Source organism: Caretta caretta, chromosome 6 (genome assembly GCF_965140235.1).
Source record: "Caretta caretta isolate rCarCar2 chromosome 6, rCarCar1.hap1, whole genome shotgun sequence".
Classification (NCBI taxonomy): domain Eukaryota; kingdom Metazoa; phylum Chordata; order Testudines; family Cheloniidae; genus Caretta; species Caretta caretta.
This window is the reverse complement of record NC_134211.1, coordinates 111,377,055-111,521,233: the sequence shown is the minus strand read 5'-3', so window position 1 is coordinate 111,521,233 and position 144,179 is coordinate 111,377,055. Positions and strand designations below refer to the sequence as shown.

Here is a 144,179-nt window from a genome sequence, read left to right as displayed (position 1 = left end):
TAGGTACAGAAACTGATTTAAAGAACAGATTACAAACCATCGTTAATAGTTCCGCAATTTCACATTTGAGTTCTTTCAGAACTCTTGGGTGACTTGTTACTGTTAAGTTTCTCAATTAATTCCAAAACCTCCTCTAGTGACACTTCAATCTGTGACAATTCCTCAGATTTGTCACCTACAAAAGCCGGCTCAGGTTTGGGAATTTCCCTAACATCCTCAGCTGTGAAGACTGAAGCAAAGAATTCATTTAGTTTCTCTGCAATGACTTTATCGTCTAAATGCTCCTTTTGTATCTCGATCATCCAGGGGCCCCACTGGTTGTTTAGCAGGCTTCCTGCTTCTGATGTACTTAAAAAACATTTTGTTATTACCTTTGGAGTTTTTGGCTAGCTGTTCTTCAAACTCCTTTTTGGCTTTTCTTATTACATTTTTACACTTAATTTGGCAGTGTTTATGCTCCTTTCTATTTACCTCACTAGGATTTGACTTCCACTTTTTAAAGATGCCTTTTTATCTCTCACTGCTTCTTTTACATGGTTGTTAAGCCATGGTAGCTCTTTTTTAGTTCTTTTACTGTGTTTTTTAATTTGGGGTATACATTTAAGTTGAGCTTCTATTATGGTGTCTTTGAAAAGTGTCCATGCAGCTTGCAGGGATTTCACTCTAGTCACTGTACCTTTTAATTTCTGTTTAACTAACCTCCTCATTTTTGCATAGTTCCCCTTTCTGAAATTAAATGCCACAGTGTTGGACTGTTGATGTGTTCTTCCTACCACAGGAAGATTGGTTACAAATAATAATTATATAATTAATACAAATTATATTATTTATTATTATTTTGTATTGCTATAATACAAAATTGGTTACAAATAGTAATTTCTCACCCTAGATATTGTTACAGGCAGAGTGCAGAAAGTCTTGAAAGGCAGCTGCTCTGGTCTGCAGCTTGAGACCTCAGGTATTATTACTCACAAGCTAGATGCCCTTCCAGCTTCGGCTCAACCCTTCTCCCCCAGTTCAGTTCTTGCTTCCAGGTGTTTTTCAGTGTTTCTCTTTGGGTGGGGAAGCAGAGTAGAACCACAATGATGTCATTCCTCTGCCTTATATAGCTCTTGTGTAAGGCAGGAACCCTTTGTCTTCCAGTGGAAAAACAATGGCAATTCAAAAGGGAAGGAGGGGTCCGGTACCAGGTGACTGGGACCGGTGTCTCTGCAGGGCTGTGGCAGCCATTACTCGTAGGTTGTCTCGAGCTTCCACAGGAAGACTAAGCTTTTTCACAGTCCATTGTCTTTGCTATTTGGCCACTAACACTGTGTGGCTTTCTTATTGTTGTACATGAAGGGCTAGTTGGGGTGACACTCAAAGTAACCCATTTGAAATAGGTTTCAGAGGGTAGCCGTGTTAGTCTGTATCAGCAAAAACAATGAGGAGTCCTTGTGGCACCTTAGATACTAACAAATTTATCTGGGCATAAGCTTTTGTGGGCTATATGTTCCACTCCATGCATCTGATGAAGTGGGTTTTAGCCCACAAAAGCTTATGTCCAAATAAATTTGTTAGTCTCTAAGGTGCCACAAAGACTCCTCGTTGTTTTTGCTTTTAAAGTGTCACTCTGAAGCCATCACCCTCCTGCTCTATTAGCTGAATCCCCACTGTCTTTTCGATTCCCCAGCTATGGCTGCCTTGGCATGTGCATCACAAGCTCCTGTAAATCCATGCACAGCTATAAAAACTGTGGTAAATTTATGTCACAGGATGATTAAAATGCCAGATGTAAACCCACAAGGTGGTTATTTCTCATAACAGGACATTGTGGAATGTATCCCACTGGCATGAACTTTGGCATCCCAAAGATGCTGCCGAACTGAGACAATCTGAGGAGCTGTCATCTAGAAATGAAATGCAAATCAGGCTTACCACCCACTCCCATTTATCCTCTGCACCTCTCCGGTTTGACTGCACCTCACCTCAGAGCGGGGAAAGAGAACAGGTAATAATGTCTGACTCTGCAGTGTCACAGCATAAACAATCTCCCACTCCCCCAACCCCTGCAGAATGCATTTGTCTCTTGTACCAACCATTATTCTCCAGACTTGCACAACACTTGGCTGCGCTCCCAGTTATAACCCTTTCCATAAGTTGTGATGAAACATAACCCTCCTACAATATTTCATTCCTCCCAAATGGCACAGAGGCCCTGGCTCCTGCTCCTATTCTAATGAACTGGGAAACTCCCCATTGAATTAATTATACCTGGATGGCTTTGGACCTACTCTAAACCCCATTAAGGTCGATGGGAGTCTCTTCAATAGAAGCAGGAGTAGGCCCTTAACCCTTTCCTTCTGGGATTATATTAATTAAGGACAATAAAGTAGTTCTTAAGCAGTTATTCTTAGGATAAAAATGAATAAGGGACTTCAATCCTCATGCTTCGGGGCATAAGCCAGCCACTTACTATCTGGGGTTAGAAACTTTCCACAGGGGCGAGTTTGTCCATAATTGTCCTCAGGGGTTTCTTGGGCCTTCTCATGGCACATCTGGCATTGTCCATTGTCAGAAAGAGAACACTGGCCTAGATGGATTATTAGTTTGATCATATGTCAATGCCTGTGTTACTCATTCATCTACACCATGGCCAGAGATTGTTATTTGTTCACTGCAAAAAACATAATGGCTTGGGAAACATGGAGTCTTTTCCTCAGATACACCAGGCCTTTTGACTGTCCTTGGGGGGGTTCAGTGATCACTCCCCAAATGCAATGGAAGCTGGGAGTCTGAACACCTTTGAAGAATTGGATCTGTTGCTATGCATAACCTGAGCTTCACAGTGCCCTGCCCAGACTCTGTCTGGGAAGCTCAGCCCTTAAAGGCACAGCTTCCAATAGCACAGCCTAACCTCCCACAGAGATAAATTGGATGAGCTGTTACTGTAAGTATAATGCACCCTGGCAGATGTGTTGCCACCTACCCTATACCTTTGTAAAGGTTGGAGCTGCTTTTTAATGAGAGGTGTGCAGAATATTCAGAGTGAGGGTGGCATAACTCAAAATGTGAGTTAGCCTACGTGTTCCTTACTTGAACAATCACGTGGTCCTTGCAGCGTGTAACTAGAGCTCACCCAGCCAGGCGGACACTGACGGGAAAGGGTATAAGCAACTGGGGCCTCGGGAGGGCCGAGTCACTTGTTCAAGGGTTTAGGCAGCCTTACTACGGGGACAAGAAGGGTGTCAAACATGGGGTCTGCATCTGGCAGGTGCGTCTGAGTGACTCAGAGCCAGGAGCAGGGATCAGTCACTACCCAGTCCTAGGGAGCTCAGCAGCCAGTGGGATACAGCGGTTCAGTCCCCTTTAGAATTGACTGATGCCCATTCAGAGAGTAGGGCTGGACCAGGCTGTGGCAGATCTCTCAAATGCCTCATTATGCAGCACCGCAACAACCAACAAACCAGGAAGCGGGATAGCTCCAAAAAGACTATAGAATTCAGCTTGGCAGGCAAACTTTCTCCATCTGATGTCTCTGGGTACCAAAGACTTTTACATCTCATATCGCTTTCTTAAAATCCAGACCTCAGCAGTGACCTCAAACTCTGAAGTAAAAGTGGAATTTCCCACAGACTAGTAGTCTCAAGGGACGGAAGCAAGAAATCCTTTTGTTATGGTGTTTGGAATGTCTGAAACACAAATACTTATGTAACCCTTCTGCCTGTCAGAGTTGACAGCAACAAGGGCTGGGTTCAGTATCTAGGGGTTCCATTCCAATAACACAATGCAAAACCAGCTCGAGCCCCCACCCAGTGACCTGGGACAAATATATAACACCCCCGCTGAGCGCCTCCAAGAGGCAATACTTCCCCTCTCGCAAGCACAGAGTCTGAGTGTAGCAAAAAGCCTTTTAATAACAGAGAGAAACAATGTGGCATTATGCTGGGGAAACACCACCAACAGGATTCATAACCCACCCCAAGCAAATTGGGGTGTGTCCTTTCCCTTTGGTTCTTGAGTCCAGCAACCCAAAATCACCCAAAGTCCCAAAAGTCCAACGACGCAAAAGTCTCTGTCCCTGGTCAGGGCAGCCCCAGAGTTCGAAAGTTTATCTGCAGAGTTTTACCTCCCAACCTGGGTGGAGATGGGGGGTGGGGGGTTAAGGGGCACCTTACACGGTCCAAAGCTGATGGCCCCACCTCTCCATGGGGCTCCGCTCTGCCAGCCGCCCCATGAGCTGCTCTAGGCATCCGACAAACTGCTCTGCTCCACCAGCCACTCTGCTCGCCGTCCCGCAAACTGCAAGGCTCTGCTCACCATCCCGCAAACTGCTCTGCTCCACAAGCCGCTCTGCTCACTGTCCCACAAACTGCTCCATCCTATATCTTCAGGCTCCCCCACTACTTAACACAACACTCAGTGATTTCAGCTCTTAGTAAGTTTAGCTCTTTTGGGATTTCAGCTTGTAGTAGGGGAGCCTCAGTGCTGGTGCACCATTAGCCCAAAGTGAATTCAGCTCAGCAGCCTGTAACTAGACACCTAATGGAATCAAAATTAGCTCTGATATTCCACAGTGGAGAGAGGAGGAAGTGCAATTAGCATGTGGGGCCCATGCCACCAAGTATTAATACCTGTCCCCAATCAATCAATCTCTCTCTCTCTCAATTCACAGAGTTTTGGAACCCATGTCCCTTGCCTAGTGAGTGCTACTTAGTTGATGGCGAGTCCCTCCATCATAACAAAAGGCCAAGTACAGTTCTACTGTCCTTGATTCCCATAATCAGGGTAATAACAATTTATTCTTCCTGCCCCAATAACAGAGACACTGGGGATCCCACAGCAGCCAAAGTGACCATTTGGGCAGCTATGGCCTCATTCTAGGTGGGGTGGGTGTGCCTATGCAAATGAGATCGGCCCCTGAAGTTCTTTTCCACAACTTGCCACACCTCATCACCAGATGTCAGGGTGGAGCTCATCCTGACTCTGCTTACACTTATTTTTCTTGTAAACATTTTCAGCCTCAGAAATTGAGGAATAGTTCCAGTTGTACACATGGCCAGAACTTCTTTAAACAAGGGGAAGATTCAGGATTCTCTGCTGACCAAAATGGACACAGCCGATAGTATTTTATAAATATATTTCCTCCTCCAAATTAAGGTCATTAGTATTTTTTCCCTAATGGCAACACTGAAAAGCAGGAGAGAAAGATTTTAGAAAGGACAATGATGAAGGTGGATGTTGCTTTATTTTCCAGTTCACTTCCTAACCTCAGGAATGAGTGTGATTGATAAAGCTTTTGCAGGACCTGAGAGTGACCCCTTACAATTTCCAGTGCTCATGTAATAACAGCTCTCGGGTAACTCTCTGGCTCTGGGAAGCTACTAGCTTAGCCGCCTGACTCCTTTCCATTGCTGGCATTACACATAATGGGCGTTATTCACCTTCACAAGACTCCCAGTGTGATAGGTGTCCCCATTTCATTGATGTGTAAAATGAGAAGAGGGTTAAGTGATTTGTCCAAGGCTATAGAGGGAACCATTGTCAGAGCTGGCAGTAGACTCCAGGAGTTCCTATCGCCAGGGCTCAAAGTACTACAGCAACCTTCCTCTGTAGTAATTTCACTGTTAAAAATATGGACACTGTGGATGCACTGGTGTGTGCCATTGTCGATTGTTTTGTAGATGTGCTGGGTGTTGTCCTGAAAGTTCCATTTAGGAGCCATAGAGATTTTATCCATTAACTCACTCAGAAAAGTGAGCAGGCAGCACTGTACACCTGCACCCTATGGAAATCTGATGCAACGTAAAGGGGCCTTAGTGTGAATTACAAACAGGCCCTGGAATGTTAATGGGAGGATAGATCCACATGTGTCATTCTTTATAGGGTAACTAATCTTGGTGTTTAGTTATTTGAAATGCAATGGAATTTACGGGGCTAGCTGTTTCTTTAGTTAGCTAGAGGGAGTGGACATTGTACCACGCTGCGCCCACTGCCTCAAACACCAGACTAATTGTTCCAACAAAATTCAAAAGCTAGAATATGCTGGAGTCGCCTGTTAGACACGCAGAGTCCAAGCAAGGCTTGGAGCCGGTTCAGTGTTTTAGGAAGAAATGATAGCTACGTTTGAAAGCCATCCCAGCAGAATAGGGCTTCAACCAGCCAGATTGGATACCTTCAGCAGCTGGGAGAGATTATAATGTTTCTGTTTTACATTTTTTGTTATCTTTCCTTCTCTTCCTTGGATGTGGAGGAGCCACAATGACCCTTGTGAGCAACTTTCTCGCTTTCCTAACCAAGTAACAGGGCCAGTCCTGCTCCAGAATACGGGCAAGGAGCTCTCCCTTCTGGTATCATGCCCTATACCCATCTCAGGGCTCCCAGGACTCTCCACTCTCTTGCCAGGCTCTCTCTCTTCTTTGCTGTTGTTGGTCTGTTCATGCAGATCCTTGCAGTCATCACTCAAGCACTGAATGATGTGGCCCTTAGCTCTGATGTGGACTTGGCTCTGCAGTTAGGGCACATGGTGCCAAGAGGAAATATGCCTACTTTCCCTTTCTCCACTTCCTACTCAGTGCTTCCTTTTTCTTACCGGCTGGGTAATTTCATCACAACCCTACACTTCAGCAGCCAGATTTTCCCTGTTCTGCTTTAGACCATAGCTGTGAAACAATCAAGCATGGTGAGCCTAGGCGGCGGGTGAACACACCCTTTGGAGGCTAGCCCCCGGCCCCTCCCCCACTGCCCCGCTCCTCCCCTTCCACACTCTCCCTCATCAGAGCCCGAGAACACCCTCCTCCCCCTCAGCTGCCAGCCCCTCTGGGGGTGGCCAGTGGCCCCAGCCCCAGAACACCCCCACCGCCGGACGGACAGGCGGTGTAGCGTGCCCCCAGCCCCCGGCCTTGTGCGCACTGTCCCCAGCCTGCCTGCCCCAGCATCTCTGCCACAGAAGAGTGGGCACCGGTGGGCGGGAAGGGAACTGGAAGCAGGCAGAAGGGGGTGTGGGGGCAGAGCATGGGTGGGGCCATGCTGGGCTGTTTGGGGAGGCACAGCCTTCCCCTGCCTATCCTACCCACTACCCATGATGGTGAGTAAATAGAAGAGAAGGGAACCAGCCAGCAAAGGAGAATGTGCAGGTGAGAGAGAGGATCAGAACAGGTGGGAAGGGGAGATGAAATGAAGAGCAAAAGTAGAGGGCCACTAATTGTTTTCAGAGAGGACAATGCACTGATGGTATTAATGACAGCTGCAAATATATGAAATATTTTCCCAATGTTACTTTTCTATATTGGTTGCTGTTTTAGTTGCCACAGGAACATTATGCAATTGTGAATGGGAGGTAGCCTACCTATGTGTGAATGGGGTTCATGCAACAATCATTCTATTAAGATGTGGGCTACAGTATGAATTAGTTTGAGCGCCCTTATTTTAGGTCCTGGGCTGTTCAAAAGTTGGTAGTTTAATAATTGTACAGGGATGCATACAAATTGAGGGGGTGGGGAGGATTTGGGGCTGCTTGTGTTGTGTCCCCTGACTTTAATATTCACTTTTGGATTCAAATGGATCCCCAAATTTAAAACTGAACCGAAGTGACTGAGTTTCCTGGTTTGGAATCTGTGAGAATTCAGCACACAGAGCAGCAGCAAGACCAGGCACAAAGCTTGCATCTCATTTTTGTCTCTTAATTGTAATGGTTTCCCAGCCTACTTTTGATGAGTTTTCCCCTCTCAGCGAGACTCTGCAGTTAGTCACTGTGCTTGGAATTTCCACTACCCTATCAGGGTGTTTTTGCAGTTTGTAATTTGCATGTTCTAGTCTGGAAAAAATCATTTACATCCAAACCACGCCAAGCCAAAGTTAATCATTGTACCAATGGCTCAGACTGCCGTTTGTATAAAGCCCTCCGATAAATAGACTACTTACTGGAACAAAGATTTAGGTGTTCCAGGAAGGAGATTGTGCTATGAAGTAAAGCAGCTCATTGTAATTAGACTTTCCGTAGCAGAAAGACATTTTCTAGGAATTAATGGTCTTCAGTTGCTCTAGCCCCTTCGCTGTGTAAACAGCGAGAGATGTGCAATACCCAGTCTGTTTGGTCTAGCAAACCATTTTTATTGCTATTGCAACTTCAACAACTGCAGCTGCCTACGTGCTTTTGAAAATCTCACTAGGTGTCTATCTACATCTTCAGGTTTTACATCTTTTAAACATCTGGTTCTTCAAAAGACGGTGCCAGAGTCTCTGTGTGAATTGTACCACAGACAGGAGGACTGGCTGAAAGGACAAGAGGAAGTGGCACAAAAACCCGAAAACTCACTGGCAAACTTCGTGAGGCTGATTCACGGGCCTCAGGGAAGGGCAGAGCCACTCAAACAAAAGGAACCAAGTAAAGGGAAATGAGTGAGAGGGCAGAGGAAGGCACTGGGAAATGCTCTAACATTAACCCAACAACAGTGACATTTAAAAATAGAAACACTCATGTTGGTATCCCATTGCGATCACTGTGACAAACAAAGATTGCATGAGTTTTATACCCTGTCCAAATTATACATTAATCATTTCAGCTATCGCTGAAATGCAGCCACTTCTAAAAGCAAGGTGGCAGCTCTTTAACAGCTTACAGGAGCATTATGCAGCCACATAGGGCAGTAAGTGAAGAACAACACTATATCTAATTTATGCTGCGGGGGAAATTTTAGGTAGGCCAAATGTAATTAATTACTTGGAATACGGCTGAACTGTAGGGCTAACAGGCCATCTCTTATACAAAATGCCACGAGAACTTTAATGCTAAGAAATCAGGTCTTAAAATCAAACACATCCTAGAGATGGCACCTCAAACAGCACAGTGTTGAAGCTATTCAAATAGTGGAGGGAAAGACTGTTCCATTCAGCCATTTGAGAACTTCCTATTTCAGCATAACTGAAAAGGAAGGATGATCTAGTGGTTAAGGTACTAGCCTAGGACTCGGGTAAACCTGGGGTTCAGTTCTCTGTTTTACTGCAGACCCCCTGTGTGATCTTGGGCAAGTCAGGTGGATTATGTCTACGCTACAATTCAATACCCATGGCTGGCCTGTGCCAGCTGACTTGGTTTTGTAGGGCTGTTTAATTACAGGGTAGACATTCAGGTTCAGGCTAAAGTCTGAGCTCTGAATGCCATGAAGAGGGTGGGTCCCAGAGTATGGGGTCCAGCCGAAGCCCGAATGTCTACACTGCAATTAAACAACCCTGCAGCCCAAGCCCCATGAGGCTGAGTCAGCTGACACAGGCCAACCACTGGTGTTTAACTGCAGTGTAAACATACCACCAATCTTTCTGTGCCTGGTTCTTCATCTGTACAATTATAGCTCTGCTTTACCTCAGAGAGATGTGTGGTGATAAATACATTCGAAACAGTGATGTGCTCTGCACTGTGGCAAAAGGACCATCTAAAATAGAGAGTTGTTTTGGAAAAATTAAATTTTGGCCAAACAAATCTTGTAAAACTATTTTTACAGACGAAACCGGTAACATACATAATGGGCCCAATTCAGCACTGATGTAATTTCATTGACTTCTTCAGGTTTACTCCAAGGATAAATCTGGCCTGCTAGGACTACAGTATGTGCTTCATAAACAACTGTAAGGTACCATTTAGCCCCCTCGGCAATACAAGACTGAATTGTGTTTTAATAGCAATTGCGCTATCATGTTGTTTATAGTCCCTTAATACACAGGAGTGTATATTGTGTTACAGGATTTTGGGCCCTAGTCCTGCACAAACTTATGTAAAGTAGAACCTCAGAGTTACGAACACCTCGGGAATGGAGGTTGTTCGTAACTCTGAAATGTTCTTAACTCTGAACAAAACATTATGGTTGTTCTTTCAAAAGTTTACAACTGAACATTGACTTAATACAGCTTTGAAACTTTACTATGAAGAAGAAAAATGCAGCTTTCCCTTTATTTTTTTCAGTAGTTTACACAGCACTGTACTGTATTTGCTTTTCTTTTTTTTTTTAAGTTTCTACTGCTGCCTGATTGTGTACTTCCAGTTCCAAATGAGGTGTGTGGTTGACTGGTCAATTCGTAACTCTGGTGTTCGTAACTCTGAGATTCTATTATATATGCTTAATTCTACACAGGGGAATAATCCTGATGAAGTCAATGGGACTACTTGTGTTTAAAGTCAAGTATGCATGCAAGTGGTAGGATAAGTATAAAATTAAAGTTAGTTTAAAGTTGGCTAAGGAAAGGCATTGTAACTAAAGGCGCTGGCTAGCATGTAAAAGGAAGGCCTTGAAAATAATGAGTTATAAGGCCAGAAGTCAGGAGGATGTCTGGTTCAAAGAGTAACTAATGAGACAAGGGGAATTTTCTAAAAAGAAGGCCTCTGACTGATATGGGTGACTGCAGATGGCTTTAAATAAAACAAAGAGAACCTGTCATAAAATGAGCCAACATGGTCCTGCCCCTTCCCCACACGGCATACCAGTGTTATCTCCCATGTGAACCCAGGTCCAATGATAAAGCTGTTGTGTTGGTCAGCAAGAAGGAGGGGAAGCGATAAGGAGGAAAGGAAGTTGCAAATCTTAGAATCATAGAAGATTAGGGTTGAAAGACACCTCAGGAGGTCATCTAGTCCAACCCCCTTCTCAAAGCAGGACCAACCCCAATTAAATCATCCCAGCCAGGTCTTTGTCAAACCGGGCCTTAAAAACCTCTAAGGATGGAGATACCACCACCTCCCTAGGTAACCCAATCCAGTGCTTCACCACCCTCCTAGTGAAATAGCATTTCCTAATGTCCAACCTAGACCTCCCCCACTGTAACTTGAGACCACTGCTCCTTGTTCTGTCATCTACCACCACTGAGAACAGCTGAGCTCCATCCTCTTTGGAACACCCCTTCAGGTAGTTGAAGGCTGTTATCAATCCCCCCTCACTCTTCTCTTCTGCAGACTAAACAAGCCGAGTTCCCTCAGCCTCTCCTCATAAGTCATATGCCCCAGCCCCCTGATCATTTTCATTTCCCTTCGCTGGACTCTCTCCAATTTGTCCACATACTTTCTTTCTTTGTCTTTCATACTTTGGGGCCCCAAAACTGGATGCAATACTCCAGATGTGACCTCACCAGTGCCGAATAGAGGGGAATAATCACTTCCCTCAATCTGCTGGCAATGCCCCTACTAATGCAGCCCAATATGCCGTTAGCCTTATTGGCAACAAGGGCACACTGCTGACACATATCCAGCTTCTCATCCACTGTAATCTGCATGTCCTTTTCTGCAGAACTGCTGCTTAGCCAGTCCATCCCCAGCCTGTAGCAGTGCATGGGATTCTTCCATCCTAAGTGCAGGACTCTGCACTTGTCCTTGTTGAACCTCATCAGATTTCTTTTTGCTCAATCCTCCAATTTGTCTAGGTGACTCTGTACCCTATCCCTACCCTCCAGCGTATCTACCTCTCCCCCCAGCTTAGTGTCATCTGCGAACTTGCTGAGGGTGCAATCCATCTCACCATCCTTTCTTTTGTGAGGATCCTGAACTCAACCATCTGATGGTCACTTCTGCCCAGGTTGCCACCCATTTCTACTTTTCCTACCAATTCTTCCCTGTTTGTAAGCAGCAAGTCATCTTGTCTGGGTGAAGACTGAAAATAAGGGTGAATTGTCTCAAGTTGTTTTTTAGCTGAAGTCAATAATTGGCAATGACATTGCTTGTCTGTTAAAGGGTATAAAAAGTAAACTTTCAAAGGGGTTCATCGCTAATACCTGCCTGACAACACTGGACCCAGCCAATATGGGTCTAAGCACCCTGGGTTTGGTCCTTTTGTAAGTATCTTGATCAAATGCTTATGTTTTGTTACTGTTTGGATGTAGTACATTTTTTATTAGTTAGGCTTTTTAGGCATGTCTAGAGTAATTGTATAAATACCATTTGGCCTTTGGATTTAATAAAGGAATTTACGATTAAATTAGTGTTTGGTGCTTTCCCATATCAATACGTTCAAATAGTATTAATAATTGCAAGACAAGTCCTTGCAGGGTGAGGACATGTTAGTTCAGCTCATGAGCTGTTGTGTTGGGTTGTGTAGGATGTTCAGGTTTCCACTTCCTGGCAGGAATTCTCCTGGCTATTGTTAGTATAATCAGAATTCATCAGGGTTGAAAGTGCCAGTATTTCCTGCTAATGAGATACAAAGCAAATAAAACACACATGCGGGCAGAGCACTTCCACTCTGGAGGGTTTCCAAAACAAACAAAGCCCCGTGTCCTCTAATCTTTCCTCCGCACAAACTCATATACTAGAAAGAACAAGTTGGTGCTTTGAATGCCTGTAGCTGAAATACCCTATGATAAAATCTGGCAATGTAATACTGCAATGCTACAAGTTACATTCTCCCACTCTTGTTGTTTAGCATTGATGTGGCAGAAACACCTACAAACCAGGTGGTGCTAGGTGCTGTACAAACATAATAAGTGATAAACTCTTTGGGGCAGGGCCTAAAAGACAAGTCATAACAGGTGGGAAAGACAAACAGGTGGGCAAGTGAGACAGGATAACACACCCAATAGGATGTGCAGCACAGGTTTAGCCAGTCAGCAGCAGTGATGAGAACTTGCCATGTGGCTAGCTGTTACCTGGTTCTGATTTTCTGCATGTATCGTAGCAGAGGTGATTGTAACATGAGGATTCCCTGACAGAAAGAACCCATTTCCCCTGTCAAATTTTATTTATTCCCTTAGGAATAATAGATCAGCTTCGCAGAAGAATCATAATGGACCTTTATTTATCGTGGTAATTTGGAAAATTACCTGAGTATTTGTTTAAGAAAAATTTGCTGGAATGATATAAACACTCAAATATTATGGTAGGCCTGATAATTTTTTTTGATAAGCAGACATTTTGCTGCAACTATATTACATTCATTAAAAAAAAAAAAGTGACCAGTACAATATAAAATGCAGAAAACAAAGTCTTAACACAACTGCTGAAGAATTGAGTCCAGTCACTTCAGCCTTTTACATTTCACAGGCATAGACTGTTAGTGCTGTGCACCCCACTTTCACACCCTGTCTTTGCTTTATGAAGACTTGTCCGTACTGAGATACGAATTAAAACCAAAATTGTGGTGGAAGCTTAATAGTGCAGGATTGGCAATTTCTGCAATATCACAAATGAAGTAGGGTCTTAATTATCAATTAAATAAAATACCCAAAGCCTTAACAACTAAAGAACTGCTGGCTTGGAGGAGAAACAGAACTTCTGCAGTTGCATATTCCTCCTAAACAATCCCACCCAGGGATTCACATCATCCTGTTTTCATTATTTGACAGTGACCAACTATCTATAATAAACTGTTTCTTAGGAGGGAAGATGCAGAGACACCCACTCTCTGGGTTTGTTAAACATAGGCATACTCTCCTCTATAGCCAATAGGCTAAATCAATTTTTTGAATCTGCTGCTTCCTAAATACCCTTTCCCTTCTTTATCAATCGATCTGCTGGCAATGCCCCTACTTATACAGCCCAAAATGCCATTGGCCTTCTTGGCAACAAGGGCACACTGTTGACTCATATCCAGCTTCTCGTCCACTGTAAACCCCAAGGTCCTTTTCTGCAGAACTGCTGCCGAGCCATTCGGTCTCTAGTCTGTAGTGATGAATGGGATTCTTCCGTCTTAAGTGCAGGACTCTGCACTTGTCCTTGTTGAACCTCATCAGATTTCTTTTGGCCCAATCCTCTAATTTGTCTAGGGCCCTCTGTAGCCTATCCCTACCCTCCAACGTATCTACCTCTACTCCCAGTTTAGTGTCATCTGCAAACTTGCTGAGGGTGCAATCCACACCATCCTCCAGATCATTAATGAAGATATTGAACAAAACCAGCCCAAGGACCGACCCTTGGGGCACTCCACTTGATACCGGCTGCCAACTAGACATGGAGCCGTTGAGCCCGACAATCTAGCCAGCTTTCTATCCACTTTATCGTCCATTCATCCAGCCCATACTTCTTTAACTTACTGGAAGAATACTGTGGGAGACCATGTCAAAAGCTTTGCTAAAGTCAAGGAACAACACGTCCACTGCTTTCCCCTCATCCACAGAGCCAGTTATCTCATCATAGAAGGCATTAGATTAGTCAGGCATGACTTGCTCTTGGTGAATCCATGCTGACTATTGCTGATCACTTTTCTCTCCTCTAAGTGCTTCAGAATTGATTCCTTGAGGACCTGCTCCATGATTTTTCCAGGGACTGAGGTGACGCTGACTGGCTTGTAGTTCCCTGGATCCTCCTTCTTCCTTTTTAAAAGATGGGCACTACATTAGCCTTTTTCTAGTCATCCAGGACCTCCCCCAATCGCCATGAGTTTTCAAAGATAATGGCCAATGGCTCTGCAATCACATCTGCCAACTCCGTTAGCACTCTCGGATGCAGCGCATCCAGCCTCATGGACTTGTGCTGGTCCAGCTTTTCTAAATAGTCCCGAACCATTTCTTTCTCCACAGAGGGCTGGTCACCTCCTCCCCATGCAGTGCTGCCCAGTGCAGCAGTCTGGGAGCTGACCTTGTTCATGAAGACAGAGACAAAAAAAGCATTGAGTACATTAGCATTTTCCACATCCTCGGTCACTAGGTTGCCTCCCTCATTCAGTAAGGGGCCCACACTTTCCTTGACTTTCTTCTTGTTGCTGACATACCTGAAGAAACCCTTCTTGTTACTCTTAACGTCTCTTGCTAGCTGCACCTCCAGGTGTGATTTGGCCTTTCTGATTTCACTCCTGCATGCCCAAGCAATATTTTTATACTCTTCCCTGGTCCTTTGTCCAATTTTCCACTTCTTGTAAGCTTCTTTTTCGTATTTAAGATCAGGAAGGATTTCACTGTTAAGCCAAGCTGGTCGCCTGCCATATTTACTATTCTTTCTACACATCGGGATGGTTTGTCCCTGTAACCTCAATAAGGATTCTTTAAAATACAGCCAGTTCTCCTGGACTCCTTTCCCCCTCATGTCATTCTCCCAGGGGATCCTGCCCATCAGATCCCTGAGGTTGTCAAAGTCTGCTTTTCTGAAGTCCAGGGTCTGTATCCTGCTGCTCTCCTTTCTTCCCTGTGTCAGGATCCTGACATCGACCATCTCATGGTCACTGCCTCTCAGGTTCCCATCCACTTTTGCTTCCCCTATTAATTCTTCCTGGTTTGTGAGCAGCAGATCAAGAAAAGCTCTGCCCCTAGTTGGTTCCTCCAGCACTTGTGCCAGGAAATTGTCCCCTACACTTTCCAAAAATTTCCTGGATTGTCTGTGCACCGCTGTATTGCTCTCCCAGCAGATATCAGGGTGATTGAAGTCTCCCATAAGAACCAGAGCTTGCGATCTAATAACTTCAGTTAGTTGCCGGAAGAAAGCCTCGTCCACCTCATCCCCCTAGTCCGGTGGTCTATAGCAGACTCCCGCCACAACATCACCGTTGTTGCTCACGCTTCTAAACTTTATCCAGAGACACTCAGGTTTCTCTGCAATTTCATACCGGAGCTCTGAGCAGTCATACTGCTCTCTTATATACAATGCAACTCCCCCACTTTTTTGTCCTGTCTGTCCTTCCTGAACAGTTTATATCCATCCATGACAGTACTCCAGTCATGTGAGTTATCCCACCAAGTCTCTATTATTCCAATCACATCATAATTCCTTGACTGTGCCAGGACTTCCAGTTCTCCCTGCTGGTTTCCCAGGCTTCTTGCATTTGTGTATAGGCACTTGAGATAACTTGCTGTTTGTCCTGCTTTCTTAGTGTGAGGCAGGAACCCTCCCCTCTCGCGCTCTCCTGCTCGTGCTTCCTCCCAGTAACCCACATCCCCACTTACCTCAGGGCTTTGGTCTCCTTCCCCTGGTGAACCTAGTTTAAAGCCCTCTTCACTAGGTTAGCCAGCCTGCTTCCGAAGATGCTCTTCCCTCTCTTCGTTAGGTGGAGCCCATCTCTGCCTAGCACTCCTCCTTCTTGGAACACCATCCCATGGTCAAAGAATCCAAAGCCTTCTCTCCGATACAACCTGCGTAGCCATTCACTGACTTCCACGATTCAACAGTCTCTACCCAGGCCTTTTCTTTCTACGGGGAGGATGGACGAAAACACCCACCTACAGACTATACCACTTCATCCCACCAGTAACATGGAGCCATCAGCTCCTTAGACTAGGTGAAGGGAGATCTTTAGCTGCCCTCCTCCCCTTTCCCCTTCCCCCTTCCTTCCTGTGCCTTTTGCCCCTTCTGAACTAATGAGTTAATTAGCCTTTCAGCTTCCTCTAACCCATCCCAATCTATCAACTGGGAGCAGTTCCCATAGTCAGGTGTGCTCTGGGGCAACTAATTGGAGTTGCACTGTCTGAGTGTAGGCTCAGGTGAAGGTCCTCAGCATTCTGTCCCTTCCCCCCTGCAGGGTCTGTTGCCCAGAATGCTCAGATATGCTTGGGATGAGCTACTCTCATCTCTTTCCTGCCTTAGTTAGAGCACTAGGATTCTTGGCTGAGGTAAGAAAAAATGACTTTGTAAGCTTAGACTGTTAGGCCTTATGATCCAACACATAGTTAACACAGTATTAGCGTAGCACATTAATGGTGTGCTTAGTATAACCCAAAGGTACTTCATCCCCTGCATTCTAGCCCTACATCAGTAGAGTGCTGTGTATGTGAAAGCTGTTTTGCTTTGTAGTTTCAGTTTGGATTAATTTCTTGACTCTTCTTGTTTTCCATTTTTCTCTCCATTGATTGACATTTATGTCTGCATTGGGGAGAGAATAACTGGGGCCTACTGATTTTCATTGTGGATTCATCTGACTTCAACCTAATGGGAAGCAGTTGGTGGTAGGGCTAATATGTGCTGAGCAGCTCCTATCCCTGTCTCTCAGGGAATGTCTTGCTCTGGAAAGAAAATAACCAATGCAGGTAAGAGGAAAAAGAGCTATGACTGGTTAGCCCTGAAAGGGCCTTTGTTTTCTGGACACATGTAGATGGATGTTGGTCTGGGCTCAAGGTAGAGTCTGGTTCTTCCTGGTACTGGGGTCTATATAGCATGTTTGAGATGAACTTGTAAATCTGCAGTTGGGATTCCCAAACCCTGGGCCGTGACAGCTTAATGGCAGAAGATGTCCTACCTCTGCTCGCTGCTGCAGAGTTAAACTGGCTCTGTCAGCTTGGACTGCAGCTTGTTTGGACTGTGCCGGTGTCTGCTGCTATTTCAATATTTGACCGCAGCCTGGCCTCTGTGGAGAGGGCAGATGTGGTGCCCAGCCGGTATCTGTGTACAGGGTGCGTAGTCAGCTGCCTAGCTGCCTGCACGGAGTGTGGAAACTGGAGAAGAATACCAGGCAGACACCTGGCATCTTCCTACCTCCAAACTGAGGCAGATGCTGATCGGATCCAGACTGGGATTTTGTGGCTCATCTTCCCTCCTCTAGTGGACAAACACCCCAAATTCTTTTACTGGGAGCTAGGGATGGGTTTGGCGTCTGTGCTCAGGTATGAATTTTGCAGCTCAGGCCCATGTTTAACAGTGGCTCGGGCCACATGCATCCACATCCTGGTTTCTGAGTGTGCTAGATTAGACTCTTGAACATGTGGCCCTTTGGGACCACGCAAATGAGCATTATGAAATTAAATTGATGAGCGACTATGCTGGGGCTTGTAAAGCACTACCCAGAGATTATTTGTGGTCTATGACTAAGACTATGTTTTAGTCACAGGTATTTTTAGTAAAAATCATGGACTGGTCATGGGTAGTAAACAAAAATTCACGGACCGTGACCTGTCCATGACTTTTACTAAAACTAAATTAAACTAAACCTAACTAAAACTTGGGTGGGGAGCTGGCGTGGTCTGGGGGGTGGTCTGGGTGTGAGGGGCTGGGGTATTCTGGGGGAGGTTGGTCTGGGGGTGCCATGGGTGCTGAAGAAGATGGTCCAGGACCCACACTGGTGCTGGGGCGGGCGGGGGAAGCCAGGTGGCAGCACGTGTCCTAGGACCCCCACTGGTGCTCAGGCAGGGGAGGGGAAGCCGGGAGGCAGTGCGTGGCCCAGGACCCCCACTGGTGCTGAGGCAGGGAGGGTTGGTGCGGCTGGCAGGCTCCGTACCTGGCCCCACGTAACCCTGCAGCTCCTAGGCGGTGGAGGAGCTCAGGGGCTCTGTGCATTGTTCCCCCCCACAAGCACCATCTACGCAGCTCCCATTGGCTGGGAACCACGCCAGTGGGAGCTGTGGGGGTGGGGCCTGCAGGCTGCGCACAGAGCCCCCCGACCCCTCTGCCACCTAGGAGCCGCAGAGCCATGCCAGTGGGACCTGGGGAGCCCCCCACCCCAAGGTAAGTGCTGCCCCACACCCCAACCCTCCACCCCAGCCCTGAGCCCCCTCCCACACACCCAAACTGCTGCTGGTGACTCAAGGGCTGCCTGAGCCAGGCAGCCCCTGAGCCAGCACCGGCTGCTGCAGAAGTCACGGAATTTACGGAAAGTCACGGAATCCGTGACCTCTGTGACAGACTCGCAGCCTTATCTATGACTAAGCCTGGAACTTAAAATATGTTTCATGTACTACATGCTAGGTAATAACAGGAGAGGATTCCATATTTCTAAAACTAAACTGACTCTTTATTAAGAAAATTGTGTATAAAGATGTTGGAACTGCAGCTAATATTCTAGCCATGTAAACACAGGAGACTGCCTTCCTGGTGTCTTCTTCAAACTCTTCCCTCCTGCAGCCTGTGTTCCTCCCTCCAAATTCCATGCAGGTTGCTACATTCATCTTTCCTTTTAACAATTTCTGCTCTGTCTTTTGTGACAGGATTTACTGACTTGGGGCCAGAAGTTACTAGTTCATGGCCTTTACCACCAACCCATTGCAGCCTGCTAAGCTTCATAGGCTTTAAACCACTATCCCACTTGTTTGTGTTATGATTGTTATTGCAGGATTGCTTCCATCCTGTTGCTGCCTTCGTTCTGTTGGGTGGTGTCCTGTTTGTCCTTTGTGTTGCATGTGCACCTCATTTCTTCTGCCTCTCCTACATCAGGTTACCAGCTAGCTGAGGCTCTCTGTCCATATTTTCTATGAGAAAGCTGGACAGGGCCCACGGTGACTGTTCTCCCTCTTCGCTCAAGCTGGGGATATTCTGGTGCTGTATTGCAACCAAATCCATGGTTTGCACTGCCTAGCTGTGAGAGATACTCCTATGTGTCAGCTACTATAAACTCCTAGAGATAATCTCTTGTTTTGTGGGTTTCTTTTCAACACTGTGTACTTGCCCACCAGCCTCAGAATGGTTTTCTTGTACATCACCAGCACTTGGTCACATTTCTGCAGTATAATATTGTTTATCAGTGTTGCTGGGATTACTCTGCAGCTGGCTCAGCAATCCATCTGGGATTGAATTAGTCATTGTTCTGCTAGCATAGCTATAAATATGGCAATTAAATGACTGGCAGCCTTCTTCTGTAGTGCGTGTATATTAGCAGATCCCAAAGAGGCTCCAAGTCACACTGCAGATATCCTTCTCTTCACTAGAAGTCTCTACATCCTCAATCACTGCACATACTGCTGCTTTTTCCCATCTTCCTGGGGTAGCTTCAGCGCTGGAACAGACAATGCTTCTATTTTCCACACCCTGTACCCCTGTGTCCATAAACTGGGCATTTTTCTTTCTGCCTTTTGTGTTGCCTTCTGCAGTATGTACACTGGACCATGATGTTCACATTTTCAGTCACTCCATCTCTGTCCTGCTTATTGGGCTCCTTTAGGTTGAGCTTGTGTACCTATTCTGCACTCGTAGCTATTGCTGTTTTGATACTTCCCCAGGCAGTTCATCTGCCCTTGCTATTTGGAAGCATTTTTCTGGGGTTAGATCTGGTTCCCTCATGGAAGCTGGAATCAAGTGTCCCACAAATTATCCTGTCCCCTAATCAGGGAATCTTTTATGTTTCCAGAGTTACATGTGGACGACAGAGTTCTCCACTCTGCAATGTAAGTATCTGTTCTCTCTTCTGTTTGTTGGTATTGTGTTTTTTTAAAAAAACACCCCAATATCTCTCCACAGTCTCATTTTTGTCTGGTGTCACAGTACTCCTCAAACACCTCTACCGGCTGTTCCAGAGTTTTGGGCGTTATTCCTGGCAATGGTTCTCACTTCTTGCCCTGTTTTCCTATAGAGATAGTAAAAAAAGCTTTACCTCATTTTTTCTTGTTTATCCCTATGTGTGGAAGGATTAGATTTTTATCATAAATGTTGAGGAAAAAATATTTCCATTGATGATAAAAGAAATGTACAGATAGGCAGAGTAAGAAAAATGTTGTTTGAGAACTGATTAGAGTTAGATTTGAAGATATTTACTTTGTATATTTTTATGTGTGATGTTGACCCTCCCTCCCCACCATAATTTCACACAACTGAAAATTTAAAACAATACAAATTTGGGAAAAATGCTTCAAAATAAACATTGATATTTTCTGTCGCAATCATTTAAAAGAATGTAAAATTGAATTCTGCCAAGCCTTTTTATCCCCCATGGTCAGCTCTGCATACAGACTCAGTTATTGCTTCCCCTGCTCCCATGCTTGTCCAAAGTATTTTGTCTTCAAATTCAGCAAGCCTTGTGTTTGGAGTCCCTCCATGCTGCCTGTTTGCTCTGTTTCTAGGTGTTGCTTTGTTTGCATGTTAATCACAATAGAGACACGACTTGTCTGATTTTTGAACTGGGCAGCTCTCTTTCTTTGGGCAATTTGTTCCCCATGTGGTACTGAAACAGAATGGACATAGTTTTTGGTATTGGATGGGAGATGCCATTTTGAAGCATGTGCTGTTCCATTCCCGCCAGCTTGAACTTGCATGCATTGTGTGTGTAAGTAAGATCATGCCCGCGGGGATGGAGCAGTGTGCTCTTCAAAATGATTTCCCCTGTGTGACATGATGGTGCATATGAGGTCATGGAGGCAGGGGTGGGCCCACACCATTCCCAGAAGTAGCAGAATGTCCTAAATCAAAGTCTTCCTTGGTGTGGGCCTCACTACTACTACCATGTTTTTTGTACCATGTGTTGGGTAGTAACATGAAGACTCCATATTTCTAAAACTTAACGCTGTTTGTTAAGAGGACTATTTACAGAGGTGCTGTAACTGCAGCTAGCATTCCAGCCACTTGCACACAGACTGGCTTCTTGGTGCCTCCTTCAAACTCTTCCCTCCTGCAACCTGTGCTCCTCCCTGAAGGTTCCCTGCAGGTTGCTGAAAGAGGACCTTGATTGTCTGCCTGTCTGGGTTTGGGAATGTCTAAACTTGGTCCTGTTGTGCTTTGCAACTGTGCAACCTGAATCTGCTGGTTGGTGTTGAGGTAATAATATCATTGAGGTGATATGCATCACATGAGAACCTGTATAGAATATAATAGGTCTGTAGTGGCTGGCTCGCATGTAGTGGAGGTACTTCACAATGAGGCATAACATCTTGGCCCTATGCAGTGGGGGGGGGGGGAGTTTTTTTGCCAAAGTCTCTTTTCAGAACCCCGATTTATGTGTCCTGATTCTCTCTGTGGGGAGCTGTGCACTTCATTGGCCATTCCAAAAAATCAAACACACAGAAAAAATCAACCAATGTTAGGTTGGGCTTAAAGGTGTCAGGATCCCAACGCAGGCAGTCAGGACCAAGGGTTGGAGCAGGAGCAACCCTGAGGCATGGAGTAGAGTGTAATCAGGCTCCAGGCCAGGGTCCATATCAAGGGTCAGGGTCTGAGTCAGAAGGCAAATCCCAAATCAAGCTGAGGTCGAAGCCAGGAATTGAGGAGCAAGGAATGGCCATGACAGCTACAGTAAATCCACACTGTTGCCTGGACACTTCCTGGAATGCTCTTAGGTTTATATAGGATGGGAAGTCAATCAGCAGCCATGAGGTTGCTCCCTGTCAGACCCCTTGAGGCGGAACTTCCCGTGGTCCGAGTCCACAGAGGGTTGTGGGCAGTGGTGTGTGAGCAGGTTACAGCTGTTGCTAGGTGGCAGTATGGAGCTGCCCACTCCATAGTAGCATTTCAGGCCTGAGTTCTAGACCTGTGGGGCCTTACCAAAGGCAAGCCTTGCCTTTAAAACAAAAAGAGGCACAGTCAGTTTCTGATTAATAATGGTGCAGCCACATTACTCCCATCCTTCAGCATGTAACATATGTGAACAGACTGTGTGCCTCCATCACCTATGCCTACATTCTAGCAGTATTCCAAAAGGTACCCAAGGGGTGCACTGCTGCCTAGCACACTCAGAGTCTGGGGCTAGTATTGTGCTGAATGCCGTATGCTGTCTACTAGCTGTGTTCTTGACTTCCCAGGCTCTTCCACAATGCTAGTAAACTAGCAAATTTCCTTTGAAAAACAGACACTTCATACAATTTGCTTCAGTCTGATTTAGAAAGGAGGATTTAACTTTAGTGAAGCTTTGCTCCTTCACTGGTTAACATACAGTAGATAAATACACGCTTTCCCATTTGTGCACTGATAACAGAGAGTGCACATTGATAAGAATCTGTATCGTCTCCAAGCTCTGCTGGGCATTTACTCCATTATCAGCTAGGGGCACACAGTAGTCATAGAAATGATAAATAACTTTTTGGCAGGAATGGAATTTAAAATGGTTTAGCCTCCATTAGCAATGGGGAAGCACTCTAGGCCATTCATCAGCCCCAGATATCCAGACAAGCTTGTCAGGGGGATGAGTGTCAGGAAAGATCTATCCAATTCTGATCTTTAATAAATAAATAGATCGTCATTGTTGAATCGTGTAGCCCACAAATATCTCCAGCCTTTCTGCAGGCCGTAGCAGGCCCAGCCAGCATAAGAGGGTCACAATGGAACTGAGAACTGGGGCTGACATCTTTAATTACAGTACTTTCCCAGTCTGGCTTTCTAGTTGGAACCACAAGCTTCAGCTTCTAGAGCAAGAACGGGTCTGACCTCTCTTTAACCAATTTGCTGTGGGTTTCATGCTGTACGTGCTCATCTGGAGAAGTGTTTCCCCTGCATAAAAGGAATTTGAGCTCCTTGGGAGTTTTTATTAGGGAGATCAAATCAAACAAAATGGGAATGTATGGTTCATACATTCCACAATATCACTTTAGCCCTCGTGATATTTTAACAGATTAGTAGGGGATCCTGAGTTGGGCAGTTAAACAAAGACCCACAAAAGGCTTTTGAGCATAGCTATAAACACTGTGAGAGCTTTGATGGCTGCACTTCCTTTGATGCATTCTCTGTTTATGTAGCCCTGTTTCTCTAGGGCAACTCCTCCGTTTTTCATACTGCCTTACTTCTAAGGCTGTCTTTGTGCTTGCTACTAGTGCCGTATAGTGTTTTGCTAACTTCTAGTTTGCACCTGTTCCCAGTGAAGCCTAGGAAAGTCACTGGGATGCGGGGAGTGCTTCTCCTGTTTATGAGCTGCCCAGAGTAGACACTGCTAGGGGATGGTTTAGCTCTCTCAGTGGCTACTAAGGTTACCCCAATTTGCTCCCCTGATACAATGGTTCCTATTGCCGGGTTGTAGAACCACAGGGATGCAGATTCACTCTGGCCATGTCCCTACCTGCTAACAATCTCCCCCTTCCACTTTCTGGCCCAACCCTGAATGCCCTGTGAACCAAGGGCTCCTTTGGAAGTGGTGCAGAGGTTCCCTATGCTGGGGATATTCCTCAGGTTGGGGGGGAGGGTCATGCCTGCTTTACATCCCTTTTATGCAAGGGGAACTACAGGACAATGATGAACTGGGCCCCATTAGATCAGTACCAGCAGCCCCCAGCTTGAACCAGACAGCGAAGGAGCTAGAAAAGGGGTAGAGAGAAAATATTGAAAACTTTGGAAATGATTAACTGGGTCAAAAACAGTGACACTCCCACTTTAATTAGGTGCAGCCTTTGGAGACAGCTGCTCCCAGCATGCCTGGCTCCTAACTGGGAACTATAGCCTACATGTGCTGGAGGATGGGCTTGTTCTAATAATGTCTGTGATCTGGATCCAAGATGGAACATGTCTCCAAGATGGAGCATCTGCATGAAACAGAATAGGTTGAAGCTGCCACTAATTAATGGCATCTCTGTGGGCTGCAGCAATTAAGGGCAATTTCAACCTAGTCTGTTTCATGCAAGTTTGGGGCTGCCTTCATGCTGCTGACATGTTGCCATGTGGCCATCAGTTTGGTAAAGTTTGGCTGTCTGAATACACAGCAAATAACAGCCCTGCTTGCTGGGGATGAAATGTCAAAGCTGGGCTGGAATTCAGATCCAAGAGATAGGCACAGAAAGGGGCAGCATTAGGGCTAGGCCACCACTTTCACTTCCTCTTGTTCATCTTCCACATTTCAGTTCCCTCCCTTTGGGCTTTGTAAATCTTAGAATTACAAAAGTGGGAATTAGAAGAATAGGCTCAGAGTGGATCAGAAGCTTTAAAAAGCACTGGAGACTTAACTGAGACTGATGAGGATTGCAAGTTATGTACTTACATTATATGTATTCATGGATCACAGGAGGTCTGAGCTGCCAATTAAATACAGCTGTGAAAAAAGTAAATGCAGTCCTAGGATGTATCAGGTGAGGTATTTCCAGTAGATGTAGAAAAGTAATAATGCCATTCTACAAGTCATCTGGAATACTGTGTATAATTGTGGTCACCCATGCTCAAGAAAAGATTAATTGTACCTGGAACAGGTGCAGAGCTGGGCTACTAGGATGAGCAGGGCAATGGAGGGCCTATCTTAAGAGAGGAGATGAAAAGAGCTTGGCTTGTTTAGCCTAGCAAAACGAAGGCTGAGAGGGGATCTGCTTGCTCTGTATAAATACATTGGGGGGTCAAACACCAGAGAGAGGGAAGAGCTATTTAAGCTGGTACAAGAACAAATGGGTACAAACTGGCTAGGAGTAAATTTAGACTGGAAATTAGGTTTTTTAACCATCACAGCAGTGAGGTTGTGGAACAGCCTCCCAATGGTGGGGGGGGCGGGGCGCAAACAATCTAACTAATTCTAAGATGGAGCTTGCTACATTTATGAATGGGATGTGACCGGTTTGCCTGTGATAGCAGGGGACTGGATTCAATGACTCAGAAGGTCCCTTCCCATCCTATGCCTTATGTTCCTATGTATTACAGTAACTCCTAGAAATCTCAGACAAGAACGAGGACCCTATTGTGCTAAGCATAGTTCAGAAAAATAATGAAGATATGTGAGTAGGTGGGATCATGATGGAACTGAGTGAACAGAATCTAGCAGAAATAGGTCCCTATTAAATAGGACAATGAAGCTACCTTTACAAAATCATTTTTATTCTTGTTCTTGGCTGAGCTGTCAAGCTTCAGTAGTCTCATCTGTGGGGTTTATGGGTTGGGTTGGGCCTGTGGGATAGGATCTGGCAACTCTGGGAGACTCCAGGATCAATATTTTTTTCTATCATATGGTTTGAGTTACAGCATCTCCTCCCTTTCCCAGTTAATCTCCTTTCTCTCACAGGCATTCCAACATTAATGAGAACTCGGAGAGCTCAGCTTTTTTGCTCCAAGTTCACTCTTTTTACTTGTTGAAGATTGAATAACATGTCAGTCTCCAGCAGGAGTTATTCTTGTCTGAATGCTCTGTCCTAGTTAGATAAATATTTTCGGAGCTTGTGGTTCATTCCTTCTCCTAAAGCAGATGGCGTATTAGGACACAGTTTACTCCATGCTCTGCTGAATTGCATACATTGGCTGAATGGGGGAATGGTTCAAGAGTGCACTGGGAAGGTCAGAGGGAATGCATGGGGTAAGAACTACCCGTGAATGCTAAGAAGGGATTCAAAAAACATCCCCGGGGAGACCCAGGCCAGAATTGCTGCTATGGGTAGGCACTAGAAGCAATTAAAAGATTCAGAGGGAATTGCAACAAGGTAGAGAAAGGGCAAAGAGCGCCAAGGAAAACTAGAGCTATTGAGCTGAGAGGTTTGACTGAAAACGTCAGCTGCTCCCCTAGGAAATGGTGGCAGATAACTGAGAACGAGGGAAAGCGTTGGGGTGCTTGCCATGAGAGACAAAAGGGTGGGTGATACTGGAGTGCCAGAGCAGCCACAGGGGCGGGGACCACACTGGTCGGGACCAAGGATTGAGAGGAGGGGTTTGTAGAGAGGGATGATCAGCAAGAAGGGTCTGTCTGAAGACAGAGAAGCAGAGGAACACAGGAGAGAAAAAGGGCAGAGTAGTGACTAGTGAGAGGAGAGGCACTGAGGGAAATGGAGGGCTTCAAAAGTCAAAGTACAGGAGCCTACTGTAATACATAAGAACGTGGAGGAGGAACTGACGGGCTGGGTCATAGGAACAATGAGGAGATCTCTAGGCTGATCAAAAAAAGAAGGATTTTCTATTGTTACCCAATTTCTAAAGCCCAGGGAGACTGTAACACATAATCAGGAATGTTTACATTTCTAGAGCTCATCTGTTTAAACAGTGTAATTACCCAGCCTTCAAATCAACCACCCAGATGACACATGTGATCAGACTGGCATTTGTATGCTAACACATTTCTACAGGTGCATTCTCATCTCCATAGCAATGGGGCTGGCAAGATTCAGAGCTTTTCTTAGACTTGTGGAATCACTGCTTCACTTGGTGGGGGCAATGTTCTTTGTTCAAATAGCTGCAGTGCTAAATTATTCACAAAGGCGATGGATTAAGCTGCCGCCTATTTTGACACGTCTCTTACAGCTAACCACACAAGATATAGTCAATATTTTAAAAGTGCCATAATAGAGGGTGTGGCCATATCCTCTTTACGAAACACGTATGTAGTCATCACACCAACGCCTCTGTCTAAAGTGTTCCGAGGCACCACTTTGATCAGGATTTTGCCAGCTGCCACATCTGGAATCTCTAGCATCCAGTCTGCTCCTGAAATTTTCTTCATCTCTGTTTAGCATTGTGAGATCATAAGGTCATTTGCTCCCTGAGTTTGCGAAGTGTTTGCTGTGAATCTAAATTATGTAAATTGCCGCTAGGTAATACAGTGAGGGACACATAAATGCTGCTATAATGTCTTGTTTATATTAACTGAATTTATGCCTGTCTGTGCAACTAGGAGACATGAAGACTTCCTAGGACACAGTCATCGGGGCAAAAAATATCCCTGCAGTAGTTGTTGGCACTAAACCGCTGCTTTGGTTGGTTGGTTGATTTGAATTAATTTACTTTATTGTGTGAGAGTTGCTAGGCTGCTGTGTGAGAGTTGCTAGGCTGCTAGTGGATTGTAACAGTTAGGCTTTGTCTATATTGCAGCCTGCACGGTTTAACTAAAGGTGAAATTTTAAACCAATCCAGTTAAAATGTCCTGTGTGGACACTCTTAATTTGGTTTAGCTTGGTTTAGTTGAACTTGATGTAGAACTGAATTGAACTGACATAAACCAGATTTCGATGAATGTCCACCTATAGCTTTGCATCATTTTAACTAGACTGGTCTCTCACTTGATTTAATGTTAAACTGGTGTGTACCTTTGAATGCAGAAAGGCCTAAATGTCAGGACACCAGTAGCTTGTGTCCATGCATGCTCATTGTCAAGCTGTGCTACCGTGGCTCCAGAGCGTGGGTGCCAGCCTCTGCACAGACGGTTGGAAAACAGGTCACAAACCCCCAAACTGGCTGTGAGTTCTATACTTACACTTGATAATCGGTTGTTGAAATCTAACTCCTCAGGCACTCAGCCTAAACATGGAGTCACAGGCAGTCCCATTAGGTACTCTGATCTGTCTTGCCACCCACCTAAGCTTACCTTTGCGACAGATGGTCCAATACACCAAAGATCACAGCAATATTCAGGCTACTCCCAGTCCCAAAGGACCCGTCACTCGCCCCACTTTAGATTTTGCACCAAAGACAACACCTGTCGACATTCCTATAACAAACTATTGTATCTGAATATTTATTATCAAGGAAACAAAATAAGAGTTTTTACAAGGTAAAAGCACATAAACATATATACACACAAATGAGTTCCAGTCTTGAGCTTCAAAAGGTAATAAAAGCTTCTATAACAAGCAAGCTCTATATGTCCTTTAGAGCTAACACAGGCCACACTTTGGGGAGCTCTTGCTTTTACCTAGAAAACCTTGCCCTTGAGAATCCAAGCAGCATAGAATCATAGAAGTGTAACACTGGAAGGGACCTCGAGAGGTCTCCTAGTCAGTCCCCAGCACTCAAGGCAGGGTTAAGTATTAGACCATCCCCGATAGTTGTTTATCTAACCTCCTTTTAAAAACTTCCAATGACAGGCAATTTATTCCAGTGCTTAACCACCTTGGCAGTTAGGAAGAGTTTTGTAATGTCCAACCTAAACTTCCCGTACCTCAGTTTAAGCCCATTGCTTCTTGTCCTATCTTCAGAGGTTAACAAGAACAATTTTTCACCCTCCTTGTAACAACCTTTACATACTTGAAAACTGTTAACATGTCCCCTCTCAGTCTTCTCTTCTCGAGACTAAACAAACAAACCCAATTTTTTCAATCTTTCCTCATAGATCACGTTTTCTCAGTCTGTCCACATCCTTCCTGAAATGTGGCACCCAGAACTGGATACAATACTCCAGTTGAGGCCTTATCTGCATTTAGTAGAGTGGAAGAATTACTACTTGTATCTTGCTTACAACACTCCTCCTAATACAGGATGATGTTTGTGTGGTGGGTTTGTTTTTGTTTGTTTGTTTTTTTTGCCATAGTGTTACACTGTTGACTCATATTTAGCTTGTGGGCCACTATGACCCCCAGATCCCTAGGCAGTCATTTCCCATTTTGTACGTGTGCAACTGATTGTTCCTTCCTAAGTGGAGTATGTTTCATTTGTCCTTATTGAATTTCATCCTATTTACTTCAGACCATTTCTCCACTTTATCCAGATCATTTTGAATTTTAATCCTATCCTCCAAAGCATTTGCAACCCCTCCCAGCTTGGTATTGTCAGCAAACTTTAGAATTGTACTCTCTATGCCGTTATCTAAATCATTGATGAAGATATTGAACAGAACCAGACCCAGAACTGATCCCTTCGGGACCCCACTTGAGATGCCCTTCCAGCTTGACTGTGAACCATTGATAACTGTTCTCTGGGAACGGTTTTCCAACTACTTGTGCAACCACCTTATAGTAGCTCCATCTAGGCTGTATTTGCCTAGTTGGTTTATGAGAAGGTCATGCGAGACAGTATCAAAAGCCTTCCTAAAATCAAGATATACTACATCTACCAGTCCCTCCATCCACAAGGGTTGTTACCTTGTTAAAGAAAGCTATTAGGTTGGTTTGACATTATTTCTTCTTGACAAATCCATGTTGATGTTATTTACCACCTTATTATTATCACCTTCCAGAGATACATTTTCTCCCTGTTAGGGCTTTTTATTCCTTCCCCTGTTCTGCTTTGAGTTGCAGATTCAGCTGTTGGGAGGAATTCAGTTGCACGTCTCCTCTTCAGAGAGGGTGGAGGGAAGAGAAGCAATTGACAGTCTTTTGTTCCCTGATATTCCACAATATCTCATTTGGTGTCGATGGGCCTTTATTGTCAGGCAGGACATAACACCTTCTGTTGGAGTCTAACATTTCACACCAGGTAATGCTTCTCTCCTGTCTGGTGACTTACACAGTTACAGAAGCTTACAATACAAGTGCTCAAATATTACCTTACAATATGGTTTACAGATGTTATAAGTGAGAGTAATGCATGTAGCAATTTACAAACATTCAATACAATCTAAACATATTTTTATAACTCTAGTACTTGTTTTCAGGGACGGCAGGTTTGTATAATTTTTGGTGGTGCCCAGAACAAGTCCAAGTCCCGCACCCTCCCTCCCCCAACACCTGCCTTGTAAGCCAATGTACAGTAACTCCTCACTTAAAGTCGTCCCAGTTAACTTTCTTGTTACGTTGCTTTCTTGTTACATTGCGGATCAGTTAGAGCAGTGGCTCTCAAACTTTTTTTCCGCGGACCACTTGAAAATTGCTGAGGGTCTTGGCGGACCACTTAATGATCTTTTCAAATGTTGTTTGTACCATTAGCTAACTATTTTAAAGCGCTTTGGATAAAAGTGCGATATTTAAAAAAACCCTAAATAATAATTAACTTTTTTTGTTCTACACATAAAAGCACCCAACTCATATTTTAATATCAGTAGCCATAACCTTTCTAATGTGATGGATGTGCCCTCTCTCCCCCACCGCAGCAGCCCCCAAGCTGGGGCTGGGAAGGAGGGGGGGGTGTCTCTCCCTCTCTCCCCTGCCGCAGCAGCCCCCAAGCTGTGACTGGGAAGAAGGGGGGAGTCTCTTTCCCACTCTCCTCCACTGCAGCAGCTCCTGAGCTCTGGCTGGAAGGAGGAGGGGTCTCTTCCCTGCCACAGCAGCCACAGAGCTGAAGCTGGGAAGGAAGGGGGTCTCTCCCCAGCAGCCGCAGTCCTGGAGCCTCTTTCTCTGGCCGCCATAGCCCTGCACATCCCAAATTCCCCCCACCCCCTCTTCTCACACCACTGCTCCCTCCTACCTACCTACCCCCTATTCCTCCCAAGGCCACCACCTCCCCTTACATGTGCATCTTGTCCAGGGTCCAGGCACCTAATTAGAGGAGCCACGCCTGCACAGCTCTACTAATTAGGTGGGTGGCCCTTCATTCTCTCATGTGCGGTCACCCAGGCACGCACCTCAGAGGGAACTATCCGCAGACCACCTCTGAATTAGAGAACATGATCATTTAAAGTTGCCCAGTGCTCCCTTATAACGTTGTTTGGCAGCCGCCTGCTCTGTCCACTGCTTGCAGAAAGAGCAGCCCGTTGGCGCCAGCTGGTGGGGGCTTCGAACCAGGGTGGGCCGACAGCCCCCCATCAGTTCCCCTAAGTTCCCTGTGTGGCAGCCGCCCAGCAGGCTATCAATTGTTGGCAGTTCAGCTGTCCCTCCCCCCACTGCCGTGTGCTGTTCCTGCCCTCTGCCTTGGAGCTGCTCCGGGAGCCTCCTGCTTGCCTCCTATTTTATAGGGACAGTCCTGATTTTTGGGTCTCTTTCATATATAGGATCCTATAACACCCGACCCCCGTCCTGATTTTTCACACTTGCTGTCTGGTCACCCTTTGTGCAGGTGGGGAGGGGAAAGAGGGGTGTTGTTGTCAGGGTGTCCCCCTCCCCCGTTCCTGCCCCTCCATCTCCACAGAGCAGTGGGGGACACGGCAGGGCTCAGAATGGAGGGAGCTTGCTGGCAACAACTCTGTCTCAAAGTCTCTCTCCCACACAGAGGGTGTGTGTCTCTGTCTCTCTCTCTGCCATGCTGTCTTCCCCCCTCCATTCCTGCTGCCTTATAGAGTGAGGCTGCATTAACAACAATGAGTTAACCCTTGGGGGCTCAGCCGAGTGCTGGTTCATCATTTAGCAGCAAGGCATTCCCTGGGAAATATCCCACCCTCTTCCACCCTCTGACTCCACCACCTCAATCAAGCTTCACAATCATCATTGCTGCGTACAGTATTAAACTGTTTGTTTAAAACTTATAGTGTGTGTGTGTGTGAATATATATAGTCTTTTGTCTGGCAAAAAAAAAAAAATTCCCTGGAACCTAACCCTCCATTTACATTCATTCTTATGGGGAAATTGGGTTCACTTAACATCGTTTCACCTAAAGTAGCATTTTTCAGGAACATAACTACAACATTAAGTGAGGAGTTACTGTATATTTTTTAAAATAATGTAAAAATGTGAGGGCTCTGGGGTGGGGCTGGTGATGAGGGGTTTGGGGTGTGGGGGGGGGCTCAGGCAGAGGGTTGGGGTGCAGGGGTGAGGGCTCTGGATGAGGGGTTTGGAGTGTGGGAGAGGGCTCAGGGCTAGGACAGAGGGTTGGGGTGCAGGGGATGAGGGCTCTGGGGTGGGACAGGGCTGGGGATGAGGGGTTTGGGGTACAGACAGGCTGCCCCGGGGCAAGGGCCAGAGAGGGCCAGAGAGGAGGATTCCCCCAGCCCTCTCCCCGCAGGCAGCAGTGAGCTCTGAGGGAGCCCCCCCCCCCCATCCCCCTTGCACCACACTCACCTCGCACCACTGCCATTGCACGTGCTCCTAGGCCCCCTCTCAGGTACAGGAAGCCCCCTTTCTTGTCATGGGGGTGGGGGTTGCCATCACATGTGCACCTCCTCCCCTGCTGCTGCCCTTCACTGTAGCTTCACTGGGGGTGGGGCTGCCCCTTGTCCAGCATGGGGCAGGAGCGGTGACTGTGGGTGGAGGGGCCCCCTGTGCTAGTGGAGGGTCCCGTTGGAAAATGAAAGAGTCCGCGGGGGAAGGGCAGGCTCAGGGTCAGTCTGTTCTGGCAGTTTTGGGTGCTGGGCACTAGGACCCTGCGGCGATAGTTAATGCAGGGAGGCAGCATGGAGGTGCTGGGGAGAGACAGGGATGCTGCACTCCTGGGGATCCAGGGCAGCAAGGGGAGGCCGGGGGACACTCGGGGGAGGTGCAGGGGGGCGGCAGGTGGGGCCAGGGGAGAGACCCAGCCCTGAACATTGGTGGAGCTGCGCCCCCGGGCTCTGAATATTGCTGGAGCCGGGCACCCCGGGCCCATATAACTCGCTGCTTATGCCTGTTTTGGCAGTACTAATACGTAGGTGAACCTGACTGATTCCAGCTATGTGGTGTTCAGTATGCAAGTGAGACGTGGGGAGCTTGGCATGAGCAGGCACCTTGTTTGCCAGTGCCACACTCATTTTTTAATTTTAGAACATAAGAAAGGCCATAGTGTGTCACACAATGGTCCGTCTAGCCCAGGATCCTGTCTTCTGACAATGGCTGGTGCTAGATGCTTAGAGGGAATGAACAGAACAGAACAATTATTGAGTGATCCATCCCCTGTCATCCACTCCCAGCTTCTGGCAGTCAGAAGCTAGGGAAACCCAGAGCATGGGGTTGCATCCCTGATCATCTTAGCTAATAACCATTGATGGACCAACCCTCCATGAACTTATCTAGTTCTTTTTTTGACTGAGTAATACTTTTGGCCTTCACAACATCCCCTAGCAACAAGTTCCACAGGTTGACTGAGCGTTGTATGAAGAAGTACTTCCTTTTGTTTGTTTTAATCCTGCTGCCTATTAATTTCATCGGGTGACCTCTGGTTCTTGTGTTATGTGAAAGGGTGAATAGCACTTCCTTCGTCACTTTCTCCCCACCCTCCATGATTTCTAGACTGATGTCAGATCCCCGCCCTTAGTCGTCTCTTTTCCAAGCTGAATAGTCCCACTCTTTTTAATCTCTCCTCATATGGAAGCCGTTCCATACCCTCAATCATTTTTCTTGCCCTTCTCTGTTCCTTTTCCAATTCTAATATATCCTTTTTGAGATGGGGTGAACAGAAATACATGCAGTATTCAAGGTGTGGGCATACCACGGATTTATATAGCAGCATTATGATATTTTCTGTCTTATTATCTATCCCTTTTCTAATGGTTCCTTACATTCTGTTAGCTTTTATGAAGGCTCCTTTTCAGAGAACTATCCACTATGACTCCACTATGTGGTAACAGCTGATTTAGACCCCATCAGTTTGTATTGTTGGGATTATGTTTTCCAATGTGCATTATTTTGCACTTATCAACATTAAATTTCTTCTACCATTTTGTTGCCCAGTCACCCAGTTTTGTGAGGTCCCTTTACATCTCTTTATAGTCCGCTTTGGACTTCACTATCTTGAGTAATTTAGCATCGTCTGCAAACTTGTCACCTCACTGTTTGTCCCTTTTTCCAGGTCATTTATAAACATGTTGAACTGCGCTGGTCCCAGTGCAGATCATGGAGGGACTCCCCCCCTCTCTTTTTCTCCCCCCCCCCCGGCTATTTAACCTCTCTCCATTCTGAAAAATGACCATTTATTTCTACCCTTTGTTTCCTATCTTTTAACCAGTTACTGATCCATGAGAGGACCTTTCCTTTTATCCCATGACTGCTTACTTTGCTTAAGAGCCTTTGGTGAAGGCTTCCTGAAAGTCCAGGTACATGATATCAACTGGGTCACTCCTGGCCACTGCTTGTTGACACCTTCAAAGAATTCTAATAGATTGGTGAGGCATGATTTCCCTTTACAAAAGTCGTGTTGACACTTCTCCAACATATCCTGTTTATCTAGGTATCTGATAATGCTGTTCTTTACTAAATTTCAACCAATTTGCCTGGTAGTAAGCTTAGGGTTATATCTGAATAAATCATATAGACTTAAATCTGGCAAGAGAGAATCCTACCAAGTCATAACGAAACTTGGCAAAGCAGTCTAGTCTGGTGATGGGAAAATTCAAAGGTTCTGGCTTCTAACCCTTATTTCTAGGCTCCAGAGCCCATAAGTGCCTTGACTGGATCTGACAAAGCATTCTCTATTTTTTTTTTTATGCCTTCTCATCAGAAACATGCTTTAACAACTCATTGTTCAGCTGCCCAGAAATCTCAAACACACAATCATTAATTTCATCATAAACTTCTTAGATTTGGCAGCAGCTCCAGAGACCTTGCTGACTTTCCTTAGCTTTGGAGAGACTTTCTAAGAGTCAGGAACCAGTTGGGGCCAGAGTCAATGATCTTTATTTTAGCAGAACTCCCATTGATTTTAATGTGAGCGTTGCTTTATAGAGGCCTGTTGAATTGAGCTGTTGTATTTTTTTAAATGTTTCTGCATGTCCCATGTTCAGTAGGATCTAGTGAGGAATGTATTAGGCTCTGGATCAAGGTTGGTGTTTAGATCTCACTACTTAGGAGCTCCAGAGAACAGGCAGTGCTTCCCTCCTCATCTATAATTTATGCTTTTTAACAAGAAATCATTGTAAATGATACTGTTAACAATGTGAAATAATAAAACCGGCATTTAATCTGCTCCAAGTTTCTTTTCCCTTGGGTGTCTCCCAGTGTCTGCCCGTACTTCCACAAAGGTTGAGTTCTCCCCAGCCCACTCCTTCTTAAGCATGTTTTTTCATTTCTTCCCTCTGCCTTAGCAGAATCTGTGGCATGGGAATACAGTGCCATGGGTCAAGGAACATACTTTTTCCCCCAGTCAGTTTTTCAGAAGAGAAATGCTACTTTATCTAATCTTAATGATCAACTGATATGTCCAAGTGTGGGTAGATGCCAGTATCAATAGACTCCTATGGTAATTAAACAAGCCACGTTACTGACCACAGAAGTTGATTTTATTTAGCTTATAAGAGCGCTGGTTTATTTGTGATAATATCTAATCAAGCCACTCACCTATCCTCATAAGTGTGCCTTGAAAAATGTGTATGAAGTATGCTACATATAAATAATGCCATTATAAGTATCAGGTCAGACAATAAGATTAAAAGACTCTTTTGTTCCTGGGCTCGCTAAAGGTGAAAATGAAGTTTTTTATAAGGGGACTCGTACAAGGCAATTGCTCATGCCATATGAAATGTGTGCGAGAGATCATTTGTTCCTTCCCTTCAGATGTTTAGATTTGTTATTTTCCTTTAAGCATTTATTTAAGTGGAATATTTACTTTTAAGGCCAACATAACAGTTGACATGTTTGTTTAGTTACTAACAGAGCTGTAAACCAAAACTTGGACAGCATCAAGCACTGCAAAAAATTGTTTACATCAAGTAAAACATTCTTTGGCTAAGTGGGGTATAAACTTCCATATAACGGCTAATAGATGCTATGAGCATTCGTGCTTGAATGTTAAAAAGTCAGTACTGCACCCAGATTTTGATATGTAAGTAGGTACATTGAGTTGCAATCAACTCTCACCTCAGACCTGATAAACTCATTTCACCAAATACATCTTACAGGATATTTATGCATAAAGAGTAATATGCAAGGTATCTACAGAAAGCTCATAACTTGTCAAGATTTGTAATAATTGTGAACATATGTACAGGTAATAGTTAAGAAATAATGTATTTATATTGAAAGTATGTTTTATGCACTTGGAGTAAAAATAGTCACCAGGGATAATGTGTCTTAGTGATGGTCCATTCCATCACGTTTGGAGTTATCACCCTGGTTGGTTGGTGATGCAGTGCAAGGCTCAATGTTTCGCCTTGCACAGTACTAGGACTTTCCTAGGAGACCATCAGAGGTAAATGCAAACAACCAAAACCATCTGAAGCTAAAAAGGGAACTTTACAGTAAGCCAAGGGTTCACCCTGTCTGTGAATAGAAACAAAAGGCTGTTTTCAGTATAATGTAGAGGTGGGCGAAGCACTCTTCACTGAGAAACCCCCTTGTGGAGGGGCGGTGTTTCATGAATATCCTGCTTCTTGGGAAACCAGCCAACTTTTCAACAGCCTGAACTTTGGGGGAGGAGGGGAACACCCTACTTTATGAGGTAGGAAAGGGAACTATTGATAAGTGTAGATCCAGATTCACAGTCTTTGATTTTTTGCCTTGTATTGTAACCATTTGTTTCCATGACTTACTCTCAATTCTAGTTAAATCTTTACATTGTCTTAAATAAACCTACTTTGGTTTGATTGTAAGTGCTATGTAGTTTACAGGAGTGGTGGTTTAAGATAAAACTGTGAATTGGGGTAAACTGCACCTTTGGGTGTGCAGGAGCTGGTACTTCTGTGAGTAGCCAGTGTCAGGGGATGGAGTTCACAGGGGAATGATTCAAAGGGACTCAGGGATGGGGGGGCATCTATTGTTAACCTGCAAGGTGAAGACAGGGATAGCATAGCCCAGAGGAGAGTGTTTGAGTAGCCGAAAGGGTGCTGGTAGTAGGGAGCTGACACCCAGCCAGGCCCAGGCAAGACTCCCGCACACTGATGGCAGGGGGTGACAGTCCTGGCTGCCCCAAAAACTGTCACAGCATTTGAAATTTTTTATGGTGTTGCTTTTTCAGCCATGTTGACAACATTCAGTAATGGCTGGTCGAGCTCTCTGGGACCTGATGTTTGCTATTAAAATGGATATAATTCCCATCGGTTTCAATTGGAATTGTCTGTTACTGAGAGCCTGATTGACCCACGGTGTTTAGTCCTTTAGGATCAGTCAGGCACGTGACTGCCATCTTTAGGGAGGGGCAGTTATAAATTGTGGCAGTGAAATGGTGGCTGATCCCTCTAGCCAACTTTTCATCTTTCAGTGTATCTTCTTTTTGACAGTAACTAGGGAGTCAGAGACTGCTTCCATGGAAGTTTAGCAACCTCAGCATGGAGGTTGGGCCTAGGAGCACAAATGACAATATGTGGTGAAAAGAAAAGGAGTACTAATGGCACCTTAGAGACTAACCAATTTATTTGAGCATAAGCTTTTGTGGGCTGTAGCTCACAAAAGCTTATGCTCAGATAAATTGGTTAGTCTCTAAGGTGCCACTAGTACTCCTTTTCTTTTTGCGAATACAGACTAACACGGCTGCTACTCTGAAACCTGTCAATATGTGGTGAACTGTACTTTCAGCCACACAAGAATACAAATTGGAAATATGGGTGTGCATGAATAACAAGAATTAAGTGTTGTGATGTTTCACTCCATATTTTTATGAAAATGTGCTTATGATATGACATAACTGAAATGTACTTTATGCAAGATGGGTCTTGTAAGGTATCATTAGAAAGGTTATAATTTACTGAATTTGATTATCCAATTTGTATGCCTGTATCATTTCTGTATCTGAAGTTAGGAATATTGATTATGTATCTCTATTTCAACGATTGTACTTTGCGTGATGCCCACTGCTACCACTTCAGGTACAACAATGGAAAAGCCAGACAGGGCTCATGGGCAATTAGCAGAGACAATGGACTGTGAAAGAGCTTAGTCTTCCTGTGGACAGTGGAGACAGCCTACAAGCAATGGCTGCCACAGCCATGCAGAGTCCAGGGTCCAAGTCACCTGGTCCTGGATACCCCTCCTCCCCTTTTGGAATGCCAGTGGTTTTCCACTAGAAGACAAAGGGATCCCGCCTTACACAAGAGCTATATAAGGCAGAGGAGTGACATCATCATGGTTCTCCTCTGCCTCCCCCCCCCTGCAAAAGAGACACTGAAAAAGACCTGGAAGCAAAAACTGAACTGAGGGGAGAAGGGTTGAACCCAAGCTGGAAGGGCACCTAGCTTGTGAGTAATAATACCTGAGGTCTCAAGAGGGAGACCAGTGCAGCTGCCTTTCAAGACTTTCTGTAATCTGCCTGCAACAATATCTAGGGTGAGAAATATTATTGGTAACCAATTTCTTTAGTGAAACTAGTTTAGTTTGCGTGTTTGGTTTCATTTGCTTAGTAATCTGCTTTGTTCTGTTTGCTATCTCTTTAACCACTTAAATCTGCCTTTTACAGTTAAAATTGTTTTTGTTTATTATTAAACCCAGTTTGTGTGATGTCTAACCGGGGGGGACACGAGAAGTTGTGCATACCTTCCTCCACACTGAGGGAGGAGGCAGATTTCATAATATATCTTTGGGTCTGCATTCCCAGGGAGGTGGACACCTGTGTGCTGAGGCAAGTCCCTTAAGATGATCCTTCCCAGAACTGTTTCTTTCGTTCTGTAGTTGGGTGTGGCCCTGCCTGTGTGTTTGCTGGAGGAGGCTTAATAGCCCAGCTCAGCAAGACAGGTAAAAAGGGTGCCCAAGCTGGCATAAGAGGCAGGCTCAGTGCTATCTCAGCATATCAGGTGGCATCTTAAGGGGGTCCAACCTGTCACAAATGTATCCTCAGAAAATATACTGATCTGTCTTTATTATTCAACGCTTATAGTTCAGTTACACCTAGGCTGGGCACCACTGTGCTAGGTCCTACACAAACATACAGGAAATGACAGTCCCTACTCCCAAGACCATAGGAAGCCAGGCTACGGTATCAAATGAATAAGGCAGAGTATGCACTAACAATACACACACATAGCATGTGGCCCTGCAATACCAGCTTCTTTTATTTGTATTCCAGTAGTACCCTCAATGTACTAGGCACTTGACTCCAACATAGGGTTGCCAGGCATCCGGTTTTTGACCGGAATGCCCGGTCGAAAAGGAATGCTGGCAACTCCAGTCAGCACAGCTGACAGGGCCGCTAAAAGTCTGGTTGGGTACCCTGAGCAGGCAGGCTCCGTGCCTGGCTCTGCGTGGCTCCCAGGAAGTGGCCGGTATGTGCCTCTGGCTCCTAGGTGGAGGGGCGGTGAAGGGGGCTCTGTGTGCTGCCCCGACCATCAGCTCCACAGCTGCCATTGGCCAGGAACACCATGGCCAATGGGAGCTGTAGAGTCGGCACTTGGGGCAGTGCCTGTGGGTGGGGGCGGTGTACAGCCTCCTGGCTGCCCATCTGCCTAGGAGCTGGAGAGACATGCCACTGCTTACCAGGAGCCACGTGTACTTCCTCCATCACTGGGAAATGCTGGGGCCACCTGAGGTCAGCGCGGCCCAGAACCTGCACCCCACACCCCCTCCTGCACCCTTACCCCAGCCCTGATCCTCCTCCTGCACTCTGAATCCCTCTTCCCTGGCCCCACTTCAGAGCCTGCACCTCCAGCCAGAACTCTTACCCCCTCCCACACCCTTGCCCCAGCCTGGTGAAAATGAGCGAGCGAGTGATGGTGGGGGAGAGCGAGTGACAGAGGAAGCAGGGATTGAGTAAGGGCGGGGCGGGGCTCTGAGAAGGGGTGGGATTTTCTGCAATTAGAAAGTTGGCAACCCTAACCTAACATTCATCAGGGTACAAGTAGTAGGGGAATCATCTCTGAAGGGATACCACAGGGTTACCCATGCCTATGGTACATACACACAACCAGAGGTAAGTCAGCTACATTTCCAGCATAATTTTAAAATTGTTTAAATATAAATATTACATACAAAGATAACTAATTAGAGAAAGTAAAATTGGATTCTAAAATACACCAGTGACCTACAAGCACCTGTGGGAATACAACCTCAGGGTTAGAAAGCAGAAGCTTACATGCAGCATACACAAATTGTGGTCACATTTAAAGGTGGTTTTATAGGGACGTTAATGCCAGTATGCTTTGTCTGCAACTGCCATTTCACAGTTTCCATAGTCATTCATCCTCCTCGCAGATGAGCTTTCTACAGTTTGCTACAGAGGGTAAAGGTCTTGGGATTCAACAACTTGGATATTTAGGTAATTCTCTGGCTAAAAGATTGTCTTGAAAACAAACTTGCTTTCAAAACATACTCAAGATTAGTATTTCCAGCTCTAGTCTAGACCAACAACAGCAGGATAGAGGGCAACTGAGAGAGAGAGATTTTATATAAAACAACACAAAATGTGTGTTGCATTTATGCAGTTAGGCCCCTGAACACTTAAAGCACATGTTCAAATCCCATTGAAAGCAACAGAACTGAAATGCATGCTTTGCTGAATGTTGTGGATGTAAGCAAGGTAAGTGCTTTGCTGAATTGGGGCCTTAGGCTACAACTATTACAATGTATAATTAGCTATAGAAACCCTTAATCTATAGCACTGGAAAACTACTGAATATAAACAGGAGAAAGTCAGAAATGTGAGCACTTAAAATCCCAATCCTACACAGAACTCGGATAGGAGCTCTGCGTGCAAAGCACTTGCAGGACTGGATGCTAATTTGCCAAGCAGGCTTAGAAATTCACACCTCATGGAGGTGAATGGGGTATAGGAGTGATAAAGTCCCACCTTTGGCTGGCTGCTATGGTGTAGCTAGGGAATGCTTTCTGCAAGGCTTGCTTAGCTGGGAAGCAGCCCATCAGTTTACACTGTGCTGACTGTAGCCTCACAAAAGGAAGGTGCAGAAACCTAGATTTTTAAAAAAATTAAAATTTGGATTTTACAAAATGCAGAAAGCTCCTGAAGTCCCAAGATTGGCAGCTTTCTGTGCTGTGACTTTTCTCTTGTCCATGATAAGGCAATTTCACTTTTTGAAACACATGCAGTCACAACTTTCAATGAGACCCTTTAAAACTTTCCTTATCCAAACTGTTCCTGCAAGCTAGCCTGAGGACAGACTTTGTTCCTTCCTGACCCCTTCACCACATCTTACTGATCTAATAGAAAATGCAGCTTCGTAGCCTCTGATTAAAAAGAAAACCTATCAGATTTCTACTGAGCATGCTCTGAAATTATTTTTTTCCCAATCACTTTGCTAAGCTTTTGGAAGAAAAAAATGAAATGTAAAGAGCCTCTTCCTCCACAGAGGACAAGCCATGCTTTATAGACCTTATCTAAATAATTAGTTAGCTAGGTAATACTTGCAATGCTCCTGGGAAGTGAGTGGAGTACTACTGTACCCAAGGGGAAACTGAGGCATAGTGGGATATGCCTGAGACCTCAGAGGGAGTCAGTGTCTGATTTGAGAGCTCTGTTTGCTGTTCAGAGAACTAGGCCACAACCCCTCTATCAGATTCCATCCCTTTGTAGCTAAGCACAGAGCAAATCTCTTCCCACAGGGGAGTCAATCTTACAATGACAAAAAAGGACTTCAGCAGAGAAATGCTGATGCACTGGTTAGCTGCATGGCCCATGCATGAGGCCTGCTGAATCTGGCCCCATGCTGTGACTTTTACTAGTTTAGCAAATAGTCCCATAGAGTATGAGTGCTGGGATCAAGCCTAGGAAATCCTTATAGCTGAGAACAGTGGTTCACAGGAAGTGGTGGACTTTGTGCTGATATCCAGGATGCTCAGGATGCTTCTTACTTCACTGTTCGGCAAGTTTCCCTTGATGTACAAGATGGCAGCAAGGTGCTTTTTGCTAGGGAACAGAAAAGATCCAGTGTTAGATACACAGAGTGGCACTATCTTAGGTTTTTATGTGGCCCCATCATCTGAGCACCTAAAGGTCTTTAATGTCCTTTGTCCTTATCCTCATAATACCTCTGTGTGGTAGGGGAAGTGCTGGCCTGTCTTTTTGTTCTGTGTTTATACAGCACCTAGCAAAATGCGGTTCTGCTCCATGAGTGAGACTTCTAAGTACTACGGTAATACAAATAATTCAATCTCAATTCTGTAGATCGTAACTGAGACATGGAGAAGCTAAGTGACTTGCCCAAGGTTACACAGGAAGTCTGTGGCAGAGCAGGGAATATAATCCAGGTCTCCCAAGTCCCAGGCTAGCACCCTGACCACTGCACCATCCCCCACCCTCAGCTGACACGAAGAGGAGAGACCTGGCTCAGAATCAGCAAGGAGTCTGGTGGCACCTTAAAGACTAACAGATTTATTTGGGCATAAGCTTTTGTGGGTAAAAACCTCACTTCTTCAGATATGCCCAAATAAATCGGTTAGTCTTTAAAGTGGCAGAGGACTCCTTGTTGTTTTTTGTGGATACAGACTAACACGGCTACCCCCCCAGATACCTGGCTCAGAATGTGTAGATTCTAGATGGTGTCTTGCTTAACACAGCTTATTTCAGCTGATGGGTCACCAGCCAAACAAACAGTCACAAAAAATTACATGTTGAAGGGTGGAGTGGAGGACACCTAGTCGGACCTATAAAATCAGTGGTGGCACCGCTGAATTATGGAACTTGGATCTGTCTTTTGGAAAAGAGATCAGGAACATTTAGGGGGAAAAAAATACCTCCTATCAAGATCTCTGAACTGTACCTTGCTAAAAAGGGGAGTTGTTACCCAACGTACAGTGGTGTTCCTAGGCACTCAGCATGGATGATGAACTCTCTGCTCTCTTTGTAGCAGGCCTTGAAGTGCTTGAACCTGATCTAGAAAAGCTGGTGCTCACAAACTAGCTGCTTTTCATCTAATACTCAAGTATCTTCATGGAACTACTGTGGACGTTCCTATTAATGTTCACAAATATTCTTCAGTACCTCTTACCTGATATCTGGGTATGTATTAGCAAGTATAGCAACTTCTATTTTAATGGCACTTGAATCCTGAAGTATGATTATTTCAGCCAGTTTTGGGAGTGCAGAATCCAACCATGTGGCCTTAGACCCCTATTAGAAAAAAGTAACTAGAGTAAACAGTCTGTAATACAGGTCCACTGGGAATACAAAACCTCATCTGCATGGGATGGGGACATAATCAAGAAACGCTGTTTAAATATGCTAAACCAGCTAAACCAGTTTCTAACACAGTTGGGTTGGCTATCAAGGAAGGAACTAAGCAGTAATTAGAAATGATGCCCTATAGTTTTCAGAGACATTGTTCTAAACTGGATTTAGCCGTGCCCAGACTTTGAAAAACTTATTTAGCTAGATTTTTGTTCTCTAAGCTGTACTCAAATCACTCTTCCCTAGCTGCTGGCCTACCTGCTACTCCCCAGTATGATTTTCTTCTCAGCTACTTAATCTGCTGGTTACCCTTGGAGATATGCAGTGACCTAACCTACGTGGCAGATGCATGTTTCATCTGTGGATGTGTGCCAGATCTTTGACTTCTCTACTATCTGCTAAACCCCTTCCCTTATTCCCCTGAAAAAAAAAGCCCGAAGCAGACCTGCTTTCCAGTTGCTGGAAACCCTACCTATGAAGAGTCTGGACCTCCCTCCCACACCACCTGCTTTTCATAGTCACCGTCCCCCCTGCCACCTGGGTTCACTGCAGAGCCATGAAAGGAGGGATAGGATTGAGATTAAACAAGTGTGAGTTGATCATTAATTCCCTTACCCAATACACTGTTCTGAAAACAAATACTGGCATTTCCAGACCCAGCCTAGACTAAAAGCAACAGAGTCCAGGGAAATAAAGGGGAAAGTTGCATGCAAAACATACCCAGTGTATGTATTTATGCCACAGAACTGAAGCACCTTGGTATTACAATAGAGAACTATTAGATAAAGAAACTTAAATCCGTGCAAACTGAGCATAACAGGAAAGGAACCAATTGCATGAAATCAGGAGAAAGTGGGATATCAGCATTGTACTTGGCAGCCCTTTTGCTGCTCCTTGTAAACTGTGTAACCTTCAGTCCCCAGGCATATATTCCAACTTGACCCACCCCTAGTCTCGGAAAACTCCCCTTCAGTCTAACATCCACTTGCAAAAATTAAATAGCATTTGAAGAATTAATCCTAGAGGCTGAAGAAAACTCCTTTCAGAAGTTCATAGGACTAAGTTCTAAAGTGGACATGATGAGCCAACACTAACCTTTTCTTTGCAGAAGCTCTGCAAGTGGGAGGCATGAGCTGAAATGAGTTTTGACAAGTTTTGCTGTAGTTCTGGGGTTTTCAAGCTGACTTTCTTCTTCATTAGCCTCACAATGTATTCTCTCACCAAGTGACTATGAATCTTCTCCATAATGCCCTGTTGGGGAGGGGAAATGGGAATTAATTCAGTAGGATCATATGCATGGAACCCACTGCGAGGGCTACAGATTATGCCAGATGTCTGACATCTGGCATAGAGTTGCCCCTTATCTCAATGGCACTTACATACAGGGCCCCATAGCCCCCTCCTATTGTGTATCCAAGTCCAGTGCTGGTGAGGGGTGGGGACACAGGGGCTGAGCCCTGCAACTGGGGAAGAAGTGGAGTTACAATGAAGCACCAAGCACTCGCCTTTGACTTGACAGGAGGAATGGGCAGGGAATAGAGACTCAGATGGTTCCAAAGAGTAGCAACAGAGGGACAATCCTCCCTCACCTCTAACAGACTTGCTCCCACTGTTGTCACAGAGAGGACAACCTTGGGGAATTTCTTTTCAGTTGCTCCCAGTCCCAAGTTCTACAGTTGTCCCTGGTGGAGCTGATGCAGGAGGCGAACACCTAGAGAAGGTAACAGCTCCTGCCCACTCACCCAGAGGACTTGCAGATGTGCAGCCTCTTTCTAAGGCCAGCCATCAAGGAACAGTCAAGAGCAGTCTTGGAACTGGATGAGTTAGGGGAGGAAAGAAAGGGAATGGAGGTGACATTCACCACAGGACGAGAGGATGGCCTGGGCTAGCATAAGGGAACTCAGGGAAAGGGTGGGATCTGTTTTGAATTTTTAGCATAGGTGAACTTGGGAAAGGGTGGGGTCTGTTTCGAATTTTTGTTTGGGACACCTTTGAACAGCGTTAAGCCCCTGTTTGTACATGTGGATCGAAGGCAATATGGTTCCGATGCTAAAACATGGTGTGCCAAATTCCCACCCTCAGTTACACCTGGACAGCCATGCTGGAGTCTCATTAGTTCCGAAGTACTCACTCACCTCCCTATTACTGGCTGGTCTAGAGTCCTGTTCTACCCAGTGCACAAACCCTCCCAGCTCCTCGTAAGCAAAGCCAATGATGTCTGGGAATTGGCTCTTTTCCAGAATGGGGATTTCCTATTGGCAATGAGTGATGCTTGAAAAATGAAGCATGAGAGGTAGAAATATCGTAGGGAAACAGGAATATGCCTCAACTCCTCCTGGTCCCCTATTTGATTACATATATTACTGAATTTGTTCAGATATTAGTGAGACAAAAGCAGGGAACAGAATTCTTACATGGGGACTGTACATAGTCCTATTTGAGGCTTGCTGTATAACCACAAGAAATATGGACTTGGACACTTAAAATTGCCTTGGATTTGGCTGAGGATAGAAGCTTGCACTGCAAATCACAGCATCTAGACCTGGCCTGTTCTTGAGATTGGCTCCTGTTGCAATCACCCCTGCAAATACTTAGGATTATCAAAGCCACTCTAAACTAATTTGCACATGTGCAGCCATGCTGGGGCTGGAGGACCAACAGCCAAGATCCTTGGTGTAGACAAGGCCTTATTCTGAAGAGCTGCCTGAACACTGAAGCCTTTCTAATGTGTTTGGCCATCATGCTGAAGAAACCAGGGTAAGAAGGAGCTACGTGAATCTGGCTTTGATGGATAGGAGTTGGCATGATTTAGGTAATCTGCACAGTAATGGAAATCCCTCCTTGGGGGTGGGATTCGCAATTGTGAAAACTCTCCAGTTTAAATGGGGTTAAGCTGGCACTTGCCAACATGCCCACCCAGTCCCCTTGCCAAACCGAAGTGAGTCCATATAGCTGAGCGTCACAATGGTCCCTAGTTGACAAGCCAAGCTTGGATTTCCTAGAATTCTTTCAATGTCTCCCTTTGACCTTACCTGGTAAAAGGGGTCGAGGAGAGTCTTGAATTCTGAAAGGTGGTTCCTGGTGACCTGAATGATTTCATCCATCGTTTCACTGCACGAAAGCCATTTACTTTGTGTGAACTTTCTAAAAATAGGCTGAGGAAAAAACATGCTGTTCAGCTTCTGCAAAGCAAAGTCTAAATGCAAATATGTACGTAGAGATTTAACATCTTATACAACAGGTGTGCATGGTGCTGTACAGAGAAATTAAAGATGGCCTGCTAAAGGAGAAGAGGTGAATGGGACTTGTGCCCTTCTTTGCTTCCTTCTGATGAACAGGATAGAGGCCCTAAAGGGCTTAAATTAAAAACAATCTTTCTGTTTCCATTTCTTAAATTAGAATTTTGCATCTTGTCTACTCTATGATGACTGATAAGGACTGATGGCATTGAGTTCCAAGGGAATGAAAGTTGAGGGAAGAGATTTTAATCAGAAATTGTATTTTGTTGCAAGTTAAATAGATATTTACCAAAAAAAAAACCCCAATAATGACACTGGAGAGAGGTTGTCTTCCTTAAGAGTCCACCCTCCTTGGTCCTCTCAGTTAAGGTTTGAGTTCACAATGAACATCCCTGAGACCTCCCAAGAGGTCCTCGAGGAAAAGCAGGGAAGATGAGATTTGACAATCCTGATGTTTCTTTAATTAGAAACAAGAAGTGGAGAAAAGCCTTTTATTTCAAAGAAAGGAAGAGCCCAGAAGCCAAAAAGTGAATAAGTCCAATTTTAAATGCTTCACAGATCATCTTTAGATATGTGTCCTATCCCCAGGAATTTACAGGAAAAGGCCCTGCTGCTGCAGACAAGTATGTAAGTAATGTTGCACATGTGAGGAGTCCCCGTTAGTTCAATGGGACTACAGTACTCAGGCTCGTTAAGTTACATTTGTTTTCGGGATTGAGAACTAAAACACTGGGAACCAACTGAGTTTTAAATAATGAAGGTGGGGGCTGAGACTTGAAGTTCAGATCTGGCTCTGATCTCTTCCCAAGTTTGGGCGTGATCGGTTGTGGACCCCCTCTAATAGCTGAGAAAAGCTCAGATTTTTCTTTAGACTGTAAACTTCCCATTCAGTTAAATCAACCAACCTGGAGTGTGTATTCATTGCTTTGATAAAGACAGCATGATGATGACGACCTCAGCGAAGTAATGTGCTCAGATACTCTGATGTGCAGTACAAACCCTGGAATACTGGGTTGCCGTGTGTTTCACACCCCTCCCTCCCTCCATCCCCCCCAAAAAAAGTATTCTGGGAAAATTATGTTGACCCTACTTTTTTATCCCAAATCAAATCAGTACCATATTAGACTTTTCCTCTACAGGACTATTTCATAGGAGACAATTACATCCCTAGATGCTTGGTATTTATTCATGTACTTCACACAGGTTACCTTTAACTCCAGAAACAAATCTTGAAGCAGTTCATCATAGCCACTGTTCTCTATTTCACGAAGCGTAGCAAGTATTTTCAATCTGGTGCTGTCTTGTGCTGATGTCGTGGTTTTCTCCGTGTGGTCTCTGAAACAAGATGCAGGAAGAGATTCGTTACACAAAAAGAGGAACGCTAGTGGGAGAAGCAGATGTTAATAGGTCCGTAAATGCAACTTAGCACCAGGACATCAAGTTTTTGTCATTACCCAAAAAGTAAATTAGAATTCTGAGTGGCTTCTATGTTTTAGAGTAGAAGTGATGGTCAGTGTTAGTGGGAGGGATACTGATTACATGACGATGACTTTTTAATTTGTCTGTCTGGCAATTGTTCTATTATTGGATGTGCATGTAAATTATCACTGCATATGTGGATGGCAAAAGGGCAGATTCAACAAGCCCTGCCATTGCCCCACGTAAAGGCCAAACTGCAGTGGAAATGACATCCCCTGCTACATGGGACTTGGCCACTGCAGGAACTCCATACCTCCTTGCCAGCTTGATGGCAGTTCTTGGCATAGGAGTGCAGGAATGAAGTTGTGGGTGAGCTGAGCTGTAGCAGGTTCACGGGGCACACAGTGCAGATACATGGACTCAAACCCTCATGAAATGAGTGGCAACAGGCAATATCTGATGCTCCTTCCTGTGGCCCTGGTGGACACTGGCTACTACAGGCTGGGCCGTAGGATTCAGTTCCTCAGCCTTGTGCATAGGTGCCGATTCCATGGATGCTCTGGGGCTGGAGCACCCATAGGGGAAAAAATGGTGAGGGCTTAGCACTCACTGGCAGCCCCCCCATCGACACCTCTCCTTCCCCCAGCGCCTCCCATCCACCTGCAGCTCCACAGATCAGCACCTCCCACCGATCAGCTGTTTTGTGGCGTTGAGAGATACTGGCGGGGAGGGGAGAGGAGCCAGGGTGCAGTGCGCTTGCGGAGGGGGCAGAACTGGGTGGGAAGAGGCAGGGCAGGGGTGGGGCATTGGTGGAAGGAGTGGAGTGGGGGCAGGGCCTGGGCGGAGCCAGGGGCAGCATCCCCCAGCAGAATAGAAACTCGGCACCTATGTCCTTATGCCTTTTGAACAGTTTGACTCAGGCTCTGACCTCTCACGCAGGATTCAGTCTATTGTTTTTCAGTTATTTCATGAAAATAACAGATAATATCTCCACTCTGTTAGGAGAGCCAGAAGGTACCTTAGTTTTGTAGCAAAATATTTAATGATGCACAGCTTGGATAAAGGAAAATGCAGTTGTGGAAACTGTCTAATAGCATGAAACTGCTTGTTCCTAAATAATCAAATGGCACTTTTCTTTTAACCCAAGTGCATATCTGTTCTACAGATGGGTACTTGGAGACTCATGACTTGTCCATGATCAATCAGTGTAAGAACAAAGAATGAAACCCTGGTATTCTGATTCCATGACCCCTATGTTGTCAGAATTTGCACTCAGTAGGAACATTTGAAATCTGGAATAATAGGACTATTTTATGAGCCGAAAATCTTTGGGTGGGGTTCTCAGCTGCTCCAAAATGACACATGAATGAGTTCCCTGGAGCAATGCTAATTTACACTAGCTAAATAATTAGGGTGACAAGTATATAATGTAAATATTTGATTAAGCATTTTGGATATTAGCTCCTGGAAGTTGCACTGTAGCTTCTCTCTCTCTAAATCTGTATATAAATATTAAATACAATTAAAGGTTTCAGTGTGTTTGCTGCTGAAATGCTCTTTACTTCCAAAAGCTACAGTCACCCGGATTGATTACAAAGCAACAAGTTAAGCATTTTCATTGTGACTCTTACCTAAAATTCATGCAGTTGTTAATATTTGCAATTATCATAGCCTTGAAATAGCCATGCTGCTTGTTTTTCTCTTTAAATTCTTCTAAGGCTTTCTTGTAGCTAAAGGGAGAGATTGAAAGAAGAAATCATGATCAGTAACTTTGCAACTGGATGTCACTCTTGCGCTTAGAAAGCTGTATCCTGCAACAGCTTGTTATTGTACCTTTTCAAAAATGTTGACAGCTCCACCAACAGTACGATGGACAGTTGGTTGCCCAGTTCAGGTGTAATTTCTGCAGCTCGCTTTTGTCCTCCATGAATAGTCTAAGACATAAAATTGAACATTGGTCAACTTCAAACTTCTACAACAACCCTCTCCCGCCAAAAACAACCCACAGGAGAGTTGCTAAGGTGGCTGATGCGGATTTCTTATTAGTCATTGGTGTTAGAAGAGATTAGTTCTCAATGCGATAGGCACTGCACAAACACAAAGCAAGAGCCAGTGGCAGCTGCCTGCTTTAGCTGCCTATAACTAAAGATGGTGGAGAAGTGGGAGAGGTGCCGTGACTTGTCCAAAGTCACACAACAGAGCTTGGAACAGAATGCTGGTCTCTCCTGAGTCCCAGCACAGGGTCCTAGCTGCTGGACCACACTGCCAGTCCTAGGAATAAGCAATGGAACTGTACTTATTTTGGACAATAATGCAATATTTGCACCCTCTGATTTCAATCAAAAACATAGATGAAGAGGAAGGAGACACTAAATAGCAATTCAGAGGAAGAAAAAGTGTGAACAGAGTGTCAAATGATATATATATATATATATAAAATAATACACACACACTTTTTGAAAAATATCTTCTAATCATCTCCGGGGGGGGGGGGAAGGGAAGAGAGTCCTACCCAAGAAAAGATGAAGGACAAGAGTTGATTTGTCTAACACAACCTGAAACTCAGCCAAGTTCCTCAACAAATAACTGCTATTTTGCTCATTTGTGTACAAGAGGTCCTACTGGTTCAGTTTTGGTTACACACATGCATTCCCTTTTGTCATGTCAAACAACGGCAGGATTTTCCCCCTCAACATGTTTGAGGTGTGGGGAAGAGGAGTTTCCCAGGACTGCGGAGCAGAGGGACCTGCTAGTCCCTAATAGATAACCACCCACGGAATCAACCCACAGCCTCTTACTGAGGCAAGCCTAGTGGATAGGACATTGGTCTGGGCTGTGGGAGAGCTGGGTTCAATTCCCTGCTCTGGTATAGCCTCCCTGTGAGACCTTGGGCAACTCACTTAGTCTCCCTGTACCTCCAATCCCCATTTGACAGATGGGGACTGGAGGTACAGGGAGACTAACAGCACTTCCCTACCTCACAGGGGTATTGAGGATAAAAATCTATTGATAGTTAGGACGTGCAGAGATACTATAATGATGTCATAAATACCTAGAGAGATTTTTTCCATAGGATTACATGGTCTTCCCTTTATTTGGATATCTAGAGCTTCTTGACTGGATTGTACTTAGTTTCAAATCCTAATACCTTCATGACAGTTATTTAATTTTAAATATATCCTGGATCAAGTAAAACAATGCACTTCAGTGCATTTCTGTTACCTGGATGACATCTATGGCTAATTCACTATGAAAACGTCCATCCAGTTTTTCCGGTTCTTTCTCTTCTGTCCACCTCTTTACTTCCATTTCTAAACTCTTGGCCAGCCAGTTCTTGACAGAAGCCTTGACAGAATGAAGGAAAAGAAACAACATTTACCACAGCCCATGTACATGGTTTTTAGTGCTCACAGTTCGTGGGCTACATTTTACTGGTCAGTCATGTAATTTGTCTGGCCTAACGGAATTTTACATCAAATCCTGCTAGGAACTTGAAACTCTACTCTCTGCCAGTTACACGAGTCTCTCAGACGGTACCATGTAAAAACCCTATACCCGTAAGGCCCAATCCTGCCGTCTTTATTCAAGACTATATTGTACCCTCCTGTGCTTAGCTCAGGGGAGGGCATCCAAGAACTCTGGAACGTGAAGATTATTGCAGTGTTTCCAATTAATGTTTCGTCAGGGAGAGGCTTGGAGGGTGTACAGGATATTGCCCCCAATTCCCGGGGGAATGGGAAATGGAAGCTCCAGTGCTGTGGGTCCTGCTCAGTCTCCCTCATGGCTCCTCTACCACCCAGAGTGCAGAAGTTAATGCTACAAAAAGCAGCACAGTCTTCTGGGCACATCTGCACCTGACTAGCTGCCAGTTTGGGAGGAGAAGCATGCTGCATATAGTGGCTGCTTCTCAGCGCTGACCCTTCCTGCTCCTGACATGGATAACTGCAGAGCCGCACAGTGCATACAGTAATTAGCACCGAGAGGCTACTGCTGCATTCTGTTTGCTCAACAACTTGCCTGTCCCAGCTCACATCTGGAAGGGATTATAGACTGGAATCCAGACTGAACTTCCTTTCTACTTACAAGTCTCCAGGAATTCTAGCCTGATGTTTTTGACTGATCAAAAGGTTCTAAGCACTGTGATTACTAGAATGGTCACCATTTGAGGTCTTTTGGGAGGGCGTGGGGACAACCTAAGAATAACAGCCTCTCTGCCATTTCTGCAAAGATTCTTCAGTACAGTTAAGGGCCAGGTTTTCAAAAAGCAGGTCTGCACAGTTGCACACCTTTGCATGCACCCAACCTGCTTTCACAAATGCTGTGGGTACGAGTCTCCTCTGAGAACAGCACATAAGTCAGGAGTAATGCCACTAGAGCTACACTGGACATACGTGGCTAGGAGAGGAGAACTGAGCCCTCTCTCCATGCTTTACTTAAAACTGGGTCCAAAAAAATCTTTGACTGTTTATTCCCTCTTATGGTAAGGCTTTCAGAGCTAGGATAAAAAGAAAAGGAGTACTTGTGGCACCTTGGAGACTAACCAATTTATTTGAGCATGAGCTTTCGTGAGCTACAGCTCACTTCATCAGATGCATACCGTGGAAACTGCAGCAGACTTTATATATACACAGAGAATATGAAACAATACCTCCTCCCACCCCACTGTCCTGCTGGTAATAGCTTATCTAAAGTGATCAACAATTGTTTTACTGTGTAAATAGCCATGCAGCCCCCAAGGCTCGTAGGCTGGGCTGAGCATGAAGACAACAGCATTTTGTTATGTAGGTCTTTGTGCAAGAGAGAACATGATTCATTTCCCACCCGCTTAGCGAGGTTGAGCTAACATGTCTGATCTTGAAAGGTATGTAAAATGATGCAGAGAGCAGAGCAATGCACAGTAACTGTGCCCTGGACAAAATAAAGCTTCACTAAGGTGTGTCACAGAAATAAAGGTAAGAAAGGAATGAACAGACTCTCACCGCATCATTATACAAGTATGTAGCTTCAAGCTGTTTGATCATTTTGGGTGGCAAAAGGCTCCCCAGTTTGGCTTCATCCAACTCTTTCACTAAAATGGAATTTTTTCTTATGTCACTGGAATGAAAAAGCCAAACAAACAAACAACCACATTTCGTAGAGTCAGTGTAATTAAAGACAGTTGGTTTACATAAATCTAACGTTGCTAAAGAAATCAGTGAAAACCAGATGTAAAAATGTGTTGCCGTTAAACGCAGGCAGGCCTTGGAGGAAAGGAGGCAGCGCCCAGGCTTTGTAGCCCAAGTTTCCAGTTATAGTTTGTTCGTGCCACTAAACAATAACGGACACTGGTACAGCTTGCTGTGGGAATTCAAACAGTGCAGAAGTGTTCTAGCCTAAATGGAACCAGGAGTTGAGTTTTGTGCCAGCAGTTGAGGTCTGGTGGGAAAGGGAGAATTCAAAGCAGTGAAAATAAAAGCAACCCTTCCTCTTTCAATAGCTGAATTATCTGATGGGACACTGGGTTTTAGTGATTAAGTAATGTTGGACAAGCAGTTGTTTTTAAAATTTCAATCTCTAAAAGATTGGCTTTTGGTGTCTCATATCCTGCTATTATTCTTTCTGTGAAATACCTATTGAAGGGAGGACTGATGGCTTGACATGGAGGCAGAAATAGGCTGCTACCCTGGCGTCAATGTGGAATGACTCCATCAGCCTCAAAGGAGACTTACGCTTAGGGCAGGTTTTGCAAATTTGGCCTTACCCTTTTGAACTGCAGTGAGTAATGTTAGTGATTTACCCAATGTCCACATTTATAGATGAACCATCACTTCACAAATACCACATTGTACTACTAGCAACAATCCATGGGCTGCTTTTCTACAATTTCAGAAACTTGTTGCCAGATCTTTAGCAGCAGTAGTGCTGTGTCAGGCACAGCTGAGTGGGGAAGATGACCAAGGTGCAGAATCTGCATTTTTTGTTGAAAAAAGTTCAGTCAAAAACGTACACTCAGTTCTACGGTTTATCCTTCATAGGGCATTTGTATAAGAAAATAGCCAGTGTTCTAGATAACTACCCTAATCCAGTGGTTTGGAGCACTGAAACAACATTGTCTGATTCTCCCCTCCCCAAATTACTCCTGAAACCACCCAATCGGTTTTCAAAACAAAGCCACGTATTTTGGCTTATGCCAGAACTTTTCTGAATGCAATATGCTGAGGGAGGCTTGCATGGTTTGTTCTTTTCCCCCCCTGTGTGCTGCACCTTTAAACGTCTAGGGATCAGAGCTGTGCTGCTTCCCTGTTGCAAAGTTGCCCTAAAACTTGTGTAGCCAGCTGCAGGAGGGTTCACCCAGTGCAAGGGGAACCTGAGGCAACATGAATCACTGTTGTGGTTCCCCGTGCTGCTGCATCTCCTATTGCCTGCTGCAGGAGGCCTGGCCAAGGATTCTCTCCACTCTGCTGTTCCCTGACAGGTGAAATGGCCCGTTGGGGCCATAGGCAACTAACTTAAACCTCTTTTGTGAGGGGAGCAACCAGTGTCCAGAATCATGGGTGGGAGGGGAGGCACAATGATGACTTTAAGGCCAACTGTCTACATCTTCCTTCTCCTCAGCTGCATGGAGCACTCCTTAGAATCAGCTCAGGCTCTGGGCCCAGAAGCCTGCCCTCTGCTAAAGGTGACCACTACGTTTCACTCAGGCTGTTAGGTGAGAGGCATGGTTTGAGGAGAATCTTTCACAGAGGAAATCTACAGTCATCTGGTTTACATCTCCATATATTCAAATAAAGTCACTCAGAGTGATAAGACACGGTGAGGGTTTTGTGTATGGAAAAACGGACTTGCTTGTAGAATTTCAACCCACTGGGGTAAATTCATCCCTGGTGTACATATCCTGTGGTGTTCTATGAAATGCCCAGGGACATTATATATCCTCATTTACCAGTGGTAGGCAAGCGCCTTGCGCAGTGTACCCTCCCCCACTGCACGGTTGGTGTGTTTAACATGGGAAGTAGGTTAGGCTGGACGTGAAACACTGACCGTCTCTGCAGTCTTAGGGAAGGTGTCTGCAAAGTCTCTCATCCATATTTAGCAATACCAATTTAATCACACGTTGCACCTTATGAAAGTAGTTAAAACGTGGCTAGCCTATCAACATTTCGAGCCCGAGTGCAGCAGCGCTTTTGGAAAAATTCTAAAATCAACCTCAGTTCAATCATCTTACAGCAAAGCAGCACTTAGGAAGAAAAGACTTTTGGGTTTTAAAATAAAGTAACACAGCTTTTGTATTTACAGTTTGTGATAAGAAACAAGACTTCTTCACAAAACATATCTAACAGCAGAGCAACTGGTTTGTCTAATGCTATAGAGGAGTTGAGTTTTACAAAACATGGGGTGGTTTGACCTGATAACAGTCCTTTGGCTAATGCTCTGCTGGACTTGGGTTCCAGTCCTTGCCCTCCTAACTCAGGGAGTGTCTACAAAGTAGCTGGGTGATGCGATTCCCAGTGTGGCTAGACACACATGCACAAGCTGTTCAAGCTAGTATGCTAAAAATAGCACGGGGGCCAGAGTGGCACAAACAGTGGCATGGCATGGGCTAGCTTCCTGCGCTGTACCCCCGGGGCCGGGTGGGCTTGTACTCAGGTGGCTAATCTGAGCCACTGCCCACACTGCTGCGGCCACACTGCTACTTTTAGGGCTCGTTCGAGCAGAGCTAGCCCATGTATGTCTACCCGAGCTGTGTATTACACCTCCCAGCTGCGGTGTAGACATACCCTCTGGAGGTACACAGGGATTGTAGGTAATGCCTAAGCAACATGCTCCACCCTCCCAGATGACTTCACATAGTGTTTCTCAGGAGCACAGGCCTGCAGTTGAATGAGGGACCACAAGGAAAAGAGGTCCTTCACTGCCCCAGGAGGAGGTGACTGGGCTGGAGAAGGAGAATCTGGAAGAGTTCAGTCGCACAGCTGGAGGGGTGATCAGGACAGGGAGCCTTCCCAGGCTTTTGGATGCAGTGAGCTATTTGATTAAAGAGTGGCAGCAATGGACTTGACCCCCTTCCAGCCCCACTGGGCTGAAAGATTGCTGTTGTGGCACTCTGAGGGGAAGTGAAAAATCCTCCCCATGGGATTAGAATAAACGGCAGGTGTTGATTTCAGGCCAGGTCCTCAGCTGGGGTAAATCAGCATAGCACCATTGATTCCAAAAATCAGCCATGTACTTGACATCAGTGGAGCGAAGCCAACTTACACATAAATATGTGGGCATCGTTGGAGCCAACAGAGCTATGCTGATTTACATCAGTGGAGCGTCAGGCCCAAGGACCACACAGTACAAGACCTGGGAAATACCATCCTATGTATTTAAGCCACAGGGACAGGTGAGGGGACTCCCTGACTACTTAGATGCCCGCTGAATCGGCTGAAGAGCAATGGAGTGTAATTGGCATGACTCAGTGCACAGGAGCATGGTGTTAAAGTGTAACTGTACATGGTGGCAAATGATCCACTACAGAGCATAGACAGAGAGGCATCTTCTGCGACCTGCAGGCTGTTAAGTTACAGTGTATAACCTGGCATGGCTGTCAAGATACCCAAGAGGTGTTTGAGTTTCAAAATTACTCTCTGAATTGGATACTGTAAAAATTGTACTTGATGCTGTACATTGCTAATCACTGCAGGCAAACTCCTGCCCTGGGCCATGCGGGTGTGACTGATGGGGGCACGTGAGGGTGCACACATCCATATGGCAGCACTTGCCACAAGGCACTAGGAGAGGGCCCACCTGCCAGTTCTCACCAGCCTGCAGAGCGGTATGGTCTGCTAGCATGGGGTGTGATGTAACCCCTAGGTGTCTTGTACACATGCTGCAACATGGAGCCTGCTCTAAAGGTGGGTGAACCCTGCTCCTTTCTGGGACCAGCAGTAAATTATGCTGTAGAGTGTCTCCCAGTTGCCGTTGTCCATCCTGCGCTGGCAGGATGGCTCATACACCTTCAGATGGATTCCTAAGACATACCCACTTCCCCGTGTGCCTGCTTACAGCAAGGGAAGGATTTTGCCATAAATATCCCCTATTCTATGGCTATGTCTACACCATGCAGCCTGTGTCAGCAAAGCCCTCTCATGTACACCCAGCCTACACGGACTAAAGGACTTTTTCGGTTGGTATAGGAATACCACCTCCCTGCACAATGTTCGCTGCCTCGACAGAAGCCATCTTCTGTCAACATAGCTCAATCTACATAGGGGTTTTGTCAGCATAGCTATGTTGGTGAGGAGTGTGGTTTTTTCACACCCCTGTCAGATTCAGCTGTGTTGACATAACTTTTAAGTTTAAACCAAGCCTAAGTGTTCTCTTATTAGGATGCACTTTGCTCAGACACCATCTCTAAATGTCCAGAGAGAGAAATCACCTTTACTGACTAGTTCTGGAATCTACAATCCAAAATCTGCTATTGGCAAAACCACCAAAGATAATGGACTAAGTGATAATAGGCCCCATCCATGTATGATCTGGGAATACATGAATGCAGATCAGTCAACTCTAGTGAGAAACATATAGATATAATCACCACTTACTTTGGATAAAGGTTCTGCACCCAAGTGAGGAGGAGATATGTGTCCTTATCTCCCAGTTCAAAGTCAGCAATCTGCTGCAGCTGAGAAGAGAAATAGCTGTGGTAACATTCTGCATATGTGCTGCACACGTTAAACTGCGCATGGTAATGTTGTTTAATGCATTCCACCACTGTTGTCATATCCTCTTTCATTGTCCTTCCCATGTGCAGGAGGCAATGAGCAGTTGTAGACAGGTTCTCAGCACAGCTAGTGCGCTGGATGTCTTTCATACGATCAGCTACAGACTGCTTCACTGTGTCCATCCAAACCTCCCTCCATTTTCTGGGTCTGTAACTCACGATCTTGTCAGGTGGCTTCTCTGACTTGTATTTCTCATCCTCCACCTCCTGCTCTTCTATTGCGTACACAGCATGCCGTAGTAACTTTGGATTAGCTGGTGCTAGGATTATCGAATTCTTTATGATGCTGAAGACTTTACACCTCAGTAGTTCATAGAGTGATTCCACTTCGCTTTGCTCCCTTGACAATTCCTCTTCACTCTTGCCACTTAAGTTCCTGTAGAGGGCCCACTCCAGAGCAATCAGCTGTTGTGTGGCATCGAAGAAATGGTCACTTTCAAGGTGCTCTCTGATATGTTCAGCTGTCAAAAGAAGAACAATTTTTGTACCCAAATGCTTTATGACAGAGGCTCCCATCTTCTTTACAAAAATGGCCCCACAATACTACAGTGCATTCAGTTATACAGCCCTTTTAATGCAGATTCTTAGACTTCACTGCAAAGCGTCATTCAGGTGACTTTTAGAGATCTCTGAATATTCCTGCCATCTCTCTCGCAAGACATGACTGTGACTCAGGCTGTGCCAACGTATTACAAATCCAGGGGTTGGATGTGCTGCCATCTGTTTTATGCTAAAATACTAGAGGTTCTACTAAGGGCTTATAGATAGAGAGATATAGATATCCCAGTTGAGTTTTGAAGTTTTTTTTACCCTCTGCCATCCATCTAGCAGTAGAAAAGATCCAGGCTACTAAACTGAGCAGTACCTGCATCTTAAAAGCAGGAACGCTGACGATTACGGGAAAGTGTATGCAGACACATCAAAAGCTCAGCCAATTGTGCTCTTTCTTGTAAAGTGCATGTGTGTGTGTAAGGGATGGGGAGGAGTGGAAACGAGACAATACATCCTCAGGTCTCACCCGTGTCCGCTTGCTCCTCAAAGATCACTTTGGAGGGAACAAATGTCAAAACCTTAGTCACCAGAAAGACTACAAATCATTCAAAGGCCATTAATAGTACCCCTGACCAATAGTGAAGGCAATCTGCTCATTCCAGTCATGTCACACCCAGTGATGTCACTGGGAATTCGACACATGGATCACGGGCATACTAAGACATTTGAAGAACGAGTATAAGCAAACAGAATACAACAGTAACTAAAAAACCTGGCACATGAAGTCCCAATATTAGAGAAAAATTCAAACTGTTGTTGCTCCTGAACTTAGATTTCCACTAGGATTGTGGATCAGAATGATAGAAACAGTTGGCAAGTACACAGAATCTAGTGTCCAGCTGTTAGTACTCGCTGTTGTACCAAGAGCCAGACACTAGAACAAGAAACTGCAGGGAAAACTGATTTTTCATCCCATGCCATGCCTGAGGCTGGTCTGCAAGAACACTGAGCGTGCAGCAAGCTGAGGTATAAATCTCTCCTGCTGCTGCGCACTAAGTGTCCATGTGGACCCTGCTGCTGCACACTAAAAATTCCAGGATGTGCTTGAATCGACACTCGTTTCAAAGCGGGGTAAGTCAAAATGCATGTGCATTAAGGAATTTACAGTGCACACTAGCAAGGTCTACACAGACAGACACTTCATACATGGCAGGCTAGTGTGGGGTAGATTTACACCCCAGCTCACCACAAACTAAGTGTTCATATAGACAAACCCTGAGAATATAAATACTTGGTGCTAGTAGGTAAGCATCAAAGTGTCCAATCCTCCTTCAAGCACTGTACTCTGGACAGGAGAGGCCGCTATGTTAGAATACCCCTCCCAGTAAAGGTCAATCATCATTGTCCAGTGCTACAACATCCATTACAGAAGCCTGGCTTTGGGGATGGTGTGGCTTCCAGTAACAGCTGACAACAGGTGGTTTCCAGCTAGCCTCGAGGCTGTATGGATGCTAGAATGGCCAGCCTACCTGCTTGGCCTCCAGACATATATCCTGGTGGTCAGACGCACACATATTTTGCCAAGCCTGTTTGTTATCTGTACCAGGGTTGGACATTTACATTGGAGATAGACTACCCAACACTAATTGCTTAAAAGGAGGAAGGGATAGTCTAGTGGATTTGGGAGACCTTGGTCCAATTCCTGCCTCAACCACAGACTTCCAGATTAGTGGAAGTCACTTAATCTGACCTATGCCTCCATTCCTCACCTGTAAAAAGGGGATAATACTTCCCCACCCCTGAGGGGCACTGTGCGGATAAAATACACTAATGATGTGGGGTGGCCATTTATGTAGATAGAACTGGCATACTGTACCTGTCAATACTCCATCGTTTTCTATTAGATTCTCTATCTTCTGACCACCCCAAAAATTGGAAAAGGCATCTTTTAGTTTTCCCTTTATTCCCTTCTTTTTCTTTTTGGGACTATCTCTGCACTCAGATGAATGAGGACAGCTCTCATTGGCTTCAGTGGAAGGTTCATGTGAGTCTCCGAGAGCAGAATCTTGTCCTTGGCTTTCAGTTTTCATCTGATCTTTTGGCTGGGTCTCTTCCACAGCTGATTCAATAGACACAATATCTGGTTCAGATTCTGATGATGTGGAAGGTTTTCCAGGCAGCTTTACTCCAGTGACGCAGTCCTTAGAAATCTTATCCATCCCAAAAGGACTGCTGTTGAAAAAGTGCATCATTTTTATCATCTTTTTTTAAGCCTGTAAATTAGAGTAAGGAGTTGTCAGGCCCAAATGCTTGCATAAAAAACAAACAAACAAACACGTCAGTGACACAAAGTTAAGGCCTATTCCCCTAAATGAAAATTGCTACTGTAATCTGCTGTTAAACATGTGTGGACTGCACTGAGAGAGTTAGAGCACGTGGCCCAAGAATGCACCAGTCGGGGGAGCATTGAAGCAGGCAATCTGCAGAACATTAGATAGGGCCCAAGACAACACCTTTGTTGACATTAATAACACCGAAGTGGGTGGATTTACTCCTGTGGAACCTGAAAGCAATGATTCAGAGCTGTCTTTATTGGAAATCTTCAGGAGTCTGTATAAATACATAAGTACATGTCTTTCCACCAGAGTGTGGTGGAAACAAGGAACTCAGTGAGGTTAGTACACACAGTCTGTAATATAGGGACACCTGGGGCCCAGTCCTGCACCTAATCTGGGCCTGCTTCTAATCTCTATGAAGAAAGAAATGCATGCACATCTGTCCTTGATGGTACACACCAGTTGCCACTGGCAGCTTGCACATGCAGTTACCTGATTTGTAAGCACAATCATAAAAATCAGACAAGCTAGGTGTGCAAATGCATTTGTTGGGGGAAGTCGGGGATAGGTTCAACTTTGCTCCCAATTAAGTTAATAGTAAAACTCTCTGACTTCAGCCAACGTTGAGAGCTTTTTGAAAATCCCATTTATAATGTATAGGAGACTCAGGCACGTACTGGGAAAAAAATCTTATCAAGTAATATTAATGTCTGCAGGGCATGAATTCTCCCGCATTAGGATATTTATTACTAGTCTCCCTTAAATACCAAAGACCCCGGTCAGAGTCAGGGTCCCTTTGTACTCTATGCTGTCCAAACAGAGCAGGATCCATCCCTGCAATGACTGATGCACTATAGACTATTTTGGTCCCTTTTCAGTGTATTCTGGAATGTAAAAGACCTCCATTCCAGCAAGCCTCTTGGTGCAGTGACAGTCTCTAAAAAGATACAGCTTGGCTGTTGTCAAATTCCCACACAAATAAACCAAATCTCTAGCTCCCACCCCCTCAGAAGAGATGGGCCTTACATAGCACAAATGCTGACCTCCAGGCACTAGCTTGAAATAGCATGGGAAGCAAATTCAACTCGGATTTTCTACAGTGAGAGAATCCTCCTATGGCAGGGAAAAGGGGGAGTTTCTTGAGATAGGCAGGTCCCTAACCATATAGGAATTTCCAGTGGTACTGGAATCAGCACTGCAATGTCTAGTTCTGTAAAATATCCAGTATTTGAAAAATCCACTCCCTACCAGTGAGTAGGAAGCATTCTCTGGTGAATGAGGCACCAAAGCCATCAACTTTTTGTATAGCACCTAGCACAATAAGTTCCTTGTCCCTGACTGGGGCTCCTAGACACTACTGCAATACAAATAATTAGTTAAAAAAAACCAGCAACCCAAACCAATGCTAAGTTTCTAGCCCTTGCCACCAACACCACTCTTTGGCTCTCATGCAGGTTATGGCTAATGCATTGCTATAGGCAGACTGGCCACTTTTCATCTGTGATGCTGTGAAACTGTAGCATCAGAACAGTGGGCAGCTGCATAGTTAGAAGTGGGGGAAGAATTTGCCTAAGACCACACCCTTAACAAATGAACGTATAATATCAAGCCCTCCCAATGCTCTTCTTCAGTTTATGCTGTAAGATTTAGGGCCACATACTTGGATATATGCGTAATCACCCCCCTACATGCAGCTTCTATTGATACAAGCACTGACGTGTAGGGACGTCAATTGGAAGAATATGGCTTTGTTTTGATTCTGATAACTGACATTGTCATCATCCAAAAATAACTATTCTAGAACGTCAAATTGATTGCTGTGACTGTATGACAAGCTTATGACTCACAGGCACTTGGGAAAGGGCAGCTTTACAGCATTCGGTTTTACAGAGGAGTATTCCTTCTCTGCTTTGACCTCTGGGGCGAGATTCAGGATTTGGAAGAAATAATGCAGGTTGCTTTTAGAGAATGCGAGAAACATGATAATTTTATTAATGAAAAAAACCCATTGGCTATATTCAGTGCCACTGCCAGTCTACACATGCAGAAATCAACCCAAGATAATTGGCTTATGAAAATTACCAGGCACACCTTGTTTAACAGGTTCATTCATTTGCAAGTGACCACAAAGGTTTGCTAAAAGTTAAAGCCGGGTGAGCAGCATTCCAAATGAACAGGAATAAGTGAATGACTCTAGGAAATCCTAGGGGCAGATCTGCCGATTCTTCTGCCAGCAGGAATGTCATCACAATGGCCAGAAACAGAGGGCTGGAACAGGAGTTCTTTCAAATCAGTCTTCATGACAGTTGTGGCATCACTCACACAGTGAGAGAAAATGGGAAGTCTGATGCTCAGGCTCTTAAGGATGTTGTCATTATCGCTAACATAATACTAATTATGACTTTAAACAATAGATACAATTTCCTCTTCTGGAATCAAAAGAAACGTGGGGATTTTTTTTAATTTTTATTTTTTGGTAAATAACCATTGCAATTCACTATAGCTAGACTCAATAAGGTACATCAACTCCAATTTTATGGTTCTTATGGTGTAAGACATCTTCCCCTTTCATTTGTCATTTATTTCAAAGGATGCCATTGTAATAGAGAATCTAGACAGATGCCCAGTGGTTATATTATCAGACGGCTATTGTCCTATTCTCTGTTTTCCAGAACAAAGACTTCTTTGTATCTAGATCTGCTGGGCCAAATTAATACCTCCTATGAGATCAGGAACAAATATGGTGTATTTTTCTGTTTGTTCATCTGCAGAATTAGTTAGGAGTAACCTCACTCCCATCTGGCATTCCAAGCAAGCTGTCCTCTTGTTTTAAATGGATAAAGACATTTCTCCATTTGCTGTCCTCAAAGGTGACATGCAAATTAAAAAATGGGGCTTATACTTTTATTGTTTTGATGAAGACTTGAAAGGTAGGTTTTGAAGAGAATTTTACTTGTTTTGACAACAATAAACCTTGCTTTTGTCTCGGAGGGCTGAGAACTAGCAAAATGACACTACAAGGCTAGAGAGGGAAATGTGAGAACAGTTTGTAGTCAGAATGACTACAGCTTTGGTTGTATAACATATTTAACTTCAATGACAAATCAGCATTTTGGATAAAGGATGGGCTTGTGAAAACATTTAGCAGTTCTCCAGTCCTTCAATTAAAGGGCTTGGTCTAACATGCAGAATGTTCCGATGAAGTGAGCTGTAGCTCACGAAAGCTCATGCTCAAATAAATTGGTTAGTCTCTAAGGTGCCACAAGTACTCCTTTTCTTTTTGTGAATACAGACTAACACGGCTGTTACTCTGAAAAATGTTCTGACAATAAACAAGTCCTCCAGAGAGAACCAGAATTGATGTTCCTGATATTTCTAAGGTTAAAAAAAAGCAAAATTTAAAAACCTAATCAACAAATAATAAACAAACATAAAAGGGCACAAGCCCAAGTTAAAAACCAAAACAATGGAAAGTCCTACGGCTCCAGCCTTCTATCCCAGAGGGCTGCATTTCAGCAGTGGGTGATACAGAATAAACCATATAAATACAGGGATTTTAAAGATTATAAAAGGCTAAATGATTATTACAAAAGTAATTAAATATCAAGAACTAGGTCTACCCTAAACTTGTAAATACTGTTTAGTGCTAGGGGGCACAGTCAATTATGTTTGACTCTTTCACTAGTCCCAGTCGTTATCAAAATGTGTAGCTCTTAGTGATTTTGCATTCATTTATGCTGCCGGAATCCCCAAGGCATCTCAGCCACTTGTGCGAACTTGGAATGCAGGCCACTCCACTCTCCCCTACCCCAGGCTAAACAGACAAGCCAAGAGCCTCTGAACACTGTCACCTGCTTCTCCACTGTAGTTTGGTTTTCCCTGCTCAGTAAATACAGCACCACAGTTACACTTCACCTGACTGCACTTTACCAAAGGGAAGCTGTGTAAATTAATGGCTATATCACAAGACTAGGCATTAGGAGACTTGGGTTCTGTTCCTGGCTCTGCCACTGGTTTGGGGGTAACTTGGGGCAAGTCAGTTCTCCTCTCTGTGTCTCAGTTTCCCTCTTTAGCAAAGCAGTGAGAGGTCCACTGCTGAAAAGCATTGTATAACAGCGAGGTGGCATTTGGTGGCATTAAAGCTCCTCCTGGCTAAAGCCAGCGACCTACAGAAGTTCTGAAATACTGAATCATTTCCCTGAAATGGAGTAAACTTCTCTCCCACCCCAGGAATCAGCAATTGATGCCACTTCCCTTAGAAGCATGCAATCTAGATAGACTCCACTTCATTAGTAACAGAGATCTCCAAGTGGCACCGTTTCAAAAGGTGCCCCAGTGATGTGTGGAAACATCCATGGGCATAATTATTTCTGACTTGGTCCATCATAGCCAGAATCACAGTCGGGAGCATAAATGGAACCCTCTGCCGTTCCATATGAAGTAACAATAAGGTTAGGATCAATATTGCTATTGACTGGTGTTAGTGGCTGAGGAACACAGTCAAATGATCATCAAAGTGTTTGGATTCTCTGGATTGTGCAAATAGCTTTGTGTTCCTCAGACTTCTCAGCTCCTGAAAAGTAGCAACACTGAGGTTTTGGGGAGTGGAAGAGGTGTGGTGTGTTGTGAGTGGAGGGCAGGGGAAATGCTTGAAATAGATCTCGGAGGACAAACTGAAGATCTGAACACCACATGGAAAGGGCTCTTATACCACTTTTATCTTGCCAAAAAACAACCCAAACAAACACAGAACCTTCAGAAAACTAGTAATCTGACTCCTGCCATATGGCTATTATAGCACATTTATTTAGGATGAGCCCTGGCAAACCAGATAAAGGACTTAGTAAGCAGGAAAATAAGCCTGCAAGATTTGTTTTCTTATAAGATTCTTTGTTGGCTCTCTCCCCTTCTTATTTCCCCCCTCCCACATTGGTGCCTGCAAGTATTGTCACAAATTTGTCTTATTTTCATGTTTACTTCCAGCCTATTGATGATACAGGCTTGATGAGATTTATGGCATCTCTGTTGTTTAAAGAAATCCATTTACCTCTATTCTACAGGAGTTCAGAAACCCAAGATAAGTTACAACAGTAAACTCTGCTGACTATCTACATTTTCCTTTACAGTCCTGACTTTAAGGAATTCATGTCAAGGGCTGGTGCAAAAACTGAATATTGACCAATGTAACTAAATCAGTAGAAAATTAGTTACAATTAAATCAGTGCAATCCCCTAGTGTTGGTGCAGTTACCAATATAAGAGTGTTTATATGAATATAGCTTGTTTCCCTTCAAACCAGCTTAAGTCTTGTCTACGTGAGAAAATTGCACCAGTTTAACGATATTGATTTTAAAAAAAAATAATTTAACTGGTGGAAAAGCTGTACAGATGCTCTTATTTACCTTAATCCTGTTCCTAATGGATTTAAACCAAAGTAAGCCACTATTAAACCAAAATAATCCTTTTTCACTGGATTTTCACCTTAAATTAAATTGGTGAAACAGTCTCATGTGAAAAAAAAAAGGAGTACTTGTGGCACCTTAGAGACTAACCAATTTATTTGAGCATAAGCTTTCGTGAGCTACAGCTCACTTCATCGGATGCATAAAGTGGAAAATACAGTGAGGAGATTTATATACACACAAAGCATGAAAAAATGGGTGTTTACCACTACAAAAGGTTTTCTCTCCCCCCACACCACTCTCCTGCTGGTAATAGCTTATCTAAAGTGATCACTCTCCTTACAATGTGTATGATAATCAAGGTGGGCCATTTCCTGCACAAATCCAGGGTTTAACAAGAACGTCTGGGGGGGGTGGGGGAGGAAAAAACAAGGGGAAATAGGTTACCTTGCGTAATGACTTAGGCTTGAATAGAGACTGGGAGTGGCTAAGTTAATTGTATCCAATTTGCAAATAAATTCCAATTCAACAGTCTCTTGCGGGAGTCTGGTTTTGAAGTTTTTTTGTTGTAATATCGCAACTTTCATGTCTATAATCGCGTGACCAGACTCTCACGCGATTACAGACATGAAAGTTGCGATATTACAACAAAAAAACTTCAAAACCAGACTCCCGCGAGAGACTGTTGAATTGGAATTCATTTGCAAATTGGATACAATTAACTTAGGCTTGGGAGTGGCTAAGTCATTATGCAAGGTAACCTATGCCCCCCCTCCCCCTGACGTTCTTGTTAAACCCTGGATTTGTGCTGGAAATGGCCCACCTTGATTATCATACACATTGTAAGGAGAGTGATCACTTTAGATAAGCTATTACCAGCAGGAGAGTGGTGTGGGGGGAGAGAAAACCTTTTGTAGTGGTAAACACCCATTTCTTCATGCTTTGTGTGTATAAAAAGATCTTCTGCACTTTCCACAGTATGCATCCGATGAAGTGAGCTGTAGCTCACGAAAGCTTATGCTCAGATAAATTGGTTAGTCTCTAAGGTGCCACAAGTACTCCTTTTCTTTTTGCAAATACCGACTAACACGGCTGTTACTCTGAAACCAGTCTCATGTAAACGAGCCTTCATCTAAACTGCTTTTTCTATTGATTTTAGTTAAATTGGTGCCAAACCCGAGTGTTGACCAGCTCTACAGCTTCAGACCTGATTTCACGGCTTCGTTAGAAGCCACCACCAATGATTCATAGAGTCTAAGGCCAGAAGGGACCATTGTGACCATCTAGTCCAGTGACTCTCAACCTTTCCAGGAGTCTGATTTGTCTTGCGTACTCCCAAGTTTGACTTCATTTAAAAACTACTTGCTTACAAAATCAGACATAAAAATACAAAAGTGTCAGAGTACACTAATACTGAAAAACAGCTTACTTTCTCATTAAATCAAATATTAAATATCATACTTACATTTCAGTGTATAGTATATAGAGCAGTATAAACAAGTCATTGTCTGTATGAAATTTTAGTTTTTACGGACTTTGCTCATACTTTTTATGTAGCCTGTTGTAAAACTAGGCAAATATCTAGATGACCTCTGGAAGACCTCTGCGTATCCCCAGGGGTATGTGTACTTCTGGTTGAGAACCATTGATCTAGTCTGACCTCCTGCATAGCATAGGCCATAGAACTTCCTTGAATTAATTCTTGCTTGAACTAAAGCATCTTTTAGAAGAATACCCACCAATCTTCATTAAGAAATTTTCAGTGATGGAGAATCCACCACAATCCTGGGTAAATTGTTCCAGTGGTTAATTACCCTCACTGTGAAAACTTAGCTCCTTATTTCCAGTCTGAAATTGTCTAGCTACATCTTCCAACCATTGGATCTTGTTAGGCTTTTGTTTGAAGACCTCTCTCTTGTGAGTTGGCCTGGGCATTAATTTCCCAGTGCCTCTAACCTCTACCATATTTATCAAATCCATATTGCTACACTCTGGGCTTTAAAAGAGACATCATCAGCCTTAGTATCCTTCTGTCTGAAATGTGCCTGAGATAAGGTAGGTAAGGTAATATCTTTCATTGGACCAACAAGATTTATTACCTCACTTACGTTGTCTCTCATATCCGGGGACCAACAACACTGCAGACACCTCTGACATGTTTTACATACAAGTGCCACATGACACTTTGAGAAGAATTCAGCATGCTGGGTGCTGAGCTCTTTTGAAAAGCTGTCTACCAACTTTCTGTTCCATTGCAACGAAGGTTGGATTAAAAAAAAAAAAAAAGACTCAACATTGGCCTGACTCTGCTTCCACTGAACTCAAAATCAGTTTTACCATGAATTCTAGTGGGAGCAGAGTCAAAGTAATGCTGAGCATTTTTGAAAATCCCATCCAATTTGTCTGCTTCCTTTGTGCACATAACAGCACTTTGTGTATAGTCAGTTTCACTTCCCCCCTAGAATATAACCACTTAGCTCATTACCTACACTGCAGCTGGGAGTGAGCCTCCCAGCCCCAGTAGACAGATGGGCACGCGTGTGGTTTGAGCTAGTGTAGCACCAACAGATCCCAGTCGGCGGCAGGCAGTATCGAACCGGAGACATCTGGAACTTAGTGTATGAGCTAAAAGCCAGCTGGCTCTGAACTAAGGCTGTAGAGCAGAGTCATTTAACTCTCTCTCTCTAAGGGGTCTCAGTGCCACTAGATGGGATGAACACCGCACCCAGAAGGTGTGTGGGTTACACTAGCACACTCAGTGTACATGTTGTGGTTCTGGCACAGACTCACGCTAGCCACCCACACTCAGAGCCAGGGGCTCGGGTGGGCTTGGGAGCCCGTGCTGCTGCCTAAACCGCAATAGCCAGACAACTACTTTTAGCATGCTAGCTTAAGTCCTGCTAGCGTGCATCTGTCTACCTGTGCTGGGAGGCTCGCTGACTGCTGCAGTGTAGACAGATCCCAATCTCACAAGCACTTACACATGTAAGTTTTAGCATGCAAGTATTCCTGTCAACTTCCAATGGGGCTCCATAGAGGGACAGGGGTCTGTTTACCTCTGTGCAACCCCCTGGAGAGTGTGTGTTACAGGTCCCCAAATCTGCTGATCCACAGAGGATGTGAGTACAACTGGGTGACATTCTTTTCCAGTAACTAATATATTTACTGAAAAAATGCAGTTTTGAGGCAACCCAAACTATTTGCAAAGTCAGATCAAACTCAGCAAATAGTTTCAACAGAATTAAAAACTCAGTTGGGGGGGAGAAGAAAAGTTGAAATGGTTCATTTCAACACTTTCTCACTGAAGTGACATTTGGGAATGACCATCTGCTCAGAAACAGAAAAACTGAAACATCTAGTTTTGATATGAAACGAACCTAATTTTTTTCCCCAGGATTTTTTGGTTCCGCAACCGAGCCAAAAATCACTTATCTGCTCAGTTCCAGTTAGGAATCTTGAGCTCTGGAAGTCCCCAGATCATTTCCTGATGTCGACCAAAATGGCAGGTGTCACATACCCACATCTCACTGCAGAATTGGAACTTGTGGGTAAAGTTCTCAAAGTGCTTAAGTCCTATTTTCAAAAGCGACATAGGCACTTAGGAGAGCAAGTCCCAATGATTTGGGCTCCTAAATCACCTCTGAAAATAGAACTTAAGTGCTTTTGAAATTTTTTCCCTATGTGACTAAGGCATCTAAGTCACTTTCTCTTGTTAATGAGGATTTTTCAAAAAGCATTGGGGAGAAAAATTAATCATAAAATGTACCAGGGGACTCAGGAAAGTGTAGTAGCTGAAATTTCTTCTACCTCCCTTTCTGCCCGGATCGGCGGGCAGCGATCGATCCAGTGGGGATCGATTTCTGTCTGGCTCGGCAGGTGGGGATCGATTTATTGTGTCTAGTCTATTATTGTGCTCTCAGACCTGAACACAAATCCATTGACATTAGTGGGAGAGGCACATGTATATCGGTGAGCACCATCTGGACCCAGGATATTAGCCAACTGGCTAGCTGTTTAAAAACTGGTTTCTGTAATGGATTTACTTTGGGCTCCTGCCATAACTCAGTACTCTATATAAATAATACCAGTGTGTGTGCAGAAGGTAAATTATTATTCATTTTATTTTTCTACACAGCTTCCTTAGTGTATCTGCATGACATTCCTTCAGTATGTAGTTAGAAACATTGTCTAAACTTATTCTGAGCTGTAGCTCACAAAGCTTATGCTCAAATAAATTTGTTAGTCTCTAAGGTGCCACAAGTACTCCTTTTCTTTTTATTAAAAGAAATAAACAAAGAGAATGGGAGAAGGATACAGGCAACTTCTAATGTAGACATGGAGTTCTAACGATACTTTGTTCTTACACAGCATCTTCCTTGCCTGGATCGCTCACCCTGTTGCAAAAAAATTTAGCTCTTGGAAGCAGCTATCCAAGGGGGGGAAATCGATCTATACTAGACGCGATAAATCTATCCCTGCTGGATCAATCACTGCCCGCTGATCCAGTGGGTAGTGAAGACATACCCTTACATGAAGAGACCAGACTTTCAAAAGAGCTGAGCTCTTAACTGAGAATCCCAGGAGCTGCTGGGTGATGAGTATTTCTTAACATTGGACCATAAAATGTGTGCCCCATTTCTCCATGGGCACGATGAAACAGAACCAGATGTGACTTTCAGTCATATGCTTTAATCAAAGGATCATTAAACAGCATCAAGGAGACACCCTCTCTACAAACATTAAGAAGATAGTTAACTCTGGAGTTGAAAACATCATCCACTTAACTGCTCCGATAGCCATTGCAGGGGATGAAGGGATCACTTCCTAGGTATATGGTGGGATTCCACAAGATAGGAGATGTTCTGGGGTGAGATGGGCTTTCCAAGTAGAGCAATTCCAGGATGGGAGTTACCTTTGCACCTTCAAAAGGGGACTAAAATATCAGGGGGTAGGTTCAAGGTGTTGGCGTATGTCCAGAAGTATACAGCAATACCGTAACTGGCCCTTGTGGATAAAATCTGGCAGAATCCAGACACCGGATGTCTTTCCAGTGTTATTGGGCTGCGATGCGGCAGGGCAGGACCAGTTCAGATTTTTGCAGTGAAGTAGAAGGAACTGTTTTCTCCCTAGCATGATTTGCGAGTCGGGACCAAAACTGCTAAAATCCAGCTGGAGCCCCATGTTGGATCCCTGGGGATTAGGGTGCAGGAGGGGTGCAGGGTGCAGGCTCTGGGAGGGAGTTTGGGTGCTGGATGCAGGCTCCGGGCTGGGCCAGGGGTGCAGGAGGGGATGAGGGGTGCAGGCTCTGGGAGGGAGTTTGGGGGCAGAAGGAGGTGCAGGGGTGAGGGCTGTGGGGCTGGGGATGAGGGGTTTGGGAGGGGCTCAGGGCTGCGACAGAGGATTAGGGTGTGGGGGGATGAGGGCTCTGGCTGGGGCTGGAGATAAGGGGTTTGGGGCGTTGGAGAGGCTCAGGGCTAGGGCAGAAGGACAGCTGAAGGGCAGCCTGCCCTGTCATTAGTGAAGGGCGGCACTAGGACCCTACGGTAGCAGTTGATGCGGGGAGCCGGCAGAGCAGAGTCAGCGTGAGCTGCAGGCTCCGGGGCCAGGGCAGGTGAGCGGGGGCAGCAAGTGGGGGCCAGGGGACATCCGGGGGAGCGGCGGCAGGCGGGGAGACCCGGCCCCAAACATTGTTGGAGCCGGGCCCCCGGGCCCTGAATATTGCTGGAGCCCGGGCACCCTGGAGAAGACCCCGACCCCACTAGTGGGGGCTAGATCAGCTGGAAGGCACAAGGCGCGCTGGGTGACTTACTCTGTCCTGCAGTCCCAGGCTGGCTCGCGGGGCTCTGGCGCGCGCGCGCTCGCTCGCTCCTGCCGCGGGTGACTCTGCTCCACCGCTGCTGGAGGAGCTCGGTGCTGCGGCTATATAGCGAGCAGCGCATGGGGGGCGGGGGCGGACCGGGCCACTGGCTGGGGAACTCCGCCCGCGGCTGGGCCAGAGCGGAGGGGTGCGGGAAGGGGGAGCCCGGAATTTCCGCGCGCCGGGGAGCGGGGGCTCGCGGGGCAGAGGCCAGGAGGTGGGGCTGCGGCACAGCAGCTGCCCCCATGACAGGAGCAGGGCTGGGCTCCGGCGGCTGCCCGAAACTCTCATCCTCACTTGCAGGCACCGGAGCGTACCACACAGGAGGGGACCTGGCAAAACGGATTGGTCAATAATCCCCGTGAGGTCATAGCCGCGGATTGTCCAAAGCGGAATTCTGATTGATCCGCTGGGCAATTGGTTGTGATATCATAGCCACAAGGCTGTCATCGCTCGGTGTAAATTCCCACTCAAGACACAGCCAAAGCTCCTTCCTCCCTGCCTTGCTAGGGTCCTTTATGGGCGATATCCCTGTGGAACGATGTCCGTCTCCTTCCAGCATCGGCCTCCCTTTCTCCATGGCTCCCTCCCCAAATAGTTACATAGTAACTTAAAACAAAAACAAACGAACCCTTTCTCCCGCAAAAGGAATTACATGGTCCACATGCACGGGCTGGTTTCATGCCCTACTGTGCTTTCTCTTGGGACATGCTGATTCCGCTCAACCACCAGAGTTCACAGTTGCTGGGTAAAACGAAAAGGAGGACTTGTGGCACCTTAGAGACTAACCAATTTATCTGAGCATAAGCTTTCGTGAGCTACAGCTCACTTCATCGGATGCATACTGTGGAAAGTGTAGAAGATCTTTTTATATACACACAAAGCATGGTTTTGTGCTGGAAATGGCCCACCTTGATTATCATACACATTGTAAGGAGAGTGATCACTTTAGATAAGCTATTACCAGCAGGAGAGTGGGGTGGGAGGAGGTATTTTTTCATGCGTTGTGTGTATATAAAAAGATCTTCTACACTTTCCACAGTATGCATCCGATGAAGTGAGCTGTAGCTCACGAAAGCTTATGCTCAAATAAATTGGTTAGTCTCTAAGGTCCACAAGTACTCCTTTTCTTTTTGCGAATACAGACTAACACAGCTGTTACTCTGAAACCTGTGAGTTTCTGGGTAAATGGTTTCCCAGTGCCCCCACCTGCCTGCCATTGCTACCAAGGTAGCCAGTGGACAATTTTCAAAACATTCAATGGCATTTTTTGTTCATCCTGTTCCATGTAAAATATCACATTAAAGGTTTCAGAAATAAGAAATCTGCCTTGGGATGAAAATCCCAGTGCTGCACTAGTCTAAAAATAACCCTGTCCGCAGAGAACAGGGAGCAGCCGCCCCGCGGGGCCCCTCTGCCGCTCCCTGGGGGGTGGCTGGCCCCGCACGCCCCCTGCACCTTTGGGCGGCGATGGGGCCCCATCACACGCCGTTCCCCAGCGAGTGGGAGTCCAGACTGAAAAGATAGTTTGGTTAGTTTCTCCCCTCCTCAGTCCAGGGCCCCATGCTGGGAAAACAGGCCCCCAACTTTCTCACAGTGTTGTGCGCGTCTTCAGGGCCCCGGAGCAGAGAAGGGCCCAGCGAGCGCCAAAGGCACTCAGCTGATAGAGAAGATAATTCCAGGAGAACTTCATATCGAGCTGGTAACCCCTTACATGTAACAATACCATCTATGCAGGAAACTTACGATTTGGGGTCATCCCCACCCCATCCCCAGTGTAAATGACTCTCCACCTCAGCCTCAGGATTCTACATTGTTGGGATAAATAAACTTAAATAGGTGGCACCAAATTTGTACAGAAGAAGATAAGAAACGGTCAGACCAATGGTCCATCTAGCCCACTATCCTGTCACCCAACAGTGACCAATGTCAGATGCTCCAGAGGGAACCAAACAGGGCAGTTATCGAGAGATCCATCCCCTATTGTCTAGTCCCAGTTTCTGGCAATCAGAGGCTAGGGACACCCAGAGCACAGAGTTGCATCCCTGACCACCTTGGCTAATAGTCATTCATGGATCTATCCTCCAAATGTAGGTGGACGCGATCCTTGTGTGGAATGTAGGTAACTTTAGGACTAAAGGAGGTACAGCTGAGAGGTGGCTGAAGGTATATTAAGCCCCACAGGAGCAACAAGGGGGGAAAGGCAGATGGGTGCTCAAGGGGATTAATACCATCCATTTGTTGCTTTTCCGCTTTCCTAAGCACCAACCCAATTGGGGACTTCTTGAAGTGGGGAAGACCTGGAGTCCCCATGCTCTGTCCTTTGGCCTGACTTGATCCTCTGGCCCTGCCAGATGGGGTCTCCTGCTGTTTCACACCTCTTTCTGTCCTGTTCTACATGCAAGCAGAAGGAAATGGATGGAGGAGGAATGGGCTATGACAGTTATTGTTGCCAGTTTTGTGCCCCCTCCCTCCATCCCACTTTGCTCAGAGGAAGCCATGAGGGGCTGGGGGCAGACAACAATGCTTTTGGTCTGAGTACCATGGCAGGCCACCAGAAAGGACTAATGTGCCTGGGGGGGGATATAGCTCAGTGGTTTGAGCATTGGCCTGCGAAACCCAGGGTTGTGATTTCAATCCTTGAGGGGGCCATTTAGGGATCTGGGGCAAAAATTGGGGATTGGTCCTGCTTTGAGGAGGGGGTTGGACTAGATGACCTCCTGAGGTCCCTTCCAACCCTGATTTTCTATGATTCTATGATAAGAATGGCCACACTGGGTCAGACCAAAGGTCCATTCAGCCCAGTATCATGTCTACCAACAGTGGCCAATGCCAGGTGCCCCAGAGGGAGTGAACCTAACAGGTAATGATCATCCAACAAAGTGGGTATTCACCCATGAAAGCTTATGCTCCAATACGTCTGTTAGTCTATAAGGTGCAACAGGACTTTTTGCCACTTTTACAGATCCAGACTAACACAGCTACCCCTCTGATACTTGAGGTAATGATCAAGTGATCTCTCTCCTGCCATCCATCTCCACCCTCTGACAAACAGAGGCTAGGATCACCATTCCTTATCCATCCTGGCTAATAGCCATTAATGGACTTAACCTCCATGAATTTATCCAGTTCTCTTTTAAAACCTGTTATAGTCCTAGCCTTCCCAACCTCCTCAGGCAAGGAGTTCCACAGGTTGACTGTGCAGTGTGTAAAGAAGAACTTCCTTTTATTTGGTTTAAACCTGCTACCCATTAATTTCATTTGGTGGCGCCTAGTTCTTATATCATGGGAACAAGTAAATAACTTTTCCTTATTCACTTTCTCCACACCACTCATGATTTTGTATAGCTCTATCATATCCCCCCTTAATCTCCTCTTTTCCAAGCTGAAAAGTCCTAGCCTCTTTAATCTCTCCTCATATGGGACCCGTTCCAAACCCCTAATCATTTTAAAGTTGCCCTTTTCTGAACCTTTTCTAATGCCAGTATATCTTTTTTGAGCTGAGGGGACCACATCTGTATGCAGTATTCAAGATGTGGGCGTACCATGGATTTATATAAAGGCAATAAGATATTCTCCATCTTATTCTCTATCTCTTGTATGTATAGTTGGGGTTATTTTTTCCAATGTGCATTACTTTACATTTATCCACTTTAAATTTCATTTGCCATTTTGCTGCCCAATCACTTAGTTTTGTGAGATCTTTTTGAAGTTCTTCACAGTCTGCTTTGGTCTTAATTACCTTGAGCAGTTTAGTATCATCTGCAAACTTTGCCATCTCAATGTTTACCCCTTTCTCCAGATCATTTATGAATAAGTTGAATAGGATTGGTCCTAGGACTGACCCTTGGGGAACACCACTAGTTACCCCTCTACATTCTGAAAATTTACCATTTATTCCTACCTTTTGTTCCCTGTTTTTTAACCAGTTCTCAATCTATGAAAGTAACTTCCCTCTTATCCCATGACAACTTAATTTACATAAGAGCCTTTTATGAGGGACCTTGTCAAAGGCTTTCTGGAAATCTAAGTACACTATGTCCGCTGGATCCCCCTTGTCCACATGTTTGTTGACCCCCTTCAAAGAAATCTGATAGATTAGTAAGACATGATCTCCCTTTACAGAAACCATGTCGACTTTTGCCCAACAATTTATGTTCTTCTATGTGTCTGACAATTTTATTCTTTACTATTGTTTCAACTAATTTGCCTGGTACTGACGTTAGACTTACCGGTCTGTAATTGCCGGGATCACCCCTAGAGCCCTTTTTAAATATTGGCGTTACATTAGCTATCCTCCAGTCATTAGGTACAGAAACTGATTTAAAGAACAGATTACAAACCATCGTTAATAGTTCCGCAATTTCACATTTGAGTTCTTTCAGAACTCTTGGGTGACTTGTTACTGTTAAGTTTCTCAATTAATTCCAAAACCTCCTCTAGTGACACTTCAATCTGTGACAATTCCTCAGATTTGTCACCTACAAAAGCCGGCTCAGGTTTGGGAATTTCCCTAACATCCTCAGTTGTGAAGACTGAAGCAAAGAATTCATTTAGTTTCTCTACAATGACTTTATCGTCTTTAAGTGCTCCTTTTGTATCTCGATCGTCCAGGGGCCCCACTGGTTGTTTAATAGGCTTCCTGCTTCTGATGTACTTAAAAAACATTTTGTTATTACCTTTGGAGTTTTTGGCTAGCTGTTCTTCAAACTCCTTTTTGGCTTTTCTTATTACATTTTTACACTTAATTTGGCAGTGTTTATGCTCCTTTCTATTTACCTCACTAGGATTTGACTTCTACTTTTTAGAAGATGCTTTTTTATCTCTCACTGCTTCTTTTACATGGTTGTTAAGCCACGGTGGCTCTTTTTTAGTTCTTTTACTGTGTTTTTTAATTTGGGGTAAAGATTTAAGTTGGGCCTCTATTATGGTGTCTTTGAAAAATGTCCATGCAGCTTGCAGGGATTTCACTCTAGTCACTGTACCTTTTAATTTCTGTTTAACTGACCTCCTCATTTTTGCATAGTTCCCCTTTCTGAAATTAAATGCCACAGTGTTGGACCGTTGAGATGTTCTTCCCACCACAGGAATGTTAAATGTTATTATATTATGGTCACTATTTCCAAGCAGTCCTGGTATAGTTACCTCTTCGACCAGATCCTGTGCTCCACTCAGGACTAGATCGAGAGTCGCTTCTCCCCTCGTGGGTTCCTGTACCAGCTGCTCCCCGAAGCAGTCAGTTAAAGTATCAAGAAATTTTGTCTCTGCATTTCTTCCTGAGGTGACATGTACCCAGTCAATATGGGGATAATTGAAATCCCCCACTATTATTGAGTTCTTTATTTTGATAGCCTCTCTAATCTCCCTTAGCATTTCATCGTCACTATCACTGTCCTGGTCAGTTGGTTGATAATAGATCCCTACTGTTATATTCTTGTTAGAGCCTGGAATTACTATCCATAGAGATTCTATGAAACGTGGATTCATTTAAGATTCAGTTCAAGTCAGATTTTAGCACATTTATTATTCATAAAGCACCTGGAGCTTTGCAGAATGTGTAACTTTGCAGATGACTGTTTCCCAGCCCCCAAAAGCTTAGTCTAACTCTGATACACAGGGTTTGTGGAAGAAGTGAAGAAAAGCCTGGGTGTTTTCCCCTTCTTCTACCAATCTATCTCCTGTTCATTGTTCTCTGCCCAGCTGCTGCACTCATTTGAGTGTCATTAGGCAGCTGCACCTGTATGCAATTTTGGGTATGTCTACACTGCAGTAAAAGATTCATGGCACAGCTGTGGCTGGTTCAGGTCAGCTGACTTGGGCTCAGGAGCTTGGGTTGTGGGCCATACAAGATATTCCAACCTAGGCTGGAGTCTGGACTCTCTGGCCTCACAAGGTCTCAGAGTCTGGGCTCTGAGCCTGAACATCTACATTGCAATTTATAGCTTTGCAGGCTGAGTCCCACAAGCCCATGTCAGCTGACCAGGGCCAGCCATGGGTGTTGCAGTGTAGACATTAAAGGTCCAGTTCTGCGAGTTAAATTGCAGAGAGGCCGCTGCTTACAATTGATGAACTTGGATGTGGAGTGAGCACTCAAATATGCCATTTCTGCCAGTTTGCCACCTGCAGCTTTCCAGTGCAAAGTGCCTACCTCCTGGATAATGCTTTCCATGCAGTATACAGGGGCATACACACAAGATTAGAGGTGGATCTCCATGTGGGACTAATGCAGATAATGGGTTGAAAGCACTGGCTCAGAAATGTGAAGCAGCCTCTCGAGTCATTCCAGACCCAAACTTGCACTGAACCTTTTGTAAAGCTTTGTTGTATTCAGAGAGAGTTCTCATCTCCTCCACCAGCATCACAGGACCAGGAGACAGGGCAGCAACTGCCGCAGTTTTTCTGTTCCTGGCCAAAAGCAAAGGTTCTAGATGCTAAAATGATAGATGCTGCAGAAGAACAGAAGAGAGGGAGGGCTTGATCCTCAGTTGGTGCAAATAGACATAGGCGTACATTCAGTGGTATCCTTCACTGTTTCATGAGCAAATGAATGAAAGGATCTAAATTATCTTAGCTTATGGGATCTGTTTGTTAGTCTGTAAAATCAATGTAGTTCAATTGATTTCAGCGGAGTGGCACCTATTTACACCAGCTGTGGATTTGTCTGAGAGAGAGATTCTGGAAATCTGAAAGAGAGCTTCTTCCGATGAGATTTTCTGCCTCATTTTGCAAGCTCAAGTGGGTTCAGAGGCTAAACCATCTTACAAGCTTTGGATAAGCTTTTGGATCCTTACCCAAATCTGAATGGCAAACTTTGAGGTTCGCTGATCACTTCTACACACACAGAGCTAGTCCTGATATCTACATTCTAATGGCCAAGATCCTACAAATGTGATATGTCCTGTAATGAATGCAAGCAAGATTGACTGATTTTTGCATTTTCTGCAAGAGAATGAATCACTTCCCCTTCAAAAATATGGGAAATGCAAGATAACCAACCATCTGTATCTGTATCACCAAACATCTTTTTTATACCCTTTATGGTGTAGGCAAGAAACTGGTACCATTGCTGTGTGACTATGCTCAGGTTTGTTATGAAGTTCCTCTTATGACATTCCAGAGTCAATAAGCTAATTATAAAAGAATAAGTGCTCTCTTATTTCAATACACTTATTCATTGGGATGTGTCTAAGATTTCTGGTTAAGCATGTTTAATTAGCTGGATTACCAGTGATAGATAATTTTATTTCCCCACTGGGGTTTTCCAAGAGCTGAGCTAATTTAAGTCCTGTATGAATCCAGCTGCCTATGAACAAATTCTAGGATGCCAATGCATGTACAGTCAGGTTGTTTTTTGATTGCAGACTAAAGTCACATGCTAACACATAGCTAGCCATGGTCCCTGTTTCACAGATCTTAGAATCTGATTTGGAAACACACTCACTTTCTGAGTCTTAAATAACTGGAGGGGTTTAACTGCATAAAAACAACAGAAGTGCAGCCCTGTAGTTGAATCTATGGAATAGTTCCAAAAGCAGGTCAAACTGGAAAAACTACTGTACACTAAACCAGCTTTTCCATAGAGGGGTATAGGGAGCTGAGTTAATGCACTAGCCTTTTTCCTCTGGATACATGGATTGATCTTATCATATATCACAAACAGAAAAAAGTCTGGAATCAATTTAATCCACATGGGAATTTGCCCACATGACCAAACCCATCGAACTATTCTGCTCTATTCTGTTCAGAAGAGGGTAACTCGGTCACTTGGTGGGTTCACAGAAACTCAGCAAGACACCCATTTCCTTACAAGATTTTGAATGTCTACTCACATCCACCATAATCTCTCCACTGCCGAGAGGATAGCCATACAGTCCCTGAAATCTAACTACCAGATAGAGATCAAAGCAGCAGACGAAGGGGGCACCATTGTAGTCCTCCACTGTGACGACGCCATTACCAAGGTTAACTGCCAACACTCTGACGCCACCAACTATAAAGAACTCAAAGAAGACCCTTCACCACAATTTACCCAGGAACTTAAGGATATCATCAATTCCTTCCCCTAACAACTCCAAGATAAATTCTACAAACTTCCCGGACCCATCCCAGGGACCTTCCACATGCTTCCCAAGATACACAAACAAGGGAACCCAGGCAGACCCATCATAGCTGGCCATCAGGGCCGGCTCCAGGCACCAGCGTTCCAAGCAGGTGCTTGGGGCGGCAGTCTGCAAGGGGGGCGGCGGTCCGTTAGGGCGTTTCCACGGCGGCGCCAATTCTGCAGCAGCCTCTCTCTTCAGCCGCCCTCGGCTGCAGCTTCTATCCTGAGCCACTTGCAGCGGCGGCAATCCTCGGCAGCAGCTTCTATCTCTTCAGCCGCTCGCGGCAATTCGGCGGCAGCTTCTATTTCTTCAGCCACTCTCAGTGGCGGCAATTGGGCCCACTGCTTGGGGTGGCAAAAAGGGTAGAGTCAGCCCTGCTGGCCATGGCACTGAAGGAACATCGGGACTGATAGAAACCACTCTCAAACCACTCACCACACAAAGGGCCAGCTTCCTTTAGGACACAACCGACTTCCTCCACAAACCCCACAACATTATCAACAACCTCCCTCAGAACACCATTCTTGTCACCATGGATGTCACCTCCCTATACACCAACATCCATCACAATGACAGCATCACTGCCTGCCTCAAATACTTACAAGACAATGGACAATCCTCTGCTATTCACCCCAAACACAACACCAAACTCATCCAGTTCATCCTCCCATAACAATTTTACATTCAACAACAAACGCTTTGTCCAAACCATGGGAACAGCCCTGGGTACTAGAATGGCTCCCCAATATGCCATCCTCTTCATGGGCCATTGTGAAGGGCTCCTTTGGGTCTGTTCCATGGGCTCCTTTGGACCTGCTCCATGCTAATGAGATGCACTTGCAAGATTTGTTCAGCCTGGAGAGGGAGGAGCTTAAAAGAGGGAAAGAGTGGTGAACAGGAAGAAGCTGCTCCACCCAGAGACTGCTGGTAACAGAGGTAGTCCAGCTGAGGAGGAGATAGCTGCGAGACACACCACTCCTGAAGCCATCCTTACTGACAACAAAGAAATATGTCTCAGGAAGAGGGGTAGAAGGTAAACCCAGCTAAGGGCAATGGACTCTGAGAGACTGAGCTCTTAGAGTTGAATCTCTGGGGGCTTCCTGGGAGACTGGTCTTTGTGCCGGCCAGATCCTCCCCTCTTGCAAGGGGAAGAGATGAGGAGGAGCTACCCTCTGCCTATGGGTGGCTTCCCTGACAAAGCTCCTCAAGCACTGCCAACCAGAGGAGAAGAGAGGGTAAACAACAGACAGTGGGACTGGATGTGCGGGGTCCAGGGAGCCCCCCCACAGCTGCCTTGAAGAAGAATTTCTGGACAAATGCATCACAAAACCAATTATATACCTGAGATACATCCATGATATTTTTATTCTCTGGACAGATGGCTTAAACTCCTTCATAGATTCCTACCACAACTTCAACAACCATCACCCATCCATTAAACTCTCTCTGGAACACTCCTCCACCAGCATCAACTTCCTGGACACCATAAAATCAGATTTAACAATGGAATCCTACAGCCAACCACATACAACAGGAGAGGTCAATTGTTGTATCCCCTTCCAAACACCTCCATTTCCCCCGCCTCCCAAAAAAATCTGTTAATGGGAATGCCTCAGCTGGATACATTGATGTGGGACGCTTGGCCACTATCTAGTGTGCCCTGCATTGTTCACAGATGCTGAACTGGTCATTGCTTCAGAGATCCTAAGAGAAATGGAGCCTATTGGCTAGGATGGAGTGGGAGCAGACAAGGGCAACAGAATATGGAGGGCCCTGGTGAATTTATTGAGGTAGGTGTGCCAAGAGACCCTGTGGTCATATTTTTGTGTCTTTGGGCCAGAAGTATAGGTGTGTATGGGGTGTACTGTTATCTGATGGTTTTTCAGTTTCAGTAAGTCTGATTGATGGAACCCAGACTGTGAGGAGAAACAGCCGATCAGCCAGTCGTACCTGTGTGAAAACGGGGGACTTTGTTCAGGAGGGAGCGTTAGTGCCTGCAGGACGAGACTGGGAAGTTGGAGCCAAAAGGAAGTGGCAGTGTCAAGTGTCTGAAAGAAAGCAGCTGGTAGCTCAACGGGATCTTTGTGAGACGGGTGACTGAGGGAATGTGATCTCTCGCTTTAAGAGGAGTAGGCGATGGAACCAGTTCTTGAAACTGCTTTGCATTTTATCCAAAAGGAGTCAGAGCACAGAGCTATCAATATTCCTTCGGCAACGCAGTACCTAAATATTGACCTGCAGTCGGGGTTTCTTTCCCTCTAACCCAGTAGTGCTCATCATACTTTTTCAGTCAGCCCCCACCCCGCACCCTCAGTAATGGAATGAGTCTGTGCCCCACCTCCCATCACTGCACAAGCAACTTATGTCAACCTAATTATGTCAGTGTCTACACTACAGCCTTGCTACCGGCAAGTGTAAGTGCCCTACTTCACTGACATTATAACTCCACCTCCACAAGAGGCATAGGGCTTATGTCGGTGTAGTTAGGGCAACACAGTGTCCCGATAGATACTGCGCTACTTACATCTATTGGCTGTCATTCTTGTAATTCTGCTGGAGAAATTGACAAGAAAGCTGGCTCCCGGCTTCCCAGGTGGGCTGCTGCCCAGTCTCCACTCCAAGCCAGGCTGCAACCCAGGCTCCCGACTCAGGCTGCTGCTGAGACTCCCCACTCCCCGAGAGGAGCCCTGATGCCCCCCTGGAGTCCTGGCTCCCCATTCCCAGCCGGGCTGCCACCCAGGCCCTTGGCTCCCCACTACCCGCTGGGAGCATGGCAGCTGACTGGACTCTGGGTGAGGATTTTCCCATGAAGAGCCCAGCTGCCCCCTTGATCTCTCTGCTCCCTGGTCCCCACCAGGAATGGGACAGCCACACTGGGCTTCTCAGCTTCCTGCTCCCCTCCATGAACAGGGCACCTGACCAGACACTTGGCGCGGATCTCCCCGCCAGGAGCCCGGCTACCTCCCCGGGCTCTCGGTTCCCTGCTCCCCACTAGGAGCATGGCTGAGTCCATCAGGTAGCTCTGCGCCCAGATTCCAGTTGGCTGCCATGCTCCCGGCGGGAAGCAAGGAGCTGAGAGCCGGAGCGGACAGAGCCAGGCTTCCAGCAGGGAAATCTGCGCCTGGCGTCCATTTGGCTGCCCCGTTCCCAGAGGGGAGCCGAGAAGCCCAGTGTGGATGCCCTGTTCCCAGCGGGGAGCTGAAGGTGGGGGGTAGCTCAGCTCCCGGTGGGGATCTGTGCATGGAGCTGAAAGCCCTGGCTCTCAGTCCCCCACTGCCCCTTTTAAGTCAATGGAAGCACCCCTGGTGAGGACGCACACCACCAACAGAAGGGAGGACAGCGTGGACATGAACCACCGCAGTAACTGCTGCAGTGCCTGTAAGTCGACCTAACATAGATCAACTTAAGTTTATAGTGTAGATGTGCTGTAAAAAGTGCCTTGTGAGCACCAGCTGCCAAACTTTAGGTTTGGGTTAGAGGACTAACATGAGCCAGGGTGGTGGCTTGATGGTTCCAAGATCTTGAGCAGTTCCTTTGAGATCTTGGCTTCAAATGATATAAATCTCTCACAATCATCTGTTCAAGATATTTGTGCCATCTTGAGCCACATTCCTACTGAAGTGTCAATGAAGGGCCCATCTGGTTTTGACCCAACCCAAAACCAAAACCAATAGGTGGGTTTGGGACCAGGAATTCAAATCTGACAGCAGCACTCTGAAATGTAGGTTGGAGGAGGGGTTCATTTTTGTGGCTGGTCTGACATCCTCACCCAGACTTGTTGGAGGAAAGTCCATATTTGAGGTTTCAGTTTGGACCCAGCTGTCACTGGTATGTTTTAAATGTACAGGAGCTAGTAATGTTGGCAGTATGGTCTAGAAGCTAGGACACTGCCCAGCAGTCAGGGGACTTGTGTGCTAGTCCTGGGTTTGCCACTGAACTGCTTTTTGACCTTGGGCAAAGGCACTTTCTGCCTCAGTTTCCCGTCTATAGAATGGGGACTGCGATACTTTACTTTTGTCAAGTGCTATGCGGTCTTAGTAACATTATTGTTAAATATATTTAATGGTGAATGTTAGGATATAGATATTTAGGCCTGTCTGTAAAGGCCTATACTCTAATTTAGGCGTATTCTTATCACTTAGCTAGTTATAGAGGTATAAAAGAAAGAATCAAAATCACTATCTGCTGGTGTAAGGGCCTTCTCTTACTGTGACAGCCTGAGGCCCTTTTCTTAGGCCAAGGCCTTTGGCTAAGCAGCAGAGCCAGCCATAAGCTGGGAAGTGAACGGTCACATCCTCACATTCCAAACAAGTCACACTGAAATAAGGTAATATTGGGCTGGTAGGAATACAGTCATGTCCTGATAATGCCTATCGCCTCCAGAGAAAGGGAAGAGCCTAGAGGATGTAAAAGGAAGTTTAGTTTGATAGTTTTCTGTTCGGTAAGAACTCACTTATCAATAGACACAGCTGGGAAACCCTTATGTCTTTACAGATGTAGTTGTGAAATCCTCACTTCTGTATTGTTTTGTCATTATAGTTTCCACTTTGCTATTGTTTATTTGCATGGTCTCTGTCTGGTTCTGTCTGCTGTATAATTAATTTTGCTGGGTGTAAACTAATTAAGGTGGTGGGATATAATTGGTTGGCTAATCATGTTACAATATGTTAGGATTGGTTAGTTAAATTTCAGGAAAATGATTGGTTAACGTATAGCTAAGCAAAACTCAAGTTTTACTATAGAGTCTAACCAATTTATTTGAGCATAAGCTTTCATGAGCTACAGCTCACTTCATCGGGATGCAACACGATGAAGTGAGCTGTAGCTCACAAAAGCTTATGTTCAAATAAATTGGTTAGTCTCTAAGGTGCCACAAGTATTCCTTTTCTTTTTGCGAATACAGACTAACACGGCTGCTACTCTGAAACCTGTCACTATATAGTCTGCCATCAATCAGAAAGTAAGGGGAAGAAATGGGAACAGGGAATGGGGGTAGGGAAATTGGAATCATGTTTTGCTAAGGGGTGGTGGAATGGGAACAGGGACACAGGTAAGGCTCTGTGGTGTCAGAGCTGAAAAGGGGGACACTAAGGAAGGAAACTGGAATCATGCTTGATGGAAGTTCACCCCAATAAACATCGAATTGTTTGCACCTTTGGACTTCTGGTATTGTTGCTCTCTGTTCATGCGAGAAGGACCAGGGAAGTAAGTGGAAGTAATATTCTAACAGGGAATATTAAGAAATAATGTCTGAGAACACTCTGATTCTATGGTGACCCTTTGGGCAAAAAGTCCAACGATAGAGGTATTCTTGTTTATTTCTACACTTCTTAGGGCTATCATTGTGGCAGAGTCAATGGAGACAATGATGTGAATGGTGTTAGTCAGCACAGGAAATATTCTCACTTCCCATCTAAACAAGGTCTTTGGCTAAGACATCTTTTGCCAGGAACTGCTCTGGGCTTGAGAAATCTCTGCCTGGAGATTTGCCAAGAGAAAGGTTAGTTTTCTCCTCTTTGCTGGTGCTGACAGGCTTTCAGGGAGCGGAAATGGGGTTATTCAAGCTGTGGCACACCTGAATTAAAATGTAAATGTGTTCCAGCACTTTCTATTCTCAGTGCTGCCTTTTCAATAGGGAGGGAGCATTGATTAGTGATTAGAGCAGAAGACAGTCAGGAGAGTTGAATTCTATCCTTGGCCGTTCCACTGGCTGTGTGATCTTGAGCAATTTACTTAACATCTGTGCTTCATTTTCCCTACCTGTACTGGGGTGTTGGCAGCCATAATTACCTATATTACAGGAAGGCTGTGAGGCATAATTATGCATTAAGTACTTTGAGATTCTGGAATAGAAAGCTATATGAAAACACCGTACTATATTTGTCTTATGACGCTATTGTCTGCCTTTCATGCTCCTTGTTCATATAAATTTGCCATTGTTAACAACTTCTGAAGGCACACACCTGTTGTGGTATTAACATAAACATGCAGCAGTTAATCCTGTACAACACCAAATGAGGTGGGAATGTGCAAGCTGAATATTTTCCTCAAATACTTAAGCTACTGGTGCTATCCAGAGAATCCCAGATTTCCAAATATCGCTCAGCAAAACTGCTTGTTACTCACCATTTCTCAGTATTTCAGATGTATCTTTCCTCTTTCGACTCCAGGTACCTGCTGGTTAGTGCCCTAACGCGAGTGCAGGTAGGCAAGTGCTTCGACTCAAGTGCTCACCTTCTGAAACAGTTTCCGAGAATGGATATTTAAAATGGCTTCTGGCAGCTTGCAAGTCAAGTAGTTTTCAACAGCTTTCTGAAAAAAACAAGTTTACCCTGCCTCACACTGGCTACCAGCAGGCAGAACAGCTGTTACCTGAAACCCTTTGACATCCATTCATGAAAACAGTTTTGGAACTGTCAGTTTCTCAGTGGAAATGGGTCCATTTATATAGCTAATCTCCTCTATGTAGGTAGAAATGTTTATGTCCTTAAAAATCAGTATATCTGGGGATTTCTTTCAGATTCCTTTCATTCATATTTGTCTTTGACCTCCCTGAAACAGTCTCTCAAACGCAGGTCATTATGTAAGTATCATAGTGTAGCTTCTATATTGTAGATAAGGAGCCTAATTTTAGATCAGAAGGAATGAAGTGCTGATTCAAAAAGTCATACGACCTTACCAAACCCTGTCTGGGCTATAGTTTACAATAGGGGAGGCCTGTCTGATGGTAGCAGGTTCCTGGCATATATGGGAGTATGTCCTGTTAACTGTGATCCGAAAATCTTTTGCAAAGGGGCAGGGGGGAAGGGAGGGTTTCTAAAAGTAGCGAGAGATGCTGGGCAGAGATTGGAGTGTTCTTAGCAATGGGAGGAAGGCTCCAGGGAGCCTCACAAGGACTACACACAATGTCAAACATTATAAACTATCCATCCTGGGCTCTGAGTCTACACAGCACTTAAGCATGTGCTTAATTCTAACCATGCCATAATCCCAATGGGACCTTAATCCATAAAGGGAAGGAGTATTGCTGCCCATATGGTACATTCACTTTCTTTTAAAGCAAACAAGCAGAGACTGTCTCTGTCCCAGTTAGGAAACCTCCCTTGTTCAGCTGTCCTGTGGCAGTAACTCAGACCACCTTAAGATTTACCATATTTTTACCTCTTTGAACCCAGGAAATTCAGCTGAATGGGGTTCACGTGCATCTTTCAGAACTGGAGGCACTGCTCCTCCTGTCTCAGAGAAGATGGTAGCAGATCTTCAGCAGAAGATCATTTGTTGGGAAATAAAGTCCCCGCTTCCCACTTCAGGTACATGGCAGATCTCCTCAGAACCTTTGCATCATGAACTTTTCCTGTGCTTTCCATTTCTGTGTTTAGGAACCTGCCTCTGTGGTCAGCCATGCCCTGAAGAATGATGTGATGATATCCATTGTGGTTCACAAACTCACGTGCCCATTCTGACTGGCAAACTATGACCGCAGTGCAGTTTGGGAACCCCATCCTTTGAAAGCCAGGGAATATTTCAGGCACATTTCTTATGTCAACCACCTGTGTGTAAATCACAGGGTTAATTGCCTCACAAACCTTCACTACCATGACCCCAACAGTGGACTTGCCAGCACCAAAGTGGTGTGCTACTGTCATGACCGGGACATGAGTGGTCTGATCTAGTGGTCAGAGCAGGGCTCGGGACTCAGGCCGGGTTAGATAACAGGAGGTCAGAGTTTGCAGCAGGCCAGGGAGAAATCGGAGAGTTGTGTGTCAGCCAGGGTCAGGTTACCAGAAGATCGGCAGTAAGAGCAGCTATTGCAGGGAAAGCAATCCTAAGCAGGGAGAACAGGACAATTTCCTGTTCTTGTGCTTGATTTAAATAGAAGCTGTGAACCAATCAGGACTGCCAGTGTTCTGCCAATCAACTACCAGGACTGGGGTCCTCTGTCAGAGTTCAGAACTATTCTGACAACTGTTAGCAGGTCATTGGGTGGCAGTTTGGAACTTACTAGCTCTAAAGAGCCCTCTAGAGCAGGGTTCAAGCACCATGGTCCCGGTCAGCTATGAGCCTGTAGCTGTCTGGAGTAGCCAACCCCCAGAGGGAAATAGCAACCTGCTTCTGTACCGCTAATGCATTCCTCAGTTGAGTTTTCTAGCAGCCGAGGCTTGGGGCAAGCTCCTCATGAAGATCCATGATGGTCTGTTTCCTCATGCAGAAGTTCTGGAGCCCCTACTGATCATCCTAAGTCTGCAGAACAATGTGATCCCACCACACTGTGCTAGTTCACCCGCACCAGCAGTGAGAGTAAACCCAAGGGTATCCCATGGCAACAGCAGTATTCATCGTGTCTGTCCAGTCTTCCATGCATTAATGGTCCTCATCCCCCAGGTCCTGCTGCCTTCAACAGCTCAGAAAATGCTCCTGAAATACAATCCAGCATCTTACCACACTTATACTCCACTACACAAACATTTCACCTGCAAGAAAGAGCAGGATCAGCTCATTCAATGGATCCCATGGCTGTGACCCAGTTTTGAACAGACAGAAGTGAGGGGAGACCTGATCTGGAAGAGTCACTGGCCAATGTGAAGGTGGGGGAAGTCTCTCTTCTGCACAGGGGTCCAGAAAGGACAGGAACGTGCTACCAACAACACACCACAAACCAGTTCCTAGGGAGGTTCCATCTGACACAAAGAACTCTGGGATATTCCCCCTGAAACCATAGCCCCAAAACTGCATATTTGGAGCAGCAGTGTGGATGCAGGACACAGGGTTCTATGCATGACCAGCACAGCAAATGTGGACTCTTGGGGTGGGTTTGCCTGGCTTGAGACCGCATGGACACAATCCTCGTCAGGGGCATGCACACCAATTTAGACTTACATATAGAGAGATGTGACTGGAGGGCTAAGTCACTGGACAGACCACCAAAGTCCGCAGGAGGAGGGTCAGACAGAGGGGCTGCAATGCTGGGTCTTGCCATGAGGAGGCACTCTGGGATGATTACTCTACATTATTGTTACTTTAGTAAGCGGCAAAAGACAATCCTTTGGAACTGGACACTTACAATACGTTTCAATACAAATAATTGCAAACACTCCACTCATAATGAAAGAGACATTCCAAACAACAAGAAGGCAGTAGCTCAGGGAATAACTACTCATGAGGCTGAATCAGTGTCACGAGTTAAGTGTACTGTGAATTCTTGGTGTGCTCTGTAATATCTTATGTGGTATGTGGAATCCCCAAGAGAAAAACTGAGCCGGGTGTTGTCAACAGCTAATTTGAATAATCCTGGGATTATATGACGGTGTTGCCTGTAATAGCAGGGGACTGGACGTGATGATCCAGGAGGTTACTTTCAGTCCTGTGTCCTGCCTACCTTCTGGAAATGAAGCAACTGTGAGACTTAAGTATGTGGATACAGTGATAACCTACAATGTAATATTTAGACCTACTATGAGTGATCAGGGTAGCTTTTCACTTGAATCCTCCTGCCATGGCTGGTGGTGCTTTCCATGTTGCATTTCACCACTGTTGTGACGTATCTGATTGGTGACAGAATCAGGGACCTTTTCTGAGCTCTTAGCAAGAGTTGTGCTGCAAGATTAATAACTTCTCTTCATTGAATGTGTAAGGGGACAATACCCCTCACACTACCCCTTCAATCCAGGAATCTTCTGAAATGGATTGCTGGCTTTAAGAAGTACAGTCGTCTCAATGTGCACTGGGAGAGCGCAGCAGTAATGGCAGGTGGATGTGCAAGCGTCAGCACAATGCTGTGATGTCCATTACATGAATACACTTATAGAGGAAATAAATCCAGTTGGTTTGTATCAGTTAAATTAGGTTGTTGAGATTTCTAGGTTATAAAAATTGAATGAATTGTATAAATAGGGGCATTGCCAGCAGATCGAGGGACATGATCATTCCCCTTTATTCGGCATTGGTGAGGCCTCATCTGGAGTATTGTGTCCAGTTTTGGGCCCCACACTACAAGAAGGATGTGGAAAAATTGGAAACAGTCCAGCGGAGGGCAACAAAAATGATTAGGGGGCTGGAACACATGAGGTATGAGGAGAGGCTGAGGGAACTGGGATTGTTTAGTCTGCAGAAGAGAAGAATGAGGGGGGATTTGATAGCTGTTTTCAACTACCTGAAAGGGGGGTTCCAAAGAGGATGGAGCCAGACTGTTCTCAATCATAGCAGATGACAGAACAAGGTGTAATGGTCTCAAGTTGCAGTGGGGGAGGTTAGGTTGGTGTCAAAGTTTGACTCAGACTCACAATTTATCAGACCACTCTGTTTTATTAGCAAAGCTGCTCTGCTAATACATTTAGAAGTGAGCCCCCCGAGTGGGGCTTGTGTCTCTTCATTTATACAGTTTTTTGGAGAACAAGTTACAGAGAAGTTACAGACAAAAGAAGAAAAAGATTTTAGTCACCACCCTTCCAGATCCCTGAGACCAGTCACGTATCTTCAATTACCTGCCACCCTTAACAATCTCCTTTAACAGCTTCCAGTTAACTTAACTAATTGCCCTTCACACCTTCCGTTCTGATGCCTGCTTCTTAGACGTGCTGGCTCTATCTTAATTGCTTTTCCATTCAAAAGCTAACTGTCCCTACGTGTGCTCCCTCAGATACTTTGTAACATGTTTTGGCATGCCCTCTCATATACAATGTATCCAGCATATCCCCTTATACAACGTTATACTTATACAATGTTATACTTCCACATTGGATATTAGGAAAAACTTTTTCACTAGGAGGGTGGTGAAGCACTGGAATGGGTTACGTAGGGAGGTGGTGGAATCTCCTTCATTTGAGGTTTTAACGTCAGGCTTGACAAAGCCCTGGCTGTGATGATTTAATTGGGGATTGGCCCTGCTTTGAGCCAATTTGGACTAGAGCCATCTAGTCCTGCTTTGGACAAGATGACCTTCCTAAAACTCTCACTGATCAGTCAGGTTTCAGAGGAACAGCCGTGTTAGTCTGTATTCGCAAAAAGAAAAGGAGTACTTGTGGCACCTTAGAGACTAACCAATTTATTTGAGCATGAGCTTTCGTGAGCCACAGCTCACTTCATCAGTGAGCTGTGGCTCACGAAAGCTCATGCTCAAATAAATTGGTTAGTCTCTAAGGTGCCACAAGTACTCCTTTTCTTTTTACTGATCAGTCAGTTTGTTAAAATTTTCTTCCTTTCCTGCCCTGCCCTCTTGTGTAGCGTTGCTACGTTCCATCCCAGGGGCAGTCAAATTGCAGTGATGGATGAGGTGATTCACATACATGGACCCATGCCAGCACTCATACAATTTGTTCCAGTAACTCCAAAGGAGTACAGAGACCATTCTTAAATCATTTCTGCCTGCAATAGGATTACCACAGTATTGATGAGCATTCCCTATCATAAGCATGGGCAATACAGTGCCAATATTGTAGCATTAACTAGTCATCACAGGCAAAATGCGAACAGTTGTAAAGGTGACCACTGGACTTGCATGCATTCGTAACTACTTGTGTAAGGAAGGGCTTGCTGGAATAGGCTTTGTTTGTAAGGCTTGTAGCACTAAAGTCTCTCAAAACACTTACTCAATTTCCTTTAGTCCTGCAGCTGGGAAGCGTGTTGGGAAACTCCCAGGCTATGTTTGGCCCCTGCAATTCCCATTCACAAACTTGCATTAAATAAATGAGCCTAGCTGGGGGCCATGAGGCTAAGGGAGGAATTTACAAACTGCAACAATGAATATAAACCTACCTACCAAGCACTGCGATTAACCTGTGAAACAGGAAGGGCAAAAAGTAGTTGTCATTTGTAGCTGCATGAGAATAACTCTATGTAATTGTAACATGCTACAGCTGGTTTTGCTCATAGCCAGCCGCCAGCTGTTTTGTTAGCCACGGAGTTGTCTCAGTGGTGGTTGCTTAATCAAGCAAAACCATGCACCTGCTCAAAATTTACCTAGGCAGTACTCCTACAAGCAGAAGGGGCTTCTTAATGGTAATCCAGTAAAAGAAATGTGCAACTCTGGGCTTGTTTAAATAGGAAATGGTTGACAAGAGAGACTGTCAGAGGATATAGTAAATACTGCTCAGGCTGAATGCATGGCTGGGTCCAAGTGCAATGGAAACGCTCCATTTCTGCTCTGAAGGGGGAGGCAGGCAACAGACGAACTGCCAGCTCATCTCTAAAAAGAAAAGGAGTACTTGTGGCACCTTAGAAGAGGAGTACTTGTGGCACCTTAGAGACTAACCAATTTATTTGAGCATAAGCTTTTGTGAGCTACAGCTCACTTCATCGGATGCATACTGTGAAAACTGCAGAAGACATTATATACACAGAGACCATGAAACAGTACCCCCTCCCACCCCACTCTCCTGCTGGTAATAGCTTATCTAAAGTGATCGCTCTCCTTACAATGTGTATGATAATCAAGTTGGGCCATTTCCAGCAAATATCCAGGTTTTCTCACCCCCCCCCCCTCTTTTCCAAAAACCACACACACAAACTCACTCTCCTGCTGGTAATCATAGACATTGTAAAGAGAGTGGTCACTTTGGATGAGCTATTACCAGCAGGAGAGTGAGTTTGTGTGTGGGGGGGGGGGGCAGAGGGTGAGAAAACCTGGATTTGTGCTGGAAATGGCCCAACTTGATTATCATACACATTGTAAGGAGAGTGATCACTTTAGATAAGCTATTACCAGCAGGAGAGTGGGGTGGGAGGAGGTATTGTTTCATGGTCTCTGTGTGTGTATAATGTCTTCTGCAGTTTCCACAGTATGCATCCGATGAAGTGAGCTGTAGCTCATGAAAGCTTATGCTCAAATAAATTGGTTAGTCTCTAAGGTGCCACAAGTACTCCTTTTCTTTTTGCGAATACAGACTAACACGGCTGTTATTCTGAAAACAGCTCATCTCTGCGTCCTGGGGGACAGAGCTCTGCACCATGGATTCAAAACATCACATGCTGTGTGCTGTTATGATCCAGTCAATAGCAGAAGGGGATCCCACACCTGACTGGTGTGATCTGTTATCTGCACCATCCAGAGGCGACATGTGGGGGTGACTTTGGTGTATTGCATAACTTCAAATGAGACTGCTCCAGACATGATTAAACTGCCATTATTTACCGAGTCTCAGTGTAGTGGTCAGGTTTCCTCTGTTACAGACCTGGGGCCCAGTTCTGTTGCTCAGGGGGTTAGAGCAGTGGTCTTGGACTGCAGGGGTCGCAGATTCAAATTGCACAGGGGTCTAGGTTGCAGTCTCTGACTTAGACTCTCCTCGCTGGTAGCTCATCTCTCCTCATGTGTGTCGTCCCCCCCAGATTTCTGCCTTCCATTTAGCAACAGCTTTATAAGAGGTTTTCAAACAGTAGGGCGCACCTCCCTACGGGGGCATGGAGGAACTTTTGGGTGGGGGGAAACAGCAGGGCCAGGCAGCTCAGGCCAGCCCTGCGTGGCAGAGTTCAGGAAGGGGGCACCCAACCTGACTGGATTGGGGGGGGGATGCAACCAAAAGGGTGGTTTTCCAACTTTTGAGCTGATCCCCCTGCACACACTTTGAGTTATAATTTTTGGTGGCATCTCCACCCCCCCGACACACACACATCCTAGACAGGCTGAGTGGCCTGCTGAGGCGAATCAGGGGTGGAGGTGGTGCTCCCTCCCCAAGCCGCCTGGTGCCACTGCTCACCCTCCTCCCCAAACTTTCCTCTCCACCCCCACAAGGGGACACATCCCACTGTTTGAAAACCCTATAGTAGATCCAGAGGCGAAGCATGGGGCAGTCACATGCCCCCAGAACCTTCAAATTGTGCCCCCACACTATCGACAATTACACATCACCTCTGGCACCATCAAACAGTGCTCCAGCTGAGGGTCTGGGGGGCTGTCTCAGTAAAGCAGAGATACAGACTAATAGTTGAGAATCCAGTTGTGTTTAAAGAGCAATTTGCCGTTTGACAAGCTTTAAAGTGATTGAGGCTCTTTGGGCCCAACCAGCCTGTGCGTAAGCAGTGCACTTACACTAAAGTCAATGGAATTGTGCCTGCTTATTCCAGGGCTGAAGTTGGCTCCACGGATCTTGCTGTGCAGAACAGAAGAATGAATTCATCTGAAAGTAACCAAAGGAATAATGGCACTTGAAACCATGCACTTCATGGAAAAAAGCTTCATGCACAATGCTGCAAAGGCTGAAAATTCAAGTGGTGCCAGGCACAAGATCCAGGGGAGCTACTGAAATCCTAGGTTCCTAGAACTAGTGTTCAGAATGACATTGCTCTGCGTGGGGTTTCTCAGGCCTGGTCTACACTATGAGTTTATGTCGGATTTAGCAGCATTAAATCCGAATTAACCCTGCACCAGTCCACACAATGAAGCCATTTTTTCGACATAAAGGGCTCTTAAAACCGATTTCTGTACGCCTCCCCAACAAGGGGATTAGCGCTGAAATCGACGTCACCGTTTTGAATTAGGGTTAGTGTGGATGCAATTCGAAGGTATTGGCCGCCGGGAGCTATCCCACAGTGATCCATTGTGACCGCTCTGGACAGCACTCTGAACTCGGATGCACTGGCCAGGTGTACAGGAAAAGCCCTGGGAACTTTTGAATCTCATTTCCTGTTTGGCCAGGCGAGGTCATCAGCACAGGTGACCATGCAGTCCCAGAATCGAAAAAGAGCTCCAGCATGGACTGAATGGGAGGTACTGGATCTGATCGCTGTATGGGGAGAGCAATCCATGCTATCAGAACTACGTTCCAAAAGACGAAATGCCAAAACATTTCAAAAAAATCTCTGAGGCCATGAGGGACAGAGGCTACATCAGGGACGCAACATAGTGCCACGTGAAACTTAAGGAGCTCAGACAAGCATACCAGAAAACCAAAGAATCAAACGGACGCTCTGGGACAGTGCCGCAGACATGCTGCTTCTACACTGAGCTGCATGCAATTCTAGGGGAGGGCCGCCACCACTACCCCACCCCTGTCCTTGGACTCCGAGGATGGGATACTCTCTGCCATGACTGAGAATTTTGCCGATGGGGAAGATGAGGAGGAGGAGGACAAGCTTGGGGAGAGCACACAGCACACCATTCTCCTGACAGCCAGGATCTTTTTATCACCCTGACTGAAATACCTCCTAACCCAACGAAGCCGGAGAAGGGACCTCTGGTGAGTGTACCTTTTTAAATATAATACATGTTATAAAAGCAAGCGTTTTTTAATGATTAAGTAGCCCTGAGAACTTGGGATGCATTCATGGCCAGTACTGCTACTGGAAAAGTCTGTTAACGTGTCTGGGGATGGAGCAGAAATCCTCCAGGAACATCTCCATGAAGCTCTCCTGGAGGTACTCTAAAAGCCTTTACAGAAGGTTTCTGGGGAGAGCAGCCTTATTCCGTCCTCCATGGTAGGACACTTTACTACGCCATGCTAGTAGCAAGTAATCTGGTATCATTGCATGACAAAGCCTGGCAGCGTATGGTCCCGGTGTTTGCTGGCATTCAAGCAACATCCATTCTTTATCTCTCTGTTTTATCCTCAGGAGAGTGATATCGTTCATGGTAACCTGGTTGAAATAGGGAAATTTGATTAAGGGGACATTCAGAGGTAGCAGTTCCTACTGGGCTCTTTGCCTGTGGCTGAAAAGAAATCCTCCCTGCAGTTAGCCATGTGGTGGGAGGGGGGGCCATTGGCACTGAGCTGTTTGCGTTTGGCTAGCAGGGATCTTCCCTGATACCAGCCAGGCAGTGCGGGGAGGGGAAAAGCGATCATCCCAGAGAATTGGATGGGGGGAGGGGGTTAGTTTGGTTTCTGCTGCTGCACGTTAACAGGAAAACTCCAGCAGTAAATGGCCAACTCAACGGGCTTTGCTTGGTATGGGAAAGGAGGGGGCTGCTGTTATGAAGGTTGCAGAAGCCGAAAGAGTATGGCTTACCATGGCCGCCTGCAAGCCGAATTCTGTTGCCCAGCCCTGCGGGTGTGATCTCTAACACCAAAGCCGCAGGCACTCAATATAAGATGCAAAATGTGACCTTGTACCAAAATCACATGTGCTATGTAATGTGAATAGTGTTGTTCACCATGAAAGAATATAGCCATTGTTCTGTAAAATGTATCTTTTTTAAATACTTCACTCCCTTTTTTTCCTCCAGCAGCTGCAAATGTTTCAAGCCTCCCTCCTCTGTCCCAGAGGCTATCTCAGATAAGGCAGTGAAAAAAACGCACGCGCGATGAAATGTTCTCTGAGCTCATGCAGTCATCCGGCACTGACAGAGCTGTGCGGAGAGACACAATAGCAGAGTACAGAGGTTTTGGGTTCTATCCTTGAGGGGGCCATTCTGTTTCTCACAAAGCTGCCCCCTGTGTAGCAATGCAGTACTGCGTCTGCCAGCACCGAGGAGACGGACGGTGACGGTTAGCTGAGCGGGCTCCATGCTTGCCATGGTATGGCGTCTGTCTGCACAGGTAACTCAAGAAAAAAGGTGCAAAACAATTGTCTGCCCTTGCTTTCACAGAGGGAGGGAGGGAACAGGGGCCTGACGATATGTACCCAGAACCACCCGCGACAATGTTTTAGCTCCATAGGCACTGGGATTTCTACCCAGAATTCAAATGGGCGGTGGAGACTGCGGGAACTGTGGGATAGCTACCCACAGTGCAATGCTCTGGAAGTCGACGGTTGACTACATGCACTTAGAGCGTTTGTGTGGGGAGACACACGCACTTAGAGCGTTTGTGTGGGGAGACACACAATTCACTGTATAAAAACGCTTTCTACAAAACCGACTTCTATAAATTCGACCTAATTTCGTAGTGTAGACCAGGCCTCAGTGTGGGCAGAGGCAAGTGAAGGGTTGGGCCATTGGCTACGTCAGTAATCGGAGGAGCATGGATTAAGCAACACAAATAGCAGCCCTGAATGCCTTCCCTTCCACCTGCAATGCTCTCTGCACCTCACCCCACAGTGCACAACCATTCTGCTCACTTCACAGTCATCAAAGGTCAAAGAAAAATCACCCTCATCAATCTGGTGTTTCTCAACATCTTCCTTCTGGGTTAAATGAGTCACAAAGTGATAACTTTGCAAATAATGACTCCTATGGGAAGTCATGGAGAGGAGTAACTCTAGATTGTTTATAAATCCAGCACATTCTTTCTGAAATATTCATTCCTGTTCATGCAACTCTGTTAATACATTACATGTGTCGGTCCTCTGGAGTGGCTTTATGTCGGAACTACTAATCAGGTGTTCAGTGAGAACACACAATCTGGAGATAGTCTTGAGATGCCAACAGGTAATTCATTAATTGTTTCTCTCTGGTGGTATAAAATTCTTAGGATCCATTCAGTTATAGGGAGTCTCATGAGGAAAGCCTGTGTATTGCATTGTTGCAGAGCAATCCATGTGTTCTAAAATGAGCAGATTGCTGGGATATTCATGTGTGAAAGTTCCACATTCTTTGTGGCAAAGGCACTTATCCACTGACATTTTTGGCCTTCCAAATCCCTAATGAACCCCTGAAGGATAATTCCATAATTACACATTATCCACTGAATGCCCAACAAATGGCATAATGTTATGCTTATAGCACAGCCTCCTCACATTGAAAGGCAAAGAAATTCCAAGATGTAAGACTCTCTTAATACACCCAATCAGCCATACCGAATGTCATGTTCAGTTGCTCGAGATATCTATTTTTTAAATCCAAGAGCCACAGTAATACATCAGCAGCCCCACATCAGCTCTCCCCCCACCCCCACTCCCAGCACCTCCCACCCAGCAGCAGCCCTCCCCACACCTCCAGATCATATGGGTAGGAACCTTGATTTGTTTCCCCCTCCCCCACCTTCCTCTGTGTCATGGGGTGTATATACCCCATGCTGGCCCAGCAACCAAGGGGTTAAAGCAGGTAGTGCTGGCCAGTGCTGAGTGGCAGCCTCCCAGGAGCTGGGAGAATAAACGAGCTGGGATACAGAGGGGTATGGTGTCTGCCAGAGGAGCAAGCTGGCTAGAGAAGGAAACTTCTGGCCAGCAAGCTGCTGAGAAGCCTTGCAGGGACAACACCCTGAGAAGGGACTTATTGGACCTACCAGCTAGAAAAGCCTACAGCAACCAGGGGAGGTAGGAAGGAGCTCAGGGCACAGCAGGAGCTGATGAGGCCCAAATCTGCCTGTCTTGCTTAAGGGCCCTGATCTGGAGCCCAGTGGGTCTGGGTTTCCCTCTCAGTCCCTTGAGAGACTTAAGAAGTGAGGGGATTTTCAGAGCCCAAAGACCAGCTGATCCTGCCTAGCACAAGGGGAAAACCCCAGGCAAGAGGAACTCACTGGCTAATGGGGGTGCTGTTGCATTGATACACCACCTCACACTCAACAACGTTAGGTGAGAAAAATTAAATATGAAGCAGTACCCAGAACCACCCGCGACAATGTTTTAGCTCCATCAGGCACTGGGATTTCTACCCAGAATTCAAATGGGCAGTGGAGACTGCGGGAACTGTGGGATAGCTACCCACAGTGCAATGCTCTGGAAGTTATGCCAACCGAGCCAAAGTCAGGCCAATAAAGGTTGCTGGGAAAGTCCCTGAACGAGATAAATAGAATAAAAGAATACTTGTTTAAGTTGCAAAGAGTAAGAAAAAAGGGGAGGCCTGCCTTTTTGTACCAAATGTGCTGGGAACAGTTTGTTGAGATAGGAGGTACTGTTTTCCACTCCCTGTTCTTGTGTTATGTCTGTTTTTAACTCCTCGTCTCCTGGTTGACACCCATACCGATAAGAAAGTTAGTGAAGCATTACGATTTGCTAAAAGTTATCTACAATAAGGGGGTAGAAGTGCATGCATAATAGAGAAAGAGGATTTTAACTAACATGGGGGGGTGGGCTGCTTCATAAATAAATCTGTGACGCGACGGGATTGTCTATAAAAACCTATTAGTTTTACTTAGAGGCTGCTGGTTCTCTTTGGAGACGGGCTGCTCTCCATTGTTGTGTGCACTCTTCAATAAAGAGCTTGTGTTTGGACCTTGCTGGTGTTGCCTGTCTCTCTCCGGTCAGACAACGAACCGTGCTGTCTGGGGTTCGAGTCCTCGACAACAACAAGTGGCACAGATCACCTGTGAGGATCTGGATGCATCTCCCCTAATCAATTCCCTGTCATTGCAGGGCCTCCACATTGGTGGCACCTCAGTCCCACTGTTTGCTGCCTGTGGCACACAACAGCTTAGGGTGAAGATTAAAAATACTTCAGTTTAACTGAGGTCATTGGGTTTGCAATAGGGATATTTGGGTGACATTTAATGACTTGTAATATGCCTGTCAGATTTCAGAGTAGCAGCCGTGTTAGTCTGTATTCGCAAAAAGAAAAGGAGGACTTGTGGCACCTTAGAGATTAACAAATTTATTTGAGCATAAGCTTTCGTGAGCTACAGCTCACTTCATCGGATGCATTCAGTGGAAAATACAGTGGGGAGATTTATATACACAGAGAACATGAAACAATGGGTCTTACCATACACACTGTAAGGAGAGTGATCACTTAAGGTGAGCTATTAAGCAGGAGGGGGGGCGTGCGCGGGGGAAACCTTTTGTAGTGATAATCAAGGTGGGCCATTTCCAGCAGTTGACAAGAACGTCTGAGGAACAGTGGGGGGTGGGGAGGACTATATGTCAGACTATATGATCTAATTGTCCCCTTCAACCTGAGACAATGGACCTCTAATGCAGTCAGTGGCAGCCCACCTGCACAGATCCAGTTGTACAATCAGGGTCTAATGAGTTAGTAATGGTGCCAGAAACACTTCTGGGTCTAGCCCTAGTGTACTTGTTTCAAATATTAACTGGAATTGGGTGAGGGCAGGAACTTGTAAATGATTTTGGTTCATTCATTGGCTTCCTCTACATCCCCCACAAACAAGCCACTTAATTTACCTATTTCCTCATCTATTAAGAAGGAATTACTTGATTCACACAGGTATGCTGGGGGTTGGTTAATATTTATATAGTCTCTGGTAGATGGAAAGCACAGTAAGTGTCCCTTTCCCCCCATAGTCCTATAACCTTGTATAGTGTAATAATACTTAGCCCTTCTGGTGGTCACCCTTTCAAAACTTGTTAACTTTGTTTTAGACAAGTAAGATTACCTCAGCATTTGCTATATTCCCTGTACTTCCTTATAGTTATTAGGGGAAATACTTCAAATCTAGTAAATGCTGAGGTAATAGTCTTACTTTTCTGAGGCAAAGTTAAAGGGTGACCAATACAAGTGTTAACTATTGGTGGTTATTGTTTCTATTATGTAAAACATTACAGAACTGGCAAAAAGATGGACATAGAAGAATTGTGTGTATACATTTTATTTACTCCATGAAACTGAATACAGGATCACTCTCGTTACAGTGTGTATGGTAACACCCATGGTTTCATGTTCTCTGTGTATATAAATCTCCCCACTGTATTTTCCACTGAATGCATCTGATGAAGTGAGCTGTAGCTCACGAAAGCTCATGCTCAAATAAATTTGTTAGTCTCCCAGATGCCACAAATACTCCTTTTCTTTTTGTAAATACAGACTAACACGGCTGCTACTCTGAAACCTGGCCAACATATGTGACTTCAAGATTCTGCTTTTCAGTTAATGCAGGCTAGAGAGCATTTAAAAAAAAAATAAAAATGATTTGCTATACTGTTTGTTTTGGGTTTTTTTTAACATGACTTTATTTTTTTCTTTAAATCATCTGACCCATCAAATAAAAAATATATTAACACCATGGGGTTCTGATAATATTAAAGTGTTTACCCTACAATCTGGTGTGGTCATGATGTCAGCAGCATGTATGGACCATATATCCCCTAAATCCCAGCATATAGCACCTCTGTATAAATTTAAAACTCAGCTGTGTATCCACCTCCATAATATGCAGTTATTAGATAGTTTAATCCCAACTCTACCTGCTTACACAGCTACCTGCTTGCTGTGTGGTATTGTACAAATCACTAGATTTTTCTCTCTATCCATTCCCATCTGTAAAATGGGTATAATATGTTGTTTACCTATCTCATAAATGGAGTTGGGAAGCTTAATATTTGTAGTGATTTGGGATGCTTCTTCAAGGAAAGGCTCTGCATGATAAAGTATAAAGAATGGCTGCTGCTGCTATTATTCTAAATAACTTAGTATGGAATGTTACTAAAGCCAGACTACAATCTAGAATACAGAAACCGGTCACCAGTGCTGATGAGGGGGTGGGGGAGGGGAGAGGTGAGCTCAGTGGTCCCCCAAATCTTCTAATATCAGTGTAAATAAAGTGAAAGGGGAAGGTATGGGACCGCCAGCAAACATGATGTATGGGGCCCCTAACTTTCTCTCAAAGGGCCTGCAGGCCATAATCTTTTCACTGCATTTCCCTGTTTTTGTGCACCATTGTAACAAGACCATTTAATCTGTCTTGATAAATGAATGTCATTCCAGTCATGTCCTTGGGGCATAATTGACAGTCTGTTGGTGAGAATCAAGCTCATTACTTGAAACATCAGTGCTGCCAAACTAAACATCTGAAAAACACAGAGAATGATCTAGTCTTGCTGTGGAACATGAATAGAAACAGGGAGCGGCTTGATTTGACTAAATTGCTAAACTTTATCTCTACCCTTTGTCTAATTCCAGGAGTTTAGTTCGTCCTTTTCCATAATCGAAGCATGCATCTATTGGCCATTAATAGCCTCTTAGGGCTCAGTCTGTACTTTGTCAAATCATCTCTATAGAAAGGGCAAAAAATAATCACAGGTGGGATGGTAAAGCCTGGCTAGAATTTTACCCCTTTTTATTTTTCAGTACATTTGATCAACTTCATATAAACTTACACAAGATGGGATACAACACAAACTTGGCAAAAGAGCAGAGTCCCAAAGCTCTGTCTTATTCACACCAATAAAGTAACTCTGAGCTCACCTCTGCTTGCCTTAAATCTGCACATGCTCACATTGAAGCCAGCTGGAGTAAAGCAAGCAGGATCTGGCCCTCACTGAGTATGTTATCAGCCCCAAATCAAGGCATCCTAGCATGGGTATGGACTGGCTTAGGAACCAGCCCAATCCACCTGAGCAGATAGACTTTCAGAGGCAGCTGGCAAAATGCTCAACGGGTGGGAGGTGGTTCTCAATCTGCAGACAATGTTTCTAATCATTAAGAAAAGGATTGGTGTGCATCCAGCAGTAATGCAGGCAGTTTGCCCCCCTTCCAAAACCTAAAACAAGTGTCACCCAGTGTGCCCTTGTGGGTTAGTGGTAGAAAATACATTTTTCAGCCAGCAAACACAGCAAGTCACCAGTTTAATGAGGCTCTGGTATTTACTACCCAAAAGTGAAATACTTACTAATACGCACATCATTAATCTTTGCGTTCACTGTCCTAGCAAATGAAGTGTTTTCCCAATAAAACCAGGCCGATTCACTAACATTCAAATGTATATTATAGGATAAATAGCTCTTCACTCAAGAGCCCCTGACCTTGTCATCTCCTTGTTCAAATCCTGCCTCAAGATTTGCTTCTTTGCAAAGCTGATCAACACTCACCCACAGCTGTCAAATGCTCTCTCCACCCTGCTATGGCACGTGTGAGAAAGCTTTCCTCAATTTCCACCTGCTTCTGTGGGTAGCAGGCTGGCTGGGATTTTTCCTGGCCTTTTCACATGTTAAACTTCCCAGAGCAGTGACTGTGTCTAGTGGTGCCTTGTATAGTGATAAGCACGTAATTGGTTCTGAACCAATCACAAAGCCTAGAAACAGACCCTGCACCAAAACGATGAAAACTCCTAAATTAAGGATTGCACCTCTAGGTATTGAAAAATCATTTCTCACGTCCAGAACATCCTGAGACTGAAATCAGTAAATAAGCATGGGGGTGCTTTTCATTTGCCTTTTGATTTTTGAGTCTTTAGGGTGCACTCAGGTCATGTTTTGAACTCCAGGCTCTCCTCTGCCGCTAGCAAGGCTAGAAAATGATCCTGAGATTCCCATGTAAGCCCAGGACTCAGAAGCTGGAGCTTTAAGAAAAACAAAATCTTGCAAGATTTGTGATAACAACAAGATTTGGCAACAGCTGACATTTAGGCAAAATGTATCCATGGTGAGGCTGAGATGCTTCTTTAACAGAAATGGGGCCCACACCTGTGTTTCCTGCATACCCTGAATGTTCAGTAACTTCAGTGAGAGCTTTGGATGCTCAGCACTTCAGACAACCCAGCCCTAAGTGTTTCAGGTTAGGGACCCAAATTTAAAATACCCCAGCTAGCGGACACTTCTGAATATTTGGGCCTAACTAGAGATGTAGTTACCAGGGCCACCCGGGGGGGGGGGGGGGGCAAGTGGGGCAATTTGCCCTGGGCCCAGCAGGAGCCCTGTCATGGTTCCTTCCCCACTCTGAACTCTAGGGTACAGATGTGGGGACCTGCATAAAAGACCCCATAAGCTTACTCTTACCAGCTTAGGTTAAAAACTTCCTCAAGGTACAAACTTTGCCTTGTCCTTGAACCCTATGCTGTCACCACCAAGCGTGTTAAACAAAGAACAGGGAAAGAGCCCACTTGGAGATGTCTTCCCCAAAAAATATCCCCCCCAAGCCCTACACCCCCTTTCCTGGGGAAGGCTTGATAAAAATTCTCACCAATTTGCATAGGTGAATACAGACCCAAACCCTTGAATTTTAAGAACAATGAAAAAACAAGCAGGTTCTTAAAAGAAGAATTTTGATTAAAGAAAAAGTAAAAGAATCACCTCTGTAAAATCAGGATGGTAAATACCTTCCAGGGTAATCAGATTCAAAACATAGAGAATCCCTCTAGGCAAAACCTTAAGTTACAAAAAGACAAAAACAGGAATATACATTCCATTCAGCACAGCTATTTCACCAGCCATTAAACAAAAGAAAATCTAACGCATTTCTAGCTAGATTACTTACTAACTTAACAGGAGTTCTGAGGAGAATTCCTGATCTGTTCCCAGCAAAAGCATCACACAGACAGACAGACCCTTTGTTTCCCCCCAGCTTTGAAAGTATCTTGTCTCCTCATTGGTCATTTTGGTCAGATGCCAGCGAGTTTATCTTACCTTCTTAACCCTTTACAGGTGAAAGGGTTTTGCCTCTGGCCAGGAGGGAATTTTATAGTTTGTGACGAAGTGGGACTGTTCTTAATGTTTCCTCTGAATAGTCTGGGGGTGCCTCAGTTTCCCCTATGCAGTTCTTAAGTATCTAGGTGGGGGGGTAAGGGTGTATGATCATTGCAGAGCCCTAGAGGGCAGGTGTGTGCAGGGGTCTGGACACAGGGAATGGCTGACACCCTGTTTCCTGGCAACTGATGGCCTGGGCCCTTCCCCCTGCAAGGTGAGAGCTAAAGGGTTGGAGAACAAAGGAATCAGGTGACCTCCTGGCCCAGGGAAGGGACAAAGCCCAGAGGAGGAGGGGCTGGAGGGAGTTTCAGTTTGGGGCTGGCTGGGACATGGAGTGAAGGGCAGACGTGGTTGTGTGGCTCACTGCCCCCCAAAATGGACCCAGTTGAGGGGTCCCGTTCTCTGCACCTGCAAGGTCTGTTTTAGACCATGTTCCTGTCATCTAATAAACCTCTGTTTTACTGGCTGGCTGAGACTCACGTCTGTCTGCGAAGTTGGGGTGCAGGACCCTCTGGCTTCCCCAGGAGCCCCGCCTGGGCAGACTTGCTGTGGGAAGCGCACGGAGGGGCAGAGGATGCTGAATGGTCTGAGGTCAGACCCAGGAAGGTGGAAGCTGTGTGTCCTGCAGACAAGCTGCTCACAGGACGGCGACTGCCCCAGAGTCCTGACTGGCTTCATGGGGAGCAGTTCCAGAGCATCGCCCAGGGACTCCATGACAGTTCTGTATACAGAAAGCTTCCCTTTATATTTATGACAGGCCCCCACAAGAGTTTTCAGGGGTCCCCAAGAGAATTTTTGATGGCACTTTGGCAGCAGGTCCTTCAGTGCCGCCGAACACACCCGGAGTGAAGGACCCGCCGCTGCTTCTTCTGCTCCGGGTCTTCGGCGGCGGGGGTCCTTCTGCTCCATGTCTTTGGCGAAGTGCCCCGAAGATCCAGAGCAGAAGGACCCCTGCCGCCAAAGACCCCAGGGCCCCTGAATCCTCTGGGCGGCCCTGGTAGTTACCCCTGCACAGTTGCACCCAAGGGGGTGACCTGTCACAGAGCAGGGGTGCGGTGTTTGCACCAGTGCCTTCGCCCATGTGGTCAGCTATAGGAGGGAAGCTCTCAACAGCAGATGGTACCCCATAGGAGGCTCCCCAAGTGGCACCTGCCTAAAAAGTGTGAGGATTTAGAGCATTGCCCAGGCAAGTCCTTTTCCTCTTGAGCATTGCCAACCCCCGGTAGTTAGTAAGGTGTTGGGCACCTACCTCATCTCGCAGGCTGAGAGTAGAGCTAAGTAGGAAACGCATTTTCTGTCCCATGAATATTTATGAGACTTCAAAATCTCTTCCTGTCTCAATTCTGAACAAAAATCCAACCTCAAACATTTGCAAACCTGAAATTTTCATTTCAAAACATTCTATTTTGATTCCAAGCTTTTGACCACTTTCCATTAAGCGTTTAAGTGTCAAAACAAAACATCCCGGTGAATTGCAAAACCAGGACTTTTGGTTTTGAAGATGTCCCAATGAAGCATGTTGACAATTTAAAAACACTGATTTTTCTCGGTCCTTTTTTGGGAACCCATAGGGCATCTGTATAACCCAACCTCGCTTTGCAAACAGTTTCTGTTTCAACAAGTTGACAATTTTGTAACAAAATTTATTGACAAATTCCTGGCCAGCTCATGAATAGAAAGAGTTAAAGAGCATCATTGTCAGTGCTTTAAACTTGCACATGTGGTAGCAGGAAAATAAATGATTGAAGCATCAATGTATCCACCTTAAGTGGGAAACCTGAAAATACCCCAGAACAGAGCCCTGGACTCTTTGCTGAAATAGTCCATTCTTGTAAGTCTTAGGCATAAAATCAGACTAAATTTTTTTTTTTTTTTTTTTTTTACAGCACTGGTGATTTCAGTGTCTTCAACTCAGAAAAATCTGGGTGCATTTTTATGAATACAGTATACCTCTGTGGTTGTTTGTTAATGGCTATGGAGTTAGATCAAAAGGGATGGTTGAAGAAACAAAGCTGGAATAAGAAAATAATGGCCTAGGTAAGGAGCATCCTCATACCACAAATAATTGAGCACAATAGCCTGGTTTATTGTCATGAGAAGCATAAAGAGAAAAGGGACAAACCATTATGGGAGCAGAGGGGAGGGAAAGAAGAAAAGAAAAGAAAGGTGGACCAGAGACACCGATTTTATCAGGACCATCCTGATATTAGGGGCTTTGTCTTATATAAGCAACTATTCTGCATCCCCACCTCCCCCTCCAAAAAATTGTCCCAATTTTCACACTTGCTGTCTGGCCATCCTAGAGGGTCGAGTAAGTTTGGTGAGGCTGCCCAGGGTGTCTGTGAAAAGTGGACAGACTCAGTGATGAGCCTCAGAGCGGGAGGTTAGCTGCAAGCATGCAGGCTGCCTTCCAGACCAGGGGCAAGAGCTCTGCATTTAGGCTTTGCCTTTTGAACCCAATGTACCTAGCCCCTGTATTCCTGGTGTCTAATCAACACAGTCTTGTTTTGCAAAGGCTGTCCTGTGACACTGCAGACATCTGCTTCTTGCACAGTTCCCACGAGGGAAAGGCCAAGTTGCGCTGGCCCTGCTGAAGGAGCCATAGTGAGAAAGATGTGCTGATGCCAGGAACCCGGTCTTGGAGGAGTAGGGCTCTCCCTAGAGCAAAGAGATGCCCAGGGCCTATCACTGAGGGGGATAGAAAGGTTAGAGGCAAAGTGCCAATAAGTTCCTTTTGTGGAAGCTCTGGCCCATTACATCCAGGTTATGGGTATAGATCCTCCACTATATAAATCTGTTTGGAGTGATACTGACTTACACCAGCTGAGGATCTGGTCTAATGTTGCTGCTGGCATCTGCCTTGCATTTGCCTTCTGAATACTGCTGGCAGATTGTCATGGATTTCCAGGAAGAACAGGGATGGTAGGAACACGAAGTAAAACACCCACCTTCTGCTCCCATATGTCAATAGTTTGGTGCTTTCATGGTTGTGCCATGGCTAGCTCCCTGCACACAGTCTGAGTGTAAATGGGCTGTGCACCATGACCTATTACTCAAAACTTCACATCCTTGCCTTGTTCTTGACACTTCTCAGGGCTGTAGGCCTGCAGATCCTTCCAGGATTGTAGAAGGATCCCTCCTGTTCAGAGGTAGCTAAGATTCAGGGGTGGATTCAGTAGCCCTACAGTCACCTTTAAATCTCCATCCTTCCCACCCCGTAGCAGATGGAGTTCCCTACAACACAACTTAGCACCACAATGGGTATGAAGAACCCCTGCACAAGCTACTCCTCTCTGGCCCCTCACCATTTGCCTCATCCCACTAGTGCTCCTCAGCCTTCTGCCCACAGAAGTGGAGTTGGCCCATATACCAATGGCACGATGCATCTGAGAAGGGATCTACAGTCCAACAAGGGAACCAATTGGTGGTGAAATCTATTGAGGTGCCAGAAAAATTTAGGGCCACCAGGTCCCATCTCAGCTGTGGCCCTGGGAGGCACTGTGCCCTAGAGGCACCCCTTTGACTTTTAGTTCCCTTCTGGCTTTGCCTTTTCAAATTACATCTCCCACCCTGTGCCAGCTCAGCTGCACTGGTTGGTTCTCTGCCCATCTGTTATGTGAAGGGAGAAGTGGGAACAGCTGTGAAGGGGATTCTTGCTCTTCCTTACACATCTGCTCAGATGAATAGTTCTTGTTGCAATCCAGCCCTAAGTGTGTTTCTTCTGTCCCTTTCAAATCTGAAACAACGCACAAACTTAGGAGAATGTAACCAGTAATTCAATAAATAGATCAGCCTTTTAATGATCCAATACAAGTTTGGAGCATGGGATGCCTTTAGTGGCTAGGGTTAGAATAATAGAAATGTAGGACTGGAAGGGACCATTCTAGTCCAGTGCCCTGCATGGAGGCAAAACCAAGTAAGCCTAGACCATCATTGACTGGTGTTTTGTCAACCTGTTCTTAAAAACCTCCTATGATAGAGATTCCACAACCTCCCTAGGTAATTTGTTCCAGTGCTTAACCACCCTGACAGTTAGGAAGTTTTTCCTAATGTCCAACCTAAACCAGCCTTGCTGCAATTTAAGTCCACTGCTTCTTGTCCTGTCCTCTGTGGTTAAGAAGGAGAATTTATTATTCTCCTCTTTGTACCAGCCTTTTACATGCTGGAAGACTATCATCATACCCCTTCCCGGGTCTTGTTTTCTTTTCTCCTGGCTAAAGAAGTGCCATTTTTCCAATCTTCCCTCTTAAGCCATATTTTCTAGAACTTTAATCATTTTTGTTGCTCTCCTCTGGACTTTCTCTAATTTGTCCACATCTTTCCCAGAGTGTGGGGCCCTGAACTGGGCACAATACTGCAGCTGAGGCCTTATCTGCTAATAAATCCCAGATTGATGTTTGCTTTTTTTGCAACAGTATTACATTGATGACTCATTTAGTTGTTGATCCACTACAAGCTCCAGATCCTCTCTGTGGTACTCTTGCCTAGGCAGTCACTTCCCATTTTGTGCAATTGCTTCTTCCTTCTTAAGAATAGCACTTTCATTTGTCCTTACTGAATTTCATATTATTGGTTTCAGACCATTTCTCCAGTTTGTCAAGATCATTTTGAATTCTAATCTTGTCCTCCAAATTGCTTGCAACCCCAGCATGGTATAATCTGCAAACTTTATAAGTGTATTCTCTATGCCCTGATCCAAATAATTTATGAAGATATTGAGTAGAACCTGACCCAGGACAGATTCCTGCAGGATCCTGCTCAATATGCCCTTCCAGCTCAACTGTGAATCATTGATAACTATTCTCTAGGTATTTATCAGGGCTTGCTTAGGGACCTCTTCGTGCAATATATTGACTCCTCCATTGTCCTTGTCTTCTGGAAATGAGTCCATTTCTGGACATCTATTGCAGTGCTTTGAGTGATGGGCAGGGAGGAGTGGGAGTCACATTTAGGAGCATGACCTAGAAGAGGGGTTCCAAAGAGGATGGCTCTAGACTGTTCTCAATGGTAGCAGATGACAGAACGAGGAGTAATGGTCTCAAGTTACAGTGGGGGAGGTTTAGATTGGATATTAGGAAAAACTTTTTCACTAAGAGGGTGGTGAAACACTGGAATGCGTTACCTAGGGAGGTGGTAGAATCTCCTTCCTTAGAGGTTTAAGGTCAGGCTTGACAAAGCCCTGGCTGGGATGATTTAACTGGGAATTGGTCCTGCTTTGAGCAGGGGGTTGGACTAGATGACCTTCTGGGGTCCCTTCCAACCCTTATATTCTATGATTCTATGATTCTAAGAACTGTAAAAATTTTGGATGCTCTTATTTCTGTTGTCTAGTGGTCTTTAGAAGCATGTGACAACAGTTGAAGTGTCAATCTCGGCAAAGAACGTTCTATCAGCCATGCTTTCTGCATTTTCTTGGAGTTTGTCTATTTTCTGAATAATGGACTTTTTCTTGTTCCAGTCCAGTCCTCGGAGGGTGAGAACAGCTTCAATATGTTCCTTTCTGTGAAAAGCAAAAGATCATTCAGTGTCATTCTTGGGGAGCCCAAACAATGCAAACCAAAGCCACACCCTATGGAAATAGCCAAACAGTTTCCATCCCTTAATATATCTCAGGTGTTCTCTGCCGGTCATCACATAGTTGCTAACACATGGGCTAACAGAGCATTGCTGAGGGGGATGGAGCCATAAAAACTCTGGGACAATCAGTGATGCTGGTGAATGGGATAGCTTAATGGTCTGGGATATGGGCAGTTGTGGGTAAAATACAACATAGCTGCAAGTGCCCAGGAATGTGTTTTTCAGTCAGCTGGAAGACTTGCCCATGTAAGAACTGCCGGGTCAGGTTACAATGTAAGTGCTTGTAAGAGGATCAAATTCTGCCACCTTTGTTGAGACTCCTTGCAGAAGGTTTTAATCATTGCCTTCAACAAGGCCACTTGCCAGGTGGGTTACTATTTATTATGAGTAAGGCTGGCAGAACTGGGCCCCAAGATTTGCAAAGACAAAATGGGAGTTAAGTGCCCATCTCCTATTGGAAGGCAATGGGAGTTGGGTGCTTACCTGCTCTTTGTGCCTTGAAAAAATCTTTCCCCCCAGATGTTTTATATATTAAATGTGAAATCTCCACCTTCATAGCAATAAGCTTTCCTGTGAAGCTGGAGGCCTTTTACATAAAAAAGTATTTGATTGTTAAATAATGGAGCAATAATATTCAAGAAATTGATAGGCACTAATTAGATTAGAGCTAGTAAAGAAGACTTATGTAGCAGACACTACTCTAGAAATCTGGGTGCAGACAGATGCAGAACCCATCTGAAAAAAAATCAGTTTTAGGGGAAGAATTAATTGAGTCATGACAGCTAGGCTCTAAAGCAAGCCAGAGCTAGGAGGCTCTGTCTGGTTTTCAAAAAACGTGTTTGTCCAAAGACTATAAGACTCAGCAATAGCTAAGGGCAAGCTAAGAAATAGAAAAGCCAAGCTGATGAACCTTGGCATTTACTTGTAGTTGGGGTTTAAGGCGAATTATGAAAATTGTCATAGGCCCTGATCTGGCAGATTTAAGAGTGTCATGTGCTTTAAAGTTAAATATGTGCAGAAGTCCCTTTGGGCCTTTTTTTTTTTTTTTAAGAGCATGGATTGCTCAGAACACAGAAACTGAATCAAAAATATTCAGCCAATCTGCTAAATTTAACACTTAAATTAATCCACGTGCAAATAACGCCCAGTGGTAACCACACAACAATGTGCTTTACAAACTAACTTTTGTGAAACATACTTTAAGCTTTGCTGTTTGGTGGATATATTGAGGTCACTACACTATTGGTTTTGAAGTATAATAATACAAGTTCTAGTTCTAGAGAAACAATAACCTTACATGTAGCAGACTCCTTACTGAGTCATGGAAAAACAATCAACTGATAGAGGGGCCTAAGGATAGGAGATCATACCTGACTTGTAGGTACTATGGACAAGCAGTGCTTCAGATTCACTTTGGTGTAAAAGGATGGCTCAAAAGCCAACAACAAAAGCTGAGAAATGTATATCAGGTTCTGCTCTGTCTGATGTAGTTTTGCCACTGAAGGCTGGATTGTAACCTTACAATCCCCTGGCCAGGTTTGGAAATCTCAACCCATAACTTTGCTTTTAAAAAAAAAATGACTAATTTCTGCAGCAATCTGGGGCCCCGGAAAAATTCTCAATCTGCATCTACCACACTGGAGTCATAGCCATAGAGGTTAAGGTCAAGAGAGACCAGCAGATTCCAGTCTGATCTACTATCACAGGGAACCAACACCACCCAGCCACCCTAACACCAAGACCAACAACTAGCATTAGACCACATTATTGTACCCCTGGCTCCATTCAGCCCCAGGATCAGTGTTCCATCTATATTTATATTTCTAGCATGCCAACCACCATGGCATCTAGTAGCCAGATTAGGATATTTATCCTTAATCCTGAAGGATACATATTCTCTGCCTCACCCTCAGAAGGGTTGTAATCCATACAGGTGGTCTTAAAGAGGAAGTTGCTCCCCCCTCTGCCCCAGAGAGGAAGATGCCCTCTCTTATACAGCTGCCATGCCACACATGGGTTTTTAAAATCAGCCTCCAATTTTGGAGGTGCAATTTTGCAAGCACAATAGATAGAGGGCAGAAAGGAGAGCATTTAGATGCCAAACTACTGGACTGTCAGCAAAAATCAGGGGCTGGGATGCGGCCCCTTCAAAAATCCAGTTAAAATTTTCAAAAGCAGCAACTGACCTTCGAGGCCTCAGTTTTTGGGTACTCATCTTAAGACCTGGACCAAACCCATTTCCTCCAAAGCTGAGCCCTGCAAATTGGCTAGCACAAAGCCTTCAAATAACACACAGTAAAACCTGGGACCTGAAATAACTTCTGTGCACCATAAGGTTCAGCTGATTCTGCTACCACCAACCTGGAAGCAAATTATATAAATATTCAGGGGCAAAAAACCTGGGCTTGACACCCTGCTCCAGCACTTTACATTGAGAAACCCTCAGATATTAACCCCATATACCTGACATCTGGATAAGCCCGACATATTTCCTCAATATATTCCTTGATTTTGTGTCTGTTCTTCTCGGAAATTATGTTTGCAATGTAATGCATGGCAGAGTTAAGCCAATCCACATCAGAGCCCTAGAAATAAGTTAGAATAGGTGAAGTTTTTGATCTATATTTTAATGATAAATGTCAACATTTACAATTCACATTTACAGATAAGTTAACCAACTTGCTCAAGATCATGGAGTGAAGCCATGGCAGTCAGCTTCAAACCTTGTTCATCTGACTCCTAGTCTCCTTATCTAACTTATAGGCCATGCAGCCTCCCTGTGTGACTATATAAACACATGGCAGTGGATGTAACACTAATAATAGCATGTCTTGGGTGTATTGCAATGCAGTGAGTCTGGGAAATTAATGGGAACAGGGTCCTGAGGTTAGTTTTTCTGTTGCATTATTAATTGTTTAAGGCATTGTTAGTCTCGGTGGTTCAGAGGGTTTTAAAAGCAAGTTGCTTTCAGGCTCCTTCCTTGGAACTGGAAACAGTGGGGAGGGAGCTTGTGTGTGCATAAAGGCTGCTTAGACCATCCTACTGGACTTTTAGTAAGGGTTTAACTTTGCAGTCACGTGAGTAGGCCCAAGGGGACTGAGTGCATGAGTAAGGCCCACTCATGTGAATAACAGTTTGTAGGTTTGTGCCTGGACTAGGGTGACCAGATAGCAAGTGGGGGGAGAGAATCGGGACAGGTGGTGGTGAGTGTGTGGTAATATAAGGTGCCTATATAAGAAAAAGCCCCAAATATTGGGACTGTCCCTATAAAATTGGGACATCTGGTCACCCTAGCCTGGGCCTGCATGATATGGTAGATATCAAATGCCAACCTTTCAGAAAGCTGATTTGTCTGCACTGCCCCAAGTGGCTATTTCCTCTGCCTTGCTTGCCAAAGAAGCACTCTTCTTGACTCACTAATGATCAAAGCTGGGAGGTTTGAAAAGAACCTAAAGCAGTTCAGTGCTCAAATCCCCTGAATTTCAATAGCAGTTGGGCTCCCAGCTCCCTCAGGCTGGGATATTCAAAGGCATTGAAGTGCTTTGAACATTGGTATCAATGAGCTACAAAGGGTGCAGTCAGCAGTAACTCAAGCCTGAAATATCACCCACCCTAGAGCCCCGGCTTCTGCTTCTCCAGACGAAGACAGTTTTCCTAAAAATATCCCACCACTGATCCCTCTGGTTTCTCTCCATCAGTTGGAGTAGAGGTGGGCGTAGTGCTAATGTAGATCTGGCATTTTAATCACTGTCATCTAAGCCTGTTGTAATCAGGGTTTGGAGAGGCAGGGCCCGACCCATATTTTCATTTGAAGTCACTGGGAGCTTTTTGAAAATTAGCTCTGTGGTCCTGAACCAGTGATTGCAACAGTGGGGGATTTTAGGAAAACTATCCTAGTGTAGTCACAGCCCTATCGATCGTCTGTTTCTCATGTTGGGTTTCACGCCAGCCAACCTTACATTTTCTGTAATGCAGCTAAGAAGGCCTTGATGATGCAGTATGAGGTTTTACATACCAGATCTTTGAAGCTGTTATATATGACCGTGGCTTCTTCGTTCATCTTTTTGCCAACCTCTTCCCGCTTGACTCTCTTCATTCTCTTTCTCGGTTTGATAGCTTGTGTGATGTACTCTCTCACCACATACTTGTGAGCATCACTTAGAAAATCCTATTTATTTTAAAAGAAAAAACAGAGGGCAATGAGGTGTGAGTGCAGAGGAGCCTTGGAACTCCTTGGCAAGGTCAGAAGAGGTAGAGGAGAATCCTGGGCTGAGCATCTCCAGGCTAATCAGCACATATGTGAAATGCCAGCCCAGGATTCTGTTCTGAACGCCACTTTTCAGAAGAGCACTCAGTGCAGTGCGTGGATGCTTCTGGGCAGGACACATGGCTCATGTTCCCTTCCATCCACTATCTGTCTAGACATGAAGTGAAGGCAGTGAACAAAAAGAAGCCATATAATTACTCACTGTCTACCCAAAGTTGATCCATGATTATATGTTGGTGATTTGGTTCTTCAGTAACTAATGGGAACATGTGGGACTGTTTAATAGGTTTGGATGCTGCCCGCAAACTTTAAATTTAGAGCTATTGTTACCTCTCCTTGTATTTTGCAAGTGTATAGATCTGTGCAGAGTGTATATGATGGTAGCATGTTAAATTAACTACTGCAATCTTCTTCGTATGGCAGATATAAATGTAGAATTATAATTGTTGCTCTACATTTGGTGGTTAAGCCAGATAATTGTGTCAGGAGTAGTAGAGTATGTCACTGATACCTCCTTTGTATTTGTGAATTGGGCATTGAGTCATTCTGTGTCCCATGATCTGTTCTGGGTGACCACAGTCGCACAATGGAGAGCTTTTGTTTTCCATTTGTGCAACAAGTATACACATCTGCCATGGTTTGCATGGATGCAGCTTAGGCTTGCCCATGAGCTTCCAGAAAGATCAAAGCAGGGGTCTCCTGCCCTGGATCTTTCACAAGGTATTTGACTTCTTGTGAACTCCATTCCAAGCTTCATCAAGGTTGAAGTCACACTATTAAAGGTAAAGCACATGGGCCCAAAAGGGCTCATATAACTTCACGTGGAGGTGGGGGGAGGCCCTGGTAGATGGGGACACATTTGCTTTCCTCAATTTGCTGGACTTCCCAGACGGTTGCAGCATCACGGTGAACAGATGGAGGAACAATGTGAAATTGTACCGGCAGCCAGGGTGTCACAACTGACCAGTAATACTAACCAATGCTTTCGGTTCCTCTTAGAGATCAATTCCCCTATTTCAGCTGTAGAAAGGAAGTGCTAAAAGCTTATTTCCTTGAAAAAGTAAGGGACATACATAAAAGTTTGCAAGGTAAGCAATTGTTAGTTATATCAATAGCTCCACTGAAGGGAAGGGAGTGACCTTTGCAGGGTCAGCCCCCAGCCTGGAAATAAGATCACCATCTATACTGCTGTAACCTCGTGCCAATTGCAATGATAGGAAAAGGATTCATACCTTGTCAACAGGCTGCTCTAAATGTTTTAGGTGTTGGCAAAATTGTACAGTTGTTGACATTATGGAGTCCAGTATTTCACTATTTAACATCCACTCGTGGGTCAGAATTTTCCTAAAGAATGGCTGGAAAGAGACCAATTCGCCAGTGTTATTACAGTAACATCTTTCAAATCCAAATTTAGGTACCTAAATCCCTTTTTCTGGCCCCTCGTGGGATTTAGGCACCTAACATGCAGATAGATGCTTTTGAAGATCACACTAGGTACCTAAGTGCCTAACTCCCATTGATTTCAACAAGTGCTAGGTGTGTAGATGCTTTTGAAAATCTTATTCAGTGCCTAAGTACCTTTACCTTAGACTCTAAGTCCCACTGAATTTCAGAGTCAAGCTCCTGAGTGCCTGTTACTTTTGAAAACATTACCCATATGTTTCTAAGTCCCTTAGGAGCATTTGAGAATATTATCCATAGCCAGTAATGTTGAGGCCCACTCCTGTTTTGCTGCACACCCAAAGCTCTTATGGAATTCTGCTGGAGTTCTGGGCACACAAGGAATGCAGGAGTGGGTCCGAAGTTAGACACGACCACGGTTCAGAGAAAGACAGCCTGCAGCTGGAGCAGATCTAACCCTGACATACAGCTATCCTCAGGGATCAGTGCTAGAGCAGTGGTAAATGCCATGGCAAGGAGGCTCTCACAGTACGTACTTTGCTTGATTAAGGGGATTAAGTGCAGATGCTGTGTTTTTCCCCCCCACATTTTGGTTTTGTGTAATCCCCTGACTATTTCTTTAGATAAATAAATCCTTTTTACATCAGCTGGCAGATCTTATGGGCAAGGAGAGAAATTGAACAGTTAATCATAGAAACCCGAAGTGGAATGTAAGAGCAAGTCACTGAGCACTGTTAGAACACAGTGATAATTGTTGTCAGGCTGTTTCTTGGTATATTGTACAAGGTTCAGCTGATGTCAAGTGTTATAGCTCCCTTGCCTTCAGTTGAGCTATACAGACTTACACCAGCTGAGAATGTGACTCATCATTCAGAAGCAAACCTGTTGGAAGCTAGCTCAGAAACTGAGCTCTATACTCAACTCTTAGCCAGAAAGAAAACAAAATGCGCTCGGGCAAATCCCTCCTGTTAGGGAGGCCGTCCCCAGTGTCTGTGGATCTCATGCTGAATCCTCCTCTGCTTGTCATTCTGATCTGGGTGTGGTGGATCTGGCTATGGGAAAAGTTCCCAGATATACACGCCACCTGTTCATGGTAAAGGTTAAACCTGTAGTGACCCAGCCTGCTCATTAACTCCTTCACACCACCACCAGGTTACATCTCTGCTGAAATCCTTATCCATGCTCTGCTCCTCTCTTTGACCATTGCAGGTCTCTTCCCTGTGGTCTGCCCATGGGTCTCCAGACACTGGCATCTGCAGAATTATGCTGCCCACGTGCAGTTGTACCAAGAGAAGCTCCATCATAACATAAATGCCTCCACAGGCTACCAGTGGGTATTCACTTGAGGTTCAAGTTCAATTGCCCTCCTTCTGAAGATTCTCTTGGGACTTGCTGGAGCTTGGCTTTCAGTCCGTTTCTTTCTACGTCTCTCTAAGCTCCTGACCATCCAACTCCTGGCTGAGCTTTCCCCCAGTTGGTCCAAAAATCCCTTCTTCTGCATGCCCTGCCACCTGGGACACTATTCCCATCTCTCTGCCTCACCAACTTCATGCCTTTCCAGTTCTATCTTTAAAACATGCCGCCTTCTCCTTTGCTAGGGCTCTCGGCTCTGCCCCACTCCTGCCTATGTGTGACAGGCCTGATCCAAAGCTTACTGAGGCCAATGGAAAGACTCCCACTGACTCTAGTGAGCTTTGGATCGTGTTGGAGCTGGACTATGCCCAAATGCTTCCCTTTGTTTACCATGATGTATCTTTGCACCACTGTTTCCTGTAGTTTATTCTCTGTAAGTTACAGAGCGAAACGCCGAGCTGACAAACTATAGGTAATTCATCAATGTGGCGCACAAGTCCCAAACTTCCCTCACGCTACTCTGCTCCCTCCTGCCCCTCAGATCCCTGTACTCCCCTTCCAGGTCCATGTTCAATTCATAAACCATCTGTGGCAGATCACTGTACAATCCTCTTTTTTCCCAGAGACATTTATGCCTTCTTGGGCGAGATCATCTAGAGCCAGTGTGCACACAGGGATTTCTACAGCCTGCATGCTATCAAAGCATCTGGGAAAGCCCTACTGCCAGAGAAATAACTGGTCATTTCGGCCTCTTATCCCAGATCGCCACTGTAGTGCTGGAAGATCTCTTAGGTTTTGCTACGACAACACACCTGAACAGAGCCCCGAGGCAGAATAAACTCATTTAATTGTTACTGTGCTGATATATGCCTTTAGATAGAAGTTGGTAATAGATCATGATGGCAGACTTGTCGTGAATAAGTTAGGCCAAACAAAACCCCTAGAAAGCTATTTTTAAACCAAAGGGCCAAATTCATCTCTGGTGTAATCTCACTGCCTTCACTTGGGTGAATTTCACCCCGGTGAAACCCAAGGGGTTTTAAGATATAGTATGCTAAGAAGCCACCAAATATACTTTTTGTTTGTTCCTGTGCCTTAAACAATGCATCAATGTTTGTAATGAAAAGCCTTAAACCCTAGAAATCTGACTTGGAGAGGTTTAGTACCAAAATGAGACAGGAAGCATTTTGAAATAACCACAATATCCTATCCATGGAAAACAGGATGTTGTCACAGGGCGAGACTCACCCCTGCGGCACCTCCTGCTGGTCTCTCAGGGAATTAGCTCTTCCAGCCTCCGGAGCATCCTCTGCAGGCCAGTGTCCCGCTTGCCCCCGGTGTCCCTCCCGGACCCCAGTGCCCCTTTTACCCAGGGTGCTGCCCCCTGGCAATACCCCCACAGTCTCTGGGTCTCCCCTTCCCAGGGAACCCCCACCCACTATCCCCACCTCACCTCAGGCTTTAGCAACTGCCGGTCACCATTGAGCCCCCACACACACTGGGGCAGACCGCAGCGTATAAGCCAACATCACAGGCAAGGGGGGTTTAGACCTGCTGCCTCTGCCTACCCGCAGGCTGCCCCCTGCAACCTCAGTACCCTGTCTTAGGCCGTCTGCCAGGCCTGCAGCCTAGGACTTTTCCAGTCTGGAGCCTCCCAGCTCCTCTGGCCTTCCCCAGCCCTGCTCCACACCCCGTACCTTCTCAAGCTCCCCAGCAGCCAGGCCCATCTCCCTCTACAGCTAAAGGAGACTCTCTGCTCCTGGCCCACTGCCCTCTTATAAGGGCCAGCTGATTCCTATTGGGGCATGGCCACAGCTGAGCCTGCTTCCCCCAATCAGCCTGGGAACTGCTTGCTCCCAGCCACAACCCTCTCCTGAGCTATTTCAAGCCCTTTAGAGCCAGAGTGGGTGACCACCTCGCTACAGATGTGTATTGGGGAAATGGCAATAAATCCTGAACTACCGGGTTCAGCTCAAGTCCCACAAACATTCCAAACTCTTCTTACCTGCGTCTTTTGTTTTAATTTATCTAAAACATCCTTTCTGAAGCTCATTGTCACATCAGTCAGGACATTTTCCAGTTCCTTAGTGTCAGCATTAAATGTTGTTTGTAAGCCTCTCCTAGAGAGAGAAGTAAAAGCAATGATTTAATGGTGATCGGCATCATGTGCTACTACTTTGGACAATTTACCCAAAATAATCTGACAGCTCAGATTTTTCAGAGGAATCTCATTCATCCCCAACAAATTCCCTGCTCTCCATCTGTTAATGGTCACAAAGAATTACTCCTTCTGTGCAATAGCAGAGATGCCAACCCCCTCTAATTTTTACATATAATTATGAAATTACGAATTCATGCTTAAATCTACTAATTTTGCAAGCTCACACATGTGCATACGCACACAGATAAAGTGTGTGTGTCACTGCCATTCAGGTCCGACCAACACAGCACATAAGGCCGTGGGGGGTGATTTTCTCCACTACTTCTGAGGCACGTGCACGGATTGCGCACTGAGGGGCTCACAGGAGGCGATTTTGAATGGGTTGGGATGTTGCTGAATTCCCCACCCAATACACGGGGGTGTGTGTTGTGCTCTAACTGCCCGGTGAGGACCCTGCTCGGCTATGGTAACACGCTCTAGGTCAGTGGTTCTCAACCTTTCCAGACTACTTGGACCCCTTTCAACAGTCTGATTTGTCTTGCCTACCCCAAGTTACACCTCACTTAAAGTGCTTGTTTACAAAAGCAGATATAAGTGTCACAGCACACTGTTACTGAAAATGCTTACAGGCTCATTTTGTCTGTATGGAATTTTAGTTTGTACTGACTTTGCTAGTGCTTTTTATGTAGCCTGTTGTAAAACTAGGTAAATATCTGGATGAGTTGATGTATCTCCTGGAAGACCTCTGTGTACCTCTAGGTACCTAGAGGGAGCCAGCAAAGTCCACATGGGGCAGTTTGAGTACAACACACCCCCTGTGGACTGGGTGCTGCATTCACCACCCCAAACCGCACTGAGTCACTGTGGCGTGCCTGCTATCCGTCCCTCACTGCACAGTCTGCAGGGGAGGAGAAGCCAGAGGGACAATAGGAAGATGGGGGCAGAAGAGGAAGAGAGAAAGGGAATGTGACAGAGGAGAGGGAAGAGGAGAAGGATCATCCCGGGAAGGAGGTCCAGGCCTGGAAATGGCCCAGGTAATTAAGAGCCCAAGGCAGCATAGGAAGGCAGCTTTCCTCAGAGCTGATCCTCTCCTTCTCCCTGTTCGGCAGTGGGGGTTGGTTGGGGCATTGCCCAGGCCCCACCCCAAGAGCCATAGATAGAGAGTGGAGAGTGATTTTTACTAGGGTAGGGGAGATGGAGGGAGAGAGAACCTGGATTCTGCAGGGTGGGGGAGGAGAGAGAAGTCCAAACAACCTCCCTAATTTTTTTTGTAAACTTCCCTGAAAGTTTCTGAACAAGATCGCCATCTCTGCAACAGTATCACTACTAGAGGTGAGCCAGAGATGAACAGTTCTGATCTGGATCTAGATATTGGCCACCTGCATTTCTGTAATCCGGGGAAGTTCAAATGTAGGGTTTTGATTCAGGTCCATTATGATTTATTTGCAGTAGAGCTCACTGACTGCTAAGTACTTTCCAAGCACTTAACGAGGACAGTCCCTGCTCTAAGAAGTGTATAGTCTGAGACAATGAAACAGTGGTCAAGGCCAAAGGAAGGCAGTAACAATAAGCAATTTATGGTAATACAAAGAATAAATTATGTAGAAGTCAACTTGATTCCCTATATGCAGCATCTCTTATCAATACGAATTGAACAGTGAACTGTAAAAAGAGGTGTGCCTGTATAAAATGATGTGACTTTGTTTAAAACACATAAACTGTTAACTTTGGAATGTATTAACGTGACCAGAATGGAATGAGTGACAAGTTCAAGGAGAAATGAAGTTTGGAAATTTTGGTGAAGTCCGAAGCAGCCTAGATAAGCTCTGTCTGGCATTAAGAAAGTCCTCTTTATATTTCCCACATTACACAAGAGCAATTGTGTAAAGCTCTCTTCAGCAAATTGAAGTAGCAGCAATAAAGTATTGTGGCTAACCTTAGAGCTGTGTTAGAAAGGCTGCTTTTCATCTCAGGCCTTCTCTGCACACAGAGCTGTACTAGTTTGACTTCCGGTGATTTTTTTTTTTTAAACCAACTTAAGTGAACTGAGGCAAAAGCCTGTGGGAACACTCTTACTTAGGTGGAAACTGGGCTTAGTTTGTTGAGTTTAAGTTGATTAGGAACAGGGTAAAGCTAAACTAAATAAAGCCCCTCTGAAACTGAAGTTAGAGTGTCCACATGGGCGTTGGACCTTGTTTAACTAAATGGCTGCAAGTATCAGAGAGAGAAATGTGAGATATAGAAACGTATTTGTGGAAATGTGTATACATATTTATTAGATATTTGGGGTGGGAAAAGGCTAGTGTAGACACAGGCTAGGTGGAATGGTCAGACTCTCATTTTTGTTTCTGCTCTGTAGTATTAAGGGCTGACCTGCTCCGAGCTAAGCCAATGACAAAACCCCTACTGAGTGGTTTTTCAGCGGGAGGAGGACTGAGCCATTGGTCCCAAAGTTTCATATTTGGATGCCGAAAGCTGGACACCTAAATCTAAATTTCAAAGCACCCAGACAGGTAGCCTGATATTTACAGGTGCTGCGCACTTCCAGCTTCTCACATCCAGGTGCTCAACGTTTCTAAAATCATGCCACTTAAGTGCCCAAATAGGCAACCTAACTTTAGCAATCCAGCACCCCAGTCCTGCAAACACCTGTGCACAGGTTTAACTTGATCCATGAATAGTCCTGCTCATAGGCACTGATTCCGTGGGTGCTCCGGGGCTGGAGCACCCAGGGGCTGCAACCAGCAGCCAAGCTCCCAGCACTCCCACCCCAGCTCACCTATGCCTCCCCCTCCTCCCCTGAGCACACCGTGTCCCCGCTTCTCCTCCCAGCGCTTGCTGCCTCAAAACAGCTGTTTCATGGCGTAACAAGCTGTGGGAGGGAGGGGGGAGGAGCGGGAATACAGCATGCTCAGGGGAGGAGGTGGGGAAGAGGTGGGGCTGGGGCGGGGATTTGGGGAAGGAGTCCAGTAGGGACAGGGAGAGGGCGGAGTTGGGTCGGGGACTTTGGGGAAGGGGTTGGAATGGGGGCGGGGCAGCGGTGGAGGCGGGGCAGAGCTGGGGGCGAGGGGGGGCGAGCACCCACCAGCGCCAGGAGAAGTTGGTGCCTATGGTCCTGCTGGATCCAACTCATCTACATAGAGGTGCTGGAACTAGGGGTGTTTCAGCACCCCTTTGCTTGAAGTGGTTTCCATCACATACAGGGTTCACAGTTTTGTTCAATGGCGCTCAGCTCCCCCACGATACAAACTGTTCCAATGCCACTGCATCTACATCAAGTTAAGCAGGTGCTTAAGTGCTTGCAGGATTGGGGCCCAACGTTGGCAACGCTGCCCTTCACTTCGCTGTCATAACAAATCCTTAGCATGGAATTCCTTAACAGCTAGTATCACTTAGAAATAAGAAAAGGAGGACTTGTGGCACCTTGGAGACTAACCAATTTATCTGAGCATGAGCTTTTGTGAGCTACAGCTCACTTCATCAGATGCAGTCAGTGTAAGAGTACCGACAGAGCTGATTTTGTGAAAAACATAAGACACTGCTTTAAAGACCATGGTGTACGAGTAATTACTGGAGAGACCACGCCATCTAGAGGCTTTCTGATGTTAGTGCTTAATGTGGATTCTAACAAAAAATGCACGGGAGAGAATGGAAGCTGCTGCAACTTAAAACTAGGGCTCTGAAGTGATTAAAAATTAATCGTGATCTTAAACAACAATAGAATAGCATTTATTTTAAATATTTTTGGATGTTTACTACATTTTCAAATATATTAATTTCAATTACAACACAGAATACAAAGCGTACAGCGCTCACTTTATATTTATTTTTTATTACAAATATTTGCAAAATAGAATTTTTCAATTCACCTAATACAAGTACCGTAGTACAATCTCTTTATCATGAAAGTTGAATGTACAAATGTAGAATTATGTACAAAAAAACCTGCATTCAAAAATAAAACAATGTAAAACTTTAGAGCCTACAGTTCCACTCAGTCCTACTTCTTCGTCAGCCAATCACTCAGACAAACAAGGTTGGTTACAATTTGCAGGAGATAACGCTGTCTGCTTCTTGTTCACAATGTCACCTGAAAGTGAGAACAGGCGTTCACACGGCACTATTGTAGCTGGTGTTGCAAGATATTTACATGCCAGATGCGCTAAAGACTCATATGTCCCTTCATGCTTCAACCACCATTCCAGAGGACATGCTTCCATGGTGATGATGGGTTCTGCTTAATAATGATCCAAAGCAGTGACATGTTCCTTTTCATCGCCTGAGTCAGATGGCACCAGCAGAAGGTTAATTTTCTTTTTTGGTGGTTCGGGTTCTGTAGTTTCCACATCAGAGTGTTGCTCTTTTAAGACTTCTGAAAGCATGCTCCACACCTCGTCCCTCTCAGATTTTGGACAGCACTTCAGATTCTTAAACCTTGGGTTGAGTGCTGTAGCTATTTTTAGAAATCTCACATTGGTGCCTTCTTTGTTTTGTCAAATCTGCAGTGAAAGTGGTCTTAAAATGAACATGTGTTGGGTCAACATCCAAGACTGCTATAACATGAAATATATGCAGAATGTGGGTAAAACAGAGCAGGAGACATACAATTCTCCCCCCAAGGAGTACAGTCACAAATTTAATTGACATATTTTTTTTTTAACGAGCATCATCAGCATGGAAGCATGTCCTCTGGAATGGTGGCCAAAGCATGGAAGGGGCATACAAATGTTTAGCGCATCTGGCAGGTAAGTATCTTGAAAGGCCAGCTACAAAAGTGCCAGGTGAATGCCTGTTCTCACTTTCAAGGGGACACTGAAAATAAGAAGCAGACAGCATTATCTCCCGTCGATGTAAACAAACTTGTTTGTCTGAGCGATTGGCAGAATAAGAAGTAGGACTGAGTGGACTTGTGGGCTCTAAAGTTTTACACTGTTTTGTTTATGAGTGCAGTTATGTAACCAAAAAAACACCAAAAAAAAAAAAGAGATTGCACTTCAATACTTGTATGAGGTGAATTGAAAAACACTATTTCTTTTGTTTATCATTTTTTACAATGCATATATTTGTAATAAAAAATAATAATATAAAGTGAGTACTGTGCACTTTGTATTCTGTGTTGTAATTGAAATCAATATTGAAAATGTAGAAAAGCATTCAAAAATATCTAATAAATTTCAGTTGGTATTCTATTGTTATAAGTGCGATTAATCACAATTCATTTTTTTTAATTGCGATTAATTTTTTTGAATTAATTGCACGAGTTAACTTAAAACCATATTCCGGGGGCCTATTCTGACCTCACTCACTATGGAGTGTGACTCGATTGATGCTATTAGTTACTTCTGATTTCCAATGGTGCGAGTGAGCTCAGAATTGATGTGTGATACATCTCACATCTCCCATCACCTTTAGGAATGTGGAATTTGAGTTCTCTGTGGACCCGGGTAAATCATAAACACCATGATATACCTGAAAGGGGTTTTGTTTTCAAAGGACCCCAGATATGGGTGCTTGGAAAAGTTGGCTGCACAAATCCAGTAGGATGAAATTCACCCCTGCTGCACAGGGCCAGTGCAAAACCTCTTATGCATTGTGTGGGGTGGGTGGGTGTGGCCAGGTCATGCAGGAGGCAGGGTGTGGGAGAGGCTGTGGGTCCCCTGGTCCAAGTGCCTCATGGAAGCAGCAGCTGTTATTGCTGCCCAGACTGGAGTAGCAGCCCCAGAGTGTGAGGCAGTCCTGGTCCTGTGCTGGGGGGTAGATTTCACCTCCGATGACTCCATCCGCTTACAGCCTGAACCCTCTGGCTTTCTATGTGTGGGGTGAATTTCAGCCAAACTGCAGCATGCTGATTTGGCAGTTAGACATGTGCTAATAGGCACATGCACAAATCAGGGGCTATTAGCTCCTTTGTAAAGTGTTTGAGATCTGCTGATGTACTGCCCTATATAAAAGCTAGGCATTATTATTGATCTGAAAACCTGGCTCTAAGTCTATCTTTGACATACGCAAATCCCTAAAAATCACCACAGCCAGCAATTATGTTGAGAGTTTCTTTACAGGCTAAATGTTTTCTATGGCATTGTTCTAAGGCCAAAGGGAGCAGCCATCAGATTATGCTGCTGTTTACATGCTCTTTGTTTTTTAAACCATGACCATGTGTCTTTGAAATCTGCAAATTGACTGGAATCTAAACCCCTTTTCTGAACACCAAACATTTCTGTTACTCCATCCCCATTTCCCAGACAAACTGAGCTTTCATCTGTGTCCCTAACTCTGAGCTAAATTCTACCCTGGGAAATAAGCACTGCTATGCAAATCTGGAGTAACTCATCCAAATCCATCCCTGGCATAAATCCATTGTTGCCCTGCAGTTACACTGAGGATGATTCTGGCCCATTGACTCTGGTGGGGCATAATTTTTTCCTTCTTTCTTTGCTAAACAATAAGATCCAACAGACATCCTCCCCCACCTCCACCCCCCCAAAAATCATAAAGATGTTATAAGGGAAATGCAGACTTACATCAGATCACGGAAGCTGTTAACGTAGGCTACTAAATATGGCACAAACAACAAATCCTCTCTCTCTTTGTACCACTCCACAAATGCCTTCCTGAATCTGCAACAGAAATTTCAGAAGTCATTGTAAATAAAACAGGGTAGAGTTCTTAATGAACTCTTTAACTAACAGAGCTGGAGTGACCCTGCTGCATGTACTTGGGGATAAATAGACAAATTCACTGCTTGCCCATGCTGTTCTCATGTGCATGTGTGTTAGAAGAAGATATACCATAGATAATCATTGTTTGGCTATGTGCTTGCTTGAATCTGAAATCAGCAAAGCTCAGGATGGATTCCAGAAATTTTTCCCCATGAAAGGGTACTGGAGAAAATTCTGATCTTTAGTTATGAGTGATTAAACATGTCATTGATAAGTGGGCTTTTAAAGCATTTCTGTAGCTTTTGGAGCAGTGTAACGCATACCTACTTTAGCCCACAAGAAAGTGCTTTAGCTCAAGGCTCATTTACAACAGAAACCAAATATGAGCAAGGCAAAACACCTCAATCACACCACACTGACAAAATATGGGGGAATCAGGTCTATATTTCCTATATAATGCACCTTTAAGGATTCTGGTATGTACAGAGACAAGCAGCCACTTTGCATTGAGGTCCATACAGACTTTTGGAGGAGACACACAATGCACACTCTCATGGAGACTTTACTTTCGTTCTTTCTTGTTTTATTGCTCTGTTAGTTTTAGATTGACTTATTCAGACTGACAACTTCCATTTGCGTATGCTGTCTAAGAAAACGCATACGTTAGAGAGTACATTCCAGTGAGTTATTCAGTCAGGTGCTTATCTTCCTTTGGAATTCCGTTTATAGGAAGGAAGTTTTAAAAAAATAAATAAAAAGGAAAGGAACATCCTTAGCTCAATCACTTTTAATGGTGAAACCAAAATACTGTTCTTCTTAAAAAAATCTCAGACAAACTGCTGGTGTGAACTCCCCAGGATTTCCCTATGGTAACTGGGAGATTAGAGATGAGACTTTGAGGGGTAATTATTGTCTTTAAAATATTTTAAATACCTGTCATGCATCACAAAATGCTACAATTTCACATATTAGAAAAGCAATTTTCAGTCTTCCACACTTGATTTTGTAAAATACTTAATAGCAAACTACCCATCTGGCTCATTCCTGAGGTGCTAAATTTCACCAGTTAATGCACAATTATTTTTAGTCTCTGTTTGAGTTGATTCATGCTGAAAGGTCCTTCTCTTTTTTCAACTTCAGGGTGCTGATTTGAAAACTGGGAATACTTAAATACAACAAACCATGGACCGTAGGAGGTTTAGACCTGTCCCAAGATGAGGAAATAACTTTTTCATCTATGGAACCCAAATCTTTCCAGGGTGTGTCCCAAATCCATGGGATGATCTAGAGCCGTGCTTCTCAAGCTATCTGGTGTGGGGGACCGGCATTTTTTTCCCCCAATGTGCGCGCAGACAGGCAGCCGATGGCTCGTGGACCGGCACCAGTCCGCGGACCACCACTTTGAGTAGCACTGATCTGGAGAACTAAAGATGACACAGGGACCTGAACCTCAGAGGTATTAAAATATAGGCATTTAGCCATAACTCCAGTGGCTACTCCCATGCAGAAAGTACATAATTCCAACTAAGGGGCAGAATAATCTCTACTGCCAGAACAGAGTGAAGTTAAGTGAGATTCAGAAGTCAGGCTAGAAATGAGTTGTGCATATTCTGGGCCTGATCCTTGGCCCATTCAAGTTAATGGCAAAGATCTCATTGGTTTCAATAATGCAGGATTGAGGCCTGTGTCCCTTATTTGGGCATGCTCAGTACTGTGTTTAATTGTTGTCCAGTACTTACATACCACAGAGACAACTGGAAATCCAGTTAATACTGACAGATAGAAAACCTCTTTTCAGCCATCCCTGTTTACAGAGCTGACACCAGATGTATGGGAGACATGCTGTATGGGAGACTCATGCTCCCATCTGTCTGTTTACTATTGTGTATGTTGATTGTTTTGGAAATCTCTCAGATCCTCTGTTAAATTTGTCAGGCTCACAAGAATTCATATGAATCCTAATTTTCCTAGAAACAAGCACATGCGAGCCCGGTACTAGTGTTTGGCCCACAGTATGGATACTACTACTGAGCGTTGGCACCAGGATACTCATTTTGGAAGGACTGTGTTGCCAGAAGCCGCAGTGACCTTGGTATGAATTCTCTCAGTTCTCTTATGCTGATCTCAAGAGTTACAGTTTCCAGACTTTCCAAGATTTTGCCAGATCCCTTCTTATGCTGTCCAATGAGCTAGAAAAGAGTCAGATGAGAATCCAGTGAATGGAAGAAGAACAGCAGAAAAGCCTTTGTCCAATTAACTTGTGTAAGCTGGGTCAGCACTAATGTTAGTGATCTGCATATCTAGGGGGAGAGCCCCATGATATTTATCAGACTTATTTTGGCACTTTCTTTTTAAAACAATAATCCAGACTGGACCAAGAATTTACGGTGTGGTAATTCATGTCTGATGTTTCAACGTGCTGTCTAAGCAACCCAAGACAAATTATCAACAGCCCTGAAATGCCTTGATGCAAATCTCTCTCTTCGGAGCCCTTGTTTAAAGCCCAGTTCTCTGCCCAGCACCCAGCATGAGTAGCTGGTCTGAACACTGGGGAGATGTGCATGGATCAGTGGAAGGTTTCCTCTCTTCCAGCTGGTGGAGGGCAGCTATGGAGCTCTAACTTAAGAGTCAGAGTAGTGATCAGGCAGCCACAAAAGTGGCTTGAAGCTGCCTTGACCCCAGCTCACGCAAGCTGTACTGAGAGCAGGTCAGCGCCTTTTTAACTCCAAAATCCTTATTGTACTTGAATCACTTCCTGTACTGACTATTGTAATTCATTCTCTCTATCTTCCCGTCCCCTTTCTCCTCCCCTTCCCCCAACCCCATGGTCCATCCTAATTCCTAGTCACACAACTTTAGCTGTGTCTGGAAAGTTAGACAAGCTACAGTATTGCTCAAATGCCGTCCATGACATCCTACCCATCTGCTAATCCCATTCAAATCTGTCTTTCTGGTTATCAAAAATGTGCAATATTCTTCTATGAAAAGTGAGTCATGGCAATAGAATAAAAATCTTTGGTATTTTCCTCCCTAGTATTATTTAATTGAAATGATTCAACCCTTTGAAAGTCATGAAAATGAATCCCAAACCCTCCTGGCTTTATTATCCTGCAGCCCCTGAAGCTAGTAGGAGCTTTGGTTTTTTCATACTGTTTAAATTGGAGTGGCTGTCACTCTACCAGCAGCATTTCAGAGGTTGCAGCAGCCCTGGAACAAAGTAGCTCTTTCAATGGAGAGGCTTTTCTAACAAACCATTTAAAAAAAAATTCTAATCAAAGAGATTTAAAGACTTTAAAATCAGTTGCCCATTATGTCTGTGACACAACTGACAGCAGGTTTAATTTGCAGCTAAGAGGCGAGTGGTAGAACTAAAAGGTGTAATAAACGGCATTTTTTCCCTTCCTAATGTATTCTGCGAGTGTGTGACTAACACAGGAGGCAGCACCTACATACCAGAATGGAATATTTAATAATGTACTTTATACAAGCTCATCAAATACCATTTGAATATCCAAGGACAGCGACGAGTCGTACTCGGTTTGCGAGGTTTCTGGCTGATTTTCCTCCCACTTTTTTGTGGTCTCCAGCTTCAGAATGTTATCCAAATAGCGCTTTATTTTCTCCTAAATGTTAAAGGGGAGCGAGGGGAGAGGGATGGAAAACTACAGATCAGCATTAATAAAACAAACAGAGGTTAATAAACAGACACTGTGTAGTGCACATCCTGGGAAAGCATCGTGCAAGAGGAGCTTGGAAAGGTTCACGCATTGCTCTGCAGCAGACGTTCCTGGCGCTAGACCTTGCCACCATTGCTCATGGGGGTGAGTGCTCACTCCCAGAATGGGTGCTTTTGGCTGCTGTTCATGAGACTCATGCTTACCAGTGGGAGTAAGGGAGGTACAATCTCTCCCTCCTGCTGACTTTTATGTGGGGGCAGCAATTGAGACCCGGAATATTCACTACAAAGCAAATTTTTCTTACCATCCTACAAATCACAGGCACCTAGCTGGTGTGCCACGTTTAGCTATTAGCCACCTGTATAAAACTGATGTGCAAAAAAAAAAAAATCCTATGTTCAAACCCTTTACCATCTTTATAGAACCCCAATGGAAATCAGGAGACCGTTACCGTTCAAGGATCATATTCGGCACTCAGTTACACTCAATCTGAAATCACTCCACTAATTAGAAAGAAGATACAGATTTTCTGCAGTGAAGGCAATTAATCACTGGAATGGTTTACTTGGGGCTGTGGTAGATTCTCCATCACTTAGTCTATGGATCAAGACTGGATGTCTTTGTACAAGATATACTCAACTGCAAGTTATAGGCTTGATGTGGGATCAACTTGGTGAAATTCTATGGCCTGTATTATGCAAGAAGTCAGACTAGATGATCTAACAGTCCCTTCTGGCATTAAAATTTGAGTTACTCTGGTTTGACACTGGGAGGACTGGACCAAATTCTGCTTCCTGAATATTAAATCTGTCCTCCTGCTGCTGGTGAAACAAAACAGTCCATAGGAGAAAGGGTTGGAAATGCTGATTTTAATCATAAAAAGCCACATCCTGATGCCCTGACTCGTCCTGAATAACGCCTTGTTCCGTAAGCAGTCCCACTGAAGTCAGTCGGGCACACTGATCAATTAAGATCCTGTTGAGTGGAAAGACATCAGAATCTGGTATGACTTCACTGGAGTTACTCTGCGTTCACATCAGTGTAATAGATCGGAATCAAGCAGTACATTTAGACAGCACACTTCCATTTCCTCTTTCTGTTCATTTAAGGCCAGGTTCTGCCTGGTGCTGAGTGCCCCATATCAATAGGAGTCAAGGATGCTCAGCTTATTGTAGCATCAAACCCTGTAAGAGAAGTGCTGCCTAGAAGCTCTCGCTCCCTGAGACCTGGCAATGTAGATCTGACAAAGCCCGCAAAGGAGAGACTGATGATGGATTGTAAAGGTCAAAAACGTTATTTGCCATTCATTAATTTATCCCATGGAGAAAAGGGAGATTTATGTAGGAAGTGATTCATGGAGGCAGCTGCTTAGCACCTCAAGGTGCAAAACTTAGCTGCCCACCACTGGGCCCTGGATAGGAGTCCAGTGGCGATGGTGGGCCCGGACTCTCCTACCAACTTCAAAAAACGGGACATCAATAGGAGCCTTTACTTTGGTGAAGAATCCAGCTGGGGAAGGCCCTGAAGCCCATGCAGGTGCTGAAAGACTTCCGTGTGATCAGACTTTTTTCTGGTATACCCCGAAAGGGTTGGACTGAGACGTGTGACCCAGCCGGAGGGCTGAGCCTCAAAAGAAGGGACAGCCCTACAAGAGACAGCTATAACTGACAAGGGGGCACAACAGGGAAGGAGACAACCTGCTGTACTCCCCCCGACCACTAGGCAGCTCTGGTGGTGAGTGTTCCCCTGTGGAGACATCTGAATATTCTATGTAGGAGGCTGGAATTATTTGCTCCTGTATAAGCCAGACAACAGGGCCCAAAGTCTTACCTCTAGAGAATCCATGTAGTCCTTTTTCAGTTTATCCCAAGTTTCTGATGGTAACAACTGAGGGAGATTCTCAGTCTTTACCTCTGCTTGGAGATCAGGGTGTCCCAGGAGAGTTTTGCTACAAAATTCAAATGAACACATTAGGTTGCCTTGGAGAGTAAGTACATGGAATATTCATGTTGCATGAGCTACATAATTATCATCTTGTATGAAATTTACTTAAAGCTTAAACTATGTGGCGTGCTTTCAAGCTTTAACAAGGAAATCATTCCTCGCTTTGAAATTGTAATTCCTCAAACTCGTAGTGATTCTGAAGGCTAGGTTTCAGCCTAGTTTAGAAAGCATGAAACCCCCGGTGTTGCTTGGACATGAAAAGTTATTTTCTTAAAATAAACAAAACCCATGAAACTGATTCATTTAACAATGTGTTGTTGGGATTTTTCTAGAGCTTGTTCCAGTAACATTGGTTTTTTTTGTTTGTTTGTTTTCTTTGGCGTTAGCTGGTCACGCTATGTCTCTATTTCCTTGTGAAGATAACAATGAAAGATCACTGCTCAGGTCATCTGGGTGATATTCTGAAGGGCAGTGTCTGGAAATCATGCAAAGGTACAAACAAGTTTGGACTTGAGAAACATTTCCTTGCATAGGGAAGAAGTGGGTGGATGCTGAACTAGAGACTGACTTTAAAGGGCATTGAATTGATAAACTACTTTTCCTTTACGACTCATTTCTCCCATGAGTTACCATGCAATACATGGCAGCTGATTAGTGGGAAGGTAAAGTACCACTTTGGGGTAGAAACAGATGTGTTGCTTACTCAATAGCAAAAAATCCATTATTAGGTGCCATTATGATTCAATATTGTACAATATTCACATGTGCTATCCACCAACCCATCCATACTCTGCACAAGCAAAATCAGTTTACAACTCTGTCTTCTAAATATGGGATGAGAAGGAAGAGAAAATGTTTGTAACCTCCTTGAATGTGGAACATGAATTACTAACTGTTCGGTAGAGCTATATCTGGAAGACAGCTGCAATGACAGCATCTCGTAAGGGGCCTTATCTTGTACTCAAAACTCCCATAAATTGCAATTAGGTCTGAGTACAGAGTGCAAGATCAGATTTAAGTTGAATGAAAACTGCACTGTATCAAGTCTGGATTCTGGCAGGCTAATGCAGAGAGAGCTTATTAGGAAAGAGTTAGTAGTATTGCCCTGTCATCTGGCCAAATTTGTGGGTTGGGAATGTATAAGATGTCATTAGCTGTACAAATAGTGTGTACTCCAGCATGCTGCATGAATGTGTCATTCATTTAAAAGTACACCCAAGTTAGACAGCACCTTTCTGTCTGAATTTTTTTTACCCACTGCTGTTGCAAGTAAAGACGCAGATGACTATATATGAAAGAGAAATGTATTTTGCTTTTTGCTTTTTAGTTTGTTTGCTTTAGTTTATTTTGACAGGATGTTTGGCATAATCAGCTTCAATCTCCCTTCTGTGTAATCAGATTCCTCTGTTTATGTGGGTTTTACACACACAGTAACGAGAGGGAAAATATTTCTTAAAATAAGAAAAATGCAATTGTAAACTCACAAAAACTGGGAAGGGGACTCAGGCAGATGTAGTATCTGAAAGTGCTCGAAACTTATGGCTAGATTTCAAGTTGATGACGTCAGTTTAAGTAAACAACTTCATATAAAATGAAATTTAAATCACCATTTTCAAACAGGGAAGCATAAAGCTAAGCTCCTCAATCAACAGTTAAGCACTTATATATATGTGGCCCAATCTATTCACCTCTTTTGCAACTGCTTTTGTGTTTACTTCTGTGTCATTGGAATGTGCTGGTTGGCCTGCCCTCTCCTTATTCAGGTTCCCCCTTAAGACCCACCCTCATCTGCAGTGATGCCTCTGTGAAATTAGCCAGCCACTAACGGGTAGGTAGAGAATCCATATAAACCAGCATATCATAAACAAGTCCAGCTGACTTGTATATTGTATCCTTTTCCCTCCACCCTTCATGTATTTCTATTGTCTTTGTAGGACTTATCTACATGGAGCAGCAATGCGCACTAGAAAGGTGTGACTTCTAAAGTGCGCCAATGTCTTGTGCAGCAACTAGACATGTGGACCCTGCTGGGACTCACTAAAAGTTCCCTCCTGTGTGTTAACATTGAAACAGAACTTTTTAGTGTGCACCAGTGAGGTCCACGTGGGCCAGTTTGTCGCACAACACGTAGGTGCGTTGTAGACATCGCTCCCCGGTAGTGCACATTGCTGCACCATGTGAACAAGCCCTTAGACCCAGTAAGCTGCTAGTCCCAGCCCCAATGTCATCTTACGTATCTGTACTCTGTATACCACCAAGCACATTTGGGTTACTACTGTACTGTAAATAATTTTTAGAGGTGCTGAGACCCCACACCTCTAAAGTTATTTATTTGAGCCAATTCCTCTTTTCCTTTGGGCTAATGCCATCTAGTGGCGTCCCACATAGCCATGCTCAGGGGGTGGCCATCAGGTAGGATGACCATATTTCCCAAAGGGAAAATAGGACACCGCATGGGGCTAGCCTGAGCCCTCCCTCCCGCCATGTGGTGGGGCTGGCGAGAGCTGATCACCTGAGCTCCCTTCCCCGGTTGGTGTCGCTGCTTCCCCGAGCCCTGCCTGCCCCCCGCCCAAACCCTTCCTCTCCTCCTGCCCAGGGTTGGTGTCACCACTCGCCTCCACCCCCGCATGTTCCTCTGTACCCCACTTTTCGACAAAAGTGGGCATTTGTCCTACTTGCTCTTGCTAACTGATCAAGTTGGCAAGAGCAAATGGGACAAATGCCTCTTTTGCCAAAAAGATCGGGACGACTGGGACAGGGCTTAAAAAAGGGACGGTCCCGGCCAAACGGGGATGTATGGTCACCCTATCAATAGGGACAGGTGGCCGTGTGGATTCTTTCCAACCCGCATCACAACTTAAACAGGTGCAGCTCCTCCACGCTCCACGCACGACGGCTGGAAAGATCTGCTAATAGAGGCTGCGCTTCGCAAAATGTTTCCATGCGGGGGAACTGATCTTTCTTATATCTGAAATATAACATTGGCAAGTGGAACTTATGGGTATCGTGAGCACTGCAAGTCAGTGACTAAGAGAAACAAGGCAATCTAAATGTACAGTGGATGCATGTGGTAAGCATTTTACGCACAAGCCTTTGCCTCTATCCTTGATCAGATTGGTACCTGCCGTTATAGTTCAAGTGGTTGCATCTGTCTTATTCACATGGGAACCCAAGAATAACTAAGTGTCTTGAAGTGCCTTGTAGATATTCAGAGCTAAATTACTATTTGGAGGAGAGACAGTTGGCATGGGGAATAGTAGCTTACCTATAGTATGTGTTAACAACCCAATCAAGTAATGCGTAAAGTTCATTAAATTCCAAGGGTCTCTGCAAGAGACGCTGCAGATGTGAAGAAATGGCACTATGAAAGGACTCCACGTATCTTCCACAAACTTTATAGTCATCTGGGTAACACTTTTGTACTGACCGCTTGATTTTCAATAAATCTTCACTAACATATTTTCTGAGGAACCCTAAATGGATAGCGAGCCAAGAATCGTTGTCCTCTTTCAATGAAATAGGCACATTACAGACTCTTTTTTCAGCACTCCCTCTGACAGCTTCCTTCCACACGTCTCGCCATTTTCTGGGTCTGCCAACGCAGTCTGATTCTGAAGAGCCAGGAATCTGTACATCAGCATGAGCTTCTTCTTCCTTGGAGATTAAGGTCACCATAGAAGTCAACAATCGTTCATCTATATCGGACTGATCAAGTGTTTCCTCCACAATGGATTTGATTGAGTTAGCAACAGAGTTACAAAGCAAATCCACATCCTTGGCTTTCCGGGCATATTCTGTAGGATTGTCTTCATATTTCTTGGCCTCTTTTTCAGTTATAATTTCATTCTCCAAACACCTGATGCTTGCAAATGTCTCCAAAAGTTGCTTTTTCTGAATAAGTTCATTTATTTCCATGACTGCAAAGAGAACATGGGTTGGGGAGAGAGCAGATTATGAGTTTACTTTTAGATATTTAATGTGCCTATTACAACAGTAAAGACCACAGGAGAGAGCAATGTCTGAGTCACGACTGCGGGGCTGCTTTGTCTCTCTACTGCATCCTGCATGAAGAGTGGCATTCCAGCTGCACGTATGTGACAGGTCACCTTTAATCTCCTTAACTCCTGTTTGACATAGAGGAGAAATACCGTTCAGATGAAATCACTGAAACATCAGAGCCATGTCTCTCAGGGTATGTCTACACTGCAATGAAAGACCCGCAGCTGGCCCAGATCAGCTGGCTCAGGCTCACGGGGCTGCGGGGCTACGAAATTGCAGTGTAGATGCTTAGGCTGGAGTCTAAACCTGAGTCTGGCGGCACAAGCCTATCTCTGCTTAAATATATTTCAGGCTGGAGATCTTATTTGTGGTGATATTTCTGGTTTGTACTCTGTATTTTAAAGCAAATATGCATCATATGGCATTGTTCCTGTGGCCATTGTTCTATTGTGGCCACTGTAAACCAGTCTGGCTGCACAGATTTCAGACTGAACATAAGACCACTGCATCAAGTCATTCGAGGAGGCAAGATCTACTGGAGAGAGCCCTGGACTGAGAGCTGGGATTAATCCCTGTCTCCCAGCCCTCCGACTGCTATGCTTGTGACTTGGGGCAAATTGTAACTTTTTTCTGGGCAAGTGTTCTCCTATTTATGTTTATACAATGCCTCGTACAATGGAGCCCTGATCTCAGTTGAGGCCCCTATGTGCTATTGTAATAGAAATAATAATATTTGCATGAGTCTACTAAAAAGATCTCAAAGAATGGCTCTGACTCATCCCCACTGTAATTTCCTTGAAGCCAAAGGAGTCCCACCATGGCTGGCCTGACCCAGTCATTTTACAGACCTGCACATAACTACTAGGTACTGACTATTCGCTGTAACCCTGGTTTCCAAGTAGTGTATGCTGTTATCCAGTCTGGGAGGGATGGGGGAAATCCATGTACCTTTCATTCTCAGTCTCCGGTCACTTTAGGAGTGGGTGCCTTCTTTTACACTCCCACTCAGCTGAATTATCAACTGTGCAGATTTTGAAAAACAATGATAAAAGTGCCTTGAAAATACAGTTCTAAGGGACCACAAACAGCCAGCATTGTACCACGCCATGCCATAGGAGTGAGGGTAGTTTGCCAGTAATAATTTGAACCAAAATTTTGTTGGGTGATAAACCATTTGGACTATGATAATCGTGGAACACTAGAGTCCGAAAAGGGGCTGATCCCAATTAAATTTTCCATTTCCCACTATCGCAGCAAGAACTACAGCTCATTAGTCTTATTTCACTTGCTAACGAGACATAGAGAGCGTACAAAACTGCCTTTCTGGATGCAGCAGTGGTGTGACAGCAGAGATCCTTGCTGCTGTGTGAGAGACTCCTATTCTGGAGCACCTTCCAGCTCCCAGAGGTCACTGGGAATTTGAGCCCACTAAACAGGCGCTCTGGGTGTGGTGATGTGGCTAAGGGAGTTCAGTCTAGTCAGTTTATCAAAGAGAAAGTTTGAAGCAATTTGGTCACTGTAAGTACCTAGGCAGGAAAGAGAGATCTGATACTAAATGGCTCATTAAACTAGTAGCCAAAGGCCCAACACGTTGAATGGCTGGGAAAACTGAAGGTTGACAAATTCAAACTGGCAATAAAACCCACTTTTTTAAAACAATGAGGGTGATTAACCACTGGAACAGCTTACCACTGAGTGTGGGAGATTCTCCATCACTTGTAATCTTTAAATCAAGATTGGGTGTCTTTCTAAAGGAGATGCTCTAATTCAGACACAAGTAATTGAATTCAGTGCAGGGATTACTGGTGAAATACGACACAAGTTTATGCAGGAGGGGAGCCTAGATTATCATAATGGTGCCTTCTGGGCATGATCTGTGAATCTAGGCCATGAGGTATGCAAAGCTGACAAGATGGGCTTACATCCATTTTACAAAGCTCACACTGTAACAAGGTGAAGCAGTTTAAGCATCTTCACCGGAACAGATGTCACAGTTGGGACACAGCCCTTCTAACCAGTCCATATAGTGCCATCAACAATGGCCTCTGGATCTTGCCAAGATTAGAAATGTGGGTTGAGGTTAGGTCAGGGTGTATTAATTCATCTCCACCTTTTTCCTAAGCGGAAACACTGTGATGCTTTTCCCTTGGCTAAGCAGTTAGAAGTGTTGCTTAGTCAGATTGAAAGGCGGTGCTATGGGTCCACTCTAGGAAAGAGATATGATTAGGTAAAGGTCAGTTACCATAGACCCATTTTTCTAGTGTAGACATGGCCCATGTGAGTGCACATCCTTATGACCTGGCCTGAAAAAGAAAGTGAAGCAGCATTACTGTAATAAATAGCAAATTAAAGGGATGTATCAAGACAAGTGTCCCTTTTGAGGATCCTTCGATGCTAATAAAGTAACATCTGAGGGAGCCACAGAACATCCCATTCATGGGGTCTCCCTTGGTATCTGGGAGACCTGTCCTCTGTGCTCAACCTTTAAAGACTCCAAGAAGACCTTGCAAGGGATCAGACTATTCTCTACCCAGGCAAGTCCATTTCATTCAATGCTCTATTGTGCGCGGGGCCTTGCAGAGTCTACTTTGATTGAATGTTATTAGAATCCTAGCAAGTGTTTTTACAGTGGGTTATATTTCACCTCTTACCTGAGAGAGGTTCTCGTTGAATGGACTCTGCCCCCATATTCTCCCCACTCTTGTCCACACTGGTGTCGGTCATATTTTTAGCACTGCTGCCCTCTTTCTTTTTTAAGCCTTTCAGTGTAAAATCTTTGTTTCTTCTCAGGGTGCCAGAGTCTTCACTTGCTTTGTCTTTGGCCTGACTTGGTTTACTTCTCTTGAAGCTTAAGATTCTATTGAGAGCACTTTCGGGGCTCTTTGCCTCCTGCTTGTTCAAGGGCGAGCTATTCAGTTCAGAAACAGAATCAGTTCCTTCATCCTCAATGCTTTTTACTGGGGATGCTGGTTCTGCTGGAGATGCCATTTTTTCACTGGGCTCAGGTATCTCCTTATTTTCATCTTTGTCTTTGGCTGGACTTCGTTTACTTCTCCTGAAGCTTAAGATTCTATTGAGAGCACTTTCGGGGCTCTTTGCTTCCTGCTTGTTCAAGGGTGAGCTATTGAGTTCAGAAACAGAATCAGTTCCTTCATCCTCCATGCTTTTTACTGGGGATGCTGGTTCTGCTGAAGATGCCATTTTTTCACTGCGCTCAGGTATCTCCTTATTTTCATCTTTGTCTTTGGCTGGACTTCGTTTACTTCTCCTGAAGCTTAACATTCTTTTGAAAACACTTTCGGGGCTCTTTGCCCCCAGATTGTTCAAGGGCGAGCTATTCAGTTCAGAAACAGAATCAGTTCCTTCATCCTCAATGCTTTTTACTGGGGTTGCTGGTTCTGCTGGAGATGCCATTTTCTCATTGAGCTCAGGTATCGCCTTATTTTCATCTATCTCACCTTTGCAATAACTGGTTTTTGGAAGGAGGAGGAGTAACTAGTTAAACAAAAAAAAACAGACAAGAGCAGAATTAAGCAGTAAGACTTACATGGGATCTATGTAATGCTGGGATATTACTGTGTCTCTTGAGTCACCCTTAGGCAGCAACTCTCTGTATCCCCCACTTTGTGGAATTGACAGAGGAGGCAAGTCTGTAATAGCCTTGTTGCACCCCAGCATAACCAGAGTTGTGAGGCACCTCACAACCACCTGCCCTGCACATGAAGCAGTCTTGTCTATGCCTGCTGTGGATCAGGTCCCTGAAAACAAGAGCCCCGGCAGCATGAGCATGGCCTTTCAGGCCTCCACAGACTGCTCCCTCTCTGTACAAGTAGAGATAGGTACACACCGACCTCCAAATACTCCGAGCGTTCCCTGCATGAATAGCCCCTTGTCCACTAAACTCTCACAGAATTTAGAGTGAGGCCTGCTGCTCCCAAAGGAACAGGACACACGAGCTTGTAAGAGACAACTCTGGACCAGGTCTTTGTTTACCACCACAGCACACATGTATTTATAGTGAAAACAAGAATAAGTTTATTATCAGAGACTAAAAAGAAAAGGAGTACTTGTGGCACCTTAGAGACTAACAAATTTATTTGAGCATAAGCTTTCGTTGCATCCGATGAAGTGAGCTGTAGCTCACGAAAGCTTATGCTCAAATAAATTTGTTAGTCTCTAAGGTGCCACAAGTACTCCTTTTCTTTTTGCGAATACAGACTAACACGGCTGCTACTCTGAAACCTATCAGAGACTAGAGATTCAAGTGATAGTGAGTAAGAATATGAAAACAAATGGTGACACATAAAAACAAAATCATAACAGGCTTTCTAGATAATAACCTTAACTGCCAAGTTACCCTCCTGTCTAAAGAAGCGTATCTCACCCAAAGTTCTCTCCAGAGTTTTCAACCAAGCCTGGCTGAGACTCCTGTTTCACGAAGCAAGAGCACTTCAATCCCTGATGGCAGCCCTTATACTCCCGCAGTGAAAGGGGCCTTTGTTTCCTCTCATCCCCAATATACCTAAGCAAACTTTTGCTATGCACCTCCAGATAAAGCTCTCTTCTTCCCCGTTGTGCTTCATTTCCTGTTAGATTATATCTAAGGTTCTTTCTTATAATCCTTCATTTGCATTCAGTTCAGACTGGTGATAGGGGACCCACTGTGAATGAAACAATACTCAGTTTACATGTAAATGGATAGGCAACTCCTGTCTGACAGACAACCTGTTTGTCACTTTTCCTGTTGACTAATACCTTGATACAGACTTTAAAAACATATTTTCTGCATATACGCACAACTCCTTACAGAGTATCTGTACATACCCATGTCACAAAGATATTGATGGGTTTCAGAGTAACAGCCGTGTTAGTCTGTATTCGCAAAAAGAAAAAGAGTACTTGTGGCTCCTTAGAGACTAACCAATTTATTTGAGCATAAGCTTTCATGAGCTACAGCTCACTTATCCGATGAAGTGAGCTGTAGCTCACGAAAGCTTATGCTCAAATAAATTGGTTAGTCTCTAAGGAGCCACAAGTACTGCTTTTCTTTTTAAAGATATTGATGGCCAGTGTGACACCAGCTTTCATTTAAGACTTCACATGACATTCTTGGTGAACCAGAACGTACAGACGAGAATTAGGTGATTCCTGTAACCTTTCTGCACCCCTTGCCACTTGGCATTAAGAGGTTCTTGGGTCCCATACCCCTACCTTCAGAGCCTGGCTCTTTAGCACAAGTTGTGCACATGCATGCTCTTAGGTCTAGAGGGCCCCAGTTCAATTCCTGAGAGCAGCCCTCTTGCATACTTTCAGGTATGCCATGCACTCTCAGTACCTAAACTGGTACCATTGGTTTCCCCCCCAGCTGAGTTTAAAGCAATTTAGGGCAGATCTATGCATTAGCCAGATCTGCGCATTCACAGCCTATAACCCAGACATGTTAGCTTTGAGCTTGGTTGCTGCTGCCTTGTTGATGCACAGAGATCTGCAGACATTCAACATTGGAATGTGGCTCGCGATGTGGATGGTCAGTTACAGACATCACATAGCAGTGACTAAAGCACACTGAAAAGCCTCAGTTTTCACCTCTAGTTCCTTAAATAAGAAATCAAAGCATAATGGTTTCTGTGCTCTGAATTGTCATGGTTACAGTTCTGCAGAGGCTACAAAATGCAATGAACTTTTATATAGCACACACTGTCTGAAAGCAATTCAAAGTCAAACAAACCAAGGCCAGCCTGGGAACAGCTTGCTGATTGATTGGATTTTTTTATTTTTGTTTTTTGGTCTCACAGGCCTTATCTACACTAGAAGCATTTAAAACCAGTTGCCCACAATTGCTAATGTTAGGAGCCCAAGTGCAGGCAACGAGCCAGCTGCTGACATCTTTTTCAGAGCCATTTCATCTCATTTCTCTTTATGGTAGAGAGCTAAATTGTGATTTTTTATTTTTTTTTTTAAGTCTTGAGCTGAGGAAGCCCTGGTGCAAGAGCAAGACACCATGCCCCTGTGATGCCCCCTTGGGGCACAGTGCCTCCCCAGCTTTCTCAAAGGAGGTTTGACTTCTGTATCTGGATGATTACCAAAGCCCATTTAATGCTCTGAATGCCCCACTACCCAGCCTGGGAAGGTCCCTAGTTGCCTCCTCCGTGCAGATAGTGCTGCCACTGCCTCTGGGAGTCAGGCCGGGCTGTGATATGAATGCCTGGGACCTCAAGTCTCTGGCTGGCTGGGAAGGGAGGGTCCCGACTAAAGGTTTCTTCTTCCCACAGATGCTGCTGCTGCTTGAGATGGAGGCAGGGCCTGATACTAATGTGGTTCCCTGGCCCTAAGTACTTCTAAACTACCAGCAAATTAAAGCACCTCTTCAAGTCTGCTGAGCTGGGCTGGCCATGGAGTGAGGAGATGGAGCCAATGCTCTTCTCATTTTCTGCCTCCTGCCTGTTCCTGAGACAGTGAGCCTGCAGTCCCAAGGGCCTGGTAGCTGGCATAAGTATGTAATGAGAGTCCTTGCTTCCCCTTCCTCCTTTGCACAGCACTGTCATCCAAGTCACAAATTAATGCACATTGCACACTGTTTCCAAAAGACCCTTTTGGAGAGTGCTCCCAGACTGATATCCCCAAAAGGCGATTGTATTGCACCATTAGCTGTACAGGTGTGTACAGGGAAAGCCATGCAACCCCACATTTGAAAGAATAGACACAGCATACAACCCTAACCCTGACTCTCTTTCTAGAGGGCTTGGGGGACACCCAAAACCTTTGCAAAACTGGCAGCTCAGCACCTGATTAGAACCACTGGAAACGATGATCCCTCCACATTGTGCTGAAACTTCCAGCCAGCTACATTTCTCCAGCCCACAAGAGCTATGGTTTAAATGTTGCTTCTGCGAACAGACCAACGTCCAGGGACGATACTGGAAGTAAATGCCACATCCCAGCCTTATGAGCTGCATGCGGATAGCTATCAAACGGTAGGCAGTTCCACAGGGAGTGCACAGGAAGGAAAAGCTGGAGACTTGCCTCAGAGACCAGGAACCAGAGAGCAGCCTGTGCTCTAAGGATCGGAAAGACAACAGTAGCAGGCAGAGCGATAACAGACCAATAAAGGCACCAACCTGCACAGCGCAGGTGTAGAAAGGAAGGCAAGTTCAGCGGGGCCAGCACGCAAAAGAGAAAGGCCTGCCCTACATCTAAAACTTAGGTCAACCTAGCTACATTGCTCAGGGCTCTGAAAAATGTCACACCCTGCGTGCTGTCATTAGGGTGACCAAACCCCCTCTGGGGAGACAGCTAGGTCAATGGGAGAATTCAGATGTTGACCTAACTACTGCCTGTCTGAGAGCTGGATTAACTCCAGCGATGGAAAAATCTGTTGTTGTAGGAGGTGTCTACACTACAGCAGCACTGTAGCGGTGCCATTGTAATGTGGATGTACCCTCAGATAGTGATCCGTCTACTGTGAGAGAAATAGACTCTATTTTACTAGGGCTAAAGTCCTACTGAGCTGTCTGGGTGTGCACGAAAAGTCTCACTCAAGATCTTAAATTTCATATCTTTGCTGTTATTTCTGAATTGATTCATTTCTATTGCAATAGGGTCAAAAGGCCCAGACCAGGGCCTCTCTATGTTGCACAAACACCAAGAAAGGCAGGCCCCAGCCCAAAGTGCTTAAACCCTTGTTGTTGCTGCAGCTGGGGGCTTGAATTGGCTGGGCTTCACCAGGTCAGGGACCTGGCACTTTTCGGTGAGGCATTCATCTAGTTCACCAGGCTCACAACTTTCAATTAAAAAAAAAAAAATCTTGTGTCCTCATGGCTGGGGTCCGAGGCGGGGGGTGAAGGGGGGAAAACATGGTGACTGCTCTCTGCAATGGACAAGTAGGCGGACCCCTGATTCTGCCCTTTCCCAAGGCACCATCCAGCAGAGCTGCGCCAGTGCAAGGACAGGAGATATGTAATTGGTGTCTGTCAAAGGACGGTTGTAGATTGCATCTCCTCCGGAGCCAGGGAAAATGGTAACTTTGAGTCACACTTCCTTCCTTGCTTGGGTCACTGGCCCAGTAGGAAGGAAAGTGGGAAGTGGCCGGCCAACCACCTGTAGCAAACCGCGTGGTTGGAGGGAGGAGCACATGTTGAAGGAGGGAAAGAAGTACGGGGCAGGCACTAGGAAACTAGTCTGTTTCCTAGTGCCTGCATATGCATATGGCTGGATTGGCCTAGAGTCTCTAGGAATTAGAGATTAATCTTTAATTAAAGATTATGTCATGTAATGAAACCTCCACGAATACCTCCAACCAAAATTGGCAACCCTAGGCTGGAATACTAACTGCATTAGAGCACCTCTGTAAATAATTCTCTTAATAAAGAGCCAGTTTAGTTTTAGAACCATGGAGTTCTCCCATGTTGCTACCTAGTACAGCATTTTTCAAATGCAGCCACCATGGCCGCATGCAGCCACGACAGGGTTTTCCTGTGGCCAGGACAGCCTCCTGGGCAGAGATGGGGGAGGGGGCAAAGCAGCGGCCCCTCCCTGCAGCCCTCTACCCCGAGCTTCAGCCGAGGGACTCTGGTGGCAGGCTTCAGCACAGAGTGGGGGAGCTTCAGGAGGGCTGGCCTTACTGGGCACTGTGATCAAGAGGCAATGAACAGGATGAGCTTGGGGTGTGAGGCTGAAGAAGGGAGCTTAGAGCAATGGCGGGGGAGCAGCAGGGCCTTGGGGCAATAGGGAGCCCAGGGATGGTGGTGGGCTAGGGAAGGCAGCAGGGGCTAGAGGTGATGTGTGGGGATCGGGGGGAGGCAGTAGGGACCAGATGCATCAAAATACAGCTGGTGCAAGATTTCCAAGGAGAAACTCAATGCCCCGTGTTATGCTAGAGGCCAGGCTAAATGTTCACATGGCATTTCAGAGTACTGGGACTACCCTCTACAGTGGTGGGCCACCACAGGAAAAGCCAGAGAAACAATACCTGTCCGAGCAGGCCCTCTGGAGAGCATGTCTAATGGCTCCTTCCTGTGCTCTACAGGTAGCTGGGAATGAACATGGCAGCCTCTTGCTGCTTTCAGGTTCCCTGCAGGGCACAGGGAGTTTGGCAGTGGCTCCCAGAGAAACTCACCTGGTTTAGCTGGCAGCAGCAGTTCCTTGCTTTCCTCAGAGCCTGGCAGCTGATCCCCTCTCCCTACAGTGAGGCTCTCCTCCTCCTCCTCTTCTTCTGGATTTCCAGAGGGCTTTATTGAAAACAGCCTGTACGAGGAAGAAAAGCAGTGTCTCCCAGGCAAAAATCCCGTGCAGCAGTTTGCTTCACCTGTCTGGGCACGGAGAGCTGTTTTCACTTTCACTCTTGCACTGATAACAAAATAAACGTTAGGCCCTGGGGAAATTCCAGGAAAAGGAGAGTAATGATTTACAATGCCCTGGAGTGGATGAACCTATGTATCTGAGTCCAGAAACACTCATCTGGCTGCCG

At 45.0% G+C, this 144,179-nt stretch overlaps 2 protein-coding genes and 1 long non-coding RNA gene across 7 annotated transcripts; 1 reads left to right on the top strand and 2 right to left on the bottom strand.

The window, feature by feature from the left end:
- Positions 1–38,651: 38,651 nt before the first annotated feature.
- Positions 38,652–85,780, bottom strand: TNFAIP2 (TNF alpha induced protein 2). 4 transcript variants are annotated; one of them, XM_048855044.2, is made up of 12 exons: positions 85,643–85,780; positions 59,697–60,093; positions 57,150–57,789; positions 52,563–52,677; positions 50,806–50,928; positions 49,417–49,517; positions 49,215–49,313; positions 47,373–47,499; positions 45,958–46,080; positions 44,021–44,176; positions 42,747–42,868; positions 38,652–41,665 (listed from the first exon to the last, which is right to left on the bottom strand). In XM_048855044.2, the coding sequence occupies exons 2-12, from the start codon at positions 60,079–60,081 to the stop codon at positions 41,524–41,526; spliced, it is 2,133 nt and encodes a 710-aa protein (XP_048711001.2). In that variant the 5' UTR covers positions 60,082–60,093; positions 85,643–85,780; the 3' UTR covers positions 38,652–41,523. The 4 variants fall into 4 exon arrangements, with proteins under 4 accessions (XP_048711001.2, XP_048711003.2, XP_048711000.2 ...); XM_048855046.2 differs by having other exon boundaries at positions 59,697–60,052; XM_048855043.2 differs by lacking the exon at positions 85,643–85,780 and adding an exon at positions 71,367–71,635.
- LOC142072589 (uncharacterized) lies at positions 71,021–98,533 on the top strand. Of its 2 annotated transcripts, none has more exons than XR_012669084.1 (3): positions 71,021–71,168; positions 93,572–94,683; positions 95,670–98,533. It is a non-coding gene; the product is annotated as an uncharacterized LOC142072589 (long non-coding RNA). The 2 variants fall into 2 exon arrangements; XR_012669083.1 differs by having other exon boundaries at positions 95,667–98,533.
- Positions 98,534–107,450: 8,917 nt separating this feature from the next.
- Positions 107,451–143,939, bottom strand: EXOC3L4 (exocyst complex component 3 like 4). The gene is made up of 12 exons (XM_075129889.1): positions 143,829–143,939; positions 137,365–138,208; positions 133,980–134,631; positions 130,601–130,718; positions 128,594–128,716; positions 127,182–127,282; positions 124,956–125,051; positions 118,279–118,393; positions 114,752–114,874; positions 113,268–113,420; positions 111,716–111,837; positions 107,451–109,175 (listed from the first exon to the last, which is right to left on the bottom strand). Exons 2-12 carry the CDS (start codon positions 138,125–138,127, stop codon positions 109,013–109,015), a joined length of 2,529 nt encoding a protein of 842 aa, XP_074985990.1. The 5' UTR covers positions 138,128–138,208; positions 143,829–143,939; the 3' UTR covers positions 107,451–109,012.
- Between the last annotated feature and the right edge of the window lie 240 nt (positions 143,940–144,179).

Excerpts from the sequence above, each read along its gene's own strand:
- TNFAIP2 (XM_048855044.2), bottom strand. The coding sequence starts at position 60,081 with ATGATAAAAATGATGCACTTTTTCAACAGCAGTCCTTTTGGGATGGAT. Across the intron at positions 49,314-49,416 it reads CTGTCAACATTTTTGAAAAG|CTACAAGAAAGCCTTAGAAG; the intron begins GTACAATAACAA and ends CTCTCCCTTTAG. Across the intron at positions 42,869-44,020 it reads AGAGCTTCTGCAAAGAAAAG|GGGTCTAAGGCCACATGGTT; the intron begins GTTAGTGTTGGC and ends TTTTTCTAATAG.
- EXOC3L4 (XM_075129889.1), bottom strand. The coding sequence starts at position 138,127 with ATGGCATCTCCAGCAGAACCAGCAACCCCAGTAAAAAGCATTGAGGAT. Across the intron at positions 127,283-128,593 it reads TGTCCTTGGATATTCAAATG|CTCATTGGACAGCATAAGAA; the intron begins GTATTTGATGAG and ends ACTCTTTTCTAG. Across the intron at positions 109,176-111,715 it reads CGGGCTTATCCAGATGTCAG|AAAGGAACATATTGAAGCTG; the intron begins GTATATGGGGTT and ends TGCTTTTCACAG.